Here is a 144,179-nt window from a genome sequence, read left to right on the forward strand (position 1 = left end):
ACCTCCTCAGGGGCCCGCCTCCTTAACAGTGACCTCCACAGTACCCTGCTGCCTTAACAGTGACCTCCACAGCAGTTGCCCCTTTAATAGTGGCCCCTGCTCCATTAACATTGACCTCCAGAGCGCCCTGCCCCTTTAACAGTAACCTCCACAGTGCCCGCCCCTTTAACATTGACTTCAACAGTGCCTGCCCCTTTTACCGTGTCCTCCACAGTGCCTGCCCCTTTAACAGTGACCCTACACAGCGCCCTGCCCTTTTAATGCTAGGGCTACACGACATGTGTCACGCAACATTTTGTCTCAATAATTTGTATAATAATAGGCTATGGTGTCGTACTGTGACATGCTGCGAAAGCGCAAAAAATCCATCCAAGATGGATGCATTTAGCAGCGTAGTTGTGCCCTATGTGTCGTGTGACTTATTGTCATCCTGTAGCCCTAGCCTAAAGCTCACCTACAGCAGTGAAGAAAAATGGCTGGGTTGTTATGGAAACCTGGAGTAAAACTGTGTGTATGTGGAGACTAAGGGTCTGCTAGCTTCTATTGGCTGATAAGGGACATGTGACCGTGTGTATGGCAGTTGGGATTTGAAGAGAAAGACTTGCAGGCTTGTGTTGGCTAATGCAGGTCATTTTTTTGGGAATATCTCAGGAACGGTACGTCCTAGAGAGCTGAGACCTGGTCTAACACCTTCCCGGACACCTGATGTACCTGTGTGCCAAATTTGGTGAAGATCGGTCCAGTCGTTTGGTCGCGCATAAAGAACAGACAAATGTCCAGACAGACAAACTCATTTTTATATATATAAGACATTACAGATCTTTCACTGACAGACTAACTCAGGTATACATGCCTAGCTCTAATAAACTAGCAAATAAAAAAAATATGAGTTACACTTTAATAAAAGCCTCAAACGCGTTTCGAAATCACCCTAGATTTCTTCTTTAGTAGTAATTAAAGACGAAATTTAGCGTGATTTCGAAACGCTTTTATATTTATCAGCCACCCTAAAGGAACACCCATCAGTTCAACTGTATGAGGCTAGATGTGCTGGATGTGAAATCCACTTCATCTCCAAATGATGCTACCACAATACAATTCCAGTATTTTAGGATTTGGTGACTAGGCTCCAGACTTCCAAATTACCACAATGGGAAACATTTCTGCAATTTGGTTTGCATCCAAGAATAAAACACAACTGTCAGTATAGAATTTATACATTGGCCTAGGTGGAAACCTTGTGTATTATCACACCTGTAACATGGTTGACTTGTGTCTTCTTGAAAGGTTGTAAAGGTGACATTGGAACATCTATCCCTCGCGAAGACGAAAAAATCCAAAAGTCCACGTTGAACTGCATGAATGTGGATCCACAATCGCATCCATGACACGTCAAGGGAAGTAAAATGGCAAAAAAAATCTATATTTGTAGGGATGTTTCCATCAATAAAACTGGTTTCTTTCATGTAACGTCTTGCTGACCTCAGTGTTTCCCAGCAGGTTATAGATATGTCAGAATCTCATGTCTATAGGTCATATAACAGTCTCCTAGTGTGGGTAACGGTGGTCAGGCAGGTAGGGTTTCCTCTTTCATAGAAGTAAAAATGCCCTTCGGTTCTTGGGGTAGGTAGCTTTTATCCTGACAACCATTGAAAGGTTGTTCCCAGTTTGTAAAGTCATGGCATATCCTAACAATGACCATCACTTTCTGAACACTGGGAGTCCAAGTGCAGGGGACCACTCATGATTCGGAGAATTAGTCTAGGGCTACACGGCGACACCTGTCGCGGCCAGGATCACTGAGTAGTGTTGATCCCATGCAATGAATGGGATCGCCACGACAGTCGCAAGAAATCCAGCCGTGTTGCATTTCTTGCCACAATCCCATTCATTTCTATGGGATCACTGCTACTCAGCGATCCTGGCCGCGACAGATATCACACAGCCATTGTAGTCCTATCCTAAAGGTAAGATCTTTGGATCTGGTTTAGGGCCTTACTACACTGCCCGATATTCGGGCAGGAGAAGTGTTAGGCCTCTTTCACACGAGCGTGTCCGGATAAGGTCCAGATGCGTTGTGGAAAACCCGCGCGAGTAGGTACACAATTGCAGTCAGTTTTGACTGCGATTGCGTTCCGTTGTTCAGTTTTTATCGCGTGGGTGCAATGCGTTTTGCACGCGCGTGATAAAAAACTGAATGTGGTACCCAGACCCGAACTTCTTCACAGAAGTTCAGGTTTGGGTTCAAGGTTGTGTTATTTCCCCTTATAACATGGTTATAAGGGAAAATAATAGCATTCTGAATACAGAATGCATAGTACAATAGGGCTGGAGGGGTTAAAAAAATAAAAATTTAACTCACCTTAATCCACTTGTTCGCGTAGCCGGCAAGTGATGCGTGAAAATCACCACTCATGTGCACAGCCCCATAGAAATGAATGGGTCCGGATTCAGTGTGGGTGCAATGCGTTCACCTCTCCTATTGCATCTGCGCGGAAAACTCGCCCGTGTGAAAGGGGCCTTAGTGCGGCCAGGGCCGTGCATTGCTGAATGCTATTTGCAGTCCGCAGCATGGGCACGGCCACCATACAGTCTTGTGAATGAGCCCTCAGGCAAAGACATAATGAGAAATGAGAAATGAGAAGACTTCAGCTGTGAGGTACTGTGGGCGGTTTAGGGGGCATTTTGGGGTTCATCCCTTTAAGATGAAAGATCTTTTGTTCCATGGCTATTAGATTAGTAAATGGCATAGGGTGTGGTTTCTGTGGCTATACGCTGTGGTCAAACTTCTGATTATTAGAGATTCTAGAGAATCAGTCTGATTAACCCCTTACCACCCAAGCCTGTTTGTCACCTAATGACCAAGCCTTTTTTTTTTTTTTTTAGATTGTTCCATCCAAATAGCTACGTAAAGGCTGGACATGGTGTATTTTCAATGCCACATAAAGTTTATTAATTGGCATTTTTTAGTGGCAATGCAAAAAAATAAATAAATAGAATGCAGTAAAAATAACATCTCAACTTTATTCTTGAATATAGGGCACCGTAAATGCTATATGCCCCAACTGTGCCATTTTCAGTAATCTGACTTGTTGTAATCTGGTTACATGGGACCTACTACCTGACAGCCACGACAGAAGTGCTGTGGTTGTCAGGCAATGAATACCTTGTGTGATACTGTCTGTTGTGCTGTGTATCTAATCCTATCATGTGTGATAAAGTCTGCTGTGTGATACTGTGTGCTGAGCTGTGCATGTTGTCGTGTAGCCTAAGCCTAAAGCTGACCTACAGCAGTGAAGAAAAATGGCTGGGTTGTTATGGAAACTTAGAGTAAAATTGTGTGTATGTGGGTCTGCGAGCTTCTATTGGCTGATGAGGGACATCTGACCGTGTGCATGTCAGTTGGGGGCTTGTATTGGCTAATGGAGGTAATTTTTAGGGAATATCTCAGAAACAGTACGTCCTAGAGAGCTGAGACCTACTCTAAAACCTTTCCGAACAACTGATGTACCTGTGTGCCAAATTTGGTGAAGATCAGTCCAGTCGTTTGGTCGCGCATAAAGAACAGACAGATGTCCAGACAGACAGAAACAAATTTTGATATATATATATATATATATATATATGAGACTAGCTGAAGGACCCGGCTTCGCACAGGTATATTTAATCTATTTCATTTAATGTTTCTGTGTGTCGTTAAAAGATATCAACAGTATTCCCCATAACAATGACCTCTACAGTACCCCGCCCCCTTAACAGTGACCTCCACAGCCCCCCACCCCTTTAACAGGGAGTTTCACAGCACCCTACTTCCTTGACAGTGACCTCCTCAGGGACCCGCCCCCTTAACAGTGACCTCTACAGCACCCTGTCCCTTAACACTGACCTCCATAGGGGACTGTTAGGCCTCATGCACACAGCCGTTGGGTCGGCAATCCACGGCCGCCGGCCATGTGCACCCCGCATCACGGATGCAGACCCATTCTCTTGAATGTGTCCACAATTCCGGAGATGCGGAACGGAACACCGAAAGCACTACGGAGTGCTTCTGTGGTGTTTCTTTCTGTGGTTCCGCCCCGCAAAAAAATATGACATGTCATATTTTTTCGCGGTACGGACATACTGCGGACCCATTCAAGTTGAATGGGTTTGGCCCGCTGCACGGATGTTGCGGTCCCCAATGCACGGAACGACCACACAATGACTGTATACATGAGGCCTCAGGGGGTGAATATGTCATTAGTTTGTCTGTATGTGCATCTGTAGGTCTTTCTTGTATGCTTTCATTTTCTTGCTGTCCACTATTATTTCTGCAGACAGACTAAGGCATTGTTCACACTAACATCCAGCAGTATCACCTTGCCTGCATTACAAACTGTGAGATGCATGCAGCTGATTACCTAGGTGAGGCAGAGCTGCAGTTAAAGTGTTTTTGTTTTAGTATAACTGTTATTTTATGATATGTATATTAAGTAGACTCTAAGCTCCTCTGTGATGAGTTATGTTTTATTTGTAACATTTGTTTTTGGAAATGTAAAATGTGTGTGTATCCCTTTAAGGTTGTGATCCTGAGTTTTTGTGTACTTAAAGGCACCTGTGCAAGGTGCTAGGGATCCATCTTCAGTTCAGAGTGTTAGCTGGGCACTGGGGGAGCTACTTGCTACCAAGGTAGTTGCATATAGCCATGAAGATCATTTATTTTGCTTTGTTTTTGCTCCAATCAAAAATGAGCGTTGTTTTTGCCAAAAACTGAGTTTAGACTGTTTTAACGGCATATGCACCCACATCTCAACAGGGACCGTCTGCCGCGCCACTCTCAAGTCATCAGCCTGGGCCGTGGCAGTGAGTGCAGCCCCCCCCCCGGCTCCAGACCAGTGTATGGTGGTTGTTTTTTGGATATGATATGGGTATTCTGAGGGCAGCAGCCAGCAAGCAGTGGCGTTTGGGGGGGGGGGGGGGGGGGGCACTCATAGAGGACTCAGGCGGGCTAATACAGGCTCATAGAGGACTCAGGGGGGCTCATAGAGGATCAGGGGGCTTATTGAGGTTCATGGGGGCTCATAGAGGACTCGGGGGGTTTGGGCTCAGAGGCTCATAGAGGACTCGGGGGGGGGTTGGGCTCGTAGAGGACAGTGTGGGAGGCACATAGAGGACTCGGGGGGCTAAAAGAGGCTCATAGAGGGCTGGGGGGGGAGCATAGAGGACAGTGTGGGAGGCTTATAGAGGACTCGGGGGGGGGGGGGGGGTTGGGCTCAGAGGCTCGTAGAGGACAGTGGGACAGTGTGGGGGGTTCATAGAGGACTCGGGGGGGGGGGGGGGGGTTGGGCTCGTACAGGACAGTGTGGGAGGCACATAGAGGACTCAGGGGGGGGCTAAAAGAGGCTCATAGAGGACTCAGGGGGGCTCATAGAGTCTCAGGGGGGCCGCCGGGGGTGCTAATAGAGGCTCATAGAGGACTCGGGGGGGGGGGGGGGGGGTTGGGCTCGTAGAGAACAGTGTGGGGGGCTCATAGAGGCTCATCGGCGGGGCTCATGGAGGACTCAGGGGGGCTCATAAAGGACTCGGGGGGGCTCGTAGAGGACAGTGTGCTTTCCTCCTACTCCTCACCCTCACATTATGGGTTGGATAACCCCTTTAACTCCTTGCTGCTGATGCTGAATGTGCAAATGAGGTTGTGGCATGGGAGGAGCCAGGACAGGAGGTGGGATGGGCCAGGGGTGGGTAGTGGGCGGGGTTAGGGGGCCCAATTCAGATTCTTGTTATGGGGCCCAGTGATTTCTATGTACGCCCCGGCCAGGAGATTTATATATGCTCCTTCTCCAAGACGATCCCAGCGTACTAAGGCGACTACTTATCCCAGACAGGCAGAAAAAACCCTCTCACCAGTTCAAGCTATTCCCGTATCCAAGATGGAAGGTACCCAGTCTGAGGTGGGTGACCCTATAATTCCTGAGGTGGGTGCTGTAAGCTGGGAATGGGACTGCTCCTTCTGCATGTGCAACTAATCCAAAAAGTATGGAGGAACGCCTTGTATGGTTGGTTCACCGCCAAGAGTTAAGTGACCAGGAGCGATACAGAAAAGGAAGAGGAGCAACGTAAAGGTGAATTGTGACGACAAGAAGCTGAAAAAGCAAGGAGAGATGAACAGTTCAGAACAGCCATGCAGCGCAATGTGCCTAATGTTACCACGTTAAAGCTTACCAGTTAACAGAGACTAATGATATAGAGTCATATCTGAAAGTGTTTGAAAGAGTGGCCCAAGTTAATAAATGGCCTGAGGAACAATGCGTACTTCATTTAGCACCATTTCTCACTAGCAAAGCTCAACAGGCTTATAGCCAAATGAGAACTGAGGATGCTGAAAACTATAAAAAAGTCAAAACTGCAATCCTAAGACGCTATAATGTACACGTAGAGTCATTTCGCCAGAGGTTCCGGACCTACAGATACCAGGATAAGGAAGGACCTAGAGAAACATTCAACCAGATGTCTGAATTGTGCTCTAAGTGGTTTTCTCCAGAGGGCAAGACTGTTCAGCAGGTCCTGGAAAAGATTATCCTTGAACACTTCTTGGAAGTTCTTCCTGCACCAATGCAAATTTGGGTCAAGGAACATCAGCCTAAGGGCTCATTCACACGAACGTGTGCTGCCCATTGCCTTATTGCGGATCCGCAATACACGGGCAACGTTCCGTGTGCATTCACTTCAATGGGTCCGCAAATCCAGAGATGCGGAACACTACGGAAGCACTACGGAGTGCTTCCTGAGGTTCCGTTCCATGCCTCCGCCCCGCAAAAAGATAGAACTTGCTCTAACTTTTTGCGGAAAGGAATGGGTCCGTGATCCCCATGTGGCTGGGCCATGGTCTGTGCCAGTGCATTGCGGACCGCAATTTGCGATCCAGGGCACGGGCATCACATGGTCGTGTGAACAAGCACTAATTGTGGTGAGCAAGCTGTGACACTGTCTGAAAATTACTTGCTTGCAAGAAAAGGAATGGTTCAGAAGTTAAGTGTGGTAAGACCTGTTTCTTTTACTACTCCTACTGGTAAAGACCTGAGACTATAAAATACAAAAGTCATTATAAAGAACAGACTTGCTTTGCCTGCGGTAAAACTGGTCATCTTGCAAAAGACTGTGCCAGTTCTGCTGGTAAAAAATCAAAGGCATCAGCATAAATTGTGTTGGTCTGGTTAAAGACTATTTGGCCCCGCAAAAATTATGAGGCATGTCCTATTCTTGTCCGCAAAACGGACAAGAATAGGCATTTCTATAATGGGCCTCCTGTTCTGTTCGACAAATTGCGGAAGGCACACGAGCGGCATCAGTTTTTTGCGGATCCGCAATTTGAAGACCGCAAAAAACGGCACAGTCGTGTGCATGAGCCCTAAATCTTTGTTCTGACTATCAGAAAGTATCTTACCTTGCTTAATTTCTGAGGTTTGTGAGCAATTGGGGGCCAATACAGAGTAAGCTTGCTCAAGAATATTTGGATGATATTCTGATAGAATAGTACAAGCAACTGCTGGCCTATCAACCCATTTTGTAAGTACCAGAAGATTGGCATGGAGGATTTTTTTCTCTTGCATTCTGCCAGGCATACTGATTTCGTAATCTACAGGACCAGTCTGACGCAGAACTTCAAATGGTCCCTGCCATCTTGCTATCAGTTTGTTATCAGAAGTTATCACCTGGTGAAAAATATTTATCTTTAGCGGGGCCACGGAACGGAGCAACGGATGCGGACAGCACGCAGAGTGCTGTCCGCATCTTTTACGGACCCATTGAAAAGAATGGTTCCGTATACGGACCATATACTGAATCAAAATACGCCCTGTATACGGAACGCAAAAAACGTTCGTGTGAACGAGCCCTTAGTCTTTTACTGCAGAAACATAGAGGTATGTTTGTCTCCACACCTGGTCACACTCATTTAGCCGAACACGTGATTGACACTAGTGACGCAAAATCTGTACGACAAAAACCCTACAGGGCACCAGAAAAACCAGTAATAGGAGTGGAGGTCCAAAATATGCTAAAGCTAGGTGTCCTCGAGCCATCTTGTAGTCCCTGGTGTTCTCCCTCTTGTGATTGTACCCAAGAAGAATGGGGACATGAGATTCTGTATTGATTTTAGAAAGCTTAAATGGGTTGTCCGGGTTCAGAGCTGAACTCGGACATTCCCTCCATTTTCACCCCGGCAGCCCCCCTGACATGAGAGTCGGAGCAGTTCATGCTCCGATGCTCTCCTTTGCCCTGCGCTAAATTGCGCAGGGCAAAGGCATTTTTAGGAGTTCCGGTGACGTACCGGGGCTCTCCATGGGGCTGACAGGAACCCCGGTGACGTCACCGGCACTGATGGGCGGGATTTAGCTCTGCCCTAGCCAGTAAAACGGCTAGGGCAGAGCTAAAGCCCGCCCCTCAGAGCCGGTGACGTCACCGAACACACTGCCGGGCGGAAGTTACCGCCCGGCAGTGTGTTATTGAAAACATGCTCCGATGCTAGCCTCAGGGGGGCTGTCTGGGTGAAAATAAGGGTATGTCCGGGTTCCACATTTGATCTGACGAAGGGCTATTGGCAGATACCACTTAAGAAAAACTCCAGTGAAAAAACTGCTTTTGAGCCTCCACAAGGCTTATTTTAGTTTACTCATATGCCTTTTGGCCTACCTGCTACGTTTCAAAGGTTAATGGATACTGTGATCAATCCTCATCGCACATACTGTGCAGCCTATCTTGATGATGTCATTGTGTGTAGTTCAGATTGGACGTCCCATATCTTGCACCTAGACAATGTAACATCTGCCATAGCAGGAGCAGGACTCCCAATCAATCCAGCCAAGTGTACAATAGCACAGAAAGATACGTTATCTTGGTTATAAAACACCGCGCAACAATGATTTTGCTACTGAAAGAAAAACATGTGATTTATACTAAAATGAGCAGGCTAATTCCAGATATGAACTCGGAATCTAGATTTTAACCCCTTAAGGACCCTGGGATTTTCCATTTTTGTGTTTTCGTTTTTCACTCCCCGCCTTCCCATAGTCCTAACTTTTTTATTTTTCCATTCACATAGCCTTATGAGGGCGTATTTTTTGCAGGACAAGTTGTACTTTCTAATGGCACCATTTACGGTTGCATGCCATGTAGTAGGAAGCGGGTAAAAAATTCCAAATGGGATAGAATTGGGGAAAAACGCAATTCTGATAAAGAAAAATTATTTATTTTTTTGCACTGTACACTATGTGGTAAAATTGACCTGTCATTCTCCAGGTCAGTACGGTTACAACGATACCACACTTGTATAATTTTTCTTGTGTTTTAATACTGAAAAAAAAAAATTAAAACCTAAATGTTTATTTTTATAACCATATTCTGACCCCTATAACTATTTTGTAGTTATGTGTACGGGGCTGTGTGTTCTTTTAAGTGATACCAATTTGAAGTGTGTGCATCTTTTTGATCACTTTTTATGAAAAAATTATTGGGTAGTTGAAGTGACAAAAAATGGCAAATTGGCTGTTTTTATTTTATTTCCCATTACGCCATTTGCCGTATTCCATTAATATTGTTATATTTTAATAGTATGGGCATTTTTGCACGTGGTGATACCCATGATGTCTATTTTTTTATTGTTTAACCCCTTAAGGACTCAGCCCTATTTCACCTTAAGGACTTGGCCATTTTTTGCAAATCTGACCAGTGTCACTTTAAGTGCTGATAACTTTAAAACGCTTTGCCTTATCCAGGCCATTCGGAGATTGTTTTTTCGTCACATATTGTACTTCATGACACTGGTAAAATGAAGTAAAAAAAATTCATTTTTATTTATAAAAGAATACCAAATTTACCAAAAATTTGTAAATAAAATTGCAGTTTCAATTTCTCTACTTCTATAATACATATTTTTTGGGGATGTTACAAGGCTTAGGGCTCTTTCACACCTGCGTTCTTGTCTTCCGGCATAGAGTTTCGTCGTCGGGGCTCTATGCCGGAAGAATCCTGATCAGGATTATCCCAATGCATTCTGAATGGAGTGAAATCCGTTCAGGATGCATCAGGATGTCTTCAGTTCCGGAACGGAACGTTTTTTGGCCGGAGAAAATACCGCAGCATGCTGCGCTTTTTGCTCCGGACAAAAATCCGGAACACTTGCCGCAAGGCTGGATCCGGAATTAATGCCCATTGAAAGGCATTGATCCGGATCCGGCCTTAAGCTAAACGTCGTTTCGGCACATTGCCGGAGCCGACATTTAGCTTTTTCTGAATGGTTACCATGGCTGCCGGGACGCTAAAGTCCTGGCAGCCATGGTAAAGTGTAGCGGGGAGCGGGGGAGCAGTATACTTACCGTCCGTGCGGCTCCCGGGGCACTTCAGAGTGACGTCAGGGCGCCCCGATCGCATTGGACACGTCATCCATGCGCATGGGGCGCTCTGACGTCACTCTGGAGCGCCCCGGGAGCCGCACGGACGGTAAGTATACTGCTCCCCCGATCCCCGCTCCTACTATGGCAGCCAGGACTTTAATAGCGTCCTGGCTGCCATAGTAACACTGAACGCATTTTGAAGACGGTTCCGTCTTCAAATGCTTTCAGTACACTTGCGTTTTTCCGGATCCGGAGTGTAATTCTGGCAAGTGGAGTGCACGCCGGATCCGGACAACGCAAGTGTGAAAGAGGCCTTAGAAGTTTAGAAGCAAATCTTGAAATTTTTCTGAAATTTTCAAAAACCCAATTTTTAGGGACTAGTTCAGGTCTGAAGTCACTTTGCGAGGCTTACATAATAGAAACCACCCAAAAACTGATTTTACAAACTTTGTTAACCCTTTAGGTGTTCCACAAGAATTAATGGAAAATAGAGATACAATTTCAAAATTTCACATTTTTGGCAGATTTTCCATTTTAATAATTTTTTTCCAGTTACTAAGCAAGGGTTAACAGCCAAATCAAACTCAATATTTATGGCCCTGATTCTGTAGTTTACAGAAACACCCCATATGTGGTCGTAAACTGCTGTACGGGCACACGGCAGGGCGCAGAAGGAAAGGAATGCCATACGGTTTTTGGAAGGCAGGTTTTGCTGGACTGGTTTTTTTGACACCATGTCCCATTTGAAGCCCCCCTGATGCACCCCTAGAGTAGAAACTCTATAAAAATGACCCCATCTAAGAAACTACACCCCTCAAGGTATTCAAAACAGATTTTACAAACATCGTTAACCCTTTAGGTGTTCCACAAGAGTTATTGGCAAATGGAGATGAAATTTCAGAATTTTAATTTACAGTCAAATTTTCTATTTTATTCAATTTTTCCCAGTAACAAAGCAAGGGTTAACAGCCGAACAGAACTCAATATTTAGGGCCCTGATTCTTTAGTTTACAGAAACACCCCATATGTGGTCGTAAACTGCTGTACGGGCACACGGCAGGGCGCAGAAGTAAAGGAATGCCATACGGTTTTTGGAAGGCAGATTTTGCTGGACTGTTTTTTTTGACACCATGTCCCAATTGAAGCCCCCCTGATGCACCCCTAGAGTAGAAACTCCAAAAAAGTGACCCCATTTTAGAAACTACGGGATAGGGTGGCAGTTTTGTTGGTACTAGTTTAGGGTACATATGATTTTTGGTTGCTCTATAGTACACTTTTTGTGAGGCAAGGTAACAAGAAATGGCTGATTTGGCACCGTTATTTACAACATTCTTCTGACAGGTTAGATCATGTGATATTTTTATAGACCAGGTTGTCACGGATGCGGCGATACCTAATATATATACTTTTTTTTTATTTATGTAAGTTTTACACAATGATTTCATTTTTGAAGCAAAAAAAATCATGTTTTACTGTTTCCATAGTCTGAGAGCCATAATTTTTTCATTTTTTGGGCGATTACCTTGGGTAGGGTATGATTTTTGCGGGATGAGAAGACGGTTTGATTGGCATTATTTTGGGGTGCACATGACTTTTTGATCGCTTGCTATTACACTTTTTGTGATGTAAGGTGACAAAAAATGGTTTATTTAGCACAGTTTTTATTTTTTACGGTGTTCATCTGAGGGGTTAGGTCATGTGATATTTTTATAAAGCCGGTCGATACGGACGCGGCGATACCTAATATGTATACTTTTTTTTATTTATGTAAGTTTTACACAATAATATCATTTTTGAAACAAAAAAAATGATGTTTTAGTGTCTCCATATTCTGAGCCATAGTTTTTTTTTTTTTTGGGCGATTGTCTCAGGTAGGGGCTCATTTTTTGTGGGATGAGGTGACGGTTAGATTGGCATTATTTTGGTGGGCAAACGCCTTTTTGATCGCTTGCTGTTGTACTTTTTGTGATGTAAGGAGATAAAAAATGGTTTATTTAGCACAGTTTTTATTTTTTTACGGTGTTCATCTGAGGGGTTAGATCATGTGATATGTTTATAGAGCCGGTCGATACGGACGCGGCGATGCCTAATATGTAAACTTTTTTTTTTCCCCTATTTTTTTTTACTTTATTTGGGGAAAATTTTTTATTTTTACTTTAAACTTTTAATTTTTGGGGGGAAAACTTTATTTTTTTAACTTTTTTTTTACTTTATTTTTTGTCCCACTTTGGGACTTCAACTTTTGGGGGTCTAATCCCTTTTACAATGCATTCCAATACTTCTGTATTGGAATTCATTGGCTGTATGAGTAATACTGTGATAGTGTGCTAGCGCACACGTGGTAGTGCGCTTGCGCTGAGGCTCCCACCCTCTTCTACAGCTGATCGCTTCACCGGAAGTCACGTGTGTTATGTTTTTTTCATGGGGTAGGTTTTTTTTGACAGAACACCGGCTGCTGCAGAACTTCTGCACAAGACTGCTGCCTGAGGAGAGAGACCGCAGGGCTGGAGCAGAAGTGTGAACACAGTCTGTGATTCTGCACTGTGACTGTCTCTTCTCTGTGGGACAGGAGGGTGGGCAGGCTGAACTCTTCAAGTGTCTGCTGGATGCTGTATACCAGCAGCTTCATGCTATTTGGTTGTTTTACTGCCTCATTAAGCAGTTTGCCTCCATGACACCTGCCCCCCCCCCATATCCTGTCCTATCTCATCCTCATTGATCACCTTCTGTCTCCTTTCCTCTCATGTATCCAGAGCTCCTGTTCCACTCTCCTATCTCCTATTGCTGCCCTGCACAGACCTACTGCCCCTACTTCTTGTATGAATCCCCCTCAGAGCCCCTTCCACCTACTTGCTGTGTCCACTCCTCCTGTCCATCCAGGGCCCCGGGTCCCTGTCTCACTCCTCTGCCTCTCATTATGGTGGCATCTGAACCGCATTCACCATAAGGACCTTCTAATATCACAGGGTCATGTGACTGTGCCCCTCACCCTGTACTGTGCCCTCTTACCACACCCTGTACAGTGCCCCTAGTCATTCCCTGTACTGTGCCCCCTTATACCCTTTTATCCGGTCACTGTATGGCGGTGTTATCCGGTCACTGTATGGCGATGTTATCCAGTCACTGTATGGTGGTGGTATCCAATAACTGTATAGCCATAACTGTATCCCTTTCCCTGCCCACGCCATCCTTTTTTAGACCTGACATGAGTGGGGAAAAGTTGCAGATTGCGGTGCTAAGGACCTTTGCACCACAATCTGTGTCAGAAATACGCCTAACATAGACGTATTTCTATTTAATAAATGCTAAACTTTGCTGTGGGGCCCCGTCAGTTCTAGATACATCACTGCACTGCTCCTTCTCTCCTCCAGGCTCGGCCCAGCGGTGACGTCATGTCGTGTGTCTCACTGCTGCAGCAGGCCGGTGGAGAGAAGGAGCGCAGGGAGATGAGCTGCGGTTAGTGAATGACGGGACTGCCTGCTCCCCTGCACTCCAACAATGATAGGTATGTGAGGGGGCCACTGGGGGGTCATTACACTGTGAGGGCCCCTTACACAGTATAATGACCCCCCAGTGCCCCATTTAGTATAATGACCCCCCAGTGACCACCATTCAGTATAATGACCCCCAGTGCCCCCTCCATACAGTATAACCCCCAGTGTGGGGGCCACTGGGGGTCATTATTCTGAATAGAGGGCCACTGTGGGGTCATTATAGTGTGTGTGTGGGGGGGTAATTATACTGTGTGAAGGTCCACTAGTGGTCATTATACTGTATAGGGGCCAGTGGGGGGGTCATTATACCGCGTGGCAGCCACAGGGGGAAATATAAATGTAAAAAAATGCCTCAAGGGGGCCCACTGGGATTTATCGCCCAAGTGCCCACATGAACCTGGAGCCGGCCCTGGTGCTAGGGAACCATCTTCAGTTCAGAGTGTTAGCTGGACACTGGGGGAGCTACTTGCTACCAAGGTAGTTGCAAATACCCATGAAGATAATTTATTTTGCTGTTATTTTGCTTTGTTTTTGCTCAAAATCAAAATGAGCTTTGTTTTTGCCAAAAACTGAGTTTACACAGTTTTAACGGCATATACACCCACATCTCAACAGGGACCGTCCCCTTATCTGTGACCTCCACTGTTCCCTGCCCTTTTAACAGTGACCTCCACAGTACCCCGTTCCCTCAACAGAGAATTCCACAGTACCCCGCTCCCTTAACAGTGACCTCACAGTACCCTGCTGACTTAACAGTGACCTCCACAGCACCTGCCCTATTAATAGGGGCCCCTGCCCCCTTAACCGTGACCTCCACAGCTCCTTTGTGTCGCGCAACATTTTGTCGCACCAATATTGAGCAACTTTTATAATGATAGGCTATGGTGTCGCACTGAGACATGCTGCGACTGCGACACAACAGTCGTAAAGATTTTTCTGTGACTGTACCACAGTCGCAGCGCAACACCATAGACTATCATTGTAAAAATTGTCGTGCAACATCAATGTCGCAGTGTAGTTGTACCCTATGTGTCGTGAGACTTATTGTCACACGACACATGTCGTCGTATAGCCCTAGCCTAAAGCTGACCTACAGCAGTGAAGAAAAATGGCTGGGTTGTTATGGAAATCTGGAGTAAAACTGTGTGTATGTGGAGACTAAGAGCCTGTGAGCTTCTATTGGCTGATAAGGGACATGCGACCATGCGCATGGCAGTTGGGGGCTTGTATTGGCTAATGCAGGTCATTCTTTGGGAATATCTCAGGAATGGTACATCCTAGAGAGCTAAAACCTTCCCGGACACCTGATGTACCTTGTGCCAAATTTGGTGAAGATCCAGTCGTTTGGTCGTGCATAAAGAACAGACAGATAGAAACTCATTTTTATAATACACTCACCTAAAGAATTATTAGGAACACCATACTAATACGGTGTTGGACCCCCTTTTGCCTTCAGAACTGCCTTAATTCTACGTGGCATTGATTCCACAAGGTGCTGATAGCATTCTTTAGAAATGTTGGCCCATATTGATAGCATAGCATCTTGCAGTTGATGGAGATTTGAGGGATGCACATCCAGGGCACGAAGCTCCCGTTCCACCACATCCCAAAGATGCTCTATTGGGTTGAGATCTGGTGACTGTGAGGCCATTTTAGTACAGTGAACTCATTGTCATGTTCAAGAAACCAATTTGAAATGATTCGAGCTTTGTGACATGGTGCATTATCCTGCTGGAAGTAGCCATCAGAGGATGGATACATGTTCTCATTCTGTTTACGCCAAATTCGGACTCCATTTGAATGTCTCAACAGAAATCGAGACTCATCAGACCAGGCAACATTTTTCCAGTCTTCAACAGTCCAATTTTGGTGACCTCGTGCCAATTGTAGCCACTTTTTCCTATTTTTAGTGGAGATAAGTGGTACCCGGTGGGGTCTTCTGCTGTTGTAGCCCATCCGCCTCAAGGTTGTGCGTGTTGTGGCTTCACAAATGCTTTGCTGCATACCTCGGTTGTAACGAGTGGTTATTTCAGTCAATGTTGCTCTTCTATCAGCTTGAATCAGTCGGCCCATTCTCCTCTGACCTCTAGCATCCACAAGGCATTTTCGCCCACAGGACTGCCGCATACTGGATGTTTTTCCCTTTTCACACCATTCTTTGTAAACCCTAGAAATGGTTGTGCGTGAAAATCCCAGTAACTGAGCAGATTGTGAAATACTCAGACCGGCCCGTCTGGCACCAACAACCATGCCACGCTCAAAATTGCTTAAATCACCTTTCTTTCCCATTCTGACATTCAGTTTGGAGTTCAGGAGATTGTCTTGACCAGGACCACCCCCCCTAAATGTATTGAAGCAACTGCCATGTGATTGGTTGACTCGATAATTGCATTAATGAGAAATAGAACAGGTGTTCCTAATAATTCTTTAGGTGAGTGTATAATAGCAGAAGGACCCGGCTTCGCACGGGTATATTTCATCTATTTCATTTATTGTTTGTGTGTGTCGTTAAAAGATATCGACAGTATCCCCCATAACAGTGACCTCTACAGCACCCCGCCCCTTTAACAGTGAACTCCACAGTTCCACACTGACATCCCCCCCCCCTCAACAGTGCCCCACCACTTTAATGGGACCTCCACAGCAGCCCGCCCCTTTAACAGTGAGTTTCACAGCACCCTACTCCCTTGACAGTGACCTCCTCAGGGGCCCGCCTCTTTAACAGTGACCTCCACAGTACCCTGCTGCCTTAACAGTGATCTCCACAGCAGTTGCCCCTTTAACATCCACAGTGCCCGCCTCTTGAACAGTGACCTCCACAGTGCCTGCCCCTTTAATGTTGTGCGACATTTTGTCTCTACAATTTGTATAATGATAGGTTATGGTGTCGCACTGCGACACGACAGTCGCAAAAAATCCATCCAAGATGGATGCATGTAGCAGCGTAGTTGTGCCCTTTGTGTCGTGCGACTTATTGTCATCCTGTAGCCCTAGCCTAAAGCTGACCTACAGCAGTGAAGAAAAATGGCTGTAAATGGAGTAAAACTGTGTGTATGTGGAGACTAAGGGTCTGCGAGCTTCTATTGGCTGATAAGGGACATGGGACCATGTATGGCAGATGGGATATGAAGAGAAAGACTTGCAGGCTTGTATTGGCTAATGCAGGTCATTTTTGGTGAAAATCTCAGGAACAGTACGTCCTAGAGAGCTAAGACCCGGTCTAACACCTTCCCGGACACCTGATGTACCTTTGTGCCAAATTTGGTGAAGATCGGTCCAGTCGTTTGGTCGCGCATAAAGAACAGACAGGCGTCCAGACAGAAACTCATTTTTATATATATAAGACATTACAGATCTTTTGGCAGTCATTGACAGACTAACTCAGGTATACATGCCTAGCTCTAATAAACTAGCAAATAAAAAAAAATATGAGTTGCACTTTTAATAAAAGCCTCAAACGTGTTTCGAAATCACCCTAGATTTCTTCTTTAGTAGTAATTAAAGACAAAATCTAGCGTGATTTCGAAACGCTTTTATATTTATCAGCCACCCTAAAGGAACACCCATCAGTTCAACTGTATGAGGCTAGATGTGCATAAGGCTTCGCTGAGAAGGCTGGTAATACAGTGTACTTTCTGTGTTGAAGCACGGCGTCCCGATCCTGTCGTTGTGCGCGCAGCGGCTCCACAAAGTGAAACTAGTGGCGAGCGCTGTCTGGATCGAAGAGTATAGTGCACTACCTAACAGAGGTTGCTCGACCTAGCATTTATCCACTTCATCTCCAAATGATGCTACCACAATACAATTCCAGTATTTTAGGATTTGGTGACTAGGCTCCAGACTTCCAAATTACCACAATGGGAAACATTTCTGCAATTTGGTTTGCATCCAAGAATAAAACACAACTGTCAGTATAGAATTTATACATTGGCCTAGGTGGAAACCTTGTGTATTATCACACCTGTAACATGGTTGACTTGTGTCTTCTTGAAAGGTTGTAAAGGTGACATTGGAACATCTATCCCTCGCGAAGACGAAAAAATCCAAAAGTCCACGTTGAACTGCATGAATGTGGATCCACAATCGCATCCATGACACGTCAAGGGAAGTAAAATGGCAAAAAAAAAATTGATATTTGTAGGGATGTTGCCATCAATAAAACTGGTTTCTTTCACGTAACGTCTTGCTGACCTCAGTGTTTCCCAGCAGGTTATAGATATGTCAGAATCTCATGTCTATAGGTCATATAACAGTCTCCTAGTGTGGGTAACGGTGGTCAGGCAGGTAGGGTTTCCTCTTTCATAGAAGTAAAAATGCCCTTCGGTTCTTGGGGTAGGTAGCTTTTATCCTGACAACCATTGAAAGGTTGTTCCCAGTTTGTAAAGTCATGGCATATCCTAACAATGACCATCACTTTCTGAACACCGGGAGTCCAAGTGCAGGGGACCACTCATTATTCGGAGAATTAGTCTAGGGCTACACGGCGACACCTGTCGCGGCCAGGATCACTGAGTAGTGTTGATCCCATAGCAATGAATGGGATCGCCACGACAGTCGCAAGAAATCCAGCCGTGTTGCATTTCTTGCCACAATCCCATTCATTTCTATGGGATCACTGCTACTCAGCGATCCTGGCCGCGACAGATGTCACACAACCATTGTAGTCCTATCCTAAAGGTAAGATCTTTGGATCTGGTTTAGGGCCTTACTACACTGCCAGATATTCGGGCAGGAAAAGTGTTAGTGCGGCCAGGGCCGTGCATTGCTGAATGCTATTTGCAGTCCGCAGCACGGGCACGGCCACCATACAGTCTTGTGAATGAGCCCTCAGGCAAAGACATGATGAGAAATGAGAAGACTTCAGCTGTGAGCTACTGTGGGCGGTTTAGGGGGCATTTTGGTGGTGGCAGGTTCCCTTTAAGATGAAAGATCTTTTGTTCATGGCTATTAGATTAGTAAATGGCATAGGGTGTGGTTTCTGTGGCTATACGCTGTGGTCAAACTTCTGATTATTAGAGATTCTCTGCCCGAATCAGTCTGATTAACCCCTTACCATCCAAGCCTGTTTGTCACCTAATGACCAAGCCTTTTTTTTTTAAACAATTTTTTTATTTTATTTTCTAGATTTTTCCCTCTTTCCCTCCAAAAAGCTACGTAAAGGCTGGACATGGTGTATTTTCAATGCCACATAAAGTTTATTGATTAGCATTTTTTAGTGGCAATGCAAAAAAAAAAAAAAAGTTCTACGATTGTATTTTCTGCCATCTAAAATGCAGTAAAAATAACATCTCAACTTTATTCTTGAATATAGGGCACCGTAAATGCCTGATGCCCCAACTGTGCCATTTTCAGTAATCTGACTTGTTGTAATCTGGTGACATGGGACCTACTACCTGACAGCCACGGCAGAAGTGCTGTGGTTGTCAGGCAATGAATACATAGCAACCAAATGGTTTCAATAGACTCGGAGCTCAGCTAATCTCTGGCTATTCCCCGTAATCTTCAGCTATTTCTCTAAAAAGATAAATAAATGAACGAGTTCATTCCAGTGCTGGTGCATGGGAAAGTCCTTCTGTCATCTGTGCCGCATTCTCAAGATAGCCATGGGAAAAGGTCAGTACATGCAAATGTTTATATACCCATCATACAGTCAAGGCCGGCCATGTTAATGGTTTTATTTTTGGCACCGTTGTGTAAGCCACTTACTAATTACATATACTACAGCACCAGCCCTTTGTTTATTATGGTCCACTCCACCATCTTCCCTGTGCATAGAGCAGGGATGGCCAACCTGATGCCCTCCAGCTGTTGCAAAACTACAACTCCCAGCATGCCCAGTCTGCCTATAGCTATCAGCCTACAGCAGGGCATGGTGGGAGTTGTAGTTTTACAACAGCTGGAGAGCCGCAGGTTGGCCACCCATGGCATAGAGCGTTAGTCACACAACTGTATGTATTTTGCGGTCCACAAAAAATACAGATGACCTCCGTGTGCATTTTGCGGAACAGAACAGCTGGCCCTTCATAGAACAGTGCTATCCTTGCCCTTAATGCAGACAATAATAGGACATTGTTATATTTTTTTTACCGAATGGAAACGGAATGCACACAGAGTACCCTCCATTTTTTTTGCGGACCCATTGAAATTAATGGTTCCGTATACGGTACCCCAAAAAACCAGAACGGACACTGAATGAAAATACGTTCGTGTGCAAGAGGCCTTATTCAGTGGAGGTCACTGATTGATGGGCCTGTTTACTTGTCCCTCAGCAGACCGGGTTCGGACTGGAGCAGCCTGTAATAACCAAGGGGGTGGCACTGTTTAACAGGCGGACACTAGGGATGCTGCTGCAATGAACACGGCAGTAAATGGCTTGTTGTGCTGTTTACAGCACATTTGTGAAAGTTGCGGCTACACAGCGATGTGTCGCACGACAAGAAGTCATATGACCGATAGCATTGTGCTGTTGCGCAACTATTTTAGACCTGTGATTTGAACATTGCCAAATTGCAGGCAAAATCACATGCGATTTAGGCTACTTTCACACTCGCATTTTGTGCGGATCCATCATGGACGGATCCGTTCAGATAATACAACCATCTGCATCCATTCAGAACGGATCAGTTTGTATTATCTTTAACATAGCCAAGACGGATCCGTCATGAACTCCACTGAAAGTCACTTGGGGACGGATCAGTTTTCTATTGTGTCAGAGAAAACGGATCCGTCCCCATTGACTTACATTGTGTGTCAGGACGGATCCGTTTGGCTCAGTTTCATCAGACGGACACTAAAACGCTGCAAGCAGCGTTTTAGTGTCCGTCTCCAAAGCAGAATGGAGACGGAACGGAGGCAAACTGATGCATTCTGAGCGGATCCTTTTCCATTCAGAATGCTTTAGGGCAAAACTGATCCGTTTTGGAGCGCGTGTGAGAGCCCTGAACGGATCTCACAAACGGAAAGCCAAAACGCCAGTGTGAAAGTAGACTTACATAGTGGTCTGTGTTGGCAAAGTCATTTGTGACCAAAAATCCAACAATGCAATGTCACAGTCTTCATGTCATGTGACACAGCATGTAGATCCAGCCTTAAAGGGCATCTGTCAGCAGTTTTGTACCTATGACACTGGCTGACCTGTTACATGTGCGCTTGGCAGCTGAAGACATCTGTGTTGGTCCCATGTTCATACGTGCCCACATTGCTGAGAAAAATGATGTTATAATATATGCAAATGAGCCTCTAGGAGCAACGGGGGCGTTACTATTACTCCGAGAGGCTCTGCTGTCTCCACTTTGATTGACAGGTCTCAGATTGATGATGTTTACACTGTGAAGAGGACATGGCAGTTGCAGAAAGCAGAATCTTTAGGTGTAATGACAACGCCCCTGTTGCTCTTAGAGGCTCATTTGCATATATTAAAACTTCATTTTTCTCAGCAATGCGGGCACATATGAACATGGGACCAACACAAATGCCTTCAGCGCACACGGAAAAGCTAAGCCAGTTTCATAGGTCAGTCTGCTGACAGATGCCCTTTAAAGAGGTTGACCCATTACAGGCTAGGGAATAATTATCTGATTGGCAGTGGTCCAACCACTGGCATCCCATTGGATCATAAGAACAGGGGTCTATGTCCCCCGTTTGCATGTAGTGGCAGACAGGCACGCGTGTCCTCTGCTCCAGTCATCTCCTTGATACCACTGGAGATAGAGCATAGGCGCTCAGCTACGTCTTTGTGGTAGCAGCATGCATGCGTGTCCACTACTCCACTTCCACGTTCCCCAGAGGTCAGACCCCTGCTGATCATGAAAACAGGGCCCAGTGTTCCCCCATTTAAATGGAGCAGTAGACAAGCAAGTGTGCTGATGCTTATTTATTGAATATACCATCGGGCTCTTTATACAGCTGTGGATCCTGTCTGGTGGAACACGGTTCAGGGGGCACCCCCATCTTCATGATAGGTGGAGGTCCCATCTATCATACATTTATAGCATACAGTTATGCCTGTGCCATCAACATCTAACCAATTCCCACAAACAGATGTAAGAATAAAACCATGTTATCAGTGCCTTACCACAAATGGGCATACAGGAGGTAAGTCCCAACCGTCCGCAGGAGAGGCCTGTTGTAATATAACGCCAACATCCTGTCCAGATACCGGAGGTTTAACCCCATAGATGCTGCAATCAGAAGTTACCACAGCATCCATGAATAGGGCTCTCATGGGGGAAAAGTGTAATGTCTATCTATTAATCTCCCCCCCCCCCCTTCCCTTTTCAGGCTGTAGGTTTTCTGTATGTAATAAAGCAAATATGAGACACATGTAAGATAATGACACCGAGTATCCTCGTCAGTTTTTATTTCATGTGACCCATTAAAAATATATAGATTTTACAGAAAAGCAGGGGATTCTTTCATATCATTGTTTAGTCTCCCTGGAAATACTTACAGGTTCTCTTGTATGTAGGATTATAGGAGAAATATTAAACAGGGGCTACTGCAGGGTGTTCTGAAGACGTCCACAAGAAGGTGTATCCAAACAGATAAGACATAAAGCAAAACCCCTTATCAGAAGGGTTGACCTTTGATTAAGGCCTCATGCACACGACCGTGTACGTATTTAGGTCCGGAAACCACGCTTCCACAAATTAAGGACACCATCTGTGTGCAATCCAAATCTTTCTTCCTCCCCTTACTACAAATGACTATTTTGTCCACAATACAGATAATAGGACGGGTTCTTTCATTTGTGGAACCGATACACAGAAGACATTTTTGTACTGTCAATGTTTATTTTATTTTTTGCATACCCGTAGAAATAATCCACACAAACTACGGTCAGCTGCATGGGCACACGAACATATTTTCTTTCTGTGTCCGTTTTGTTTGTGGACCACTCATTTCAGTGGGTCAGCAAAAAAAAAAAACTGAAGTTACTCTGTGTGGATTCCCTTTCTGTATGTCCGTTCCGCAAAAGAATAGAAAGTGCAATTTTATTATTGTCCGCATTACGGACAAGGATAGGACTGTCCTGTTAGGGGCCAGCTGTTTCGTTCCGCAAAATATGGAATGCACACGGACATCATCCTTATTTATTTTTTGAAGTTCTGTGTTTTGCGGACCGCAAAATACATACAGTCGTGTGCATGAGTCCTAACTATGAGATGTTAAAGGAGAACTCCAAGGGATGATTCAGCAGGACTATCATTGTGTGTGGAATCTCTTAACTACATATAAGACTGTTACCTTTTTGCTTTTACTGTAGGTATCCACATGCTTGTCCAAAGGAAACTGGAGGCAGCCATTTTGTGTCCCCCAAGTGACAATCGAGAATTTGCATGATTATTTTGCAAGTAAAGAAACTATATGAATGTGTTTTTGTACAGTATAAAATGAAAAATGTATATATACCGGTTAAGTCCACAAAATTGCTAACTTTAGAATTTACTTTAGATTCCCATCTGGGACATTTATGGCATATTGATAGGATATGCCATACGCCACTGTGCACGGCGGCGTCCTCTCCATTCACTGCTGTGGTGAGTGCATGTGCTCAACTATTTGCAAACTCTTCCATAGCAGAGCTTGTGGGGCCACCCCTCCGTTCTTCACTATGGGACTTTGAGCGCTGGCTCAACCATTTACGGTAGTCCAATAGTCCGAATATGCTGCTTGCCCTCCATTCAAGGAGAGAGGAAAAGGTCCTAGTGCAGTGATGGCTAGCCTCCGGCACTCCAGCTGTGGTGAAACTATGACTCCCAGCATGCTCCATTCATTTCTATTTGGTTCTGATAACAGCTGTGCATCTTGGGAGTTGTAGTTTTACACCAGCTGGAGTGCCGGAGGTCAGACATCACAGGGATGGAGGTGCGCATGTGAATTTTAGTAAAGGGGAGTAAGACACAGACTTCTACACATTTTCTTAAGCATTAATGTCATTTACGTTAAGAATTTTTCTAAATTATTATTTTTTTTTTTTTTAACTGACCAGGTCCTGGGGTAGACTATTCCACAGACTCGCAGTTCTTACAGTAAAGAAGCCTGAACACCTGTGAAGACTTTTTCTTCTCCAGACAGAAGCAGTGGTCTTTGTTTTTGAGGGATTTTACATGGAATAGCTTTTCACCGTATTTTATTGTCCATTCTCAGGGCTAAATAAATGTAATAATTTAATCCATTCAATAAATGTAATTCTTTAATCTTTCTGCATAACCAAGACCCTCCATGCCCCTTATAGGTTTAGTTGCTCTCCTTTCTACTGTTTCCAGCTCCAGGCCATCCATTCTATGGACTGGTGTCCAGAACTAAACTGCATATTCCAGATGAGGCCGCACCAAAGCTTTGTAAAGTGGTAACATTACATCCCCGCCCCGTGAGTCCATGCCTTGTTTAATACAGGACAATATCCTGGTGGCCTTAGAAGCAGCTGATTGACATTTTTATGGCTGCCTAGCCCAAGTCTCCTTAGTGACCACCATAAAGGATGTATTGGTGGTTACTAAGGTGTTAGGCCATTTGCTGGTACTTACTTAGGGCTCATGCACACGACCGTTGTTTGTCTGCATTTTTGCAGATCGGATGCGGACCTATTCACTTCAATGGGGCCACAAGAGATCCGTATGTCCGTTCTGTGGCATCCGCAAAAAGACAGAACATGTCCTATTCTTGTCCACATTACGGACAAGGAAAGGACAGTCCTACTATGGACTCGACGTTTCATTCTGAATATCGTGCAAAGCTCATTTTTTTTTCTGTAATGCAACATAAAAGGTGAAACTAATATATGAGATAGACTCATTACATGCAAAGCGAGATTTTTTTTTTTTAAAGCCTTTATTTGTTATAATTTGGATGATTATGGCTTACAGCTTATGAAACCCCAAAGTCACAATCTCAGGTCCCCTTTGCTCAGGAGGTATGGATTATTTGCTGACTAGAGTGTGACACTTTGAGCCTAGAAAACTGAACCTTTCACACAAAATTCAAATTTTGAATTGCATTAATGCAATTCCTTTTAAGTTGCATTACTGAAATAAATGAAGTTTTGCACGATATTTAAATTTTTAAAGTTTCACCTGTATATAGCATGTTTAGCATGACCAATTTCTTTACTGTCTGGTCAGAAGCATGTAGATAATGGTCAGGTAACCTTTCTTGGCTGCAAGGACTCAAATGGGAAGAGGTATAAGTGTCCCCTGTTTAGCATTTTTTTGTAATAACTGGTTCAGTTTTAATAGATCATCATACCGTTTAAAGTGGTTTAATGAGCTGATCTCAGGATAGGCACTCAATATCAGATCGGTAAGGGGTCCAACTCCTGGCACACCCCCCCCTCCCCCCCCTGACTTTTGTCAGAGACTGGCGGAGGTTATTGATGAAGTCTGCCCCAACTCTCAGTTTCTGGTGCACAGATGCACCTAATTTATTGACAGGCATCTGCCTCTTAATAAATTAGGCGCATCTCACTCCAGCACAGGGAGGTCAAGAATGGCGTATAGGTACACCATCTTAATAAATCTCCCCGAATGAGTGGACAAGAGTGACACTGGGTCTTTATTTGGGGATGGGTTTCTACTTTTGTCTAATGCTGGATAACATTTTTACTACCGATCTATATAGCTGGAGTTCATTAGTACAGTAGGACTGGAAAGTTCCTTAAAAGTGCAGATTTATACAAGAGGCATTTTTTAACTCAGTTCGGCAATAGTCTGTGTTGCTGTTATTTTTTGCCAAACTTATCAAATGTCGCACAATGTCCCGTAAATTTATCAAACTATTGTGAAGGAAAACGGGTTTAGTTGCCCATAGCAACCAATCAGATTCCACCTTTAATTTTTCACAGCTCTTTTGGAAAATTAAAAAGTTTGATAAATTTGGCATGTACTTTGTCCCTTTTTCTGGAGTAAACTTGCAACCATTTTTGCCTTTTTGATCTGGCTTGGTAATCTAACCACACTAACTTTTCTATTCAGTTTTAAGAAGTAGTGCAAAATGCAAACTGTTGCAACCAATTTGCATAAGTAACCTCAAAAATTTGCAAAACCCTATTTTGCAACTAACTGACACGATCATTTTGTGATAAATGACACCCCCCCCAAATCTGTGAAAACCGATAAAAGAATTCTGGGTTATGTAACAGGTTTTCTACAGAAAGTTTATTGTAGAAGCAGAGAAACTACCAGTTTCTTAGGAAATATTACAGAAGACAACCATCTGTTCTGCGCTACCTCAACCTTGCGTTTAGATCATACATGTTAAATTCTGTAATAATATAGAAAAGTTCCATGTACTGTTCTTTCTATGGGTATAAATATGAACACATATGGTAAAATCCATTTAATCCGACGTTCAGTACGGTCGTTCCAAATAATCGGGAATCTTCCAAGACTACCGTTTGAAGACGTATAGCCAACTACTTTACAGTGTTGGATCAATGAATTCCACCAGATGTATACATATCAATACGCACACACACATACTACACATCCACCTATGGTACAAGATTTACAAGGTCTTCTACAGGACCCAAAGGACTGACCATTAAAAATTTAGTGACCCTGAACATGTGCATGAGTTTATGTTCCCATGTGGCGTATATGCTGCAGATTTTACACCGTGTTAGGCCTCATGCACACGGCCATATCCGTTTTTGCAGTCCATGTGCTTGCCACATTTTCCCTTCTGCAAGTCCAGCGGCCGGTTTTAAATGCCTATTTTTGTCAGCATAACGGACAAAAATAGGACTTTTTTGTTGTTGCGGGCCACGGAATGGACGTGCAGATGCTGAGCGCAAACGGTGTGCTGTCCGCATCTTTTTCGGGCCCGCTGAAATGAATGGGTCCTCATCCGATCTGCAAAAAAATGCTTATCGGATGCGGACCGAAACTACGGTCACGTGCATGACGCCCAATTGCGGTGGAAAATCTACTGTCATTCTAGTGGCACCAAAGAGGATGACATTTTAGAAATCTCATCCAGACACTTTGGTGAAAATCTGCTCCGTATCCATGCTGACATTGACCTGCGGTGTGGATTTCAGATCTGCGGCACGTCCGTTAATGCTGCAGATTTCCCCCTTTGGGAACATACCCCGATATTTCTTCCATAGTAGAAATGTTCTGTTTAAAATCTCCCGGCAGGCATGGAGTTACATAGTAATCTTTACACATAGATGGTGTCTCTGGGATACCAATAATCAATCTTAAGCTGCATTCTCGCTGTATTAAATTACAAAATGGCCGCTCAGACCATGATGCGATGGAACTAAAAGTAAAATCCTGCTGTTTTAGATTTCCAAGACTATAGAGGATATTGATTTTAAAAAAATCCCATTCACAACCAATTTTGGCAATAGTTGGAGAGGGGACCTGAAGTGACTGTAACCCGCAACCCTTTATATACACTTCACTCCCAAAAGGCAGCAAAGTGAGTTTTTACGTATACATATATATATATATATATAATCTCAATTATTGCCACTAATCCCTATAGCTACTTTTAATTAGATTGCAGTGACAACCTGAAAACGAGCTGTCAAGTGGATCTTAAATCTAAAATACTCGACGTGGTCCCTTTTTGCGTTTCTACACCAAAAAAATAAATAAAATTCTGAGCAAAAACATGATTTCTGTTTAGTATCAAGTCTGTGTAAGAGGATGCAGTGTTAGAAATGGAGAAGGGACTTAGAAGAAGGAAAAACCAACTCAGTGCAGGCCTCTTCAACACAAAGGCTCCTCCACCTCCTCTCTGTACAGCTATGATACAAGAAGCAGGGCTCTGCTGCCCTCTGCTGGCAGGCAGAAGTCACTTCCTTTTATAAAGCAGCTGGCCGACACCGTTACTTGCGATCATCAATGGTTTTAATGAACTCCACTGCGGCAGTGAACTGCATCCACCAGTAGGACTCCTCTCCAGTTAGACGATTTGAGTAGAAACTGTTGATGTACTGTACCGTGGACAGCAGGAAGGGTGGGTTAGCCTGTAAAAGTGAACAGTAACAACCTTATAAAGGGTCTCTGTATACGTGTGCATACTCCCATCCAATGTTATGGTCTATAGTAAATGGTACAGCTGTGGCCCCATCACTGCAGTACCCAGCACAAGAACGTCCATAGGAGGGTGGCTGTACCTTCTGCATGGACGGCATTGTGCCAATTACTGCACTGAAAAACATTCTTTAAAGACCGGACAAGGCCACATATGATTTGTACTGGTTTAGTAAGCCTCACTCCTTATTGCAGCAGCCGCATTAACACCTTCAGGACTGGAAGATTTTCCATTTTTGTTTTTACGTGTTCCCTATGTGGTAAAACTTACCTGTTACCGTCATTCTTATGAAGCCTTGTCACCGTCAGGGCTCCACATGAACTTACTGCTGTTGGAGCCTGGATCGGTGGATCCTTCCTACTAGGAACCAACGGCTCCCCTGGGGAAAGCTGCCCCAGATGCCACAGTCACAATTAACCACGGCATCTGCGATCAGTGTCATAACCAATCACAGACAGACATTAGCCCCCGGTGTCTGCTGTGTGAAACCGCATAAACCCGGCAGCTATGGCACCTGCTCTGCTCAAGAAGCCTTAATGTTCCATGTGTGTAAACAATGCATGCAGTGGTCACCGTGTACGCAGCTCGCTAAGGGGCAGCAGTGGTCACCGTGCACGCAGCTCGCTACGGGGCAGCAGTGGTCACCGTGCACGCAGCTCGCTACGGGGCAGCAGTGGTCACCGTGCACGCAGCTCGCTACGGGGCAGCAGTGGTCACCGTGCACGCAGCTCGCTACGGGGCGGCAGTGGTCACCGTGCACGCAGCTCGCTACGGGGCGGCAGTGGTCACCGTGCACGCAGCTCGCTACGGGGCGGCAGTGGTCACCGTGCACGCAGCTCGCTACGGGGCGGCAGTGGTCACCGTGCACGCAGCTCGCTACGGGGCGGCAGTGGTCACCGTGCACGCAGCTCGCTACGGGGCGGCAGTGGTCACCGTGCACGCAGCTCGCTACGGGGCGGCAGTGGTCACCGTGTACGCAGCTCGCTACGGGGCGGCAGTGGTCACAGTGTACGCAGCTCGCTACGGGGCGGCAGTGGTCACCGTGTACGCAGCTCGCTACGGGGCGGCAGTGGTCATGTGACGTGTTCAGCACCAGTGCAGAAGAGGACGCAGCTGGCAAAACAGTCACATTGAAAAATCACATTGTTGAGTAGAGTGGGCGATTTTTCGCAATTATTTTTTTTTCCTTTTTTATTTTTGTGGGACAAATTGTATTTTAGTGATAACATTTTGGTTTACATATAACATTGTTTAACGGTGGTAATGGAAAAAAACTACTCCATCATTGTTTTTTCACTTTAAAACGTACTACCACGGTGCCACATAACTAGCGTGTTACGATGATTCTACAAGTCAATACGATACCAAATATGTATAGTTGTATTTGTTTTTCATATGGTAGTTTTTATGTCGTCACAATCCAAGAGCCAGAACTTATTCATTGCTCCACCAATGTACCCGTATACCGGCTTATTTTTTGCAAGACAAGATGAAGTGTCCATAGGTACCATCAGGACTTAACATTTATTTAATTTTTTTAAATAACGTTATCTTAATTACGTGAAATGTGGAGAACATAGTGATACTATAGATGTGTTTTTTTTAAATCACTTTTTATGGAGAAAAAAAAGTGTTATTTTTTTTAATAAAATTCATGAATTTTATTATTTTAGTCCCATTTTTATAATGCAAAGGGGCAAATTATTTTGATTAATCGCCCAGCCAGTTGAGAGCCATGTCTCATTGTGTAGAGCCAATGGACAGCATTGAAGCTGCTGCAGTAAGATGCCTTCACACGCGGCAGAAAGTTCAGCCTCTGAAAATCTGTTCCAATCATTTCAATGGAGCAGCAAGCGCATGGATTTCTGCAAGCTCCATTAAAGGTGAATAATCTTCTGCCACAAGTGAAGGTACCCTTTGGAGTGAGGGTTACTATAGCAGTAACATCATTTTATAGAATTCCAGAACTTATCAGAAACCGAGCAACCATAACTTTGAGGCCTGAGTCATTTTCTTCCACCATGGAAAACCGCAGCTCTCTTCTCCTTCGATAAAAGTCCCCACCTTTGACATGCCCAATACCATCTCTTTAGCCCACATTTTATTTAATTTTTTTGATGGCAGAATGGACACGGGGTCTGGGTGTTACATTGTACACACACAGACCAATACATAAAGTAAGGATGCAATTTGTATGGTGTGTGTGTGTTTTCAAACGGTAAAAACCAAAGCAGGCCGTAACATACAACACAGAGAAAATATTCACGGAGATTAGGTGATCTTTCTAGTTACCTTAATAAGGACAAATACCAGGACAGGGACAAAATCATCGGCTCCAGGGACGGAGTACTCGTTAGCGAGACTTAGAAGGTTCATAATGGTTGAACACATGCGCAGGATACACTGCACCTTGTCCCTGGGAGTTTTGTACGCGCTAATGGTACGGATTTCAGCCTGTGCAGAAGGCCACGGAGCTTCCCTCAAGTAGACCTAATAGAAGCCGTCAGAGAGAAAAGGTTATTATTCGGGAAAGGAACCTCTAAATTATGCGTTACAGACAGGCCAGGTGCTCCCACATAAAACGGCAGAAAGATTTTGTCAGTCTGTAAAGCTGACCATAAAAAGGGAACCATTTCAATGGATCCGCAAAAAAAACTAAAACGGAAGCTACTGCGTATGCCTTCCGTATTTCCGTTCAAAAATAGAACATGTCCTATTATTGTCCGCATAACGGACAAGGATAGGACTGTTCTATCAGGGGCTAGCAGTACCGTTCCGCAAAAAAAAAATGAATGCACACAGACGTCATCCGTATTTTTTGCGGATCCGTTTTTCGCGCACCTCAAAATACTGAAAGAGCCATACGGTCGTGTGCAAGAGTCCTAAGTCTAAGCACAATCCTTTCTGAATCTCACAAACAGGACTTGTAAACTGACCTCCGGGATCTGTAAAGCTCTGTGATTGGCTGTCACCACTTTGGACAATCTTTGGATGTGTTCGTATAACACCCTGTTTGGGGGTTAAAAACAAAAAAAAAAAAAAAAAAAAGGGCAATGAAATTAATTCTGTACAAGACAAGTAAATCAGACAATCTTTATCCTCACCTGACCTGACATTTTCAAGAAGAACAAAAGCTAGTACCACAGGGCACCTTACCGCTTCCCAGCAGAGGGTGAGGGGCATCTTACAGTGGTCCCATGCATGGAGTTAGTCAATGTTAGATCGCTGCGCTCGCTACACCGTAAATCAGCAACAATACCAAATATTAAAAATTTAATAGGGGGCCCTGATTTTAACAATGTGAATTTTGTGATATTTTATTAAAGGGAGTCTGTCACCTATTTTGAGCATTTTAGACCGCTCAGATTGCATTATAGAATGTTTGCCCGCCCCAGTTAAAATAGTATCCCGTATCTGTCCCACGTAAAAAATCCTGGAAAAAAGTACTTTATAAAGTTATGCAAATTAGCTACCGCAAGTGCCACGGCCCCTCAGCTATGTGCCCAGATAACTGCTCCCCTTGCAGTCCTCTGGCCGGCCATGCTCTCCTACTGCGTCCTCCTACTCTGGCTTGGAAATCTTGCGCGAGCGCCGGTCACCGCTGGGCCTGCGCACTGTTAAGATCAGTGCCTCTGCCCATAGTGAGCAGAGCCGTGCGCATCCACAGGCCCAGTGCTCGTGCAAGATCTCCAAACCAGAGGAGGACGCAGTAGGAGAGGTCAGGCCAGAGGACAGCGGTTATCGGAGCACATCGCTGAGGGGCCTGGGCACTTGCAGCCATAACACATTACATGTTTTACAGAATATAAGCAAGTGCATTCTTTCTTTTATCCTGGTATCCTTGCCAATTCCTTGGGCGACAGCTCAGCTGGGTTCATTTTCGGGATTAGCACTGCCAATGTTAGTGAATCGGCTGTGATGAAGCATAGAGTCCTCTAGTGAAGGCCTTCTGACTGGGATTATATAAGAAATCCTGCATTTTAGTTCATATGGCCGGGTCTATCATTTACTCTCTATATAAGCAGGTCACCAGTTTTAATGGGGGGGAAAAAAAAACACCTCTCTTCTTAATTGTTTAAAAGGTTTGTCCCATGATTAAATGTCAATTTACCATGTGATCGCACTATTTAATTGGAATAACTTAACAAAAAAAAAAATAACGTACAATATCTAAATATTGCCGTTACATACTTGTTATGACACCCTCCTCTCCCAATTACACTTATAGTATTCTGATTTTTATTGTCTGGCTTGCACACAGGAATCACTACACCACATACATAAAAAGATCCAGCCGAACTGACTGAGCATGTGTGACCTCCAGCATGGGCCCATTAGGTGGACATCCTGTGAGGGAATCAAAAGAACAGTAGGGCGCATGATATCAAGTATGTAACAGCAATATATAGACACAGGAGCCTAATTTTAAAATAATTCCATCCGTTATATTTAGCGCTATAATAATATTCATGGGGCAACCCTTTTAATGAAATGTGCTGCGACTTTCTGATACTTTGCTTTACACTTTCATTTCATACACGTGGAGACTGGGCAGTCTCATTAAGGGGTACTTCTGGTTTTAAAGTGGTTCTCCTATCGAGGCATAAGAACATCAGAGTCGGCTCCCCCACTTGGCCCTCCCTTCTCGTCTATGCAGGAACAGTGTTGTTCTGCAAAATAAATTCTAGCTTACAACGCATTTCATGTACGGCCATTCATTTAAAATAGCACTCTTACAAGAAAAAAATATTCTCTGACCGGTTAGAAAGGTACATGATGTAAACTGTAGTGCAGGTAATGTTCTCATCAGTAACTGTATTTGTGAGTTATAACCTCCCTTCTGATCCTCAGCTGTGTCATGTGACCAGCACTCTGATCTCCAAATAACACAACGTCTTATGTGTGGACAGGAAGCCAGTTTCTCTATGTATTCCTAAGGGAGTCTCAATATCAGTCTCATAAGAATGAATAGAGAAGTAACCGACTTCCTGTCGTGTGTCAGTTGGAGATCAGAGAGCTGAGGATCACAAGGGAGGCTATAACTCACAACTAGATTCACCGGTCAGAAGATTACCTTCACTACAGTTTACATCAAGTAACTATCTAAGGGTACTTTCACACTAGTTTTGTTAGAGAATGGCAGGCAGTTCCATTGCTGGAACTGCCCGCCGGATCTGGAAATCAGTATGCAAACGGAAATCTTAATTTTTCCAGATCAGTTTGACTTATTCATTGAAATAACGGATCCGGTATTTAATTTTTTCAAAGCTAGAAAGAAATGCGCATGAGCAGACTGGAAAACCAGATCAGACGATGCAGCAACTTCCGGAACACTTGGTACCAGATTCGGCATTAAAGGGGTTATCCAATCTTAGACAATGGGGGCATATCGCTAGGATATGCCCCCATTGTCTGACAGGTGCGGGTCCCACCACAAGAAGAACAGAGCTGGGGAGAGTTGTGGCTGGAGGACCCCTGGTTTCCCGGGGTCCATCCACCACCAGGCGCAGCTCCCCGCCTCTCCCATTGAAATGAATGGGAGCACACCGCGCATGCGCGGCCACCGCTCGGCTATTTTCGGCGGCTCCATAGAAATTAATAGAGGGCGGCTGCGCATGCGTAGTGCACCCTCCTCAAGTTTCTACGCTCAGTTCTCCTTGTAGGTGCGGGTCCCAGAGCGAAGCTATCAGACAATGGGGGCATATCCTAGCGATATGCCCCCATTGTCTAAGATGGGATAATCCCTTTAATACATTTCAATTGAAATTAATGCCGGCAAGTACGGTAGTGTTCTGAAATTTTATCCAGGTCAAATACCGTAGAGGGGACGGAACGGAAGACATCCTGATGCATACTGAATGGATTGCTTTCCATCAGAATGCATTGGGACAAAATAAAATACCGGAAAAGAATAACGCTAGTGTGAAAGTGCCCTAACAGGTCAGAGAATAAACATTTTTGTGCGAGTTCTAATTTAATGCTAATGTTCCCCAGCAGATGCTGCAGGGATAACATGGCTGCTCCTGGCTTCCCCCTGTGATAAATAATTGCTGGAGTAAAAGAAGCCAGACTTTCAGCTTCTTTCCAGAAAGAGGTCATTCTTCAGGACATCAGATGTAACAATATGGCAAAAAATCCCTTATGTAACATTAAGAGATTGTCTCCTGGATTTCAAAGCAGCCACCATGAGCAGTATACAGACCGCAGCGTGCAAACGAGATGCTAACTATAGAGTGGAAACTGACTACACAAGGCTAGTGGGCCGCCACTGAACTTAAAGGGGAAAGCTTAATCAAAAGGATCTTTGGTGTATCATAGAAAATCACCCCTTATGTCTAAATTTTTGATCAGTCTTAGGACAAAGGAGTAGAGGTGTTTGGCTGTGCTCAGGCCTTGAAGAAGCACTGTTCTCTGTGACTCAAGAAGAGCACTTCTGCCCCTTCCAATTAGATTGGTGGCCCATGGGCCATGACCAAAATTTGTGCTGTCACTAGGACACGTCAGAAGCTCTGTTACAATAGTGACACCTAAACCCCTATAGGAGGAGGAGGGGAGGAAAGAATGAATGCCTGAATTCCAATGAATGCCTGAATACCAACCAAATATAGAAAACAATATATTGCAATATATATTGCATATCGCACATGCTTAAAATTATATCGCAATATAGATTTTAGGTCATATCGCCCACCCCTAGTGACACCCACAACACTGATTTGATAATGACACTATGCAGGGACTCGCCCACTACTGGTTACACCTTCATTCATAAACCTCTAGTAGGAAAACATGCAGATAAGGCACAATATAGATTCATAATAATAAATGCTCCAGAATCGTAACTACATGGGGAATGCACATAGTTACTAAAACAGACATGTCAGGAGAGGGGACTGGTCTCCATTAAAACACTACCACATTTGTGAGCAGTGCCCTTGGTGGAGGGCTCAAATCGTAGAATTCACAGATGTGGTCTTCCTACACGTCTGGATCCATTATGCCAGTAATAAACCACGGAATAGCTGTTTACCTGCTCCATTAATACGCCCTAAAACCAGAAGTACACATTAAGGGCTCTTTCACACGAGCGGATGCCGTGCAGGTAATCCGCTGCGTGAATGACAGCCAAGCCCTGCTCCGGACATCAGAGACACAGAGCAGTAACATGACTGATAATGCTCCGTGCCTCTCTGATCTTTTTACTACATAATCACAGTGAGATAAAGTTGTCACCGTTCTTATGTAGTAAAAAGATCAGAGAGGCACGGAGCATTATCAGTCATGTTACTGCTCTGTGTCTCTGATGTCCGGAGCGGGGCTTGGCTGTCTTTCACGCAGCGGATTACCTGCACGGCATCCGCTCGTGTGGGAGAGCCCTAAGAGTTCTGCCTCCCCATCTATCACTCACTTCTCCTAATCTGCCTCCTTTTCCCTTCAACTCACTGATCACGTAGTGCGTCGGCATCCTGGTTGGGGTAGAAGGCCAGCTTAAAAATACGGTTCATCACGCTTCTCTCAATCGCAGTTTGCGCGTCCTGTAGCTGCTCCTCGCTAGCATTTTGCCAAATCACATCTTGGGCCATCGCTCCGTACAGGGACTGCAAGAATTCCTCCACTTGTGCAGTTTTATCATCGGCTGCTGTTAACTTCTGAAAATCTATGGACAAAGAGCAACACAAAATAAAACCTAAGGACACACATGTTTAAAAGGGGTACACACCAGGGATCAGCAACCTCCGGCACTCCAGATCTTGTGAAACTACAAGTCCCAGCATGCTCTATTCAAATCTCTGGGGGTCCCAAAACCGTTGTTGTCTGCGCTGTACAGTATTAGAATGAAGTTTTATGCGAATCGACTTAGGGCTCTTTCACACTTGTGTTGTTGTGTTCCGGCATAGAGTTCCGTCGTCGGGGCTCTATGCCGGAAGAATCCTGATCAGTTTTATCCCCATGCATTCTGAATGGAGAGAAATCCGTTCAGGATGCATCAGGATGTCTTCAGTTCCGGACCGGAACGTTTTTGGCCGGAGAAAATACCGCAGCATGCTGCGCTTTTTGCTCCGGCCAAAAATCCTGAACACTTGCCGCAAGGCCGGATCCGGAATTAATGCCCATTGAAATGCATTAATCCGGATCCGGCCTTAAGCTAAACGTCGTTTCGGCGCATTATCGGATCCTACGTTTAGCTTTTTCTGAATGGTTAACATGGCTGCCGGGACGCTAAAGTCCTGTTTGCCATGGTAAAGTGTAGTGGGGAGCGGGGGAGCAGTGTACTTACCTTCCGTGCGGCTCCCGGGGCGCTTCAGAGTGACGTCAGGGCGCCCCACGCGCATGGATGACGTGATTGCATGGATCACGTCATCCATGCGCATGGGGCGCTCTGTCATTCTGGAGCGCCCCGGGAGCCGCACGGACGGTAAGTATACTGCTCCCCCGCTCCCCACTACTACTATGGCAGCCAGGACTTTAATAGCGTCCTGGGTGCCATAGTAACACTGAACGCATTTTGAAGACGGATCCGTCTTCAAATGCTTTCAGTTCACTTGCGTTGTTACGGATCCGGCGGGCACCTCCGGCAACGGAAGTGCATGCCAGATCCCAACAACGCAAGTGTGAAAGAGCCCTTAGGGGAATAAAATTCTCCAATCACCAATAAAAAAGAAAATCCTAAAAAAAATCTCTGCATGTTTGGTTGGCAATGTAGTGTGTCCATAAAGACCCGCACTACACAAATATCATGTAAATTATCTCGTCCAGTGAACACCATAAAAATATAAAATGTCAGAATTGCTGCGTTTTGCTTGGTCGCCACCAAAAAAAAACTGAACAAAAAGCAATCAAAGTATGTCCCCTAAAATGATACTAATGAAAACTAAAAATCATCCTGCAAAAATGAAGCCCTCACCCAGCTCTGTAGAAAGAAGGGCTGCACGATAAATCGAAAAAATAATCGAATCGCGATAATCGGCAAATGCGATATGGCGACTTGGCCGACCCGAAAATGCCGCGATTATATATGAAGGGGCCCCGCGCACATAACTGACTTTGTGTGTAAAGCATTTCACTAGTGTGTGAAACAATCTCTCTCCTATTGATAACAGGTCCAGCCTCTGTACTCACCTTTCACGATGAATGCACTGCAGCGAACGGCAGCGTGCGGGCCGGCCGGCGCATGACTGACGTCACTTAGTAACGCTTCTGCTTCCTGAAGTGGGAGGAACGTTACCAAGTGACGTCAGTCACGCGCCGACCGGCCAGCTCGCTGCAGTCCATTCATAGTGACAGTGAGTACAGAGGCTGGCCATGTTATCAATAGGAGTGAGATTGTTTCACACACTAGTGAAATACACACAAAGCCAGTTATGTGCGCCACATGAGGGGACACATAGGGCCATGAGGGGGACCAGCATAAGATGCTATATGTGCGTCATAGCACAGATCCACCCCACAACAGCGTCATAGCACAGATCCACCCCACAACAGCGTCATAGCACAGATCCACCCCACAACAGCGTCATAGCACAGATCCACCCCACAACAGCGTCATAGCACAGATCCACCCCACAACAGCGTCATAGCACAGATCCACCCCACAACAGCATCATAGCACAGATCCACCCCACAACAGTGCCATCCACAGAGCCCCCACAACAGTGCATCATCCACAGAGCCCCCACAACAGTGCATCATCCACAGAGCCCCCACAACAGTGCATCATCCACAGAGCCCCCACAACAGTGCATCATCCACAGATCCCCCATAACTGTGCATCATCCACAGATTGCCCATAACTGTGCATCATCCACAGATCCCCCATAACTGTGCATCATCCACAGATCCCCATAACTGTGCATCATCCACAGATCCCCCATAACTATGTCATACCCAGCCGCATCAGCGGCTCATATTGGAAAATCCAAGCAAATAGACCTCTATCACAATTCCCTTAAAATATCGCATCGCATATCGTTATCGCAATTTTTAGGGCCCTAATCGCAATCGTACAAAATTCCCATATCGTGCTGCCCTAGTAGAAAGAAAAATAAAGTTATGGGTTTTGGGATGTGGCGATGCAAAAACATTTTCTTCTTTTTGAAACTCCTGCTCGGCTCTTCTTCCAGGTGTGTGCTGGTAGTTGTGGTCGGGGGTTGCTGAACCCTGCTCTAATCAATTACCTTGAATAAACTCCAGGATCTTTTTCTCTTTGCTCTCCAACAAGAGACGGACGCAAACAGTGGTGAAATATCGCGTGGAGACTTCCTTATCACGAAGAACTCTCTGCAGCAGCCGTTCAAGGTGAGCCTGTGTGCTTTGTAGCCCCTGGCGACATCTCGTCAGATATGCAATATAGGAGGCCCTTTTCCTGCAATAACCAGCAGGTAAATCTTAAATCGGTACAAAGGAAGTAAATGCAAAGAATCTACAGGACATAATCATTTCTAATTCATTGTTTAAAAGAGAATGCCCAACCATGGCATATGGACATCATAGAGGAGGACTCCCCACTGAGAATTCCCTAAAAGTTGGAAAAAGGAGCAGCTCCCACTCTGGTAGACCCGATCTGCCCATGTATTACTTTGTTGGCCATTTATTGCATGTACCGTTTCCTCCACCAGTTTTAGCATTGGCCACTGCCAGACTGACAACCTTTTTTCCAACTGTATAGTAAAATGCTGCACCATGCACTTTCCTATACATACTGTAGGTCCACCTCCATAAAAAAAAAATATATATATAGTATGTGGTGTATTTCCTGACTGCCAGCAAGACTCAGATGAAATGTGGATAATGTGAATAATCGTTGAGAGTTTCCAAAGATATAAGTGTAATTATCAGAGATGGCAAAGTCACTTCCTGTGTTCCTATACCAAAGAAATATCAGAGAACAATATTGCTTGTATGCCAGCACCATGCCAATCCAGCTTCGTGTAGGTGATCAATTGAGGGTTAAAAAATAAATATAAAATTAACTCACCTTCTCCTCTTGATCGCGTAGTTCCCGGTCTCTTCTTTACTTCTTTAATGATGAGTTGTGGGCTAAAGGACCTGTGGTGACGTCAGATCACATGCTCCAATCACATGGTCCATCACCGTGGTAATGGACCATGTGATTGGAGCATGTGATCTGACATCACCACAGGTCCTAGCCGGTAGTTCATCATTAAAGTAGTAAAGAAGAGACCGGGAACTACGCGATCAAGAGGAGAAGGCGAGTTAATTTTTTATTTTATTTTTTTAACCCTCAATTGATCACCTACTAAGCATTCTGTTTTCAGAATGCTATTATTTTCTCTTATAACCATGTTATAAGGGAAAATAATAAAATCTACACTACAACTAACCCAAACCTGAACTTCTGTGAAGAAGTTCGGGTCTGGGTACCACAGTCGTTTTTTTATCACGCGAGTGCAAAACACATTGCACCCGCGCAATAAAAACTGAACATCGGAACGCAATTGCAGTCAAAACTGACTGCAATTGCGTATCTAAATCGCGCGGGTTTGCCGAAATACACCGGGACGCATCTGGACCTATTCCGGACACGCCCGCGTGAACCCAGCCTTAGAGGGTGAACTGTGCTCTTACACCTGCACATGTCCCTTCATACCTGTAATCCTCGGCTATGGATGCAAGGATCTTGCTGCAAGTCCGGCTGTCAAATCTGCTCACACAGCGCATGGTCTCCTGAATCTGGGCCATGAGATTCTTGTCCTGTAGATTAATGGCCTCGGCCAGCTGGACTTTCAGGAAGCACACAATCTCATTGTCTGCAATGAGATTTTTAAATTGTAGTTTAGAAAAATTACATAAAAACGAGATTTTTGTATAACTTACCAGTAAAATCTCTTTCTCGCTCTTTCCTTGGGGGACACAGAAGACCTTGGGTATAGCTCATCTCCATAGGAGGCGTGACACTAAGTGAAAGCTGTTAAGCCCCTCCTCCACAGCTATACCCTCAGCCTGGAGAGAGAGACTGCCAGTTGCGTGTCCAAGCAGTGAGAAAAGGCAAAGTCCAACAAGGAACCAACAAGCCAACTACCCAACGGGTAACACAAACTCGGAAACCGTGTAGAGAAAAACAACGAATGGGTGGGTGCTGTGTCCCCCAAGGAAAGAGCGAGAAAGAGATTTTACTGGTAAGTTATACAAAAATCTCGTTTTCTCGCCCAGTTTCCTTGGGGGACACAGAAGACCTTGGGACGTTCAAAAGCAGTCCAAAAGGGGAGGGACCACAGCTCCAAGGCGAAGCACCCGAAGGCATCAAGGAACCGCCGCCTGCAGACCCAGGCGGACCAAGGCAGCATACGCCGAAGCCAGAGTATGCACCCTGTAGAACTCTGTAAAGCGTGCAAGGAAGACCTGTGGCCGCCTTGCTCAAATGCATGGCCGAAGCCCAAAGCCTCCGGCCCAGGAGGCACCGACCGCTCTGGTGAAATGAACGGTGACAGTAAAGGCAGAATCCTGCCCTCGGTGCGGTAACCTCAGCAATAGCCAATCTGATAAAGCGGAGGAAAACCACCCTGGAGTCCGTCAACTCTAAGCGCGGACCTCCAGGAAACCCAAGAGACCGAACGTCGACAAGAGTCGGAGATCTCCAAGTAAAAACTGCAAGGCCCAAACAACGTCCAAATTGGTGAAGTGTTGAAGCGAAAGGCAAACACCACCTTCAGAAGGAAGGAACGGGATGTAGAACAGCCCTGTCCTGGGAAAAGACAGAAGGCTCAGAACAAAAAGGGGGCCATTCAGGCACCCGTCAGAGACACGACTGATACGGAAACACAACCGTACAGGACAGGAGGGGTAGAGAGAACTTCTGTAACGGCTCCAAGGACAAGATTGGAGCGCCGAGAACTCAGTATGTAGTTCCCAGGGCGGTACCGAAGGACAGTACAGAGGAACCAAAGAGCCATTTCGAGTAAGAAGGTCTTGACAGGCCCAGAGGGCTGGGGAACGCTGGAAGAGGAAGAACAGCGCTGACACTGATACCTCAAGTAAAGGAATCCCAGTCCCAGGTCCAGGCCGGACTGGAAAAAAGACAGAACCATGGGGAGAGAAAAGTCAGAGTGGGGAATGCACAGCTTCCCACAGAACCCCAGATAAAAAAACCATAAGTCTTACGACAGATCCTGGACGAAATACAGCCAGGAGCGGGCAGTAGCGAACCCGCTGGAGTCGCCTGGCAAGCGGGCGAAAAACCAAATGTGATCAGGCGCAGACCAGTAACACGGGCAGAAGTTGACAAACTGGTCCCGTCGGCCCCCGAGCAACGTTGTCCCGTATCCACCCGAGTGGGGGAGCAGAAGGACAGACGGAAAGGAACCAAAAGGGTCCGCCCAGCATCCGCCAGATGCCAGGACAAGACAGGCTATAGTCCATGCTGATGTAGCTATGTTCTACAGTCCCGGTGTAGGAGATCAAAGGACAATCTGGATCGAAAGGTAGTCCCCCCAAGTTACCGAGAAGGTAAGTCTACAGCAGGACCATTGTCTTAGAATGGACCACACAATCTGCACTCAGCGGGAGGACAGAACGCGGTAGACTCGATAAATCGGCACAGCTAATACAGCCAGTGTGAACAAGGGAGACAGTACGAGGCCAAAAGGAACACCGGAACCATCCACATGACAACCATGCTCTCCCCAGAGGGGAGGACAGTGAAGGAACAACCTCTGAAGTCTGGCAGGACAGAAGCCACATCAGAGTGATCTGTACCGAGCGGGGGCCAAACAGAGCCGGCGAGATAAGGTAGTCGAGACAGGCCGGCATAACACCCTCCAACCGAACGGAGGAGTGGGCAACAGGGAAGCCATAGGACAGCTCAAAAGCAGAACCCTGCTACACTGTGAGATGCCCGGTTCACCGCCTCGCAGAAGGCGAATACCCTGAAGAACCCAAGGTGGAGGTCCTCTGACCTGGGTAATCGAGCACCCAAGAGAATTTGGGTGACCTTCCCGAGAAAAGCGGCCCGCACCTGGTAGCAGATCAGACTGTAGCGTAGAGGCGCCAAGAGGAAGGACTCATACCACACTACATCCGAAGAGGAGGAAATTGCAGCAGGCAAGGGAACCGCAGTCCTGCCAGAGCCAACAAAGAATTCGAGGGGCGCTCCAGACAACCGCACTCTCGACCATGTGACCACTAGCGCAGGGAAGCAATACCGCGGAAGGACGAATGGGCACGCATCTAGGAACCACGAACATTCCCTGGGATGAAGGGCCAACTAAATGAATGAGTACCACCCAGCTCCGTGCAGCAGAGAGCAAGTAGAGCCCGTCCGGGTCAGGTGGACAGAATGAACTCCTTAGAGACGAGTGCAAGGTTTGTGGCAGGCATCGTATCCCAAGAAAACAAAAGTATGCCGCAGGAAGTAGATGAGGCATACGTACGAGCAGCCCGTAAGCAGTGAGAAGGCCAACCCACCTACAGGAGGAGAAGGCATACACGGCCCAAACAACGCACAAGAACGTCCGCTCACTGCAAAAGGTTAATTTAGCGAGAAAGGGGGGCTCGCCACAGAGTGCCACAGCATGTACGGAATTGCAAAGTGCAACCTGAAAGGGAGTTATGCACAAGCCTAGTATAGCATGCGATGGAACGCAAGCAGTCCGCCCCGAAAAGGGGGGAAATTGTATCTGGCAAACTGCAGTTGGCAAGAGTGCAAAGGCAGGTCCCAAAAGGGAGTGATGCCTAAGGCCGTACCTACTTCAGAGAAGCAGGACATACCCTATAATCCAGCATGAACGCAGGAGGTCCACCTAGTGAAAGGGGAACATGCACAGGGTTATCCTAGCATTAAGTGAGTGTGCAATAATACACCCAACACTGATTTAGCGAGAGTGCAACTACTCTGCCAATGAAGGGGGACATGTACAAGTCCAGCACAGCCATACAAGGACAGCCGTGAATCTCATGAGCGTGCCAAATTCTGCCCATGGAATGAGGGGTGGCCACGCACAAGGCCAGCACCGTATCCAATGGGAGTGCAAGCGTTCCACCCATGTTAGAGGGCAATGCTCATGGCCAGCAAGGTATCCGGTGAGAGTGTAGCATGCCACCCAGAAAAAAAGGGGGGTAATGCACATGGCCAGCATCTCATCCAGGGAGAGTGCGTGCACCCGCCATATATGGGAGTCATACACATGGCCAGCATCGTACTGGTGAGAGACAAACACAGTCAGTGAGAATGTGTGTATGTCACCTGAGGAAGGAAGGCATGCCCATGGCAGGCAGCGAATCCAGCGAGAGTGCGTACACCGCCCACGGAAGAGGGGTCATGCATATGGCCGACAGCGGATCCAGCGAGAGTGCAAGCACCCCGCCATGTATGGGGTACCTGCACATGGCCAGCAACGTACCTGCGAGAAAACAACCACAGACGGAGGGATGTATGTATGCTGCCTGAGTCATGCCTATGGCCGGCAGCGAAACCAGTGAGAGTGCAGCATAGCAACATAGTACATAAGTACATCATAGCACATGAGAGAGAGTGCAGCGTTCCGCCTATGGAAGGGGGTCGTGCACATAGCCAGTACCGTATCCGGTGAGAGTGCAGTATTCCGCCTAAAAAGGGGGGTCATGCACATGATCGGCAACAGATCCAGTGAGAGTGTAGCGTTCCGCCTAAGAAGGGGGTCACGCACATGGCCGACAGCGAATCCAGTGAGAGCGCTGCGTTCCGCCCATGGAAGGGGGTCACGCACATGGCCGGCAGTGAAACCAGTGAGAGTGCAGAGTTCCGCCTAGAGAAGGGGGTCACGTACATGGCCGACAGCGAATCCAGTGAGAACGCTGCGTTCCGCCCATGGAAGGGGGTCACGCACATGGCCGGCAGCAAATCCATAGAGAGTGCAGCATTCCGCCTATGGAAGGGGGTCATGCACATGGCCAGCACCGTATCCGGTGAAGGTGCAGTATTCCGCCTAAAAGGGGGTCATGCACCTGGCCAGCCGGCAGCCAGGGAGAGTGCAGTATCCCGCCTAGGGGGGGGGGATGCACATGGCAGGCACCATAACTGGAGAGATGATGAATGCTGCCTACGGAAGGGCCGCATGCACTTGGCCAGCGCCGTATCCTGGAAGAGGGCAGGAAAACCGCCTAAAAAGGGAAATGCCCTAGCACCTACGCAGGTTGGGAGCGCAACACTATGCCACCTGTGGAAAGAGGGCATGCAGACATGTAGCACTACTGATGAGGCTGCAGCGTCCTGCGCAGTCCAATAGAAATCTGTTGTTATTTTTTTTTTTTTTTTTTTTATTATTATTATTTTTTTTTAATTAAAAACACAGCTTCTCTGAGGCTAAAGGGGGGCCACCTATAGGGGCACAGATAGTCAGGAAAAGGGGGGCCAGCCATACAGGCCCATTGGGAGCCGGCCTGTACCCAAATGGTTAACATGGATCCGGGCTGGAGGGCGGCGCTGCGATCCCCTGGGGGCGGAGGAACCTCCCGGCGGGAAGAATTCGCGCCTGGAGAAGTTCCCGCCCCCTCCACCAGAGGCCGGAATTTTGCGGCCTAGTAGGCCGTGAAGCCGGGGTCTAAATTTGCGGCGCCCGGTATGTACCGCCGGGACCAGAGGCGGAGTGGCGCATCAAAACCGGCCGCGGGTGCCCACCCCGCGGGCCGGTCGGAATTGCGGCCCAGCAGGCCGCGAAACCTGGGCTAAATTAGCGGAGCCCCACCGACCGGCACCAACGGTCAGCCGGGGCCTGCTGGGCATAGACGTCAAGCCCAAAGCCGGCCGCGGGAGCCCACCCCGCCGGCCGGAGTGTCAGGGGCTCGGAATGGCGGCTTGCCGGCCGCGGGAGCCCACCCCGCCGGCCGGAAGAGTCGGGGGCTCGGAATGGCGGCTTGCCGGCCGCGGGAGCCCACCCCGCCGGTCGGAAGAGTCAGGGACCCGGAATGGCGGCCTAGCAGGCCGCGGAGCCTGGGCTAAGATTTTTGAGGCCTTACACCACAGCCGTCAGGAGCCTCAGGCCTTGAGCAACACTCCGGTAGGAGATGCCTGTGCTGATTTCCACCCATGTTAGTTGCCGCTTCTGTAGCTGGCTGTGGAGACAGCCACTGGCTGCATGTCTATGGGAGCCAGGCAGGGGGAGGCAGAAGGAAATTGCCGCTCTGCGGCACCCCAGGGGCCAGCATAGATCCAGCAGGGGACTAGAGGCCCAGTATGGGGGTTAGGCACGCAGGAGACCAGGGTGGGGGGGGGTGGGGGACGTAGGGCTGGAGAAGCCTCTTTCTTACCACAGCCGTCTTCACCCTCGGTCCATTCCAGCAGGGTCGCCCCTTCAGCTACTGGCACTGTAGTGGCAGGACGCTGGAAGAGGGACTTGGCGTGCGGGCGACCCTTGCGCTGGCGGGATGTAGGGGAGCTGGGCTGCCCTGATCCACCTTGCCTTCTGTGGGGGAGGCAGCAGTGCGGGTGACCGGCACTGGCGCAGCTCAACCCCGGGAGAACAGAGAGGTCTAGTGCGACTCTGTTATCCCTGATGATCTGGAACAAAAAGAAAAGAAAAAAGTAAAAATCTAAAATTGAAACAAGGAGAAACCAGCCCTGCAGAGCAGGGAGTGTCTTGCCTCCTTGGACACTAAGCAAAAAACTGGCTGCCTTTCTCTCCAGGCTGAGAGTATAGCTGTGGAGGAGGGGCTTAACAGCTTTCACTTAGTGTCACGCCTCCTATGGAGATGAGCTATACCCAAGGTCTTCTGTGTCCCCCAAGGAAACTGGGCGAGAAATGAAAAATTATTGTCCAGAATAATTGGGCCAAGTTTAGAAATAAATGAGGTCATTGTTTTAGGACTCATTAGAAACCTTAAAGGGGTATTCCGGTTAATTACAGTTTATCCCCTATCCACAGGATAGGGAATCATAACCTTTAGACCCTACCAATCACGAAAATGGGGACCCCATACCCCTTGTAGGATCGGCACTGCTTCTTTACTCATCTCTATAAGAGTTCTGGAAATAGCTGAGCGCTGTACTCCGCTGTCTCCGGAACTTCTGTATAGATGAATGAAGCTGCAGTACGCATACCCGACCCTTTGGAAGGGTAAGGGGTCCCAGGTTTCGTGATCAGTGGGGCTCCGAGCAGAAGGACCCCCACCAATCTAATAGTCATCTCCCATCTTGTGGATAGAGGATAACGAGTAACTATTGGAATACCCCCTTGATGGTTTTAGGGAACTTAGTTTGAAGTTAGCCTCTAAACCAGTGGGCTCCAACTCCTGTGAAACTACAACGCCAAGCAGGGCATGCTGAAATATGTAGTAATACAACAGGTGGAGACCAGGTTGTCCTGGCCACACTGATAATATATGAGCTTTGGGCACTATCAAAATGCAATATTGGTATATGTAAAAGGGAGTATGTCACCTTGATTAAAGACTTATCTGCAGTACTACATAAATAGTAGTGCTAATTAAAATTTTCATACTGCTCCTTATTCTGCTGACAAAGCTGTGCTGAAGTATATTGTCTGGACTTCAGAGCTGCATGCACATAATGGAGGACCTCCTGTGCATGAACGCACTGATCCAGACTATGTAATCCAACGCAGGTTTGTCAGCACACAGTGTGGAAATGAAGGGCAATAGAAAAATAAAACTTGGCTCTCTAGGCTCCTTATCTGCAGTACTACCCATAATACCGCAGATAATAGTCCATATTCAAGGTGACAGACTCTTTAAATGTTGAATTACCTTCAGGATCATTATGATCAGGAAGACCATTCCGCGTAGAGTGGGAAAGCATTGGAAATGCAACAGAATCAGCAGAGCATAATGCTAATCGCAACTTCTTTTTTGCATCCCTACATAAAAACAGAAATAGGAAATTGGAATATAATAAAGTCTCCAGTGTACAGCGAATATGCTCTTCACTTTTATATATAAAAAGTAGCTGTTCAGAATGGCTTTAGTACATGAGAGAAATCAGCCTCTCAACCGCTACCTGTAAGAGAAGGTGGAGTCCGGTGGAGGAGCCGTTTGGCTGGCAGAATCCAGGAGATCATCAGCAGTCATATTCTGCAAGGCTTCCTCTCTAGGGGAATCGTGAAGACTTTCTCCATCACCGATGGCATCTGCAACACATCACATTATAGATGAGAGACCAGCACTGTCAATGAGGCTATGCCTCTCAGGGATCAGTCTTGTCTAAAGCCTGTGTGCATATACGAGAAGGTAAATGTAAAAACAGAGGCTGAGATTTACTCATTCCAAAGATGGGGTAAGCTTGGGCAGGCTGTGTAGAACTGCAGCAGATTTGTCACAGGGGCTCAGGCTGGATGAGAATTGTGAAGCAAGGGATAGACACCTTTCTCTGACAGATTTTGACTACAGAATTGTGGTGCAAAATGGCACACACACCTTAGACCCCATCCCTTTCAGCTATGCCCTGTCCCCTAGTCGAGCATGTCGGGAAAAAAAAGTGGAAAAACCCTAAGTGCATTCATTTGTTTTCTTTGACAGATTTTGGAGGTATACACATTAGTAGATCTGGGCCAAAGTATCTAAAGCACCTGTATACCCTGATCACTTCATTCATTTGCTGCGTGACAATTTCAAACACAAATGAAACCTCAATTACAAAATAAATAAATCATATTAAAATTGTAGAAAATATCACCTTGCCCGTCAAACTTACGTTTGCAGTCATGCAACTTTGCATCAAAGTCTAAATAATTACATAAAATTTGTCTGCTGCAGAAGAGAATCACAGTTAAGAAGTTCCTTCTTACTTTCCAAAAAACGTTCTGAGCCATGGATTCTAAAGATACATTGGGTTATAATATCCCATATACTGTGACATGATCACAACTGCCTCTTTTCTTTAGTATGGCAGAAGGGATGAAAGACACAACTGATGGCGGACATGAAATGAATGGTTTTACCTGCTGCCTCGTAGGAGCCTGTAGCTCCATCGCTTGGGCTACTCCTCTTGATGGCATTCCTATACTTGTCAAGAATGTCTTCTGCAGCCTGAGAGTGGGGACCAAGTCTAGATGTTGCGTCATCTAAAAAGTTAAAACCCATTATCCAGTCAGCCGTTCCGTGACTCCTCAGATGGACATTACTGTACAACATCAGAAACTGAACCTGCACCTGGCATGGAGAACCTGTCCTGCCCAAGTTCCTCCTTCTCCTTGTCCTGCTTTTCCTTCTTCCGGAAGGGAATAGGGGCTGAGGAAAAAAGAAGTCACTTACAAAGAGTGCCACATGCCGAGTACCTGGTAACAGTATCTAGTAATCTGCAGAATAGCAATTTACCTTTGGGCATCGCTGACACAAAGCGTTTCCTCCACCAAGGTCTGTTACGGTCTGAACGCTCGTCATCGCTGTCTTTCCTTTCTTCTGGCTACAAGACATTTACAGGAAAACGTCACATCGGTGTCATTGTCCTGCGTGTACTAAAAGGTTGTAAGAACTTATAATTATTGACGAGAAAATACATTTTCACATTTCACTGTTAGGCTACTTTCACATTAGTGTTTTCAATTCCGCTATCAAGATCCGTCAATGGGGACAAAACTGAGAGCACCAGAACGCATTCTGTTCTGTTTGGTTGCGCCCCCATCGCGGACAGAGAAACGCTGCAAGCGGCATTTTTCTGTGTGTGATGCGGGACAAGACTGATCCATCCTGACACACAATGTAAGTCAATGGAGACGGATCCGTTTTCCTCAGACGCAATAGAAAACAGATCCGTCCCCCATTGACTTCCAATGGTGTTCATGACAGATGGATGCGCTTGTATTATTGTAATGGAAGTGTTTTTGTAGATCCATGACGGATCTGAAAAAAAACGCTAATGTGAAAGTAGCCTTAGAGAGGCATAAACGGATGAGAATAAAACCACAAGGCAGACAGCTGTCTCTTTGCAGGTCTGCAGGGTCTTCTGCAAACTCTTGTAGCCAAGGTCTTTCCCATACTTGCTTTTTCCACGTTTTGGCTGATTTGTCGGAAGGGGTGGGGCTTAACTAAAAGGGCATGTCCTTATTTTGCATTGTACCAACAGTCAGAAGAAGGCGCATTTTCTATTTTCTACAGGTTAGGCCCTTCTGCCTTCACATAATTAAAGCTCAGGGAGACATGTGGTTTAAGAAAAATTGTGGATTATGTCCCATCTCATACATCGCTAGGATAAGCCCCTAGTGTCTGATAGGTGCGAGTCCTGGAGGTAGGACCAGCACCTATGTCTATAGCGGAGCTCGCAAAGTGAAGGAGAACGGACTGTGCATGTTCGTCCACCCGCCATTCATTTATATGGGACTGCCGAAAATTTTCCTAAGTCCCTGCGCAAGTGTGGCCACCGCTCCATTCACTGCTATGAGGATGACGGAAATAGCTGGCTCCATTCTAAAGACCCTCTTGTTAATACAATTCTATCACTTCCAAAAATAGTTTTTTTTCCTGAAAAAGATGCAAGTATATATTTTCCAGAGCAAGAACAACTTGACAAAAAGCTTTCTATAATAGAGAAACGGAATGAATCCTTACTCTTTTGGAGAGTTGAAGTTGAATTTACCCTATATAACTAGTCAACGTTTATTTAGGGGAGCCGATCAGCATTTTTGACGATGCTAAGCTGCTGACAGGACTAGGTATGGGGCGAGGAGAGCAGTACAATTTTACCTTTTGTTGAGCTTTTCTCAAAAGTGTAGTGTAAAAATGACATTTTATTCTGCTCCTTTAAGTGCATGGGAGATGGAGCTTTGCTGTGAACTGCTCTCTGCATGGAGATGCATCACAGCTTCACAAGAGACCACCATAGCTAGCAGAGGGAAGGAGCTGTGCAGCAACATAACGCAGAGACCACTTCACAGTGAAGCTTCACCCTGGGGACTTTAGGAGCAGAACCTGGCAGAATAAAACTTCATATTCTCACTGCTTCTGATAAAAACTCCACATAAGGTATCTTTAAACTGCTCTCTTCACTCCCCTACCTAGTGCTATCAGCAATTTACCAAAGTTAAAACTGCTGACAGATTCCATTTGAGTATAAAATCTGGAAATCGCATACCTCCCCCCTTGAAGAATCCTTGCTAGGTGAGGATGAGGACGACTGCGAGGCATTGATCCCTGCAGATGCACCCAACGCCATTCCACCAGGTGGCAACTCTCGCTCCTCATTTCCTGCTCTTCTTGCCCAGCCAGGATCACTCATAGGCCGCCGTATGGATGTGGCTATGTCAGAGCTACGGCTGCGCACTAATCTCTCAGGACAAGAGTGCCTCTGCCTATAGGAGTCAGAGTCCGTGGGAACAAAGATGTGCGAGCCAAACGTGGGCAGTCGAGCTTCACTGCCTCCCATAGCTCCTTCCATAATGGGTGGATCAGGAGGAGGGTGAGAGGGTCTTGCATAGTGTACTTTGGGCCGCACCACTGAAAAGATTTAAAAAATATATATATTAAGTCAATTATATACATAAATAGTGCAAGCATTAGGTAAGTCACTAAAAGAGAACAGAACTCAGTACCTTCATTAGATGCTGGCGCTAAGGGATCAAACATGGCTAACAAGGACTCTGTCTGGGATGGGGGAGACGTGGTGTGATGAATGTCTGGAAATAAAGAAGACATATTACTGGGCTTTTTTTTTGCATGGAGTGGTCTCTGAAAAGAAAGAAGAAGCAAAGAAATAATCGAACAGTAAACATAGTTGCAAAACTGGACTCTTATGATAGACAAGTGGCTCCTGCTAATGACGAAAAAGTCATTACATTGGATCTGTCAGGTCACGGGATAGACTGGGAGGAACTGCGCTCCCAGATATACAGCTTCCTAAGGCGTTCTTCGGTATTTTCATGTAAAAATGCAGGCAGGATTCAAATAGAAAACCGGTGATTCCTGCTTCTCCCAAGTAGAGAACCCCCTTCTATGCCATCCACATGCCCCGATACAGTATATGGACAACAGCGGTCCTTATGAGGAAACCCCTTTAGGCTGGGGTTAACAGCGTGCGGTGCAGGAAACTGAATGTATTACTATCACCTGCTATAAAGTTACAAATGCAGTCCAAACAGTAACGCTAAAAAGTCTCCCTGTAGCCCTAGTCTTAAAGGGGTTGTCTCATCTCAGACAATGGGGGCATACCGCCAGGACATGCCTCCATTGTCTGATAGGTGCGGGTCCCACCGCTGGGAACGGAGCCCCGAAAGTGGTGGAGGGTGCACTGTGCATGCGCAGTGCGCTCCCATTTACTTCTATGAGGAGAGCGCTTGGCGGTGGCTGGACTGGAGTCCTCCAGCTACCACTTTGCGGGGCTCTGTTCCCGATACAGTTGCGGGTCCTAGCGATAGGGGGTTGTGCAGGTATTATATCCGATCGGTGAGGGTCCGACGTCTGCAAGCCCCACCTCCCCGGCCGATCAGCTGTTTGAAGAGAAGGCGGCAGTCCATGCGAGCTCCGCTTCCTATTCATTACACTGCGCATAGCCTCCCTTGCAGCGGCGCTTCCAAGACCTATCCTGAGGATACAATTTCTTTTTTTCTTTACTTTTCTGCTTACACAGCCATAGGTTTTTTGCAGGACGATTTGTATTATTTATGCGGTTTCTTAAGAGGGCGGAGTGACCAGGGCAAATGTTGAAAAAGGGGTAATGTCTGGGTGTTGTCAGAGTGTAGAACGGGCAGAATGCACTATTTGGTTTAATTTTCATGCAAAACTCGCCTATTCAAGTCAACAGATACATGTGAGCAAATGGACAGCACACGGATGTCTGCTAGGACACGCTGGGTGGGCATTACTCAATTTTTTTGATCGATGTGAAAAACGGATGATATTCAGGCAGAAAAGAATGGACAAACAGAATGCAGAATGAAGGGCACAAGGACAAGTTTAGCAAGTTAAGATTTTTTGCATCACATATCAGGTCGCTCAATGAAAAGCTATTTTTTATCCATTTTTACTGGCCCATGCTATACCATTTATGAAAGGAAAGCATGTAGTAGTATGCAAGTACAACCATCTGTACAATTTGGTCCACTAGTATCACATTATGTTTGAGACCCTAAAGCTCGGAAGAAATATATGATTTTATCTGTATACCCTCCTGTCTACACATACAAGCTGCGATTAGTCATATGCCACAGTTCACATACAGCCAGTTCTATCCACATTATTCCTCCTAAAAGCTCTCAATATAAAAACTGTGAAATATTTGCACTTTGCCACTTACTGTGAACACAGTCCTCAACTTCAGGGCTCGTTACTGAATCCTTTCCTCCAAAGTCGGAGCTACACTCAGAGCGGAGGTCTTCTATCTTGTTGGGGATGTCCTCAGAAGTTGCACTAATGCCTTTAAAAAAAGAAAAAAATATTTGTCAATGAATTTTCAGAAAACTTTTGATATGTCAAAAATGGGGGTCTGAGTGCCGAGACCCCCACCAATCCCCCTATAACGAGGAGAGAGAAGCGCTTGTATAGCTCGTGACAGTGAGACCGGCCCATAGACTTTCTATTCAGTCTATCTCTCTTCCTTTCCTGCAGCGAGGAGAGACCGTACAATTCGAGAGCACTTCTCTCTCCTCGTTCTAGCAATGACTGGGGGTCTCAGCACTCAGACTCCCACTGATCAAAACCTTTGAGGTCTCCGACATATCAAAAGTGGTCTGAAACCTCAGTGACCCTTTAATCCCTTACTATGGGATATGTAAACCACAGACATGAAAGTAAAGCGGCATCTTACCTGACACCACGCTCAGACCTGGAGTGCTGGGTCTGGAGCTGACCTCCCGCACCTCGGTGTCATCTGATGTACTGCCCAACCCAGAGCAGCTCTCCAGTTCTTGCAGCCGCTCTTCCTGCTTCATGTCTGGTGCTTCTGGGAAAAAAAGGATGCCGAGTCATCAAGTTGTTCAGCTGCTGACGCCGACTATAGATGTCCCAAATTAAACTCAGATTTCAGGATTATTCTGTTATTATTCCAGAATGTAAATGCTGCAATAGGAATGCAATGTGTTCTTCAATGACTAGAGAGGCCCTGCTAGGAACACAGGCTGGATTAAAGGGATCATCCAGGTTTGATCATAGTTTGGAAGGGCTCTGACTCTAGGTATCCCTGCTGATCAGCTGTCTGAGGGGCCACGTCACTTGGGTGAGGTCTGTGGTCTCCGCATTGCTTACACGGGTTCATACTCTGCAGCAGCTGTGCTTGCTTTTGCAGATAGCAGAGCCGCTGTGAAAAAAAACTGAAAACAGCCCCTTTAAACAGCTGACTGACAGTGGAGCCAGAGTCGGCCCCCCAAAAAATCTGATACTGGTGATCTAACCTAGGGATAGGCATTTTCACACTCTGTATGCAAATAGCAGTACCATTTTAAATGGGTTTTCCGAGTATTTTTTATACTGATGTCCTATCCTCAAGAGAGATCATCAGTATCTCATCGGTGGGAGTTCGACTCCTGGGACCAGCGCCGATCAGCTGTTTAAGGAGGCCCTTGTGCACTTTACAAGCACAGCTCGATCCACTGGATAGCAGATGTACTTGGTATTGCAGCTCAGCCGCATTCACTTGAATGGGACTGAGCTGTGCCGAGGCCCTGTGACGTCACTAGGTAGGGTAACCCCCAAGGAAGGCCAAGGCACTCACTTGACTGCCGTGGCCCTGGCCTCTTTAAGCAGCTGATTGTTGGGGGTCACAGCTGTCGGCCCCCACTGATCAGATAGATATGGATGACCTATCCTGATGATAGGTAATATAAAAAACACTTGGGAAAATCCATTTAAAAGGGCTCTTTTCGGGAGTAAGGGTACATGCACACGACCATTGTTTTGGTCCGCATCCGATGCTCCGTTCCGTGGTCCGCAAAAAAAATACAACCTGTCCTATTCTTGTCTGTTTTGCGGACAAGAATAGGCAGTTATATTAATGGCTGTCCGTGCCGTTCCGCAAAACACACAACGGTCGTGTGCATAGAGCCTAAGAGATTCTTTGCCATGATGGTGATTAGGTAGAAGCTGAAATAAAACAATAAAAAAGGAAAAAATGTATTTGTTTGAAATAATAAAAATATACGAACATTTAACACCTGGGTCATACTTCACGTTCTAAAAGTCAGTGGGAACTGATGAAGGTTTTCTGTGGGTGTGAAATGTCACCTTCTTACAGCAGACTAAACTGATGCCAAGTATTGAGACTCACCCGAATCACTGGGCAGGACCTCTACACTCCATGCTTCACTGGTGGTCTCCGATATAGTGGATCCAGTACAAGGGTCAAGTAGTATGGAGCCCGACCCAGGTAAGCAAAGCAGACTACCCAACATATTTTCTGCCGCTGCACCTAGAATAAGACAGAGATTTACAGTATTCTCAAGTAGACATCCCACAGAGCGACTGATGAAGGCCTGGCTGATAGGACATCCAGCAATCCTGCTCACGTGGCTTTTTGTGTAGCTCCAGTTTTTTCCACTACAGAATGTGCATACGTGGCTGCCCGTCTGCCAAACAGACTGATCACACCGCCACGGCATTTCACATGCCATGGGTGCAAAACCGCTAAGAAATATAATCATACTCAGGAGATTTTCGGTGCACATGACTTATGAGCCATCTTCAGAGGTGTCAGGCAGCGGCTTAATCCCCCCTCTCCCTAATGAGAACATATGTATGCACGGTTAAGCTAAGCAAACATGTATGGGGCAGTCAAGGAACTTAATGTGGCCCTTCAGAAAAAAATATATATAAAAATGGCCCTAGGTAGGAGGTGGTTCCAAACCGACAGAAGACACCGCAACACAAATAGGCGCGGTCAGCAATACCATCCCAGTAGGAACCATATACCACAGTGCAGCACACTATACTGCCCCAAAAGCTGTCCCTCTGTGGTGGCCATCAATAGCAGCCGAATTCAGGAGGACATGTGCGGTCGATGGCCGGGTGCACGAGTACCTCATCCTCACAGTGTTAATTACTGTTGAGGGCTTATTATGTATCCAGGAGCAGAGAGGAGGGCTTGGGTGGCCCCCTGGAGCATCGGAAGCTGTCGCCACGATTTTGGAGTATTACATGAGTAGTACCGCAGAGGAGTTCAGGTCACTAGACAGCTCCATTGAAGTACACTTTTGGGACTGCTGCGCATGAGTCCTCTCCATTATGTTCGGCACAGCAGTCCGGACTGTGTATTTCAGTGCCGCTTAGAAAACGGGGAAAGAAGGGGCAGTAGGAAAATAAAATAAAAAATTACATCCTGGACTCATTATTTGCAGTACCACTCATGATAGTCCAAGATTGTTGGTGACCGCTTCCCCTTAAGGCATATGGCCAACTTTTACCACCCCTAACACGTATTCTGGTACGTAGGCTTCTAGACGACATTTTGATGCAGCGCTATACACTGGTCTTGCAGTAATGGATAAAATCAGAGAGATTTAACTCCTTTAAATGTCAAGGTCACCCATGGGGCATATAGGAATGTCCCCTCATACCAGCAAAGTTATACAGTCGGAATACAACTCATCTCAGAAGAGATAAGCCTTTATACAGCTATGGCAACTGAAAAAAAAATTACAAAAAAGTTTTGTCCATTGATAAATGTGGCCAGGGAAATAAATATACATATTTGTTGGGTAGGAGATGTAGGTTTTTAATAAAATATAGTTCAGCCTGTATGAGTATTCATGTAAATGACCACTAGAGGGAGCTGAACATGTAGTAATGGCTTCAGCACTGCCTCCCATTCATATATAGCCATCGGTACACAATGCCCGAGACCTTGCATAATACCAGCCGAGAAATATTTTGCGACGTCAGTAATCACGTGCCGTCTAACACAGCTGTCAAGACTAATGGTCCATTTACTCTGCCGGATTGTGCAGATTATTGGGACTGAAGGATCCTACAAACGTTTGTTTCCGATAATCTGCCCGTGAAACGAGTGGACCTTGGGTGCAACAAGAGCAATGGCGAGACCTTGATTGCACCAAAGGCCTAAATGCATATTAAGAATAAGTATCATAATTCGGATCAACATGTGAAAAACAGGTGAACCACAGCTATGTGTCTATGAAATAGAATAGGGCGTTTGCTGATGACAGACGCCCTTTAAATGGGTTGTTCATCTTCTGGGGGTCTGGGTCTTTTGGCAGACCAACTGATGTCACGCAAGGGGGACAGGTCAACACTGCAGCGTCAAACTGTATGTTCACAGCAAAGGAGCCAGTGGCAGGGAACAGGCAAGGATACTTCCCTCTGCAGGTGTGACCACAATGGGATTCCGCCAGGAGATGAACAACCCCTTTACAAGGTGTTCTCCGGTAATGATGCTGCCACCATGCTGCCCCAGTAAGCTAAGGATTCATACTAACGCGCTCCCTGCCGCTCTAGCCCTCATCACTGCCTCCATATTCTGGTCCCGCACTCTTTTCTTGGTCACATGCTCCACCAATGAATGGCTTCAGTGGTGAGGTAGCCGCAAGCAGCACGTCACCGCTGAAGCCAGCATAGTGGGGCAGGCTGCTGGCAATTGGTTACATGGTATTCTTACCGGAGAACCCCTTTAAGCATTGAAATCCACACTCAGTCCTCTTTTTTTCTCTTACCAGCCATTTCTTGCAGCCGGTCTTCATCAATATTTGGGTCAAAGTCGCTGCCAAGAACGTCCGTGCTCCATGTCTCACTAACGGTCTCAGAGATATCTCGGTCTTCGGTCAATCCCATCATATCCCGAATTTCAAACTTGCGCAGCTTGTCGTCAAGGTTGTCCTGTGTGGTAGCTGCAGGGGGAAGAGATAATAAGGCTGAGCTCTATGTCCGCCACTATTTTATTAACAGGCTACAGATGGGAGACTGGCACTCACCCTGTTCATGCTCCAGCAGCTGCAGCGCCTCCACACCATTCCTGCCCGAGGGCCCAGCACCCATTTCTGACACCGACTCTCCTTCCAGGTCCAGGGATGACACAGAGTTGGAACGGTTTGAGGGACCTGGTGTAGACATATTTCCTTCTTCTATGTTATTTTAATTGACAGCCAAATCATAGTAAATGTTAACATCTCAGAACATACGAGTACAGAAACACAACATTAACCATCTAATCACATGATGTCGCAAATCTGCCAACAGGACTCGCTTTCAAAAACGGTCAAGATTAAAGGGCATCTGTCAGCAGATTTGTCCCTATGACACTGGCTGACCTGTTCCATGTTAGCTTGGCAGCTGAAGGCGTCTGTGTTGGCCCCACCTTCATATGTGTCCGCATTGCTGAGAAAAATGAAGTTTTATTATATGCAAATGAGCCTCTAGGAGCAACGGGGGCGTTAGCGTTACACCTAGAGGCTCTGCTCTCTCTGCAACTGCTGCGCCCTCTCAAATTTGATTGACAGGACCAGACGTGTGATAACGTGTACAATGCCTGGCCTTGTCGAAGTGGAGAGGGGTTGGAAGTTGCAGAGAGAGCAGAGCCTCTAGGAGTAATGGCAACGCCCCCGTTGCTCCTAGAGGCTCATTTGCATATACAACTTCATTTTTCTCAGCAATGCGATCACATATGAACATGGGACCAAGACAGATGTCTTCAGCTGCCAAGCGCACATGTAACAGGTCAGCCAGTGTCATAGGTACAAATCTGCTGTGGATCAAGTGTGGAATCTGCAGTCTAAGGGCTCATTCACGCGAACGTAAGGGCTCCGTGCCCGTACTGCGGACGCAAATGGCGGTCCGCAATATAAATGGCGGTCCGCAATATACGGGACCTGTCAGTGTACACTCCGTGCTGAGGATGCGGACACATTGACTTGAATGGGTCCGCAATCAGCAAGATGCGGCAAAAGAGTGGAGGCACAGAGTGGAGGCACAGATCGAAAGCTCACTCCGCAGCGTGGGTTTTTGGGTCCGTGCCGCTGAACTCCAAAAGACAGGAGATGTCCTATCTTTTGCCGTATCTACCAGATTGCGGAACCATTCGAGTCAATGTACATTGACAGGTCCTGTATATTGCGGACCGAAGCACGGGCATGAGGGCCTTACGTTTGTGTGAAGGAGCTCTAAGACAATAGAAGCAAAGTGGATAAAACTGTAAAAAAAAATCTCATCCTGCTCTGTAGAATCCACATGACATGACCTGTCAATTAAAGGGGTTCTCTGCCTTTTTCTTACTGATCAGCTATCCTCTAGGTCATCAGCATCTGATCGGTGAGGGTCCGACAACTGGCACCCCAGCTGATCAGCTGTTTGAGAAGGCACCAGCACTCTGCATTCTCACTGCTTTCCACAGTCCAGTGACGGCACGATTATAGGTAATGTGGCCTGGGTGCAGGTTATCCCCATTGAAGTGAATGGGGCAGAGCAGCGCCTAGGCCATGGGACAGACGTGCAGTCACTGGCCTGCGAGTGTCAATGCCTTTTCAAACAACAACTGATCAGGAGGGGTCCCGGAAGTCAGACCCTCACCGATCAGATGCTGATGACCTATCCAAAGGATAGATCATCAGTAAGAAAAAGGCAGAGAACCCCTTTAAGTCAATTTATGTTGGGGGGGGGGGGGGGGGGTGTTACTGTTTCCAGAGGGTGAAACTTGCAGCAAACCCACAGCATTTACACTAGAAACCATTTTGCGCAGATTTTGCTGTTGTGGAATTCCAGTAGATACACTGCAGATTTGCCGCTGCAGACACGTCCCCATCTGGATCCTTAGGCTATCCTTCGGACAAGCTTTCAATGGCGGTCCCATTGAGCATGCAAAGAAAAAATGGTTCAGTCCATTTAAGCGGGTTGTGCAGTGGAATAATACTGAAGATCTATCCTCAGGATAGATGATCAATATCAGATCAGTGAGGGGCTGTTTAAAGGAGTCACAGCACTCATTCCAATGCATTGGTCATCAATATTACGTGACTGCACAACCCCGTTAAGTCAATGGACTGAGTTGCATTACAAATACACTCATGCGTGAATGAAGTACGCAGGGATCATACAATGATGGGTTGTCCCAAAAGTAGCCCATTAATAAAAACATCTACAGATTCCTCTTTAAAGGGGTTATCGCACGATTAATGTGAAAAATAAAAATCAGATATCATATAGTACATTATGATCTCTTTCTAACAAAGCTAGAACCATCCTTGTACATCACATCCAGAAATAGCGCCATTAATTGCTCCTATTACTCTACTAGATTTATTTCAAGCTAGCAGCACAGAAGGTGCGTCCTTTCTGCTGCCACTGGTGGATGTTGAAGGACATAACTGAGCATGTGCGGCCACCTCAATGAGGTGGACAGAGAAATTAGAAAAAGAACAAGCAGCAGCTGGCGCTATACAGATAGATTTCAATGAATAAGTGGCTGGTGCTGGTTTGAAAACTGTAGAACGTTTATCATGAGACAAGCCCTTTAAAGGGAACCTGTCATCAACTGTAAGCTGACCTCACTGAGGGCAGCATAAATTTGTGACAGAAATGCTGATCTCAGCGGTGTGTTATTTATGAGCTAAAACTAAGTGGTTGCCGAGAACCAGCCTCATAATCATTGCAGCCCAGGCTTTGAGAAGAGTCAAATCTACCTGAGAAGAGTCCTGGTTATTATAATCTCCTGCTCTCTCCCCATCTGCTGATGATTGGCAGTTCTCTCCTAGAGAGAAAGGGAGAAAACTAGGTAGAAGACAGTCAGTCATCAGCAGGTGGGCAGGAGAGCAGGAATTCATGAATAACCAGGACTCTTGTGGCCGTGACTCTTCTCCAGGCCCGGTCTACAATGATTGTGATGTTGGTTCTCGGCAACCACTTACTTTTAACTTATAAATGACAGACCTCTGAAATCCTCTCACCGGTCTCTACTTTTTACTGCCGTTAGTATGGGCACCATAAAGCTGAGGACAGGTTCCCTTTAACAGCAAAAACAGAAAAGAATAAAGGAAAATAACGGAGCTGAAATTCATCGATCATCTTAAAGCCTGTACCTTCTGAAATGCCTTCCAAGTTATCACTACAGAGAGAAAAGCGCAAGGTCTTGTCGGGCTTCCCATGAAGCTTTGTGTCGTCCACAGGAACATCCGCTTGTCCACTGTCCACAAGCTGCATATTCAGAACCTGAAAACGTGAAAAAACAGAACCTGCAGATCTATAATCAAGCACAGGAGGATGTGCCATGCTTTAAAGGGGCTTTTTCCGAGAATAAATAACTATTAACTGAAGACCCTTGGCTGCATCACCTATTGAACGATTCGTATTTACCTGCTCCCACCACTCCGCTCTTGTGCATTGGCTCCTGTTCCTACATCTTCTGGTCCCAGGCTTGTTTTCTTCCAGATGGGGCATGGAGATGGTCATCTGCGCCGCTGCAGCCAATAACTGGGTTCGGCATTAACCAGAAGAAAACATGCCGGAGACTGGAAGATGAAGGAATGTGAGCCAGCACGGGAGCAGTGGGGACAGGCTAGTATGAATTTTTAAAGGGGTTTTCAGAGTTTTTTTTTTTTTGTTCTTTGTACGTTTCTAACTAATCAAATGTTTACAATTCACTTCCTGCATCTGCAGTGGCTCCTTCCTCAGATTTCACTGAGGGTCACATGACCTGTGATGTCAGCTTCTCTCCCTGCTCTCATGATGTTTCGTGCACAAGCCTAGGGAGCAGATCTGTGTCTGTGCAGGCCACCCCCTGCACTGGCCAAGCTGCTCCTGTCTGCCCTGTGTCTCCTCTCCCACTGGATTCTTCAGGAAAGTTTAACCCTTTTACCATCAGCGGTACAGACTCAGGGCTGGAGGCTCTGCTGAGCAGCTGCAGGCAGTGAAGAGACAAATGCTGGGCACATGGTCTTCCCTCCTGCAGACACAGAGCTGACAGACTGGAGGAGTTCTGCAGAGCATTGCACAAGAACAGGTAGGGGGAAGATCCTGTGTGTATCAGCAGTGTCACAGTACAACTAGGACTTGTAGTCCTACACATACAACATGCTGCCAAGTATCCCAGGAGTCAGACGTTCCACTCAGGGCAGCACTTTTTTCCCCTCCCTTTGCAGAGCAGGGAAGGGGGCAGTCTTTTTTGATGCCCACAAATATTCATGAGGAAAACCTCAGAGATTGTGGTTACTGCAGGTAAACAGAGGTCAGAAGAGAACTAGGGAAATGAGGAAATATACATTTTTATATTTTTTGCCTAAAACTTGCTTAGCATATGTATATATTGTTGACCATCAGTACTATATTTTTTTACATAACTTGGACAACCCCTTTAATAGCATTATATTGATGTATGATGCTGTGTAACCCTTACAGTTCTGGAATGTATTGGATAACACTGACAGCATTGTGCCACTGTTATCCAATACATTCCAAACCTCTAAGGGTTACATAGCATAATGCTATGCGACCCCAGCACTACTGGGAGTTCAGAACGGGAGCTGTCTTGTACACTCGCTCGTGTGAAAGCGGCCATACTCTGTGATAGGTCATCAGTATAAAAATCTCGGAAAACCCTTAACTATTAACTAAAGGCCCCCAGCCTGCATTGCCTAGGGCAGTGATGGTGAACCTTTTTAAGACCAAGTGCCCAAACTGCAACCGAAAACCCACTTATTTATCGTAAAGTGCCAACACGGAAATTTACCCTGAATACAACAGTCCAATATAGTATATCTTCCATATACTTTATCATTTAGCTATAACAGCCTGCCTACATTTAGTGCTCTGCCTGTGGCATTCATAGTGCGTCCTGCGCTGATGAATGGCAGCAAGAGTCTAAGGCATATTGGTACACAATAGACTTTTTCCAGGGTGTGGGTGCCCACAGAGAGGGCTCTGAGTGCCACAGGTTCGCCAACACTGGCCTAGGGGTTGTCCAAGTCCTGAGCGCTGCTGCCTTCTCTCAGCTCACCAAGCACAGCGCCGTACCTAGTATAGTGGCTGTGCTAGGTATTGCAACTCAGCCCCATTCCCTTGAATGTGTCTGAGCTGCTCCTAGGCCACGTAATAGATGAATATGTTGTCATTGGCATAGGAAAAGTAGAGCGAAGGCCGTGGCACTCACAAGATCGCCGGTGCCTTCTCAAACAGCTGATTGGTGGGGGTCCTTGGTGTTGGACCCCGATCGTTCAGATACTGATGACCTATCCAGAGGATAGGTCATCAGTATAAAAATCTCAGAAAACCCCTTTCATTATTCCTGGGAAAAAACGCTTTTACACACGCTGCATATTTTGGCTTTCATGACACCGATATTTTTTTTCTTTATCCATTTCCACTTTTGGAAAAAAAAACTTTAAATTTAGTTCCCCCTGGATATAGCAGCATGAGGGGATCTTTCATTTCTGAAGACATTTTTTCACCATGTTTGGTTATATATAATATATTGACAAACTTGTATTTATTTTATTTATTTTTTGGTTGGGGGGGGGGGGGGGATGTAGCAATTCGGCTTTTATGGTTTACTACTTTTGCAATATAAAAACCTAATAAATGTCTTTGTGTTGCCATATTATGAAAGCCATACCTTTTATAGTTTTCCATCGATGGAGCTGTGGAAAGGTTTGTTTTTTGCATTGAAGTTCTGTCAAAACACCCAGATCAGACGATCAATGCTGAGAGGCTAAATGGGCCAGGACTAGAGCTAGCCCGCGTCATCACTGGCCTCCGATTACCTCATTTCACATCAATGTCCCACTTATCAGTACACCATGGAGAAGGGACAGGTTAAACAGGCCATGCTAGAGACGCCCAACTATCGACTAATTTCTACCGACCATCAGCATCTTTTTTATGATACAAATGAGCGCAACAGATGCCAGATATCTGTCGAAAAGCTGATCTGCCATGATGGATTGCTGTTTTCTGTAGTCAATCATGCCGCTCAATAGGTATAAAACCTATCAAAGGCATCATGTACAAAAATGTATCCGTATTTATTTCGATGTGCAAACCACAGATCCGCAAAATATGGATACCTTCTACAATTTTCTTACTCTCTTTTACCAGAATTGACGATTCTGCACTGTCTGCAATGTGTTGCTTTTTTACAAACAAAACTTAGTGTAAGGGTCCATTCACACGTCCGTAATTTGGGTCTGCATTCGTTCCGCAATTTGCGGACCCATTCACTTTCAATGGGGCTGGAACGGATGAGAATCCGCATTTCGGGGATCCGCATCCGCATTTTCGGGATCCGCAATTCCGTTCCTGAAAAAAATAGAACCTGTCCTATTCTTGTCCGCAATTACGGACCAGAAAACGCATTTTCTATTATAGTGTCTGATGTGCGGATCCACAAAACACTTACGGACGTGTGAATGGACCCCAACACTATAAATGGGTGCCTGTGAATACCTCATTCTCGGACATCATGCCCGGGGTAAGCTGCGGCCCTGCTCCCAGTGAAATTACGAGCACTTCCTCAGGTTGATCTTGGGGTATGGCATCTTGAGGGGACCCCTCGTGTTCGGCCTCCAGGAGGCTGGTTTTGCTCCTGCTGCGAGTCACTATATTCAGGGACAAAAATAAGCATTACTTCGTCATCTGTAATATAACAGGAAAGAATGTCAAAAACGTATGGAGAGCCCCACACAGCATCACTCACTTCACTCCTCAATACCCTACACATAGAAAAGCCATTTCTTCTTTTTTCAGTACAAGTATAGGAAACAAGTCAGATTCTGGATGAATCATTAAATACAATTTAGAGGAACTATTAACAGTAAAGTGGGAAATGGTTAAAAAGAAAACCTTAATGGTGAAGCTTTCTTTCACTTTCAAGAGACTGTACCGGGTTCTACACAATGCAGGTCATGGCTTTAATTTTAACAAGATCCGTAAAGAATATACAACGGATACGTTAAAAGGGTTGTCCCATTGTAACAACTTGTCCGCAGAACAGGGAAAACGGGTCTGACTGACTGCTGTCCATCAAATCAATAGAATGGAGGCCTATGGTCCCAAATTTGAAATCAGCGACAGATACGCATGTGCGTCCGCTCAATTCAGCTCTGTAGGACTGCTGGACAGGAGCACAAGTGCTTGGCTATCGATGGCGGCCCCTTAGTGTTGAATGGAGCAGCAGTGTGCATGCTTGTCTGTCACTCCTTTCAAATGGTGTAACGTGGGTTCTTGTGATGAACGGGCAGCCGCCAACTCAGTAGGGACACAACCCTTTGACATAGGGAAAGGTAACCCCAGTTGTCAATTTATTCACAAAATACAGGAGGAATAACAGAGGAGCCAGTCACGCTCCAGAATCTACTAAAACAGACGTGTCAAGAAAGGTGACAGGTCTTCCTTAAAGGGGTTGCACCAAAATTTGAAGTTACTCCTTATACCAAAGGTCAGACACCTACCAATGCTGAGAATAGGGGTCCTACTTCCCCGATCTGATGAAGAGACAGGTCGAGAGGGGGGCCTACTGCTCCAATCATTTAGTATGGAACCGCCGGAAATACCAGATCTTCTCCAGCAGTCCCGTAGATAATGAAGCATCAGCACGTATGGATGACCTGCCACTCCTGGGGTCTACCACCTGCTCTTGTCAACATTGGGAGTCCCAGCAGTTGGACCCCCACTGATCATACAGTTATCACCTACTCTATGGAAAATCATACCCGAGGGAGTAACACTACTATTTTCTGTAATGATTATTAAAAGTACATCCGTCAGCAGTTTTGTACCTACGACACTAGCCGACCTGTTACATGTGCGCTTGGCAGCTGAAGGCATCTGTGTTGGTCACACGTTCATATGGGCGCGGCAGTTGCAGAGAGAGCAGAGCCTCTAGGTGTAATGGTAACGCCCCCGTTGCTCCTAGAGGCTCATTTGCATATAATAAAACTTCATTTTTCTCAGCAATGTGGGCACATATGTACATGGGACCAACACAGATGCTTTCAGCTGCCAAGTGCACATGTAACAGGTCAGCCAGTGTCATAGGTACAAAACTGCTGACAGATGCCCTTTAAATGCCCAGTGAAAAAAGACGTCCGTGAAATACAAAATGTACGAAAAAAAGAAGAATCCATATACACATCAATGAAATACACACATATGGACAGATGCATATATCTATAAGCAGGCACTGAACATCTGGCACAAGGACACACACATCCGCTCACAAACATGTCAGCTCTGAATATATGAATATGAATATATATATATATATATGACGCATTATGGATACATGCACGAGGTGAATAACGTCCTCCACTGGGATGAGGAGCTTCAGAAGAGAGAAATGTAAACCAAGCTTGCCAGAAATAAAATCACAAGACTAAACCTCTGCCATGTCAGATTCTATAGTGCCAAGGAGCATGCCAGGCAGAACAGTGGACACATGCCATGCTTTCCCTATACAGGAGTAGAGGCAGTTGAGATATGAACACTGTAGGAAAGGGCAAATTGTGAATTTGGACCTCTATGAATAGGTAGGGCCGCTATATGGCGCCACAATACTGAACTATTCTCCCCGGCCGCAATACTTCCATGGGAGAATACGGCCATAATACCTGAAACAGGAGATCTATGCCCTTCTTAAAGGGTTTGAATAAAAAATAATACAGGGATTTGGGCCAAAACATTAAATATATTGCACGTGAATATGGTCTCAGAGAAAATCTGCAAAAAGGACAGCTGAGGACGGCCAGAACATGGGTCTCAGCTGGGCCAAAAATGTAAGCAATATACTAGTGAGAACATGACAGGACATGGATGGTGGCAAGCAGCTGCATGACAGAATGACTTTATGGAGGCGATTCCAGCAAGCTTAGTCACACGCCATGATGGCTGAAGCGATCTTCATGACAGAAGAACATCCCAGTTACACACCAAATGGAGTCACCAGGTTTATATGAGCGGAGAGGTTTGAGGCGGACGTGTCCCAGACTGTCATGGCTGCAAGCTGCTGCCCTACGGAGTCAATCAGGTCAAGTTTGCAAAAGAAAGAATATGATTAGATTACGGACTTGGCATTGGACATGTAAAAATACCTGCTAGAGGGAATACAACAGAGTGGCCACAGACGTTACATTAATGCCTCCGGGCTCTTCCTCAATGGTAGACGTTGATCACATAGAAGGGTCGGATATGATGTATTTCAACATGCCCGACCCTTTGTTCTCAGGAAGATAAGCAGCCGCCAGAGGAGTTTGACAGCAGCTTACTCCTCTCCCCCTATTGAGAACACACAGTCCCAATGACACGCGCTACCACCAAATTCAGGATCCAAGTTCTATGGATCCCAAATACTGTTGTGAGGCTAGAGGCACTGTGTGGAATAAAATTAAAGGGGTTGTGCAGCCAGTACATATAGATGCCCTATGCTCAGGCTGGGTCATCAATATCTGATCGGTGGAGGTATGACTCCGCACCCCCACTGATCAGCCACTTGGAGAGGAGGCAGCGCTCGTACAAGCACAGCTTCCTCTTCCAATATTACACTGCACGTCGTCTCTCTTGCAGTGCTCGTCCCATTCAAGTGAATGAAACAAGCGCTTGTAATCACACCACTTTGCTGAGACTTCCAAGACGACACAGTGTAACCTTAAAAGGAACCTGTCACCGGGATTTTGTGTATAGAACTGAGGACATGGGTTGCTAGATGGCCGCTAGCACATCCGCAATACCCAGTCCCCATAGCTCTGTGTGCTTTTATTGTGGTAAAAAAACGATTTGATCCATATGCAAATGAACCTTAGATGAGTCCTGTCCCTGACTTCTCACGTACAGGACTCCTCTGAGGTTAATTTGCATATGTATCAAATCAGGTTTTTTTACACACAAAGCACACAGAGCTATGGGGACTGGGTATTGCGGATGTGCTAGCGGCGATCTAGCAATCCATGGCCTCAGCTCTATACACAAAATCCCGGTGACAGGTTCCCTTTAAAGAGGAAGTAGAGCTCGCACGACCGCCGCCGTCTCTTCAAACAGCTGATCGTGGGGATGCAGGGCGTCTCCCCCGTCAATAAGATTTTCATGACCTTATCCTGAGGAATGGCCATTAGTATCAAAAGTAAACTGCATTACTGTAACATTTCACATCATACATAGGAGTCATGGAGACCTGTAAAAGTCAGTGCTTTAATCATGGTACTGGGCACTTACCTATAGGGAGTCTGTTCTTTCGGCAGGCTGGGGTGGTAGCGGGGGACAACTGAGGCGTGCTGTAAGGAGTGCTGTCATGGTTGTTCTTGCATGGCTTGGTCTGTGGCACTGTCGCCAGTAGGTTTTCCAGGGCCATTCTATCCTCCTCTCGCAGCTGATCCCCAGATATGACACTGCGCAAGAATCCAAGCTGCAAGGATGAAGCAACATTAACCTCTCTTACGGACATAGACAGAATACAGACCGTCATGTAGATAAAAGTAATTGTGTAACCCACTTAGATTCTGAAGCCAAGGGACCAGCAATCCCTATAGGTGGTAGGTTTGGTGGCTTACAGTTTGTCAAATTAACAATAGATAATATGATTAACCAAGATGTTGTAGGAAGCAATATAACAAATCTAAAGCCGTCATAAAAGCCATACACACAAGCTACGGGTTAGTCAAAATGGTTGATTTTGGAAGAACCTAAACAATCGTTTGCAATGACAGACGGAAGTCTTTTGTCTGCTGAAAAAGTGACCAGACAGGTTGTAAGATTTCGGCCGTGGTTTGCTGAAACTACATTTGTATGGCACGATCGGCATGAACTCAGTCGGTCACTTACATTGTGCTCTAGGATTAAGGAGTCACTTTGTTATAAAGAACGGATTCCTTGGTCGGCCAGTTTAGTCTAATATGTTGCTGGATGGATTATTCACATAATAAACTGTTGCATGTATGTAAAGGGGTTGTGCAGGGCTTTTATATTGATGACCTTTTCTCAGGATAGGTCATCAATATCTGATCAGTGGGGGTCCGACTCTCGGCAGCCCCACCGAACTGCTGTTTGAAGAGGAGGTGGCGCTCAGAATTGCACTGCGCATTGTCTCACTTGTCTCGGCAGCGCAGTGCTTCATTCACTTCACTAGGACGAGCATTTGTAATTACACTGTCTTGCCGATGTAAGTGAGGCAATGCGCAGTGTAAGGGCTCATTCACATGACCATGTGGTCACCGTGCCGGTGTTATGGACCATAAATAGCGGTCCACAATACAAAGAAACTGGGCGTGTGAATCCTATTACCTTAAATGGGTCCGCGATCCTCAAGATACAGCAAAAGATAGGACATGTCCTGTCTTATGCGGTGAGGAAGCTTGGACTCGAAAGCCCATGGAAGTGCTTCCAAAGGTTTCAGTGGGCTTTCGGGTCCGCGCCTCCTGTCCGATAGGACATGTCTTATCTTTTGCCGTATCTAGCTGATCACGGACCCATTCAAAGCAGCGCTCACATGAGTGCCGTCTCCTCTACAAACCTCTGATCGCAGGGTTGCTGGGACTCAGACGCCCGCCGATCAGATATTGATGACCTTTTCTGAAAATAGGATATCAATATAAAACCCCCGCACAACCCCTTTAACCCTGGTGTTTATTATTTTCTGATACCTTCTCAGGTCATTCATTGCAGTGTTAGATGAAGAATTAGATTTCCATGGCAAGAGCTGTGTTCACATCAGGTTTTTGTCAAACATTGAACCCATGCTAGAGTCCACAGATACTACAGATACGTTTTATACAGTGGACCCCTATGGTAATGGATGGCATCTGTCTGAGGCATGTGTATATGCTAAATGTGGGACAAAGACCTGATGTGAACACCGCCTGAAAGCATTTCTGCTGTAGTCTGTAGAAAACAAAGCAGGTGCTCACCAAAGTGACAAGCTGGCTGTAGGTCATATACACAACGGTGCGACTTAACCCTTCCAGGAGATTTACAGAAGATAATGGAGGAGTCTCCACCGCTCTGCCTCCAATAACTACATCCAAAAAAGCAGCAACACAGCCCTATGGGGAGAGAGAAAATATAATTACATAGAGATACCTAAAAGCATTGTGTTTTTTTAAATTCATTGACATTTTGTGCAGCCCACTTTTTGTTCCCGATTTATCCTGTAACTGGGGCTGACCTATTAGTCCCAGTAACAAGGGAAATACTGCCGCCAGACAGGTTGTACAAGGATGCACAGCCTCACCACAGCGCTGATCTGGCTCTGCTAAGACCCAGCAGTTCATGCAGTTACCTGTCCCCTGGTGATCACATGACCTCAAGGAGCGGAGCAGGAAGGCATTGCCACTTCCTGATCTGTACTCTACTATAATGACAGAGTTCCCCACTACTGCACGACTGGCATGCAGCTGCCAACTCTGCAAACACGGACCACCCGGACGTTTATAGTCTATGGGCAGTCCAAAAGTGGTTAAAATAAAAAATAAAATAATTCTCCTAAAAGTAGATGGATCCATTGATTTTAGGGTGTCTATACATACTTGTTTTTTTTCCCACTCACCCACGGAAGCATGCATTACTTTGGTGGATGTGGGGAATAAATACACCCATTGAAGTCTATCGGTCTGTGAAAACAGAAACGGAACAAGGATGGCATTCGTGTTCGCTCAGAGGTTCTCACTAACCATTGGAAGGAAATGCTCTGGAAAACCGCTTTTTAAACTAGCAGTGCACATGCCAGACGGAGGGCAAAAAATAGACACAGACCAAACAGAGTCTTCATGGATGGAACACTGACTCCTCCACAAAGTGAAAACGGATATGGACGTGTGAATAAAGCCTTATGAGAAGAACAGCAGACTTCACTAGTCCATAACGTCGAAGGAAGAGAAAAAAAATTAAATAAAAAAAAATTGTACAGATATATACCAGCCCATAGGAGGCCAAAAGGACACTCAAATTTCCCCAGCGGAAATGCCAGAGGGACACTATAAATGTAGTGTGAATACACCTTAACCCTTTCTACCCTGGGCCATTTTTTACCTTCCTGCCCAAGCCATTTTTTGCAAATCTGACATGTGTCACTTTATGTGGTAATAACTTTAGGCTACTTTCACACTCGCGTTTTGGGCGGATCCATCATGGATCTGCAAAAACTGATCCGTTACAATGATACAACCGCATGCATCCGTCATGGACGGATCAGTTTGTATTATCTGTAACATAGCCAAGACGGATCCGTCATGAACTCCATTTAAAGTCAATGGGAGACGGATCCGTTTTCTATTGTGCCAGATTGTGTCAGAGAAAACGGATCCGTCCCCATCGACTTAGGCCGAATGTCAGCAGGATGCCAGGCCGGGATACCACGGACCATTCACGGCCGTGTGCATTCAGCCTTACATTGTGTGCCAGGACGGATCCATTTGGCTGCAGGCAGCGTTTTAGTGTCCGCCTCCAGAGTGGTATGGAGACTGATCGGAGGCAAACTGATGCTTTCTGAGCGGATCCTTTTCTATTCAGAATGCATTAGGGCAAAACTGATCCGTTTTGGACCGCTTGTGAGAGCCCTGAACGGATCTCACAAAAGGAAAGCCAAAACGCCAGTGTGAAAGTAGCCTTAAAGAGGACCTTTCACTAGTTTAAAAACTAACTATATCAGTGGGCAGAGCGGCGCCCAGGGGTCCCCCTGCACTTACTAGTATGTCTGGGCGCCGCTCCGTTCGCCCGGTATAGGCTCCAGTGTCTGCAGCTCCCTCTGTTGTACGGGGCGGAGTTTTTGTATTAGGGTTGTCCCTTGCTGCAGCGCTGGCCAATCGTAGCGCACAGCTTATAGCCTGGGAGGCGAACGGAGCTGCGCCCAGACATACTAGTAAGTGCAGGGGGACCCCTGGGCGCCGCTCTGCCCACTGATATAGTTAGTTTTTAAACTAGTGAAAGGTCCTCTTTAAAATGCTTTTACTTATCCAAGCCATTCTGAGATTATTTTCTTGTCACATATTGTACTTCATGACAGTGGTTAAATTCTGTCAAAATATTTCATTTTTAGTTATAAAAAATATATAAAATTTACCCAAAAATTTGAAAACTGCAAATTTTAAAAATTTTAATTTCTCTACTTTTATAATATATAGTAATACCTCCAAAAAAAATGTATTACTTTACATACTTGATCCAAACAAATGATCCAAACTTCATGTTTGGATCATTTTGAAAATTACATTTTATTTTTTGGGAACGTTAGAAGACTTAGAAGCAAATCTTGAAATTTTTCAGAAAATTTCCAAAACCCACTTTTTAAAAAGGACCAGTTCAGGTCTGAAGTCACTTTGTGAGGCTTATGTAATAGAAACCACCCAAAAATGACCCCATTCTAGAAACTACACCCCTCAAGGTATTCAAAACTGATTTTACAAACTTTGTTAACCCTTTAGGTGTTCCACAAGAATTATTGGAAAATGCAGATAAAATGTAAAAATTTAACTTTTTTGGCAGATTTTCTATTTTAATCAATTTTTTCCAGTAGCAAAGCAAGGGTTAACAGCCAAACAAAACTTAATATTTATTGCCGATTCTGTAGTTTATAGAAACACCCCATATGTGGTCGTAAACTGCTATACGGGCACATGGCAGGCCGCAGAATGAAAGGAACGCCATATGGTTTTTGGAAGGCAGATTTCACTGGGATAATTTTAACTTGCCATGTCACATTTGAAGACCCCCTGATGCACCCCTATAGTAGAAACTCCAATAAAATGACCCTATTTTGGAAACTACGGGATAAGGTAAAATTTCTGACCTAACCCATTCTCTTTAGCCAGAGGAATGAATTGCCCAGCATGTACTTTGTCTTCTTAAGCGGCAAAGGAGTCTTTGGACTCCCTCAGGCTTCTGGGCCCAATAGCGACTTCTACCTCTGCATCCCCTATAGCTACATCCCTGGCCAAAGGTTGCTGAGCGCTATTGTAGGCCATCAATACAGATCATGGGGGTCTGAACTCTCCCAGCAATCAGAACAGTGATGCCGAGGATGCTCCGCGTTTCTGCAAGTCATGCACCCTGATTTTTGGTCACACAGACACAATGGAGGACATCCGGCATTAATTTACATTGAAATGTATTAGTGCCGGATGCAGCATTAAAAATACTGCAAGGCCGGATCCGTCCTTCCGGTAAAAATGTGAAAGAAATATATAACTGATCCGTTTCTCCGGATGACATCCGGAAAAACTGATCTGTTCTTGCAATGCATTTGTAAGACGGATCCAGATCCAAATCCGGATCAGTCTACAAATGTTGTCCGTTTGCATGCAGATTGTCGGATCCAGCAAGCCGCTCTGGCGACGGAACTGCTTGCCGGATCACTCTGCCGCAAGTGTGAAAGTAGCCTTAGCTGTTGGAAATGTGGAGAAGCGCAGCGCCCTCTAGTGGACATACAGAGTCACTGTCTGTTCAGTCAGGAATTAAAGAACACTTTGCATACTGCACCACGCCCACTGCTGCTCATTTAAATGAATTTGAATGTTAGTACAACGTTAAAATGAAAATTCAAATAGGCTTCTTTTTCATTTGACTTTTGGCAGGGAAAATGCCTGCAAGAGATGAAATTGAAATCTCAGTCTACCATTTTCAGCTTCTACATGGTGTTTTCATTTGATTTATGATTTTGACATGAAAACCCCACTATAGGAAGAGGAGAATTAAATTGACAAAATGAAAAAGGCTATTTTTACTAGGGATCGACCGATATTGATTTTTTAGGGCCGATACCGATAATTTGTCAACTTTCAGGCCGATAGCCGATAATTTATACCGATATTCTGGGTATTTTTATTTTTGAGGAAAAAAAAATTTTCCTACACAAATCTGCTGAAAATTCATGTTTATTGTTAACGTGTATTATTATTTTCTTTTTTTTGTAAATCTTTTTCATTTATACTTAATATTTTTGTGGGGTTTTTTTTTACTAACTTTTAGCCCCCTTAGGGACTAGAACCCTTGTCCTATTCACCCTGATAGAGCTCTATCAGGGTGAATAGGATCTCACACTGTCCCTGCTGCTCTGTGCACACAGCAGCATGGAGCTGACTATGGCAGCCAGGGCTTCAATAGCGTCCTGGCTGCCATGGTAACCGATCGGAGCCCCAGGCTAACACAGCTGGGGCTCCCATCGGAGGAGCAGGGGAGAGGGGATCCTGTGGCCACTGCCACCAATGATTAATACTGTGGGGGGGGGGGGGGCGCACTGCGCCACCAATGTTTTTACTATTGGGATGGGGGTGGGGGGCGCACTGCGCCACCAATGATTAATACTAGGGGGCTTGAGGGGGAGGGGGGGGGCGCACTGCGCCACCAATGAAGATACCTCTCTTTCACATACAGGAGGCGGGAGCTGGCTGCAGAATCACATAGCCGGCTCCCGACCTCTATGAGCGGTAGCTGCGATCCGCGGCACCTAAGGGGTTAACTACCGCGGACCGCAGCTACAGTTCATAGAGGCCGGGAGCCGGCTATGTGATTCTGCAGCCAGCTCCCGCCTCCTGTATATGAATTAGTGGCGCAGCGGCCACAGCCCCTCCCCTCCTCTTGTCTCCTCTCCTGCCATTGGCGGCAGCAGCATCACAGGGGGAGGAGACACTGCTTCCTTCTCCCCTGTGCTGCTGAGGGAACACAGAACGCGCTGAGAGCAGCGCGTTCTGTGTTCCCAATACGTTATCGGAATATCGGCAAAATAGATGCCGATAACGTTCAAAATCCTCAATATCGGCCGATAATATCGGTAAAACCGATAATCGGTCGATCCCTAATTTTTACATTTATTTTTGACACTTATGACCAACACTGGAGTTGGAAAAGAAAATTCAAATGGAGAAATTGAATTTTCTTTTTAATTTTGCCATGCATCTTCCAGACACTAGATGGAATTAAAATGTTGTTAAAACGTTATTTTAATTATCATTTTAGTTTTTTCAATTTCATTTTAATTTTGGCAGGTTTTACCTCCCATACCTGGGTGGGGTCTGGGGTGAATCCACAGCAGGATAAAGTACAGGGAAGATACTATATTGGACTGTACTTAATCACTTGGCAAAGCTCGCTGTGCATTCACTCCAGACTGGTTCCAGGGGCTTCTTACCTTATCCGGAAGGGAGGGGAGCAATGTTATTTACATGGGACTGTACGTTGGAGAAGTTGATGGGAGGCGAGAGATTTTATTTAAGCTAGCAATGGTTGCTCTGCATAAATACCAACCTCTTGGCGCATGTTCACACCACCGCTATTTATTTCTCTTCCTCTGCTCCATTAGAGGAGCAGAACAACAAACATAACAGAAGCGCTGGATCAGACACCTAGCTGACAGGGCTGAACAGACTCCACTGACTATAATGGAGTCCGTTTAATTTCCATTTGTGATTGTCTTTTTTACCAGACAAAAAAAAAAGTCATGTATGCAAGGCTTTTTGTCCAGTGTTTTTGACAGAATCGGCGACACAGGCCCCAAACAGAGCTTCCATCGCCGATGTGAACAAGGACTTAACATTATTTAGCCCAACATATAATGTATTTGAATTACTTCAACTTCAAAAACGGTAAGGGGAGTATTTTTAGTCTTCCATAAAAAAAATTTAGTGCGACATCTGTACCCTAATTCTCGGCAGCTCCGGCTGTAAGGCAACTGACTGAAGGATTTCCCCACTGCGCGGGAACACTCCTACTCCGGATCAGTTTGTTTTTGTTCCTTTAAAAAGGTAGACTGTCACGTGAATGACCCTTTAACCCCGGGCCTGTTTTCACCTTCCTGACCAGGCCATTTTTTGCAAATCTGACATGTGTCACTTTATGTGGTGATAACTTTAAAACGCTTTTACTTATACAGGCCATTCTGAGAGTGTTTTCTCGTCACATATTGTACTTCATGAAACATTTTTATTCATAAAAAAATACCAAATTTACCCAAAATTTTGAAAAATTACAAATTTCAATTTCTCTACTTTTATAATAGATAGTAATACCTTCAAAAAATAGTAATTACTTTACATTCCCCATATGTCTACTTCATGTACTTCATGTTTGGATAATTTTGAAAATGAATTTTTTTTTTTTTGGGGACGTTAGAAGGCTTAGCCTTAGACGTATGGAAGCAAATCTTGAAATTTTTTGGAAAATTTCCAAAACTCACTTTTTAACCACCTCAGCCCCTATGGCTTAAACACCCTGAAAGACCAGGCCACTTTTTACACTTCTGACCTACACTACTGTCACCGTTTATTGCTCGGTCATGCAACTTACCACCCAAATGAATTTTACCTCCTTTTCTTCTCACTAATAGAGCTTTCATTTGCTGGTATTTCATTGCTGCTGACATTTTTACTTTTTTTGTTATTAATCGAAATTTAACAATTTTTTTTGCAAAAAAATGACATTTTTCACTTTCAGTTGTAAAATTTTGCAAAAAAAAACGACATCCATATATAAATTTTGCTCTAAATTTATTGTTATACATGTCTTTGATTAAAAAAAAAGTTTGGGTAAAAAAAAAATGGTTTGGGTAAAAGTTATAGCGTTTACAAACTATGGTACAAAAATGTGAATTTCCGCTTTTTGAAGCAGCTCTGACTTTCTGAGCACCTGTCATGTTTCCTGAGGTTCTACAATGGCCAGACAGTACAAACACCCCACAAATGACCAAATTTCGGAAAGTACACACCCTAAGGTATTCGCTGATGGGCATAGTGAGTTCATAGAACTTTTTATTTTTTGTCACAAGTTAGTGGAAAATGATGATTTTTTTTTTCTTACAAAAAGTCTCATATTCCACTAACTTGTGACAAAAAATAAAAAGTTCTATGAACTCACTATGCCCATCAGTGAATACCTTGGGGTGTCTTCTTTCCAAAATGGGGTCACTTGTGGGGTAGTTATACTGCCCTGGCATTCTAGGGGCCCAAATGTGTGGTAAGGAGTTTGAAATCAAATTCTGTAAAAAATGGCCAGTGAAATCCAAAAGGTGCTCTTTGGAATGTGGGCCCCTTTGCCCACCTAGGCTGCAAAAAAGTGTCACACATGTGGTATCTCCGTATTCAGGAGAAGTTGGGGAATGTGTTTTGGGGTGTCATTTTACATATACCGATGCTGGGTGAGAGAAATATCTTGGTCAAATGCCAACTTTGTATAAAAAAAATGGGAAAAGTTGTCTTTTGCCAAGATATTTCTCTCACCCAGCATGGGTACATGTAAAATGACACCCCAAAACACATTCCCCAACTTCTCCTGAGTACGGAGATACCACATGTGTGACACTTTTTTGCAGCCTAGGTGGGCAAAGGTGCCCAAATTCCTTTTAGGAGGGCCTTTTTAGACATTTGGATACCAGACTTCTTCTCACGCTTTGGGGCCCCTAAAATGCCAGGGCAGTATAAATAGCCCACATGTGACCCCATTTTGGAAAGAAGACACCTCAAGGTATTCAATGAGGGGCATGGCGAGTTCATAGAAAAAAAAAAATTTTGGCACAAGTTAGCGGAAATTGATTTTTTTTATTTTTTTATCACAAAGTCTCCCTTTCCGCTAACTTGGGACAAAAATTTCAATCTTTCATGGACTCAATATGCCCCTCAGCGAATACCTTGGGGTGTCTTCTTTCCAAAATGGTGTTATTTGTGGGGTGTTTGTACTGCCCTGGCATTTGAGGGTCTCCGCAATCATTACATGTATGGCCAGCATTAGGAGTTTCTGCTATTCTCCTTATATTGAGCATACGGGTAATGAGATTTTTTTTTTCCGTTCAGCCTCTGGGCTGAAAGAAAAAAATGAACGGCAAAGATTTCTTCATTCGCATCGATCAATGTGGATGAAAAAATCTCTGCCAAAAAAAGAAAAAGGAGGGGAAAGGCGTCTGCCAGGACATAGGAGCTCCGCCCAACATCCATACCCACTTAGCTCATATGCCCTGGCAAACCAGATTTCTCCATTCACATCAATCGATGTGGATGAATAAATCATTGCCGGGATTTTTTTTTTTATATATACACAAAGTGTTTGCCAAAGTATATGAACACCGCCACCTCCTCAGCTCATATGCCTCGGCAAACGTATCTTTTACTGCAGAGGAGAAATCTCGTCTTGCAGCGCCGCATACACCGACTTGCGTGTAATCTGACAGCAGCGCAATGCTTCTGTCCGAATGCACATCAGTGCTGCAGCTGGTCGATCGGTTGGTCCACCTGGAAGGTAAAAAAAAAAAAAAAAAAAAAAAAAAAAAAAAAGAAAAAACCAGGCCGCAACGCAATAAGTTTATTAACTTTTGAACCAAACATATAAACTTTTTTAAACTTTTTTAACTGAACGTTAACTTTTTTACTTACCGGTATTTTTTTTTTTTGTTTAGTTTTTTTTTACCTTTATAGAACAAACCTCTCCTTCCCCATGGGACAATGTGCAAAGCGCAAATCGCCCAAAGATGTGGCGAAGTACGTTATGCACTTTATCCCAGGTGAAAGGAGAGGTTTGCAGCAGCTGTGAGAGAAAGGGCCCTAATAGCCCTGTGTGCCTGTCCTGTGAGATGCAATCCCTATGCTAGGTGTACCTGTGTGTGGTACTTCCGGAAACACTCTCCTAAGCATAGGGCAGGGTGGTCCGGACAGTCAGGACAGAAATAGCGGGTGTCACGCCTTATTCCACTCCTGCTACAGACACGACATCTTTTTCGGGGTGACGGTTGGGTTGAGGTACCAGGAACGACACTGGGGAAATGTCGCTCGTGTAGACGGCTAACTACACTGGTGGATGGGGCCACGGAACCTCCAGGATAAAGGAGGTTCTCAATGATCTCTTCCTGGAATTTGAGGAAGGATCCCGTTCTCCCAGCCTTACTGTAGAGAACAAAACTATTATATGCAGCCAATTGAATTAAATATACAGACACCTTCTTATACCAGCGTCTGGTGCGTCGGGAAACTAAATACGGAGACAACATCTGGTCATTGAAGTCCACCCCTCCCATGAGCAAATTATAGTCGTGGACTGAGAGGGGCTTTTCAATGACACTGGTTGCTCGCTCAATTTGGATTGTCGTGTCTGCGTGAATGGAGGAGAGCATGTAAACGTCACGCTTGTCTCTCCATTTCACCGCTAGCAGTTCTTGGTTACACAAGGCAGCCCTCTCCCCCCTTGCAGGACGGGTGGTTACAAGCCGTTGGGGGAAGCCCACGTGACTAGTTCGCGCGGTGCCACAGGCGCAAATCCGTTCTAGAAACGAATGCCTAAAGAGGGCCACTTTTGTGTAGAAATTGTCCACATAAAGATGGTACCCCTTGCCAAATAAGGGTGACACCAAGTCCCAGACTGTCTTCCCACTGCTCCCCAGGTAGTCAGGGCAACCGACCGGCTCCAGGGTCTGATCTTTTCCCTCATAGATCCGAAATTTGTGGGTATAGCCTGTGGCCCTTTCACAGAGCTTATACAATTTGACCCCATACCGGGCACGCTTGCTTGGGATGTATTGTTTGAAGCCAAGGCGCCCGGTAAAATGTATTAGGGACTCGTCTACGCAGATGTTTTGCTCGGGGGTATACAAATCTGCAAATTTCTGGTTGAAATGGTCTATGAGGGGCCGAATTTTGTGGAGCCGGTCAAAAGCTGGGTGGCCTCTGGGACGGGAGGTGGTGTTGTCGCTAAAGTGCAGGAAACGCAGGATGGTCTCAAAACGTGCCCTGGACATAGCAGCAGAGAACATGGGCATGTGATGAATCGGGTTCGTGGACCAATATGACCGCAATTCATGCTTTTTAGTTAGACCCATGTTGAGGAGAAGGCCCAGAAAAATTTTAATTTCGGAAACTTGGACTGGTTTCCACCGGAAAGGCTGGGCATAGAAGCTTCCCGGGTTGGCGGATATAAATTGTGTGGCATACCGGTTTGTCTCTGCCACGACTAAGTCCAAGAGCTCCGCAGTCAAGAACAGCTCAAAAAATCCCAGGGCCGAACCGATCTGAGCCGTCTCAACCCGAACTCCAGACTGGGCGGTGAAAGGGGGAACTAATGGTGCGGCTGAAGTTGGTGACTGCCAATCAGGGTTTGCCAGCACCTCAGGGATTCTAGGGGCTCTACGGGCCTGTCTGTGCGGTGGCTGCGACGGGGTAACTACTGCACGTGCCACCGTGCCAGCTTCAACTGCCCTTCTGGTACTCGCCACGCCACCATGTTGTACGGCAGTGCTGGTACTAGGTCCAGGGAGGGCTGCGCTGCTGGTGTATGCCTCACCACGTGATCCGGCAGCGACAGCCCCACTCTGCTGCTCTTGAAGCGGATCCTGCACAACCTGTGGTCTAGCGACACGGGGCCTGGTACGCCTGGTGCCATCAGGGACCTCCACCTCCTCGTCCGAACTTTGGGTCAGAGAGCCACTGCTTTCTACAGGTTCATATTCTGACCCGCTAGATTCGTCAGATGAGGGTTCCCACTCCTCATCCGACTGGGTCAGAATCCTGTAGGCCTCTTCAGAAGAATACCCCCTGTTTGACATTTTGGACTACTAAATTTAGGGGTATTCCCTGAGACTACCCAAGAAAAAAAGCAAGCCTGTCTTACAAAGGGGAGGCTAGCGAAGTACCGGAGGCCGCTGCGGTTGATAAAAAATATCAAAACTGATTTTTTTATCGCCGCAGTGCTTGTAAAGATAATGTGCAGTGATCAAAAAAAATAATAATTTTTTGTCACTGCGGTGGGGCGGGCGTGGGTGAACGCACGTGTGGGCGACCGATCAGGCCTGATCGGGCGAACACTGCGTTTTGGGTGGAGGGTGAGCTAAAGTGACACTAATACTATTATAGATCTGACTGGGATCAGTTTTGATCACTTACAGATACTATAAAAGTACAAATGCTGATTAGCGATACGTTAAACAGCGAATAAGTGACTGCGGTGCGGTGGGCTGGGCGCTAACTGATCCCTAAACTACCTAACCAAGGGGCCTAAACTATCCCTAAAACCTAACAGCCAATACTAGTGAGAAAAAAAAAAGTGACAGTTTACACTGATCACTTTTTTCCTTTTACTAGGTGATTGACAGGGGCGATCAAAGGGGTGATCAAAGGGTTAATTGGGGTGCAGGGGGGTGATCTGGGGCTAAGGTGTAGTGTTGGTGCTACTCACTGTGAAGACTGCTTCTCTGCTGGATCCAACCGACGAAAAGGACCAGCACAGGAGCAGAGAAGCCATATAACAGATCATATTTACTAATATGATCTGTTATATGACTTGTGATTGGTTTTTTTGAAAATCGCCAGCCTGCCAGCCAATGATCGTGGCTGGCAGGCTGGTGACGAACTTGTCCTCTAACTTTTGCGAGATTTCGCTCAAAGCCGGCCCGCGCATGCGCATCGCGGGCCGGCTTTGAGCGAAATCTCGCGTCTCGCGAGATGACGCGTATATGCGTGACTGTGCGCAGCGCTGCCACCTCCGGAACCCGAATCTGCGTTAGGCGGTCCGGAGGTGGTTAAGGACCAGTTATTACCCGGATTCTGCAGTTTACAGAAACACCCCACATGTAATCGTAAACTGCTGCGTAGAAGGAAAGGAACGCCATATGATTTTTGGAAGGCAAATTTAGCTGAACTGGTTTTTAGATGCCATGTCCCATTGGAACCCCCCTGATGCAGCCCTACAGTAGAAACTCAAAAAATTGACCACATTTTGGAAACTACGGGATAAGGTGCCAGTTTTATTGGTACTATTTTGGGGTACATATGATTTTTTATTGCTCTATATTACGTATTTTGTGAGGCAAGGTAACAAAAAAAAAATTGATGTTTTGGCACTGTTTTTATTTTTACAGCGTTTAACCGAGGGATTAGTTCATATAACTTTTTTATAGAGCAGATCGTTACGCACGTGGCAATACCCAATATGTCTACTTTTTCTTATTTATTTAAGTATTACTCAATAATAACATTTTCGAAATAATGATATTTTAGTGTCTCAGTCTGAGAGCCATAGCTTTTTTTTTTTTTGACTGATTCTCTCAGGTAGGGTCTCATTTTTTGCGGGATGAGGCGGACGGTCTGATTGGTACTATTTTGGGGGGCATACGCCTTTTTGATCACCTGCTGTTGCAATTTTTGTGATGTAATGTGACAAAATGTTTTTTTTTTTGTTTTTTTACAGTATTCACCTGAGTGGTTACCGGTAGGTCATGTGATATTTTTATAGAGCTGTGATGTTTTAGTGTCTCCATGTTCTGAGAGCTATAGTTTTTTTTTTGGGCGATTGTCTTAGGTAGGGGCTCATTTTTTTTTTTAGGGATGAGGCAACGGTTTTATTGATACTGATTTGGGGGGCATACGCCTTTTTGATCGCTTAGTGTTGCACTTTGTGTGATGTAAGGTGACAAAAATTGCTTTTTTTTTATGGTGTTTATCGGACTGGGTGGATCATGTGATATATTTATAGAGCCGGTCATTACGGACGCAGCGATACCTAATACGCGTGGGTTTTGGTTTTTTATTCTGTTTTTTATTATAAAATAAGGGGAAAGGGGCAGGTTGTTTTTTTTTGTTTGTTTTTTTTACTTTATTAATTTTATTACTTTATTAATTTTATTAAAAATACTTTTTTTTACTTTATTTATGACATTCACTTTTGGGGGTCTGATCCCCTCTGCAATGCATTACAATCCATCTGTATTGTAATGCATTGCCTGTTAGTGTATGACACTGAGTCATACACTAACAGGTTGCCTAGGAGACGGGCCTGAGGCTGGATCTCTTCGGCTCCCGTAGAAGGCAGTTCCCGATGCCGTGCAAGGCATTGGGGCAGCCTCTGCACGGCATCGGGCTACTTTGTGTCGCATCGGGTCCCCGCCACAGCAGCGCGGGGACTCGATGCTCTCCCTCACCCGACACAAACCTCCCCTCACCCGACACAAACCTCTTCTATGCAGCGGTCAGCGCGGACCACGGCATAGAAGGGGTTAATCCGCCGGCATCTGCTTTTACAGCGATGCCGGTGGATACAGCAGGTGCCCGGCTACCACTGACTGCCAGGCCCCTGCAGTGATCGATCACTATGACGTACTATTACGTCAAATTGCGGGAACTCAGTGGTTCCCATGACGTAACAGTACGTCAAAGGTTGGGAAGGGGTTAAGGACTACCACTATCCCGGCATTTTCTGCACAGTTGGTTCACACTGGGATCTCGCGTTTCACATTTACAAGTTGTGTAACACACAAGGAGTCATCTGTAACTCCCTGATGAGGAGTCAGCCCTTCAATCATCGTCGTCTACACCGTACATTACTTACTTTGTCAAATTTACTGAGATTGTTCCTGCCACGCGATTCCGCTTCCTCAAATCCCGTCAGAGCCAACTGCTGCAGGAGGCGGCCGACCTAGAGCACAGTGACAAGAGAAGGACCTGAATGACTGGCTTGTTACATTCACATCAGCTGTATTCACTGGTCTGGACGCTGCCAACAGGCAGCCCATCCAGCCGCTCCTTCCTATAATGCGCTCTTTGACACAATATCAAAAGGGACAAGTGACTGCGGATGAGATTTATAAGCAGGATCTTCACCTGCTCACAGACATGGAGACTGAACTGTGCGGCTGCAATTTCACGTCGTATAAGGCATCAATAGATACTACCAGATATATAACACCTAGTAATTCTCATAGGAGCCAGAAAATTGCAATCACTCTATTCATTTTCAATTTGAAACTCATTATTTTCCTAAGAAAAACAAATCTCCACCTTTTACCCAAATTCTGTGCTCCTCTATTTCATCAGAGAGACTGGGGCTACGTGTCTCTCATCCAAATCCCCATGCACTGAAAGATAAACTATACAGTTCTATCTACTTGCAGTCACCACTAAGGGGTGCTCATCACATACTGTTTATTTAGTTTACAGGATACATAGTATGTAGTAAGCTCCCTCTAGTGGTGGCAGCAGGAAGACAGAAGTTTACAATTTGCAGCCAACCAAGCCCTGTAGACATATTGAAGTATACAGTGGACACAGCTGTGTACTTCCAGTGCCTGGATCTAGAGCAGGCATGCTCAACCTGCGGCCCTCCAGCTGTTGCAAAACTACAACTCCCCAGCATGCCCGAACAGCCTACAGCTATCAGCCTACAGCAGGGCATCGTGGGAGTTGTAGTTTTACAACAGCTGGAGAGCCGCAGGTTGAGCATGCCTGGTCTAGAGTTCCTCCAAGTAGCTGATCGGTAGGAGGTAGAAGTACCGTGAGTCAGACCCCTGCTGATCTGATATTAGTGATCTATCCTGAGTATAGGTCCTAAAGGACCCCTTGCAGAGATTAATCAGCACAATATTTTGTACCAATATACTGGGAAACAAAAGTTGTAATCAAGGTTGCACATCCACTTTAACATTTGAAAGCTTGTAACGAGGCTGAGACTATACAACATGATTTGTCCTAGGAAAAACTTTGCCAGGGGCACTGCCCTCAGATAAGAAAATTCTATTGGCAGAGATTAATCTAGGAAACTACACAAAAAGGCACGTGATAGGCAGCTGTTCATTGACGGTCAGTTCACCAGGGTAAAAAAAATGAAGTAGAAAAATCAGAACAGACTGCCTACTTACCTGCTCCCTCGCTCGGGTCCCCAGCAGTAAACATCAGCTACAGAAGCGTCAAAGCAGATGTTGACAGCAGGGGGCTCAAGGGGCAGCCGAGGCCACAGTTGGAAACTAGCGGCAGGGAGCAAGAACCAAAGTCATCAAGGGAATACTCGGCAGAGATTATACTATAGGATCCATGTGAAATTAAGTGGTCATAGTGACCCAGCATGGTTTACATACCTGCATCAAGTTGAATCGAGCCACTTCGTTGATTGGAGCATCAGATATAATCCCATACTGCTCTGGATTCACTATGGCAGGGCAGATGAAACAGGTCAGTAGGAGGTCGGTGCACATAGACCTTGCTTCACCGACGTCCAGACCTTCCACACAAGACAGAGTTTTGTACATCTGAGATACAATCCACCTCAGACTGTGTGGGAAGCAGTAGGTATTTTGTTTTAAATAACCGATAAATTTGTTGACCAGTGTTACCAGCTTGGCTTCGTTGGAATCTATCATCTCCTGGACCTTCTGCCTAAAGCGGTCACTGCCCTTCTCCCCAAATAATTTCTCTTGCTGAGCTGGAGAGAAGCGCTCAATAAGCTTGCTTGGATCTATCTCCAGATGATCTTCGTCCTCAACTAATAGCTGCATGATGGGTTCATGTAAAGTTGCTGTTAGGAAGAGCTTGGCTGAGAAGAGTCCCTCAGAAAAAAGTTTAAAGATGATGCTGAAGGCACAAGTACCTTTCCGGAGCAGTCGACGAGGGTTATCGCTTTCCTTCAGCTCAAATTCAATCAGGTAGCGTAATACCTGGAGCAAGTAGCTTTCATCCTCCTGCATTATACAGTTTGCATACAGAGACGTGAAAACAGTCTGGATGACACTCTGAGCGTTCTCCTGGTTAAGCTTCTCCGCAGCCACAAGACAAGATGCAATCAGCCTTGGGTTCTCCCGGAGCAGATTGAGAAACTCGCCATACGAGGTCTCCTGAAATCCTAGCTGTTTGTAGCCGTCCACAAACTGGGTGTCCTCCAGCACCTTGGCGTGCTGACAACATTCTGCAGGTGAGGCTTCAGCACTAAGAAAAATAAAAAAAATATATATATAAAATTTATGAACTTTTACAGCCGGGAGTAGGTTTAAAACGGCTGGTGCCCAACCTGCAGCCTGCAATGTAACACTGTGCATCCCCAGAAAACACCAACGTCTGTAGGTCGCGGGGCCGTCTCTCAATTGTGGTTTATGGGAGTTATGAAAGGCTAGGCTGGTACTACAACACCCATAATCTACAATGGAAAGAGCTGCATGCATGGGCTCATCTTTGGAGTGCTGACTGGGAGAAAAGGAGATCCCCATTCTCCTGAGCATGCAGGACTACCCGGTTATTCTCAAGATAAGTGAGGGATCCAGATGCTGAACCCCCATCAATCAAAGTGATGGCATATCCTAGTGACTTGGTGCCACTTTAAAGGGGTTGTCCGGGTTCAGAGCTGAACCCGGACATATCCCCATTTTCACCCAGGCAGCCCCCCCTGACTTGAGCATCGGAGCAGTTCTTTTATTTACAATAACACACTGCCGGGCGGAGGCTTCTGCCCTGCAGTGTGTTCCGCGACGTCACCGGCACTGATGGGCAAGCCTGTAAAACGGCTAGGGCAGCGCTAAAGTTGGTCCATCAGAGTCGGTGAGGTCACTGAACACACTGCTGGGCAGAAGGCTCCGCCCGGCAGTGTGTTATTGTAAATAAAAGAGCCCTTGCCCTGCGCGATCCAGCGCAGGGCAAAGGAGAGCATCGGAGCAGAAATGCTCCGATGCCAACATCAGGGGGGGCTGCCTGGGTGAAATTATGGGTAAATCCGGGTTCAGAGTTGAATTCCTTTAAGAGGTAGGAACAGTGGTAGATCAGTGGTGGCAAACCTATGGCACAGGTGCCAGAGGGGGCCCTCAGAACCCTCTCTGTGGGCAACCACTCCCTGGAAAAAGTATATGGTGTACCAATAGCGCCTTCCCTGACAAATACGTCACCATACACTGCTATCTCTTCATGAGAAACAGCAGGGAGGGCTTTTTCCCCCAACCCATTACATCCATGAACTACAATCCAAAATAATCCAACCATAAGAAGCAGCCATCGTCTCCACCTGGATACTCTACCTGGTGAGAATAAGCCTGTCCAAGTTGATTCTCTGCTGTTTAGAAATCCAAGACGTGCGGTACAGCTTTTCTGCCGTTTTCAACACATCGGCATTTAGCCTCTGGATGAGCTGCTTCTCCGAATTAACATACAGGCGTTCTTGCTTGAGGTGGCGGGCAAGGGTGTGGATGTCCGGCTTCACCATTCTGGGACGCGATGAGAACCGCTTGACCTATAAAAACACATACAGACCATACATTAGACTCAGCCGGGATAGTCTCATCTGAGCTGAGGCAGCAGCCTACATGTCCAACACATTTTTTTTGAAAAAACTGCTGTAAAAGGGATTTTTTTATTTTTTTAACCATTTGATATCAAATCTCTCATCAGAGATCTCACACTACAGAGATCTAAGGGTAAAGTAGTTTGTGCGGATTTCACCGTTTCTGCACCAACACCTAAACGTGCCATTTGCAGATTTTATCGTGGATTTTCCCCCAGATCTCATCCATGCAAAGGGTGAAATCTGTAAAACTGACATGCTATGGGTTTCAAAATATGCACCCGTCAATTTCTGCATCATGTACATCAAATTTTGAAAACCTCATCTACCGTATTATGCTCCAGATTTTCTGCAACAAATCTGCGTGTAACATACACTGTGTGATTGTATAACCTTCACCTCCATCACGGTGCAGTGTGACCATCTACCCCGTCCTACGTAGACATAAATACTCCCACTATATATCATCAAGGATTCCTCTGAGGGGGCATTTATTTTTACCAGTTTATAATACTGCTCCCAGCAGGCTACGAAGGGAGTAGGTGGGAAACCTCAAGATCGAGGGTCCCCACTTAAAGAAGATTGTGGTGGATAAAAAAAAATTGCCCCTATGGTCCCTTGTGCAGAAGGCTTCCTTTCCACATGCCTTTGAGAAGCGTTCTTTGCCATATTTGCCGACCGCACTTTAACCCTCTAAAATTCACAGGAAGAAGCAGCCACTCATTCCACACTGACGCAAGGATCCTGAAAATAAGAAACTGCCCCCCATTCTTTCAACGCAGAGGTCTCCCAACTTCTAGAATAAGAGTACAGCAGGATACGGAGACTAAAGTGTAACAAGCCCTTCTTCGAGAAGCTTCATGCGACGTCCCAAAGAGATCTTCTCAGAAGACTGCTGGACTAAGAGAAGCGTTTTAGCATAAACCCTGCAATCCTCTGACAAAGACCACATTGTGGCGAGTGAAATAAGTTCTGTACTCGAGTTCCTCTTCGGCAAATTCCAGTAAACGAGGAGGGAGAGGATTAAAGGGATGAAGGAGCTACATTATTAATTCCTTATGTACCATTCACACACGTGAAGCCATAAAAGCCTTCAGATACCTCTAGGCGGACGTTACCCACAATAGTCATTATTCTGTACTTCTGGGGTGAGCAACCTCTGGCACTCCAGCTGTTGTGAACTACAACTCCCAGGAAGCGCACCTGCTCAGCTATTCTGAACTCCCACAGAAGTGAATGAAGCCTGCTGGGAGATGTAGTTTCACAACAGCTACAGCACCGAATGCTGATGACCCCTGAACTTGTAGGGGGTATCTTCTCTAGACCAAATCATTTCTAACCATCTTTACAAAGTATAGGTAAAAGCAGAGTGGCGGCAATGGACAAGTGCTCCACTCTGTACCAGATGTGATAAAGCTCCACCACCGAGTTCTTCAGGAGGTCATTGACCACATGGAGGGCTCAGGCCACCATGAAGATCCTACAGGAATATACAAGGGAATGGCAGAAATAGAAGATGACTTTCTCCCAGCTGGCCTGCCGTGGTACCAATGCTAATGAATTAAGAATTTGCTATTTAGGTCATTCCCTAAAATATCTGTAGAGGTTCAATACAGGTGAACCCCCAATATAACACTGGTGACCTGGCTTTCACATTCGGTCATGCTTGCACTGGAGTCAAAGCTATTCTGACTGGTAATGTCCCACCCATTACGAAATAGAAAAGATGCATCCATCAGAGACCAGAATTGATGACACCAATGTGAACAGAGCCCAAGGCTGGGTTGTCACCACTAGGAAAGGAAATATAATTGTAGTCTGCAAATTGTCTGTAAACATTTTGCTCTACAACATTAAATGCTATGTACACCTTCGGGGGAGGGGGGGGGGGGGGGGGTTATGACTGCATTTTTCATTTTGGGCTTAAAATCATTTTTTCAATTGGTCTTTTTTTTTTATATATATATTCAGCAGTTTTGTCATAAAGGGTTAACTTCTGCACACTGTGAGAATTTGTGGCAGTCATCTAATAACCCTCATCTTTAAATTACTAATAGCTCAAACTCTTAGGCACCTTTCACACAGGCGTTGCGGGAAAACCCGCGATTTTTCCGCGCGAGTGCAAAACATTGTAATGCGTTTTGCACTCGCGTGAGAAAAATCGCACATGTTTGGTACCCGAACAACTTCACAGAAGTTCGGGCTTGGGATCGGTGTTCTGTAGATTGTATTATTTCCCCTTATAACATGGTTATAAGGGAAAATAATAGCATTCTGAATACAGAATGCATAGTAAAACAGCGCTGGAGGGGTTAAAAATAAAAAAACATTTAACTCACCTTAGTCCAATTGATCGCGGCCCGGCATCTCCTTCTGTCCCCTTTACTTAATAGGACCTGTGGTGAGCATTAATTATAGGTAAAGGACCTTTGATGACGTCACTCCGGTCATCACATGGTACGTCACATGATCTTTTACCATGGTGATGAAATGCCGGCATCGCGATCAAGTGGATTAAGGTGAGTTAAATGATTTTTTATTTTTTTTTAACCCCTCCAGCACTGTTTTACTATGCATTCTGTATTCAGAATGCTATTATTTTCCCTTATAACCATGTTATAAGGGAAAATAATAATGATTGGGTCTCCATCCCGATAGTCTCCTAGCAACCGTGCGTGAAAATAGCACCGCATCCGCACTTGTTTGCGGATGCTTGTAATTTTCACGCAACCCCATTCATTTCTATGGGGCTTGCGTTACGTGAAAAAACGCACAAAGAGGAGCATGCTGCGATTTTCACGCAACGCACAAGTGATGCGTGAAAATCACCGCTCATGTGAACAGCCCCATAGAAATGAATGGGTCAGGATTCCGTGCAGATGCAATGCGTTCACCTCCCGCAACGCATCCGCGCGGAAAACTCGCTTGTGTGAAAGGGGCCTTAGGGCTCTCATACGAGTGAATGCCGTGCGTGTCATCCACAGCGTGAAAGACAGACACGGAGCATTAACATGATTGATAATGCTCCGTGCCTCTCTCTGATCTTTTTACTACATAAGAACTGTGACAACTTTTTCTCACTGTGATTTTGTAGTAAAAAGATCAGAGAGAGGCACGGAGCATTATCAGTCATGTTAATGCTCCGTGTCTCTGCTGTCATTCACGCTGCGGATGACACGCACGGCATCCTTTCGTGTGAAATAGCCCTTATTTAAGCCACATTCCTATCAGTAAGATAAGAATTGAGCTATAATGAGTGTTGATAATGTCAGAGATAAGGAGCAGCCAGCTGAGCAGCCTGATGGGAAGCAGTAAACACGGAGCTTGCTACTAGAGAATCTCAAGGCTGTACAGAGAAAGGGGCTCAATAAAGGCAAACTGATAAAATAGTTTTCAGCTCAATACAATGTGCAATTATTTAAAAAATAAAAATTGTTTCGAGCTAAATACAATGAGCAATAATTTTTCAAAAAATTCCCCGAAAGGTGTACATAGCCTTTAAAGGGGCTGACAACAGAAATGGTCAGTTAGCACGCAGTATCTCTATTGATGGGTTTAAAATAAGGCCAACTAGTGTCACTAAGCGGTGTCGACTAGGGATGAGCGAACTTGTGTTTAAAGTTTAGCATACAAGGTTCGGGTTATCTAAGAATTCTGTTATGGATTCCGCCACCACGGACCATAACTTATGGTCCATGGTAGCCAAATCCATAAGGGAATTCTTAGATAACCCGAACGTTGTACAATGAACTTGAAATACAAGTTCGCTCATCCTAGTGTCAACTGTCTCAGGGCAGGTGCTCTACAGAAAAGAAACAGCAGGCACCCACCTGATAGGGACAAATAGTTCCCATAACTCCACAGCATGAATTGCAAATAGGACTCAAGAGCAAAGGAACCCTTCAAGTACCTGCACTGCCTTCAGACTACAGATGATATCTACAACCTTTACAAGAAAAATATAAGACTTGCGGGTGCGCTGAATTAAAAGGTTTTACCATGAACAATATTCAACATTTTTCAAACAAGCACCCGGATCTGAAAATATTTCTAATTGCATGTAATAAAAAAATGAGTATTGTCACTGAGCTATTCAATAACATGTGTGTCTGTCCAGCGCCACCTGCTGTTTGCTATTTTCATTATTTCTTGTCCATATCAATGAGGTGGTCACACACGCTCAATTTAAATCTTTAACTGCCACCAGCCATATCTTCTGTTAGAAGTTACAGGAAGAGAACTACAGCAGAAAGGACACACCTCCTGAGCTGCTAGCCTGAAATAAAGCTAGCAGTGCAATTAATGGGGAGATCTCTGGATCCATGTGAGGTACAGGACTGGTTCTAGCTTTGTTAGAAAGATTACCATGAATTATATGATATCTGATTTTCATTTTTTACATTTGTCATGGCATAACCCCTTTAAAGGGGTTCTCCGGTATTCTCAGGATAGGTCATCAATATCAGATCTGCGGGGCTCCGACAACAGTCACTCCTGCTGATCAGGTGTATGAAGGGAAGGCGTGCACAGCGCGCGTGCCGTCTCCTGTCTCTCTTCCTGCTTGCTATAGACATAGCAACAGTAAGAGAGGTGGCATGGTGCGCGCCTTCCCTTCATACAGCTGATCGGCGGGGGTGCCAGGTGTCGGACCCCCTCCGATCTGATATTAACGATCTATCCTGAGGACAGGTCATCAATATTAAAAGCCCAGAGAACCCCTGAGATTTGACGGTGGAACAATAAGCAGGGTGTACACTGTTGGATGGTTATGACCCCAACCCTTGTTTATAGTGTTAAGTGTCACATACATTAGGGCTGCGATCCTTTACCTGAATGGTAGAATGGTCATAAAATGTACAGCACAACAACAATGCATTTTCTGGAGGCGCTGGAGCGTCACACAGGTACAGCCAGTAACATCTTGCCCCAACACACCCCTCCCTACAGAATTGCGGTCACTGGATACAGCAGCTCTCATACCATTCATCCTCGGAATAGGAGTTCTCTATTACAAGTGCAAACCTGACCTTCCAGGGCACAAAGATCTGTCTTATGTTCCTGAAACTGGTCACTTTACAAAAAAAAAAAAAAAAACACAAAAAAAAAAACTATTTCATTTCCATAGAAACAACAAGTTCTCATAAATCACAGCCAATCAGTAAACGGTCAGCTTCCCTTTAAATTAACCCTTAGGATAAGTTTTTTTTCGTTTTCATTTTTCTCCCCATCTTCCTCGAGCTACAACTTTCCAGAAGATCTGCTGGTAGAGGAATGTAAATAGCACCGTCCAGTGTGACCCAAAATAGCACCGAAAACCGATGAAAGAACAGTTTTTGGCAGAGGCCGGGCGTAGGCCGGGTGGGCAGTGCAAACCATTCAGCCCCATCCCCACTAGTTAAAGGATGCTGCAGAACTGGACTTCAATATTCACAGGACACTCAACACGTAGGTGGGACTGAAGGTTTGTTAGCACAGTGTATGTCTCTGGTGCTAAAGGCTCTATTCAAAATCATACGGCCACGTAAGTTATTTTTTGCGGGACAAGTTGTACTTTCTAATGCCACCATTTAAAATGGCATACAATGTAGTGGGAAGCGGGAAATATTTTTTAAAAGAGGAAAGAATATTTAAAAGAAGAAAAACTGCTACAAGAGGACACAGTTTTAAATTAGAGGGGCAAAGGTTTAAAAGTAATATCAGGAAGTATTACTTTACTGAGAGAGTAGTGGATGCATGGAATAGCCTTCCTGCAGAAGTGGTAGCTGCAAATACAGTGAAGGAGTTTAAGCATGCATGGGATAGGCATAAGGCCATCCTTCATATAAGATAGGGCCGGGGGCTATCCATAGTACTCAGTATATTGGGCAGACTAGATGGGCCAAATGGTTCTTATCTGCCGACACATTCTATGTTTCTATGTGAGCTTCCCGGTTTTTCACCCTTTAGATGCCATGACCTCACTTGATCACGGCATCTAAAAGGCTTTAATTACCGTGATCGTCATTATTGCCGGTCGCGGTAATTAGCTGCCGTTTGAAAGAGAGGAGACCCGACGGCCATGACACCCGCTGCACGTGCTAGCGGGCGCCATGTTTGCCCATTGTTGGTAGCGAAAGGGTTAATTATAAACGACTAGTAGGTATAATAGAGGAATGGCACAACACAGAGTCTTAAGAAAAGATGCTCCAGAATTGTTACTACACGGGGAAAGCAAATAGTTACTAAAACAGACATGTCAGGAGAGGGGACTTGGGAGAAAAGTCCTTTTGATAAAAGAAGAAAAGTTACAGATCATAGAAATCTATGGAACATTAAATCTACTTGTAAATATAAAAAAATCAAGTACAGCTCATTTGTGCCACTATGAAATGCACCTCTTATCTCTTGGCGGATGGAGGAGATCTTCCTCTGGATGATATCCGTACGCTGTCTGCATTTTCTGCGGCCCCACAGAAATTAATCGGTCCAACCCGCAAAAAAATGCAGATTGGACTCGGACTTAAACTACAGTGGAGTGAATGCACCATTACCGTGCCTTTCAAATGTGGACCTTGCACACGTTTTATGAGGGCAAGGCCGGAAACTGCCCCTAGAAATGCAGTTTGTGAACAGACTTAATGTCACGGTCTCTCCCATGACAGGTGTTAGAAGATCTGAGAGACTGGCTGCACGTGATGTCATCTGACAGCCTCTTTTGGTTTCAGTGTTGTTGATGGTAATGACCACACCTCTTGTCTCAGGTGCAGCACAGTGGTCATTACTATTCCACTATTTAGTATAGCTACACCCAACCCTCCATGCAGGTGATATCTCCATTTTAGTAGAGGAAGGTGTTGGTGTCTGGATCTCGGCGAGTTCTTCCTACGGAGTTAAGTTTCCTTATTTGTATTTCGTTGTTTTCCCTGTCTTTTGATATTAGGCCTGAGGTAGACTCCTGTTCCTTCTGCTGGGAAGGAACAGGTCATCTATGGTCCAGTCACTATCCCCAGGGCCTTACAGGGTGAGCCAGACCTCTTGTTCCAGTGAATGAACAGTCCTACCATTGAGGTCTGTCCATTCGGATAGCAGACAGGGCTAGGGTTAGGATTTCATTAGGTGGTGACCCTTTTCCCTCTCCCTAGTTTTCAGGCCCGATACCTTCTCCCTCCCTCTTGTGTTTGGTGTGGAGTTCCCCTCTCACACCGTGACACTTACGTGGCCATATGATTTTGAATAGGGCATTTAGCACCAGAGACATACACTGTGCTAGCAAACCTTCAGTCCCACCTACATGTTGAGTGTCCTGTGAATATTGAAGTCCAGTTCTGCAGCATCCTTTAACTAGTGGGGATGGGGCTGAATGGTTTGCACTGCCCACCCGGCCTCTGCCAAAAACTGTTCTTTCATCGGTTTTCGGTGCTATTGTAGGTCACACTGGACGGTGCTATTTACATTCCTCTACCAGCAGATCTTCTGGAGGCCATTAGATCTTCAGGAGGAGAACTATGCTTTGGTCTATACAGGACCCTATAAACCACCAGAAATAGGGTGGATACATGAGAATACTTTTTTTTTGGAACCAGTCACATTGGCTATCTGCAGGCAGCATGTTATCCTACGCATGCCAAGTGCAAAGATTTCAATGACTACAATGCAAGTTATCCTGAAACCTTCCCACAAAGCTATATATCAATCTGCTCAGCTCCTCCTGCTCTATAACCTGCTGCCTGCAGATCAGACATCGTCAGGCTAACGACTGGCTCTGTATAATTTGGCCATGTATGTGTTGTTAATAAAGGGGAGGGGGGAGGGAGACACTTCTGGTGGAGGTTTATCTTCTAGGAGAACAAAATGGAAAACCACACATCTGTCGGGAGAATCCAGAGCTGCTCACACACATTACCGCGGCGCCTTAAAATTTGCAGATGGCGTCAAGACTTTTTAGCCTCGTCACCATTTGCGACAGGGCTGCCTCTGCAACCTGTTAGAGAACATGGCACGCGCCGCTCTCAGCGCGCGCCATGTTCTCTTCACTAGCACAGTGGAGAAGGAGGGAGTCGCCCCTCCCTTCCTACTGGGACGCTGCCACCAATGGGGAGATAGCATGGAGGAGAAGCTGTGGCCACTGCGCCACCAATGAATGTAAAACGCATTCATTTAAGTGTAGGCAGCGGGTGCCGGCGGCTGTATCACAGAACTGGCACCCGGCCTCAATAACAGGGAATGCGATCCGCGGCAATTAACCCCTTTAGGTGCCACATCTGAGGGGTTATTTGCCGCGGTTCGGCAGATCGCACGCCCTGTTATTGAAGCCGCACCCGCTGCCTACACTTGAATTAATGAGTTTTACATTACATTACATTCATTGGTGGCGCAGTGCGCCCCTCCTCACCCCCCAGTATTAGTATCATTGGTGGTGCAGTGGCCACAGGCACCCTCCCCTTCCTCATTGTTATATTCATTGGTGGCAGTGACCACAGGTTCCGCTCCATTGGTGGCAGATTACACTGCTGGGGCTCCGATCGACTCTGCCTGCCCCCCCACCCCCATCAACTACTAAATCCAATCTACTTTAGTGGCGGTGGTGCTCTCAACCCGGCACATCACCAACTTAGCAGTGGTGGTGCTCTTACCCCAGCACATAATCTACTTAGTGGTAGGGCAGCAAATTGCAACATAGTCCTATTCAAGTAAATGGGGCCCTGCACCCCCACTACCAAGTAGATGGCATCCAGGTTGATGGACTGATGGAAATAATGAATAGGCTGTAGTGCTTGAATGAGCACCGCAGTCCCTTTAAGCTGTGCAAGACCCCCAACCAACATATCCAATATTGATGACCCATCGTCTTGATATTCCAAATTCAGAGAAAGATTTCACATTCTGACAAATATAGACTTCTACTTCCCCAAAGATTCATTGGGGTGTTTCTGGGATCCCCCACTGTCCTCTACTAGGCTGCAGTGCGTCCTGCTGGCCATGACCATTGATCAGTGCAGTCAAGAGCCACATGGAAATTGAATAGAAAACACTCCACTACAGGTGACCACGGATATGTTCATTAGACTCTGTGGTCACTGATATGAACTCAGATAGGACAGTATCTCTTTCATGCAAACATTTTTTTTTTTTTTACTGTCCCTAGGATCTAAAATAAAAACTAACCTTGATAAAATAAAATAAAATCCTATTATTTTGCAACTTATGTTTCCATGGTAACCAAAAACAAAACTATCTTTCCTGTAATTTCTTGCTAAATTTTTTAATTTTTGATGAATTAAAGGGATTTTTGGGAGTTTAATATTGATGGTCTATCCTCAGGATCGGTCATGAACATCTGATTGGTGGGGGTCCGACTCCCAGCAAGTCTGACGGATTGGCTTGTGAGCGGCATTCTGCAGCCTGCAATGTAGCTTATATACTTGCCAGCTGCAGAAAGCCAAACAAAGCAAAAAAGTTCACACGTTTCATCGATAAAGAAAATGGATGCAAAGGTGTCCACAGCCTTTAATTTCTCCATAAAAGCAAATTACATAGCAGGAGTCATTACTGGATGCGCTTCACACATATAGCAGTACTTAATGATGAAGTGGCATCCCCCACGCAGCTAATTATAAGACCCCACCCAAATAACAGCCTCTAGCAAGTTCAAGGCTTCACAAACAAAATTCCTTGTGTGATTAGTCACTTAAAAAGTTTTACACCATAGAAGCAGTGCTGGAAGGCTGGAGTCGGGGCAGGGTGAAGTCTCTAATAGGTTACGGGGTGAGTGAATTGATTAATCTCATCATCCTTTATCTGTGATGGGTTTTGCCCATTGCTGAAGAATCTCCTCTTGATGCTTCATTGATAGGGCTGGACACCTCACTGGCCATGCCAATGTCGCTCCTACGCTGCTGGTCTGAGAATCAGTGCAAGTGCAGAGGCTCTGCTACTGGAGAAACGACTGTGCATGCGTTGCTACACTAAAGGGTAACAGAGCATGAACAGCGCTGCTCCAGAAGCAATGCTTCCGGGCTTGAGCCGCTACGAGAAGTGGCGCAAGCGCGAGATAGTCAGGTCTGGGCCCTATCAATCAAGCATAAGGGGAGATTTCTTCTGCACCGGGGACAACCCCTCAAAGGTGAAGAACTCTAGTCGATGAGACCAATCCATTCGCTCATCCATATGCCTAACCACTCTAATCAGAAGTACTACGAAGGATAATTTACATGGAAGAGCCCTAGGCTGCAACTCGGGGGATTTGTGTGCCACCATATAGCGCCTCTGCACTATGTACCTGTAGACCCTGTCCATACTGACACACACTGCCATTAACAAGACTGCTGCAATCAAACCGTCTGCTACTACTTAAGGCCTCAACCACACGACCGTGGTTATGGTCCGCATCCGATCCGCATTTTTTGCGGAATGGATGCGGACCCATTCATTTCAATAGGGGTCGCAAAAGATCGGACACCATGTACTGTCCCCATGGGCACTTCCATTCCGCGGCCCATAATAGAACAGGTCCAATTCTTGTCCGTTCTGAAGAGGGTAGGACAGGGATCAGCAACCTTCGGCACTCCAGCTGTGATGAAACTACGACTCCCAGCATGCACACTTGCTTAGCTATTTTGAGAACTCCCATAGAAGTGAATGGAGCATGCTGGGAGTTGTAGCTTCAACACATCTGGAGTGCCGAAGGTTGCTGACTGCTGGGGTAGGACGTATCCGGGGTTGCACACGGCCAGTATACGGGGTTGTCCAACAGGGCAATTGATAAGCATCTCATTGGTGGAGGTCCAACTGCTGATACCCACAGAGATCATGAGAATGGGGTCCCAGAGTTCCTGGAGTGAAAGAAGCAAGGGTACCACTCCACTCAATCCCTAACGGAATGGAGATAGCCGAGCAGTCAACTTGTTGAAGTCGATATGTTGTAAGCAAGCATAAGGATCTGAGAAAATTCAACAAGTGCGACTTTGTGATGGTAGAAAACTGGGTTATAACATCTCCAAAACGACAGGTCTTGTGGGGAGTTCCCGGTGTGAAGTGGCTAGTACCTACCATACATTGTCCAAGGACACCAAAGAATTGACAACTGGTCAAGGGCGCCCAAGGCTCATTGATGCACGTGGGTAGAGAAGGCTAGCCTGTCTGGTCTCATGCCACCGTAGAGCTACTGTAGCAAAAGTTACTGACGTAGTTAATGCTAGCAATGATATAAATATGTCACCAGTCCACGTCGACCACCTGTCCTCTGCAGAAAGTGGACACAACAGACGAATAAGCATCGGAACTTGCTGTGGAGCAATGGAAGAAGTGGACTGGTCTGAGGAATCACAGGCCTGAGAAAGAGATGGCAGCAGAGTGCACTATGGGAAGACAAGACAACCGTCAGTGTGATGCTCTAGGCCAGGGATCAGCAACCTTCGTCACTCCAGCTGCTGTGAACCACAACTCCCAGCATGCACACTTACTCAGCTATTCTAGTAACTCACATAGAAGTAAGAGGAGGATTCTAGGAGTTGTAGTTTCAGAACAGCTGGAGGCTGGAGGTCTAAGCAATGTTCTGCTGGGAAACCTTGGGTCCTGGCATTCATGAGGAGGTGACTGCGGTTAATCTTATATGGTTTGTGGTCCTGGCTACGGTGGGAGCAGAGTGGACAACTGAGTTGGGGAGGGGTGACTGATTGTCAACTATCAATGGCTGAGGTGTGCCGGAAGCCATGGCCGTGTGCGAGCTAAATGAGGGGCAAGCCTGATGGTGAGAGAGGTGAAGAAAGGGGAAGGGTGGGAGGGGTAGAGCGCGGCGTCCATGATGGGAGAGCGAGGCGGCGCTATATAGGTCTCCTTCGCCCCTCCCACAAACACAGGCTGATCTTCAGCCTTACTACTTGTATAAGAAGAAGCATTGACAATGAAGTTGTGAGCGCTGTGGATATTTCTTCCCAGCCCAGGAGGAGGTCTACAATGTACCAGCACTGCCCCGACTCATGGAATTGTGCTGGATCGGCACTTTGACAGTGGATTTCCGAGTGGAAATGTTCTTCGAGGTGGGGAGGAGATTTACACTAAGAATCCTTCCTGTGCATGGCCCTTGTACAGCGTGCGGATGAAATCAATAGTCAGTGTTTGGAGGACCTTCTCTTCCTGGAAAGGCATCTCCAGTTCCTGTTGTTCTGTCTCGTGGGAAGGTTTCTACAAGTTCTACTGCATTTACCATTCTCACATCGAGACCTTGCTGGTTTCAGGGGTCTCTGCTCGGTCGCATTACTGAAGACCGACCGAGTGCATGCCGCCATTTCTTTAACTCCTGCAGAAATGCCCTTATCCTATCCTTATCTGCAAAACGGACAAGAATAGGACACGTACTATCTTTTTTGAGGGGCCGCTGGAACGGACATGCACACGGTGTGCTGTCCTCATCTTTCGCAACCCCATTCACTTCTATGGGGCCTGCGTTGCGTGAAAAACGCAGAATATAGAGCACGCTGCGATTTTCACACAACGCACAAGTGATGCGTGAAAAGCACCGCTCGTGTGCACAGCCCCATAGAAATGAGTGGGTCATGATTCAGTGCGGGTGCAATGCGTTCAATCCACGCGGAATACTCGCCCGTGTGAAAGGTGCCTAAGGGCTCGTGCTGCCCGCTGCCGTATTATGGACTGTTCCGTGTGCATTCCGCATCACGGATGCGGACCCATTCACTTCAATGGGTCTGCAAATCCGGATATGCGGAATGGAAGCACGGAACAGAACACTACGGAGTGCTTCCTGAGGTTCCGTTCCGTGCCTCCGCACTACAAAAAGATAAAACTTGCTCTATCTTTTTGCGGAACAGACGGATCGCGGACCCATTCAAGTGAATGGGTCTGCGATCCCCATGCGGCTGCCCCGCGGACGGTGCCCGTGCATTGCGGGCCTCAATTTGCGGTCCACAGCACAGGCTTCACACGGTCATGTGAACAAGCCCTTAAAAGGTCTCAACCGCATTTTGCAAATGCACATGGATCCATTCATTTTTATGGGTGGGCGTCTTCTCTGTGCCGTCCGCATCCGTATGTCCCTCCCACACATTATAGAACATGTCCTGTTCTGGTCCGCATGGAAGAGAATAGCCATTTCCATTGCCGGGGCCGCAAAAAAAACTGAAAGGATTCCGTGTGCATTCTGTGTCCTTATGTCCACAAAAAAAATAGAACATGTCCTATTCTTGTCCATTTTCCGGACGAGGACAGGCATGGTTACGATTTAACACAGTAATCCAGTTTTTTTGGGGGCGGACAACAAAGGTCGTGTGCATAAGCCCATAAAGCGATTTTAAAGGGGTTATCCAGGAAAAGATCTACCCTCAGGATAGGTCATCAATATCAGATCTGCGGGGGTCCGACAGCGGCCTCTTCCTAGACGTGTGAAGTCTCCGTACGTCGGTCACATGGTCCAGTTGCAGCTCAGTCCTATTCAAGTCAATGGGGTTGAGCTGCAATACCATGCACAGCCACTATACGAAGGATGGCGCTGTGCTTGGCGAGCTGCTGGGACCCCGCAGCTCTCACCAGTGCTCTGGTAAGCGCAACGGCTCCCCCACCGATGTGATAATGATGACCTATCCTGAGGATAGATCGTTATCTATTCAAGGATAACCCCCTTTAAAGAACATCATCGACGCACCGCGTAAAAAATCTGCGGCTTCAAGTGAAATTCCACAGCAGAACCTTCCGCTGTATTATTTTTTTAATGCACCGCACAGGGATGCCGCCATATGCTGTGTCTTTCTACTGCAAACCCAAACACTTAAATGGGCCAATCTTGTGTGAAAATCAGACCTACATGGGGCACGCTGCGATTGTCTGTGCACCGACTGATGGTCCATGAGGAAAAAAACCTGCAGATGTTGACTAATGGCTCCGGCCAGAATTACGGAAACATCCGACCCACTGTTTCTGCAACTCCCACGGCAGTGAATGGAAGCTACGTGAACAGCGGCGAACAGCAAGCAATGCCATTTCCCATAAATCGGACTTAAGGAACCAGCAGCGTGCAGCATGCTCGGCCACTTCCGTAACTCTGCCTACCCTCAGTCGGCGCTTACGCTGCCAATTCCTGTCCCGGCACTTTCATTCAATAAAAACCTTTTTAAAACAATTGCTTTATTTAAAAGACTATTCTACGAGAGGAAAAAAAAAATATAAAAAATCATCACTTCAATATACCTCACATGAATGAGCGGCCAGTGGACACCTCCAGGGGCCAATCAGACTGTGTTAGGAGCCTAAAAGTCAAGTGCCAACTGCAACCATGGTACTGCAGGGGCGGCACGCCTTAGGGTACTTTCACACTTGCGGCAGGACGGATCCAACAGGCTGTTCACCCTGTCGGATCCGTCCTTCCGCTAGCGGAGCTCTGGCGCAGTACTGCAGTTCGCGGTGAGAGGCTGCCGGACTAAAAAGGCAGACATGCAGGACTTTTAGTCCAGCGGCCCTTCGCCGTGCACTGCCATGCTGCGCGGGGAGCTCTGCCCAGTCCCCATTATAGTCAATGGGGACGGAGCGGCGGTCCGGCGGCACAGTGAAATAGCGGAAGGACAGATCCGACAGGGTGAACAGCCTGTTGGATCCGTCCTGCCGCAAGTGTGAAAGTAGCCTTAAAGGGCGTCTGTCAGCAGATTTGTACCCATGACACTGGCTGACCTGTTACATGTGCACTTGGCAGCTGAAGACATCTGTGTTGGTCCCATGTTCATATGTGTCCGTATTGCTGTTTTATTATGATTTATTGCAAATGAGCCTCTAGGAGCAACGGGGGCGTTGCCGTTACACCTAGAGCTCTGCTTTCTTTGCACTTTGACAGGGCCAGACAGGCGTGATCACTTTTACATAGTGCCTAATTCCGTCAAAGTGCAGAGGGCCTGACAGTTGCAGAGAGAGCTGAGCCTCTCGGAGTAATGGAAACGCCCTGTTACTCCTAGAGGTTCATTTGCATATATTAACATGGTATTTTTGACCAACACAGATGCCTTCAGCTGCCAAGCGCACATGGAATAGTTCTGCCAGTGTAGGTACAAAACTGCTGACAGAAGCCCTTTAGCGCCGATTTACAAATTACTGCTGACCTGTCACATGACACAGTTCCCATACAAATGAATTACCGGCCAAGTGATGGACCGGTTCTCGGTACTGGTAGGGACGCCCTGAGCGGTGGAGCCCCCTCAGTGGGTGCACTCACTCACGACCTCCATAGGTTCCCTAGATCATGACTGCAGTTTCTCGTAGGGGGTAACTGATAGGTCCAGCACCATGCCCTATCTGAACCTATGGATGCCACCTAGGGGATGCCAGGTGTGACCCATTCAGGGAGGATACAACACTCTCTCTGATGAAGAACACACCAGGGTGCACATGTACATGCCAATTGGTGCAAACAGCAGGCGCGGCCATTAGTGACCCCTTTGAGGACCCCCTGCTGCATCACGTACCAGCACAGGATGGCAGGTGTCTCATCATACAGCCGTCACAGGACAAGTCGGACTTGGTAGGCAGTACCATATTAAATTCTGGCAGCCTCCAGCCGGTGACCACCATCAGTCACCATGTCCCTGTGCAGAAGGCGCGGTGTCACTCACTGCACTGCAATTACTGCTGGTGGCAAACCTTGGCCTCTACCACTAGCACCCCCTGCAGGCCGCAGGGAGATACTACATGGGTTTTCTTGGCCAGAGGTTGTAGCGGGGGCAGTGAAGAGGACACAAAGTCTGTATACAGGGAGCACATAGGCAGAGCACGGCCCTATGACAACACTGACTGCGCCCTGCCCTAATGACACCCATGTCACACCACCACAATCAGCGACCCTTCACTGCTACCACCGACAACACGGCAGCAACTCCCCCCAGAACACGAAAGTAATACTTATACAGTACACAACATAAAAAAGCCCCCCGTCCCCACAAGCTGTGCTCACACGGATCTCTCTGGCCCGGTCTCCGCCCTCCGGTGCTGCCGGACTCCTTGTCAGTCGCAACCTCCCAGATACAGAGCTCCGCGCATGCGCAGGAACCAGTGCCAGAGACCTCATGACGCACGCGCGGGAGGCAAGACGCCGCTCCGTCACTGGGCCTGGGCAGCTGATACATGGAGCCTATGAGCACGCGCAGTGTGGAATCTTCTGGACGTGAAAGCGCATGCGTACAAATCGCCAACCCCGGCAGGAAATCCGGGTTATCGGAGGCTTCGTTACCCGGAAGTAGTCCATTGTGCAGAGGTTGTCAAATGGTAGCGCATGCGTATTAACTTGGTTGTAGAAAGGTTGTGACTAAATACTATACTCCATAAGGACCTGGTCCTTACCAGTGATAGGAAATAGCTGACTCAGTGTGACCTGTGTATTTCCTATCACCGGTAAGGACCTTTTTGCCCCCTAGTGGTCAGGTTCTGAACCGAAATAGTATATAGCCGGTTCACAGGGAGTTGGCTAAATCTTATTCTCCATAAGGACCTGGTCCTCACCAGTGATAGGAAATAGAGGACTCTAGAGGAGCTGGCTATTTCCTTTAGTTGTTTCCTATTGACTTGGCTAAATCCCCTTGTTTATTTGGACCTGGTCATTAACCTCTTAAGAATATGCGCCGTACATGTATGGCGCAGATGTCCGTAACTTAAGGCCAAATGCTGTACATGTATGGCGCGGTGATCTGCGCCCACCCGATCAGCAGCAGTCACTGATAGCCGGACCCCTGATGCATGCCGGCGCATTAACTCTTGATGTGCCACAGTCAGCGCTGACCGCGGCACGTGCGATGTCCATGCTGCTGTGACGGGGACCCGACGGCAGGGAAGGCAGCCCGAGGCCTTCCTTAGGCATGGTGGCTGCCTTCCGTGACAGCCAGTGAGATCCCTACCCCTGGATCTCACAGGCAGGAAGCTGTAAGTGTACTACACTGGTAATACACTTACAGCCAATGCATCACAATACAGAAGTATTGTAATGCATTGTAAAGGGGATCAGACCCCCAAAAGTTGAAGTCCCAGAGTGGGGAAAAAGAAGTAAAAAGAAAAAAAAAGTTTTACAAAAAAAATTGAAGTTTCAAGGAAAAATAAAAGTGTCCTTTTCCCAAAATAAAGTAAAAAAAAAATAGGGAAAAACAGAAAAGTAGACATATTTGGTATAGCCCTGTCCGTTTCGACCGGCTCTAAAAAAATATCACATGACCTAACCCCTCAGATGGACACCGTCCAAAAAATAAAATAAAAACTGTGCTAAAAAAAAAAAACATTTTGTCACCTTACATCACAAAAAGTGTAATAGCAAGAGATCAAAAAGGCATATGCCCGCCAAAATAGTACCAATCTAACCGTCACCTCATCCCACAAAAAAATGAGCCCCCAACGAAGACAATTGCCTAAACATTTTTAAAAAAACTATGGCTTTCAGACTATGGAGACACTAAAAAAATGATGTTTTAGTGTCTCCATATTCTGAGAGAAAATTCAATAATCCGCAGCACTCGCCGGTAGTTGGTGAAAAAGCGGTGATTTATTCACTCAAGCAGCTAGAATACAATTGCTGTATTCTAGCTGCTTGAGTGAATAAATCACCGCTTTTTCACCAACTACCGGCGAGTGCTGCGGATTATTGAATTTTCTGGAAGAGTTGGGACCTCCAGCCAGGATCCCTATCTGCGTGCACCATCCGGCTTGCAAGCCCCTTCACAGGTCTCTACCCAGGTGTGTGGGATGAGTAGTGCTGCCAATCCTTGAGTTTTTCTCCATATTCTGAGAGCCATATTTTTTTTTTTTTTTTTTTTTTTGGGGCAATTGTCTTTTTGGGGCAAAAAAGTGTGTCAAAAAAGCCATTTTTTGTCACCTTACATAATAAAAAGTGTAATACCAAGCGATCAAAAAGTCATATGCACCCTATAATAGTACCAATGAAACCATCATCTCATACCGAAAAAAATGAGCCCCTACATAAGACAGCCGCCGGCTTTGAGAATGTGGAGACACTAAAAAAAATATTTTTTTTTAAATGCTTTATTATGTAAAACTGAAACAAACAACCCCAAAAAGTTGTCATATTTGGTATTGTCGCGTCCGTAACAACCTGCTTTATAAAAATACCACATGATCTAACCTGTCAGATGAATGTTGTAAATAACAAAAAATAAAAACAGTGCCAAAACAGCTATTTCTTGTTACCTTGCCTCACAAAAAGTGTAATATAGAGCAACCAAAAATCATATGTACCCTAAAATAGTACCAACAAATCTGCCATCTTATCCCATATTTTTCAAAATGGGGTCACTTTTTTGGAGTTTCTATTCCAGGGGTGCATCAGGGGGCTACAAATGTCAAAAAACCAGTCCAGCAAAATCTGCCTTCCAAAAACCATATGGAGTTCCTTTCCTTCTGCGCCCTGCCGTGTGCCCGTACAGCAGGTTACGACCACATATGGAGCGTTTCTGTAAACTACAGAATCAGGGCAATAAATATTGAGTTTTGTTTGGCTGTTAACCCTTCCTTTGTTACTGGAAAAAATGGATTAAAATGTAAAATCTGCAAAAAAAGTGAAATTCAGAAATTTCATCTCCAAAGGGTTAACAACATTTGTAAAATCTGTTTTGAATACCTTGAGGGGTGTAGTTTCTAAAATGGGGTCATTTTTGGGTGGTTTCTATTATGTAAGCCTCGCAAAGTGACTTCAGACCTTAAAAAGTGGGTTTTGGAAACTTTCTGAAATATTTCAAGATTTGCTTCTAAACTTCTAAGCCTTCTAACGTCCCCAAAAAATAAAATGGCATTCACAAAATGATCCAAACATGAAGTAGACATATGGGGAATGTAAAGTAATAACTATTTTTGGAGGTATTACTCTCTATTATAAAAGTAGAGAAATTGAAATTTTGAAATATGCTAATTTTCCCAAAATTTTGGTAAATTTGGTATATTTTTTTATAAATAAAAATGAAATATTTTGACTCAATTTTACCACTGTCATGAAGTACAATATGTGACGAGAAAACACTCTCAGAACGGCTTGGATAAGTAAAAGCGTTTTAAAGTTATCACCACATAAAGTGACACATGTCAGATTTGCAAAAAATGGCCTGGTCCTTAAGGTGAAATATGGCAGGGTCCTGAAGGGGTTAACTATGTCCAGTAACACAGCTTCTACATGGTTGCAGTGTTATAGTATACAATAATGTTATATAGGTGACTATTGTAGAATAAGCCTCTTTTATGTTTATTTTTTATTTCTGAAAAATATTTACAATAAACAATAAAGAAAAAACTATCATGTGACTTCTGAGTACTTGTAACTGCAGAAATGTCCGGTCCTGTGATATTCATGGTAAAGCTCTTTGCAGAAACATATGGTCATGTGATCTCTGTACTTTCCTAGAAGTTAAAAGGGTTATCAGATATCGAAAATATCCCCGCCAATGCCCGGGCCCCTTGTATGGATTATACTTACTATTATACTGCTCAGTGGCACCCGCTTCGCTCCGGATCCCTGCATGGCCTCCCTGTCGCTTGGATCAAAACATCCAGTGACGGGGGCATCTGGTGACGGGGGGGATCAGCCAATAGCAGGCCGCAACGGAGACCAGACCCAAGGGGGCTCGTTCCAGTCACGGCCTGCTATTGCCTGCTCTCCCCGTCGGCGAATATTTTGATCGGGGAGATGCGGCGGTGGCCATGCAGTGATCCGGAGCGACGCGGATGCCCTGAGCAGGTAAGTATAATCTATACACTGTGTGCAGAATTATTAGGCAAATGAGTATTTTGACCACATCATCCTCTTTATGCATGTTGTCTTACTCCAAGCTGTATAGGCTCGAAAGCCTACTACCAATTAAGCATATTAGGTGATGTGCATCTCTGTAATGAGAAGGGGTGTGGTCTAATGACATCAACACCCTATATCAGGTGTGCATAATTATTAGGCAACTTCCTTTCCTTTGGCAAAATGGGTCAAAAGAAGGACTTGACAGGCTCAGAAAAGTCAAAAATAGTGAGATATCTTGCAGAGGGATGCAGCACTCTTAAAATTGCAAAGCTTCTGAAGCGTGATCATCGAACAATCAAGCGTTTCATTCAAAATAGTCAACAGGGTCGCAAGAAGCGTGTGGAAAAACCAAGGCGCAAAATAACTGCCCATGAACTGAGAAAAGTCAAGCGTGCAGCTGCCAAGATGCCACTTGCCACCAGTTTGGCCATATTTCAGAGCTGCAACATCACTGGAGTGCCCAAAAGCACAAGGTGTGCAATACTCAGAGACATGGCCAAGGTAAGAAAGGCTGAAAGACGACCACCACTGAACAAGACACACAAGCTGAAACGTCAAGACTGGGCCAAGAAATATCTCAAGACTGATTTTTCTAAGGTTTTATGGACTGATGAAATGAGAGTGAGTCTTGATGGGCCAGATGGATGGGCCCGTGGCTGGCTTGGTAAAGGGCAGAGAGCTCCAGTCCGACTCAGACGCCAGCAAGGTGGAGGTGGAGTACTGGTTTGGGCTGGTATCATCAAAGATGAGCTTGTGGGGCCTTTTCGGGTTGAGGATGGAGTCAAGCTCAACTCCCAGTCCTACTGCCAGTTTCTGGAAGACACCTTCTTCAAGCAGTGGTACAGGAAGAAGTCTGCATCCTTCAAGAAAAACATGATTTTCATGCAGGACAATGCTCCATCACACGCGTCCAAGTACTCCACAGCGTGGCTGGCAAGAAAGGGTATAAAAGAAGAAAATCTAATGACATGGCCTCCTTGTTCACCTGATCTGAACCCCATTGAGAACCTGTGGTCCATCATCAAATGTGAGATTTACAAGGAGGGAAAACAGTACACCTCTCTGAACAGTGTCTGGGAGGCTGTGGTTGCTGCTGCACGCAATGTTGATGGTGAACAGATCAAAACACTGACAGAATCCATGGATGGCAGGCTTTTGAGTGTCCTTGCAAAGAAAGGTGGCTATATTGGTCACTGATTTGTTTTTGTTTTGTTTTTGAATGTCAGAAATGTATATTTGTGAATGTTGAGATGTTATATTGGTTTCACTGGTAAAAATAAATAATTGAAATGGGTATATATTTGTTTTTTGTTAAGTTGCCTAATAATTATGCACAGTAATAGTCACCTGCACACACAGATATCCCCCTAAAATAGCTAAAACTAAAAACAAACTAAAAACTACTTCCAAAAATATTCAGCTTTGATATTAATGAGTTTTTTGGGTTCATTGAGAACATGGTTGTTGTTCAATAATAAAATTAATCCTCAAAAATACAACTTGCCTAATAATTCTGCACTCCCTGTACAATGGGTCCGGGCACTGGCGGGGATATTTTCGATATCAGATAATTCTTTTAACATTATTTGTTTAAAAAACAAATGAGAAATTTCCTATATTCTCAAAAGGACCTTTTCCATCTATTAGATACTAGGGAGGATTCATACTCCTGACGTCCTTTTCAGGGATAGCATTTAGCCGACTCGCACTGAAGTGGCTATTTTCCGTAGGACCTTTTCCCTCTATTATGGAGTATGGGGGATTCATACCGCTGAGGTCCTTCTCAAGGGTAGGATTTAGCCGACTCACAATGAAGGGACTATTTATTGTACCCCAAAAGGACCTTTTTCCATCTATTATGCACTGGTAAGTTGTTACACAAATGTAAACAAAAAAAAAATTTGGGCAGTGATCATAATTGTGGTTAAGAAATGAAGAAACTTCTTTTTTTATATGGTCTTCCAAATTGTGTTCCTTTAGTAGTGGCAGATCCTGGATGGCGGCTGACCCATTGCAGGTGAAGGCAAAATAGGATAGCCAACTTTATAGGAAGGGGCAAAAACTGAGGGCGACGTCACTGTCAGAGGTAACATCATGCGGCTGTGAGATAATGTTGATGGCTCAGTCATCCTTTAGACATTTTCATCTCCTTCCTCTATAATGACAGCCGGCCAACAGCAGGTGGAGTCACTGGTTGGTACAGGCTGGTGCCGGATCTGACAATCCTGCCGCCGCTACGGCCGCGGACATTACTGGTGGGTGACGTGGTTTTTCCTAATTAAATGTACCTCTGTTTCCTACTAAACCCTAAATTTCAGTCTACTAGGCAAGAAACCAATTTCCTGTACTACAAGCAATATTTCAGTGTACGTTTTTATTTTAAATATACATATAAAAATGCAATATTGAACTGTAAGTTCTCTCAAATACACACTAAAATGGCGTGCGATGATTACCCGCTGTATAAAATTAAGATTATTAGATCGACAAAGTTACCACACACCTATACCTGACCGAAAAACGAAATTATATTCTATAAACCCAAAAGCAAATGAGTAATGCTAGGTTCCTTTAAAAATTTGCTTTCTATTAAACATGATTTCAAAGGTTATTACAAATATCATGATTACAGTAGGGATACAAACATATGACGCCATATTTCACCTTCTATCACGAATTCATAACCACAGGATAGTCTATTAGTACCTAGAATCATTAATATCCTACATCTATTTAATTATTTATTATACGCACTTATATAGCGCTACTATATTCCACAGCACTTTACAGACATTCGCATCAGGCTGTCCCCAGGGGCTCACAATCTAAGTTCCCTCTCAGTATTTCTTTGGAGTGTGGGAGGAAACCAGAATACCCGGAGGAAACCCACGCAGATATTGCCCTTGGTCGAATTCAAACCTAGGACCCCAGTGCTGCAGGACAACAGTGCTAACCACTGAGCCACCGTGCGACCAACTTTCTCTTTCACATTCGTTTTTTTGGTAGCTATGGTTTAGGGGTGGAACATAAAGTAAATATGGGTGGTTAAATAACGCCCCTGGATCATGGCCAGTCCTTCCTTATGTAGGGATGGTATAGCATAAATGGAGCTATACTTAGACCTTCTTATCAGTGACAAACCTGGACTCAGGGTCCATTCACACGTCCGTTGTTTCTTTCCTGATCTGTTCCGTTTTTTGCGGAACAGATCTGGACCAGATCTGTACCCATTCATTTTCAATGGGTCCTGAAAAAAATCGGACAGCTCAATGTTTGATTTTTTTTCAGGACCCATTGAAAATGAATGGGTACAGATCTGGTCCAGATCTGTTCCGCAAAAAACTGAACAGATCAGGAAAGAAACAACGGACGTGTGAATGGACCCTTAGAATGTGAAAATGGCGACTTCCCCTCAACACGCGTTTCGCGTTATTGCTTCTTCAGGAGGAGAGGCTTTTGGGGATACCGAGGTATGATTCTAAAGTGATTATGGCCTATCGGAAGCTATGCATTGCTACATGTGACTAATCTATCGTTACGGCCGTCTTATCGGCACGTGGCCAATCACCGCTACATGCTACTTCCGCCCTTCCCCTGAGTCCAACGGCAAGAAGGGCAACCTCCCGCACCTAGGTGATGTAGCGTCTCATCTCCTTGGAGACTGACAGAAGCGCCGTGGCAGCGGGGACTCACCATGCACACATAGCTATTTTTTTAATACCTGGGAAGGCAAATTATTAAAACTACATATATTCTCTTCAAATCCATAAATAAAAAAAAGGGGGTTGTAAACATTTATCTCTGTGAGAAGGAGTTAATTCCCTATTAGAGTGCATTTATTACTTTTAAAGTGCTATAATAAACGAATATAAAGATCTATTAATAATTCATTGTTATTTACATGTGCATAATCCGGGTTCAAACAAAATACAATCAGATATTCATACCACTATCATAAACGTGATTAATATACACAAAAATCCCGTGACACATTATCCAATAACTAGTGAATACGTAAATCAAATTAATTAAATATAATCATCATAGCAGACATTCCGTGGGGGGAAAAAAAACAAAAACCTCTTCAAGATGCAATTTCTTTTTATATTTATGGATTCCGTCCTCCTTTTCCCTTATCTTAATTCTTTTTCATATTTAGACCACTCTTTTCACTGGGCTTCTCCTCACTTTCAGGATGGCTCAACATTAGTGTTGAGCGAACTTCTGTTTTAAGTTCGGCGTCTAAAGTTCGGCTTCCGGTTAGCGGAGAATCCCGATATGGATTCCGAATTCCGTTGTGGTCCGTGGTAGTGGAATCAATAATTGGCCATTATTGATTCCGCTACCACGGACCACAACGGAATTCGGAATCCATATCGGGATTCTCCGCTAACCGGAAGCCGAACTTAAAACAGAAGTTCGCTCAACACTACTCAACATCTCTTTCCCCACATTCTCTGTTCTCTTTGAAAAATCCTGCTGTATAAAATGCATTTTTTTCTCAAATAAAATAAAAATTAAAAAAAACGCCAATTTTGGCTGGTTCTGCAGTAAATAAGGCCCCTTTCACACGGGCGAGTATTCCGCGCGGATGCGATGCGTGAGTTGAACGCATTGCACCCGCACTGAATCCTGACCCATTAATTTTTATGGGGCTGTGCACATGAGCAGTGATTTTCACGCATCACTTGTGCGTTGCGTGAAAATCGCAGCATGCTCCTCTTTGTGGGTTTTTCACGTAGCGCAGGCCCCATAGAAATGAATGGGGTTGCGTGAAAATCGCAAGCAAGTGCGGATGCGGTGTGATTTCCACGCACGGTTGCTAGGAGACGATCGGGATGGAGACCCGATCATTATTATTTCGCCTTATAACATGGTTATAAGGGAAAATAATAGCATTCTGAATACAGAATGCAAAGTAAAATAGCGCTGGAGGGGTTAAAAAAAATGAAAATAAAATAAACTCACCTTAATCCACTTGATCGCGCAGCCGTCATCTCTTCTGTCTTCTTTTGATCTTTTACTATGGTGATGGATCATGTGATGGACCATGTGATGACCGGAGTGACGTCACCACAAGTCCTGTTCCTGCACACAGCAAAAAAGAAGACAGAAGAGATGACGGCTCCGCGATCAAGTGGATTAAGGTGAGTTTAATTTATTTTAAATTTTTTTAACCCCTCCAGCGCTATTGTACTATGCATTCTGTATTCAGAATGCTATTATTTTCCCTTATAACCATGTTATAAGGGGAAATAATACAATCTACACAACACCTAACCCAAACCCGAACTTCTGTGAAGAAGTTCGGGTTTGGTTACCAAACATGCCGAGTTTTCTCACGCGAGTGCAAAACGCATTACAATGTTTTGCACTCGGGCGGAAAAATCGTGCATGTTCCCGCAACGCACCTGCACCTTTTCCCGCAACGCCCGTGTGAAAGAGGCCTAAAGAGTGCACAGTCACTAGAGTGTCAGTTTTCTTTTGCACAGATAGATTGTGTGATAATTTGTGAATGTGATGCGGTCCAGTCAGTGACTGCCTGTGTAAATGGATGCTGTGACCTTGCCTGGCACACTGTGCAGAAACTCCAGGAGCGACACTGTAAATGTCTCGTGTGTCTCTCCTGGGATTGACTTTGGTGTAATTTGGTTATTGATTTGTGTCTGCTGCTTCCACGTGTTTTTGTCTGTCCTGGCTCGTCTGTTTCCGCTTTGTTTTTACCTGCTTTTGGCCGATCCGTCACTAGTCATTTTGACCCCGCAGTACCTTCCCCGTATAGGCCCCAGCACTTCATTAAGGAGGACTAGGAAGGATCGTGCAAACAGTTAGGCCTCATGCACACGACTGTTGTATGTTTTGCGGCCCGCAAAACACGGGTGGCATCCGTGTGCGTTCCGCAATTTGCGGAACGGCACGGACAGCCATTGATATAACTGCCTATTCTTGTCCGCAAAACGGACAAGAATAGGAGAGGTTATATTTATTTTGCGGGGCCGCGGAACGGATCAACGGATGCGGACAGCAAACGGAGTCCTGTCAGCATCTTTTGCGTCCCCATTAAAGTGAAAGGGTCCGCATCCAAGCCGCAAAAACTGCGGCTCGGATACGGACCAAAACAACGGTCGTGTAGATGAGGCCTTAGAAACATTGTAAGGGTACGTAAGCATCAAAATGTTCCTTTCTGTGACACATGAATAAAGCATTGAACACTGCAGGGAGTCCCCTCGTAGCAGTAGATGCTGCTCCCTAGAAGCAGAGGTCACCAAGGCTGTTTAATGTGAGTGTCCGTTACATCGTACACAGGCCCTGATTTATCAGAACTTCACTCCAGAATTCTGGCATCAAAAAGTTGCAAAATATTTTGTGACTTTTTGCATGTGTACACCACTCACTCCAGTTTTGTAATATGGGTGGAAAGTGGGTGTGGTCAGCTATGTTAATGAGTTTCACTCCAGATTGATCATTGCGACTTTTTTAAAAAGTCGCAATCTCACTGCAGGACGAGGGTGGAGTAGGAAAACCGGAGGAGCTTCTCTTCGACAGAAGTGTTGAGTTTAAAGGGGTATTCTCAACACGATATTTCATACTTACCTGCTCCCAGCGCGCTGTCCACTTCCTGGTTTCGGCACTCGGCAGGGGGCGGGCTCCATCTTGATTGAAGTCTTCTCCCGGCCGGGCCGCCCGCTGTACTGAACGCGCATGCCGAGGCCGCGCATGCGCCCTGGTGATTTCTTCCTGGCATACTATACTCGCCAGGAAGAAATCACCATAGCGCATGCGCGGCCTCGGCGTGCGCGTTCAGTACAGCGCGCGGCCGGCCGGGAGAAGAGAAGAAGTCGTCTGCGCACGCGCGGCCACCGCGATTCCTGAGAAGAGGTGGCCGTAACCAGGGGAGACGGAAGACAACAGTCAGGTAAGTATATGTTTATTTACTTCTAAGGAATGGGAATTAGTTAATTAAATATATTTAGAAAAATGATCACTGTTAAATCATTAACAGATTTAACAGTGATCATTAAGATGGGAATACCCCTTTAAGGCCTCTTTCACACGGGCATGTACGCCCCGTGGTCGTGCTGCGGCCTGCAGGCCACAATGAAGGAGCACAGTCCTTGGGGCAGCCGCAGCGGATCGCGAACCCATTCACTTGAATGGGTCCGCGATCCGGCCATTCCGCAAAAAGATAGGACACGTTCTATCTTTTTGCGGAACAGAAGTACGAGGCGAAACCCCATGGAAGCACTCTGTAGTGCTTCCATAGGGTTCCGTTCCGCACCATTCCGCATCTCCGGACCCATTGAAGTGATGCGGAATGCCCACGGAACGGCACCCGTGTATTGCGGATCCGCAATACGGCAACGGGACACACACGCCCGTGTGAAAGAGGCCTAAGAACGAGACAAATTAATCAAACAATCTGTGACATGTGATAAATGTGGAATAAAGTATTCCAACACAGACTGAAGCAAAACGGACTTCAAACATTCTCCTTATGATATATTCCCCCATAGTGCGCCATTGTAGACTCATGCATGGCTACCGTTACCAAAGTATATAGTTATTTAAAAAAACTAAAACTGGACAATTTACAAAAAAAATTAAAATAGAAGACATTTATTTGAAATGTTTACAAATTGTATTCATCTAAAACATAACATTTATTTAACCACAAATAATGGATATCCCTATAAAAAAAAAAATGTTTTAGGGCTCATGCACACGACCGTTGTGTTCCGTTCCGCAAAACGCGGTTCCGTTGTTCCGTGATCCGTTTCCGTTTTTGTTTCCGTGTGTCTTCCTTTATTTTTGGAGGATCACCAGACATGAAGGAAAGTAAAAAAAAAGTCTAAGTCAAGTTTGCCATCTGGCCGTTCTTGGAACTGCCTGCTCCCAGTGACCGCATTTGTTTCAGACCGGCTCGCGGCGCAGGCACAGGTAAGGACTTACCTGTGCCTCGCCGGACTTGTGAGTTAAGATGGCAGCCCGCATATGTTCGCGGGCGAACACGGCGAACTGGCCATCACTGATCCCCAATACCCAGGCAACGTCTGTGGGGCTTGAGCAGATCTGTCCGCACTGCAAAAAAAAGAAATGAAATAGAACAAGTCTTTGCAGTGCAGAGGCACAGACAGAAAACCCACGGAAGCGCTCCGTAGTGCCTCCATGCGGATTGGGGACCCATTCAGCCTCCGTGATGCAGTGCACAAACGATGAGCCCTTAGGGCTCATGCACACAACAGTATTTTGCGTTCAGTATACTGGCCGTTTTTTGAGTTCAGTATGCGGTACATATACTGAACCATTCATTTCAATGGTTCAGCAAAAAATACTGCAGTGTCTCCGTGTGCATTCCGTTTCAGTATTTCAGTATTTCCATACCGTGAAAAAATAGAACATGTCCTATTCTTGTCCGCAAATCACGTTCCGTGGCTCCATTCAAGTCAATGGGTCCGCAAAAAAAACTGAACACATACGGAAATGCATCCGTATGTCTTCCGTATCCATTCCATTTTTGCGGAACCATCTATTGAAAATGTTATGCCCAGCCCAATTTTTTCTATGTAATTACTGCATACTGTATATGGCATACGGAAAAACGGAAACACAACGGAAACAAAAAACGGAACGTAAAAAATCGGACCGCAAAACACTGAAAGAGCCATACGGTCGTGTGCATGAGCCCTTAGTAATATGAAAATGAGTTTCCAAGGTCTATTCTGTGCTTTCCCTCAGATGCAAGAGGTAAAAGGAACCACCAACTTTCACACTCATAAGCATGCAACATAGGGGCGGTATAGTATTTATGGCGCTGAGAAGCAGTTATTAGATCAAAGCATGAGGAGGGGAGATCCAGGTTCACTCTCGGTTTTGGGTCGCACTTTCTCGCTCATTTACATAATGATACTCGGCATAATTTGTCTTCATTGGAACATGGGATCAGCAGAACAATTGTACCATTTGTATCGGTGCACAGAGAGTTACTGGCTGTAATCCGACTGACGGACTTTACATTTGTAAATTGCTATAAACGGTAAATGTAATTACTGCCAAAAACACATTCCCATTGGACCTACACAATAATACAATTTACTGACTGTACTCTCCATAATGAGAGATGGTACCCCCAAATTCTGCCCTAGGCCTCTCACCCAGTTAAAGGGGTCCTCTCACTTCAGCACATAGGTGAATACAAGGCCCTTCCTAATGTATTGGGATTCTCCACATTGCCTCCATTGCTGGCTGGATTCAGTTTTCCGTGTATGCAGCACCTTTTTGTCTGGTATAAAGACAGATCCTGAACAGAAACTGAACGGTCTCCATCATAGTCGGCAGAGTCTGTTCAGCTTCTTCCCTGCCAGTTAGGCCGGGTTCACATTAGGGTTGGGCGATATACCGGTCTTGGCGGTATACCGCAATATGGCGTTATCGCTGTTTTCTAATAACCACAGTATTTTGTGACATCATAGAAGCGGTCATGTGCGCTGACCACTTCAAAATCTGCAGCTGCCCCAGCATGATTACATACCAAGTGCTGCCCGCAGCGGCCACTCCGGCTCCTCCACGCAGACTCCCATAATGCAGTCTCCGCCCACCGACGTCTGAGGGCTTATTCACACGACCGTGTGCTGCCCGTGGCCGTATTGCAGCCCGCATACGGCAGGTCCGCAATACACAGGTACCGGTCCGTGTGCATTAATTATACTGCCCCATACAGTAAAATGTCTCCTTGTGGCCCTCATACAGTATAACGTCTCCTTGTGGCTGCCCCCATACAGTATAATGTCTCCTTGTGGCTGCCCCCATACAGTATAACGTCTCCTTGTGGCCCCCATACAGTATAATGTCTCCTTGTGGCCCCCATACAGTATAATGTCTCCTTGTGGACCCCATACAATAAAACATCTCCTTGTGGCCCCCATACAGTATAACGTCTCCTTGTGGCCCCCATACAGTTTAACATCTCCTTGTGGCTTCCCCCATACAGTATAATGTCTCCTTGTGGCCCCCCATACAGTATAACATCTCCTTGTGGCCCCCCATACAATATACTGTCTCCTTGTGGACCCCATATAGTAAAACATCTCCTTGTGGCCCCCATACAGTATAATGTCTCCTTGTGGCCCCCATACAGTAAAACATCTCCTTGAGGCCCCCATACAGTGTAATGTCTCCTTGTGGACCCCATACAATAAAACATCTCCTTGTGGCCCCCATACAGTTTAACATCTCCTTGTGGCTTCCCCCATACAGTATAATGTCTCCTTGTGGCCCCCCATACAGTATACTGTCTCCTTGTGGACCCCATATAGTAAAACATCTCCTTGTGGCCCCCATACAGTATACTGTCTCCTTGTGGACCCCATACAGTATAATGTCTCCTTGTGGCCCCCATACAGTATAATGTCTCCTTGTGGCCCCCATACAGTATAATGTCTCCTTGTGGCCCCCATACAGTATAATGTCTCCTTGTGGCCCCCATACAGTATAATGTCTCCTTGTGGCCCCCATACAGTCTGAGGCGTCCATTAATGTATACAGTTTTTGTTTTTGTTGAACGTATGACAAAAACCCAGCCTTACGTACCCCATCCAGAACTTCCTTAATTTCGGTTGCTCTGCTCATCTACAGAGCAGAACAGAAATAAATAGCGGTGCTGTGAACGGGGCCAAAGAGGTGAGCGTGCAGGAAACCATTACTGGTCTGAATAACATGAGATAATTATAGCGAAGTGATTAAGTCCAATATGGCAGATCCTCCCTGTACTTTACTACTTGGCTTTAATAGCCTGCATTCATTACTTGCATCACACACACCCATCAGTGCGTGAGGTGCAGTGTGTGTGATGTATGAGGTGCAGTGTGTGATGTATGAGGTGTATGTGGTGCAGTGTGTGATGTGTATGTGGTGCAGTGTGTGATGTATGAGGTGTATGTGGTGCAGTGTGTGATGTATGAGGTGTATGTGGTGCAGTGTGTGATGTGTGAGGTGTATGTGGTGCAGTGTGTGATGTATGAGGTGTATGTGGTGCAGTGTGTGATGTATGAGGTGCATGTGGTGCAGTGTGTGATGTATGAGGTGTATGTGGTGCAGTGTGTGATGTATGAGTTGTATGTGGTGCAGTATGAGATGTATGTGGTGCAGTGTGTGATGTATGAGTTGTATGTGGTGCAGTGTGTGATGTATGAGATGTATGAGGTGCAGTGTGTGATGTATGAGGTGTATGTGGTGCAGTGTGTGATGTGTGAGGTATGTGGTGGTGTGTGATGTATGAGGTGCAGTGTGTGATGTATGAGGTGTACGTGGTGCAGTGTGTGATGTATGAGGTGCATGTGGTGCAGTGTGTGATGTGTATGTGGTGCAGTGTGTGATGTATGAGGTGTATGTGGTGCAGTGTGTGATGTATGAGGTGTGTATGGTGCAGTGTGTGATGTATGAGGTGCATGTGGTGCAGTGTGTGATGTATGAGGTGTATGTGGTGCAGTGTGTGATGTATGAGGTGTATGTGGTGCAGTGTGTGATGTGTGAGGTATGTGGTGCAGTGTGTGATGTATGAGGTGTATGTGGTGCAGTGTGTGATGTATGAGGTGTATGTAGTGCAGTGTGTGATGTGTATGTGGTGCAGTGTGTGATGTATGTGGTGCAGTGTGTGATGTATGAGGTGCATGTGGTGCAGTGTGTGATGTGTATGTGGTGCTGTGTGTGATGTTTGAGGTATGTGGTGGTGTGTGATGTATGTGGTGCAGTGTGTGATGTATGTGGTGCAGTGTGTGATGTATGAGGTGTATGTGGTGCAGTGTGTGATGTATGAGTTGTATGTGGTGCAGTGTGTGATGTATGAGATGTATGTGGTGCAGTGTGTGATGTATGAGTTGTATGTGGTGCAGTGTGTGATGTATGAGATGTATGAGGTGCAGTGTGTGATGTATGAGGTGTATGTGGTGCAGTGTGTGATGTGTGAGGTATGTGGTGCAGTGTGTGATGTATGAGGTGTATGTGGTGCAGTGTGTGATGTATGAGGTGTATGTAGTGCAGTGTGTGATGTGTATGTGGTGCAGTGTGTGATGTATGTGGTGCAGTGTGTGATGTATGAGGTGCGTGTGGTGCAGTGTGTGATGTATGAGGTGTATGTGGTGCAGTGTGTGATGTATGAGGTGTATGTGGTGCAGTGTGTGATGTGTGAGGTGTATGTGGTGCAGTGTGTGATGTATGAGGTGTATGTGGTGCAGTGTGTGATGTATGAGGTGTATGTGGTGCAGTGTGTGATGTATGAGGTGCATGTGGTGCAGTGTGTGATGTATGTGGTGCAGTGTGTGATGTATGAGGTGTATGTGGTGCAGTGTGTGATGTATGAGTTGTATGTGGTGCAGTATGAGATGTATGTGGTGCAGTGTGTGATGTATGAGTTGTATGTGGTGCAGTGTGTGATGTATGAGATGTATGAGGTGCAGTGTGCGATGTATGAGGTGTATGTGGTGCAGTGTGTGATGTGTGAGGTATGTGGTGGTGTGTGATGTATGAGGTGCAGTGTGTGATGTATGAGGTGTACGTGGTGCAGTGTGTGATGTATGAGGTGCATGTGGTGCAGTGTGTGATGTGTATGTGGTGCAGTGTGTGATGTATGAGGTGTATGTGGTGCAGTGTGTGATGTATGAGGTGTGTATGGTGCAGTGTGTGATGTATGAGGTGCATGTGGTGCAGTGTGTGATGTATGAGGTGTGTATGGTGCAGTGTGTGATGTATGAGGTGCATGTGGTGCAGTGTGTGATGTGTATGTGGTGCAGTGTGTGATGTATGAGGTGTATGTGGTGCAGTGTGTGATGTATGAGGTGTGTATGGTGCAGTGTGTGATGTATGAGGTGCATGTGGTGCAGTGTGTGATGTATGAGGTGTATGTGGTGCAGTGTGTGATGTATGAGGTGTATGTGGTGCAGTGTGTGATGTGTGAGGTATGTGGTGCAGTGTGTGATGTATGAGGTGTATGTGGTGCAGTGTGTGATGTATGAGGTGTATGTAGTGCAGTGTGTGATGTGTATGTGGTGCAGTGTGTGATGTATGTGGTGCAGTGTGTGATGTATGAGGTGCATGTGGTGCAGTGTGTGATGTGTATGTGGTGCTGTGTGTGATGTTTGAGGTATGTGGTGGTGTGTGATGTATGTGGTGCAGTGTGTGATGTATGTGGTGCAGTGTGTGATGTATGAGGTGTATGTGGTGCAGTGTGTGATGTATGAGTTGTATGTGGTGCAGTGTGTGATGTATGAGATGTATGTGGTGCAGTGTGTGATGTATGAGTTGTATGTGGTGCAGTGTGTGATGTATGAGATGTATGAGGTGCAGTGTGTGATGTATGAGGTGTATGTGGTGCAGTGTGTGATGTGTGAGGTATGTGGTGGTGTGTGATGTATGAGGTGCAGTGTGTGATGTATGAGGTGTACGTGGTGCAGTGTGTGATGTATGAGGTGCATGTGGTGCAGTGTGTGATGTGTATGTGGTGCAGTGTGTTATGTATGAGGTGTATGTGGTGCAGTGTGTGATGTATGAGGTGTGTATGGTGCAGTGTGTGATGTATGAGGTGTATGTAGTGCAGTGTGTGATGTATGAGGTGCATGTGGTGCAGTGTGTGATGTATGAGGTGTATGTGGTGCAGTGTGTGATGTATGAGGTGTATGTGGTGCAGTGTGTGATGTGTGAGGTATGTGGTGCAGTGTGTGATGTATGAGGTGTATGTGGTGCAGTGTGTGATGTATGAGGTGTATGTAGTGCAGTGTGTGATGTGTATGTGGTGCAGTGTGTGATGTATGTGGTGCAGTGTGTGATGTATGAGGTGCATGTGATGCAGTGTGTGATGTGTATGTGGTGCTGTGTGTGATGTTTGAGGTATGTGGTGCAGTGTGTGATGTATGTGGTGCAGTGTGTGATGTATGTGGTGCAGTGTGTGATGTATGAGGTGTATGTGGTGCAGTGTGTGATGTATGAGTTGTATGTGGTGCAGTGTGTGATGTATGAGATGTATGTGGTGCAGTGTGTGATGTATGAGTTGTATGTGGTGCAGTGTGTGATGTATGAGATCTATGTGGTGCAGTGTGTGATGTATGAGTTGTATGTGGTGCAGTGTGTGATGTATGTGGTGCAGTGTGTGATGTATGAGGTGTATGTGGTGCAGTGTGTAATGTATGAGGTGTATGTGGTGCAGTGTGTGATGTATGAGGTGCATGTGGTGCAGTGTGTGATGTATGAGGTGTATGTAGTGCAGTGTGTGATGTGTATGTGGTGCTGTGTGTGATGTGTATGTGGTGCAGTGTGTGATGTATGTGGTGCAGTGTGTGATGTATGAGGTGTATGTGGTGCAGTGTGTGATGTATGAGGTGTATGTGGTGCAGTGTGTGATGTATGAGGTGCAGTGTGTGATGTATGAGGTGTATGTGGTGCAGTGTGTGAGGTATGTGGTGCAGTGTGTGATGTATGAGGTGCAGTGTGTGATGTATGAGGTGTATGTGGTGCAGTGTGTGATGTATGAGGTGTATGTGGTGCAGTGTGTGATGTATGAGGTGCAGTGTGTGATGTATGAGGTGTATGTGGTGCAGTGTGTGATGTATGAGGTGTGTATGGTGCAGTGTGTGATGTATGAGGTGTATTTGGTGCAGTGTGTGATGTATGAGGTGTATGTGGTGCAGTGTGTGAGGTGTAAGAAGGTACCTGGAATCATCGTGGATGGAAGTTATGTGTCAACGAGGTTCCTGGCCCCAGTGAAGTAAGAGACTGTATTTTATGTGTCAGCGGCAGCTATTGCTGACACCTTGAGATTTAGCATGGCTGTCATAGCTGATACGGGACTGCTCTTACTGGGAGTAGTCACAGTGCTGGGTGGGTGACTACTCCCCATGTTCCAGGCCGGGTTTTGCCAGGCATAAAAAAAACAGCCAGCACTGCCAGGTGTGTGGATTTACCTCCCTCTGACAGTGGAGCTCAGGAGTCTGTGTGCTGTGAACTGAGGGCTGTTCTGGGATTTGAGGTTTGACCCGGGCTGGAGGACTCAGGCCCCTCTAAAGGCGAACAGGCCGACTATGGACTTGATGAGGCTGAACGGCTAACAAGGTGTGAATTAACACCCAGGAGAAAAGGTGACTTTCATTGTTTATGGACTTTCCTTGTGTGTGAACAAACACCAAGCCACCTGCATTTTGTGATACACCTTATCTGCATTTTGTTATACACCAATGTGTGAATAAACACCGCTGTTTGATTCAAGAACCGTGTACTTTGCCTCTATACTGCATCCGCTAGTCCTAACTACCAGAGCGAATCCCCACAATTGGTGGAGGATGCCGGCACATACAGTGAGGCTGGCGTAAACGTCGATATATTTTTGGGTTCGCATTTTTGGGCACAGTTGTATGTCGTACATCAAACCAGCTGTATTTCAACCCCTGCCCCACGACAAAATAGAGGCTGTTGTGAAGGCCCTCATGGAGGCTAATTTGTAGCAGCGAGAGACCAACCTGCACCAACAGGAGGCTAATAAGCAGCAGCAAGAGACCAACCAGTTGCTGCTACAACACGTGATGGCTTTGCAGACAGCAGGAGCAACCCGAAGCGTCCACAATGCCCGGAAAGCAGTCCAAGCAGCGATCCCTAAGATGACACCCGCAGACGACATCGAAACCTACCCGGCGATGTACGAGAAAGTGGCCACCAAGGAAAAGCTGCCCCGAGACCAGTTGGCTGAGGTCGTCACTCCTTTCCTGGTATCAGAGTCCGAGCGGATATATTTCGACTTGCCGGACGATGAAGCGGCCGACTACCCAAAGGTAAAGGGTGAGATTTTGGCAAGACTGGGGGTGAATGTGTTGGTCCGGGCCCAGCGGGTACATCAGTGGGGGTTTAAGCCGGCTGAGCCCGTGAGACCCCAGTATTATGACTTACTCCACCTTTTGCAAAAGTGGCTACAGCCTGATGTGCTGAGTCCCACGGTTATGCTGGATAAACTATTGGCTGACATATTCTGGAGGGCGCTGCCCCCCCTCTCCAGCACTGGATCGGCCAGGTGTCTCCTGGAAATAGTGGACCTGGTGGAACGCTATGAGGCCACCAAGAATCTCAAGGGGGGTTCTTTTGGAAGGAGGGCAGGCAAACTCCAGAACTCCCCACCCCAGGCCCACCGGTATGAGCCACCGAAACCCCCCGAGGAGGTTCCCCCTATGGGCCAGACCCAGTTAATCTGCTGGCGGTGTAAGGAACCTGGTCACTAGTGATGAGCGAGCATGCTCGGCACATCCGAGTGCTCGGCCGAATACTGCAGGTGCTCGAGTACAATTTAATACAATGAAAGTCAATGAGAGACCCAAGCATCAAACCAGGCACCCCCTGCTCTTAAAAAGAGAGGATGCCTGGTTCACAAAAAAAAGGGTAGAAATTGATAAACACCCCATCAAAATGGTTTGGAAACAGCATTAAGAGGATGGCTGGATGCATCTTGGACTCCTATTATCTATGACATACAATAGACAACCACACAAAGGCTATATGCCAAAAGCCAGGTATATGCAAGCTATCAATCTATCCATGAGACAGATGACAGGCTTAGTCAGCATACCTTACAATGGCAGCCTTGTGCACTATGAGACATTCCAAACCAGCTCTCACCTGACTGAGAGCCAGTAAGCCTCAAAGTTACTTCAGATCTGTTGGATGGCTTGGGTGGACCTGCGCACCTAGATCAATATCATTAGGGAGACAAAAAGTTTTCTGATTGTCCTAACATAATATTCAATAACCTTTCTATACAGTTTTGTCATGTAAAAACTCATTTGCATAAACATGGGCATATGGGAAAGACATGCAAATGAGCAGAACCTGCCTTGTTTTTCAGCTGAAAAACCATTTGCTTGGAAAATTTGCGATCTACATTACTCATGAACAGCGCAATCTATTGGTTTCATAGCTTTATGACAAGAGTAATAGTCTTGTCATAAGACTATGAAACCAATAGATGGTGCTGTTCATGAGTCATGAACAGCGCCATCTATTGGTTTCATAGTCTTCTTACAAGACTATTACTCTTGTCATAAGGCTATGAAACCAATAGATGGCGCTGTTCATCTTGTTTGGGCGCTAGTAGGTGGGGCACACTGATCAACAGAGTCCACACACTGTGTAGAACTCAGCCTATAATAGCTTGCATTATAACACTGAGGTGTATATCGGATTGCTGCTATCATTCACACATCTTCTAGCACTTTATCTGTGGTAATGTAAGCTTGCTAGGGTGTATCTGAGGACTATTGCCCTACTTGTAATGACTCATAAACAGCGCCATCTATTGGTTTCATAGTCTTATGACAAGACTATGAATCCAATAGATGGCGCTGTTCATGAGTAGTGTAGACCGTGAATATTCTAATTGCGAATTTTCCATGCAAAAGGCTACACTAATAATCTTGTCATAAGACTATGAAACCAATAGATGGCGTTGTTCATGAGTAGTGTAGATCGCAAATTTAGTAGAGAGTAGAGAGATCTTCAAACTGGGTCTCAAAGCGTTTGTCACTGGAGCAGATCCGGCGTAGTCTTAGAAATTGGCCAGTAGGTATAGCTCTATATCTCTACTAGATTTCGTAATAGGGGTTATAATCAACAGGATATCAGAAAAGGCTATCTAAGAGCCAAATCCTCCTTCAGAGACTCCCTGTTGGTAAGTAAAAAGAAGAACAGTGATATTAAACTACGATTTATCACACCCTTTAACACACATTGGGTGAAGATTCGGGACATTATGTCCCATTATTCGCCCATCCTATTATCGGACAGTGACCTCAGGGGGTCACTCTCTGATTATCCTCTCATCACATGGAAGAGGGCCAAGAATTTGGGAGACTTGCTTACAAGAAGCCACTATGTTACACCTGTTACGCGTAACCCCTTTGGTAGCAGTGGCCCCAGATGGGGGTCATTCCCATGTGGCAATTGTCAGGCTTGTGGGTACATGTCAAGATTGACCTTCATTAAAGACTCCAGTGGGAGTAAGGAATACCAGACATTGGTATAACTATTAGATATGAATTTATCTGACTAGGCACTTGGCACTTTATTTTTGTGATCTATGGGAATAGATAATAAGTTACAGCAGTTTAATTAAATTATTCACTATAGGGTTAATCATGTCATGTATATATACGTGGTATATTTGCGCACGCACTTCTAAACAGAATGCATCTATGATAGTAATGAGTTGTGTGTTATTATTTAAATAATTCTTTCGCACCTTACTTCACCTTTGGGACAGATTTAAATGAGGGTGGATTAGTACACCTTCATTGCCATTCTCCTCTTCTTGTACCTTGGGCGTACGCATTCTAAGCATGCGCTGGTGTGGACGCGTCATATGATGCTCCGATCAGCTCTTCTCCCCGGCGGCCGATGTGGTGTTGTCTTGCGCCTTGCGTCACCCAGCTCTGGGATGACGCGGGGAATCACGTGAGCACACGCCGCGTCGGCTGCGGTGAGACGGGCGGCGCGCTATGATGACGCGGCCCAACTAAACATGCCGGACATGCGTCATCGATTGACCTCAGGTGCTTTTTTAATATAAACACCCACTTTTTAACTCACTTGTTTAAGCCTCCTGAGGAAGCCAGTGGGTTGGCAAAACGCGCGTTAGGGCAATAGCACACTGAGAACCTCGGTTGTACAGTTGATTATGGCTAACTGATCTCTGTTATTTTCAGCCATATGTTGTTGTGTCTTGTAGTTCATGCATACATGCTTTGGTGTGCGGACCTACCATCAGGCTACAGCGTGAATTTTGGTGATCGGACTTAGTTCCGGGGTGTTACATGGCCCTCATACATCGCATGTATGCAGTACATCTTTGTTTCTATATACACTGCTCAAAAAAATAAAGGGAACACAAAAATAACACATCCTAGATCTGAATTAATTAAATATTCTTCTGAAATACTTTGTTCTTTACATAGTTGAATGTGCTGACAACAAAATCACACAAAAAAAAAAAAATGGAAATCAAATTTTTTAACCCATGGAGGTCTGGATTTGGAGTCACACTCAAAATTAAAGTGGAAAAACACACTACAGGCTGATCCAACTTTGATGTAATGTCCTTAAAACAAGTCAAAATGAGGCTCAGTAGTGTGTGTGGCCTCCACGTGCCTGTGTGACCTCCCTACAATGCCTGTGCATGCTCCTGATGAGGTGCCGGACGGTCTCCTGAGGGATCTCCTCCCAGACCTGGACTAAAGCATCTGCCAACTCCTGGACAGTCTGTGGTGCAACGTGACGTTGGTGGATAGAGCGAGACATGATGTCCCAGATGTGCTCAATTGGATTCAGGTCTGGGGAACAGGCGGGCCAGTCCATAGCATCAATGCCTTCGTCTTGCAGGAACTGCTGACACACTCCAGCCACATGAGGTCTAGCATTGTCTTGCATTAGGAGGAACCCAGGGCCAACCGCACCAGCATATGGTCTCACAAGGGGTCTGAGGATCTCATCTCAGTACCTAATGGCAGTCAGGCTACCTCTGGCGAGCACATGGAGGGCTGTGCGGCCCTCCAAAGAAATGCCACCCCACACCATTACTGACCCAATGCCAAACCGGTCATGCTGGAGGATGTTGCAAGCACAAGAACGTTCTCCACGGCGTCTCCAGACTCTGTCACGTCTGTCACATGTACTCAGTGTGAACCTGCTTTCATCTGTGAAGAGCACAGGGCGCCAGTGGCGAATTTGCCAATCTTGGTGTTCTCTGACAAATGCCAAACGTCCTGCACGGTGTTGGGCTGTAAGCACAACCCCCACCTGTGGACGTCGGGTCCTCATATCACCCTCATGGAGTCTGTTTCTGACCTTGAGCAGACACATGCACATTTGTGGCCTGCTGGAGGTCATTTTGCAGGGCTCTGGCAGTGCTCCTGTTCCTCCTTGCACAAAGGCGGAGGTAGCGGTCCTGCTGCTGGGTTGTTGCCCTCCTACGGCCTCCTCCACGTTTCCTGATGTACTGGCCTGTCTCCTGGTAGCGCCTCCATGCTCTGGACACTACGCTGACAGACACAGCAAACCTTCTTGCCACAGCCCGCATTGATGTGCCATCCTGGATAAGCTGAAAGCACCGCCAGCATTCAAAAGTGACCAAAACATCAGCCAGGAAGCATAGGAACTGAGAAGTGGTCTGTGGTTACCACCTGCAGAACCACTCCTTTATTGGGGGTGTCTTGCTAATTGCCTATAATTTCCACCTGTTGTCTATCCCATTTGCACAACAGCATGTGAAATTGATTGTCACTCAGTGTTGCTTCCTAAGTGGATAGTTTGATTTCACAGAAGTGTGATTGACTTGGAGTTACATTGTGTTGTTTAAGTGTTCCCTTTATTTTTTTGAGCAGTGTATAGCAATTGTTCCATCATGTTCTAATTGTGTATTATATTGGCTACATGTACATGCACTATCTGTGGGTATTTATACCATTACTATATTGGGCTGACAACCTGAGTGGCTTCAGTGTGGTCTCCACTACCAGGGGTTTTGGGGTGAGGGGGTCTTATTGCCCACCTCCTCCCTTCTGTTTTCACCTTGTCTAATATTTTTTTATTATTAATAAAGACTTTTTGCTACATATTATATGCAAGTACCTTTTCATTATTATTGGGGGCTACTAGTAAAGTCGGTGTAAGGTATGCAGACTAAGCCTGTTATCTGTCTCATGGAAAGATTGATGGCTTGCACATACGTGGCTTTTGGCATATAGCCTATGTTTGGTTGTCTATTGTACACTGCGTGCAGAATTATTAGGCAAATGAGTATTTTGACCACATCATCCTCTTTATGCATGTTGTCTTACTCCAAGCTGTATAGGCTCGAAAGCCTACTACCAATTAAGCATATTAGGTGATGTGCATCTCTGTAATGAGAAGGGGTGTGGTCTAATGACATCAACACCCTATATTAGGTGTGCATAATTATTAGGGAACTTCCTTTCCTTTGGCAAAATGGGTCAAAAGAAGGGCTTGACAGGCTCAGAAAAGTCAAAAATAGTGAGATATCTTGCAGAGGGATGCAGCACTCTTAAAATTGCAAAGCTTCTGAAGCGTGATCATCGAACAATCAAGCGTTTCATTCAAAATAGTCAACAGGGTCGCAAGAAGCGTGTGGAAAAACCAAGGCGCAAAATAACTGCCCATGAACTGAGAAAAGTCAAGCGTGCAGCTGCCAAGATGCCACTTGCCACCAGTTTGGCCATATTTCAGAGCTGCAACATCACTGGAGTGCCCAAAAGCACAAGGTGTGCAATACTCAGAGACATGGCCAAGGTAAGAAAGGCTGAAAGACGACCACCACTGAACAAGACACACAAGCTGAAACGTCAAGACTGGGCCAAGAAATATCTCAAGACTGATTTTTCTAAGGTTTTATGGACTGATGAAATGAGAGTGAGTCTTGATGGGCCAGATGGATGGGCCCGTGGCTGGATTGGTAAAGGGCAGAGAGCTCCAGTCCGACTCAGACGCCAGCAAGGTGGAGGTGGAGTACTGGTTTGGGCTGGTATCATCAAAGATGAGCTTGTGGGACCTTTTCGGGTTGAGGATGGAGTCAAGCTCAACTCCCAGTCCTACTGCCAGTTTCTGGAAGACACCTTCTTCAAGCAGTGGTACAGGAAGAAGTCTAAATCCTTCAAGAAAAACATGATTTTCATGCAGGACAATGCTCCATCACACGCGTCCAAGTACTCCACAGCGTGGCTGGCAAGAAAGGGTATAAAAGAAGAAAATCTAATGACATGGCCTCCTTGTTCACCTGATCTGAACCCCATTGAGAACCTGTGGTCCATCATCAAATGTGAGATTTACAAGGAGGGAAAACAGTACACCTCTCTGAACAGTGTCTGGGAGGCTGTGGTTGCTGCTGCACGCAATGTTGATGGTGAACAGATCAAAACACTGACAGAATGCATGGATGGCAGGCTTTTGAGTGTCCTTGCAAAGAAAGGTGGCTATATTGGTCACTGATTTGTTTTTGTTTTGTTTTTGAATGTCAGAAATGTATATTTGTGAATGTTGAGATGTTATATTGGTTTCACTGGTAAAAATAAATAATTGAAATGGGTATATATTTGTTTTTTGTTAAGTTGCCTAATAATTATGCACAGTAATAGTCACCTGCACACACAGATATCCCCCTAAAATAGCTAAAACTAAAAACAAACTAAAAAGTACTTCCAAAGATATTCAGCTTTGATATTAATGAGTTTTTTGGGTTAATTGAGAACATGGTTGTTGTTCAATAATAAAATGAATCCTCAAAAATACAACTTGCCTAATAATTCTGCACTCCCTGTATGTTGTAGATAATAGGAGTCCAAGAGGCATCCAGCTATCCTGTTAATGCTGTTTCCAAACCATTTTGATGGGGTTTCCATCAATTTCTTAAATTTTTTTGTGAACCAGACACCCTCTTCTCTTCCAAGCAGGTGGTGCCTGGGGTTCTCCCATTGTGCTCGGTACACGAGCATACCGATGTGTTTGGCCAGAGCAACCGAGCACTTTGGTGCTCGATCAACACTAATGGTGTGGATATTTGCTCTAGTAGACAGGCTTGCGGACGCAGTACAGAGGCAATGACAACGTCTTTAACTTAAACAGTGGAGTGTTTTATTCACACATAAGTAAAGTGACAACAAAAAGGCAGTTTCAAGGAAAAACAGTCACCTTGAGTCTGGTGTTTGTTCACACCAGGCTGCAGCACATAAGTCCTTGGGTGAAGCAGAAGTCCACGTGCTTTTTCCCAAACAATATAGCAGGCCTTAGTCCCGGCCCAAACTCTCAGGCTCCAACACCCAGACTTACAAAGCTCCACTATCAGATGGAGGATAATCCACACAGCTGAGACTAATGGCTGGGTTTTTATCCCAAACCAAAACCCGGCCTGGAACGTGGGGAACAGCCACCCACCCTGCACTTTGGCTGCTCCCAGTAAGAGCCGGCCCGGATCGGCTTTACAGCCACACTAAATAATCAATAGTGTCAGTCAGCACCAGCTGCCGCTGACACTTAAAATTACCGGCTCTTACCTCACCGAGGCCAGGAACCTCGGTGACACATATCTTCCGTCAATGATTGTGGCATTGTCCTGGGAGACAGGGAGGACAGAGTATGGCAGATACTCTGGTCTTTGTATAAACTGGTTGAAATCTTTTTTCTTTCCACTATACAAGGTCCATGATAGAACCACTTTTTTGAGCTGCCTATCGTTCAACATTTTAAATACTTAGGAATTACAATCACCAAAGACTCAGGATCTTTTCATTTCTTGAACACACTTCCATTGTTGACATATTGCAGAGATAAGTTTCAAACTTTGGGGATCACTCCCACTGTCAGTTGCGGGCCGCATATGTAATGAGCAGGACCGTGGTACGGTTACACGGACGCCAAAATATGCAATGGGTCCGGATATTGGTATAATAGTCTATGTTTTTTGTTCGTGACGCCAATTGCAGCGTGCGCAGGGTACAGTCTCAGGGCCCTTTAAGGTGTTGCAACTCACGTACCAGGTGAGGAATGCCAGAGTGGGGTAATGTCTCTGTGTAGTAGTAGGTATAGTGTCAACGGTGTCTCCTACCTTGGTATGGCTGGACTCCTGGATCCTTGCTCACTTGCAATAAATGAGTGTGTTGCTAGTAGGAGTAATTGAGGAACTTGGTAGTAATGAATGAGATCCAGACTTGAAATATAATTCAACTTGTCTTTACTGGAGGCAGCATTAATCCATATGAGGTACAGCAATAGTCTTGGGTCCCAGCAGGTATTGGCAATGTATGTCAGGGATCAATATCTCTTCTGCATCTATCATGTGCCTGGAGAATATGGTAGGAATCTGTCTTCTGCTCTGTCTATTTTCTGCTGTGTATGGGACTGACTAGCTGAGGAGGAATTTGGCTTCTCCTGGTCTCTGGATAGTTACTCACAGTTCTGCTCACAGGGAATGGTTCGTCCTGGAGGTCTGGAGGTGCTGCTTGCTTGTCAACCAGCTAAGGCTGAAGGCTCAGACTGGGGTTGAAGATCTTTGGTCTCAGCCGAGACTAGATCCTGGGTTGGGATCCCTATTTCTGGGAGCTCCTACCAGCACAGCCTTCCCCTAGCAGGGGGAGCTGGAACACTAACTAAAACTTCATTTCCTCCCCATGAGGCAGGATATGGGAACATTCCACACCTCCTCAAAGAGGGGGGAGCTAAACTGCAATGTACTATTCCAGTCTAGATATGCTAAACTGATGCTATAGACCTGGTAACACATTGCTGCCACCTGATGGTGAACATGAAAATTGCAGCAAATACATTTAACAGGCTTAGAAAATGCACATTTGTGAAGAATGTGGTGTTAAATTTCACAGGATGACAATGCAGATACACTTAACAGGTTGTAGCGGGGTAAAAGAGTTTAGTAACATAACTCTGGGATGTTACACATAAATCTTATAAAGATGATCGTTATTTTGGAACATGCCCTCTATACCATCTCTAATAGATTTTTTCATCAGCTGAACTCATTATTCTCACCATTTATTTGGGGATCAGGAAGACCCAAATTATCACTATCCACTCTAATTCATCCTAAACCCAATGGAGGTATGTCTTTACCCAACATGCATCTGTACTACATGGCAAGCCAACTGAGATATTTGAAATCCTGGTTACTTCCTAGGATCCAGATGCCAAACTCAGAGGCCCATTTGGCTTTCTACCTAAATATCCAATACCTTTGGCCGGTGTTAGAAAACCCCCAATTATTTCCACGTCTATTGTTACCCATTCATAGAGTGGCCATCCAAGTATGGACGGCAGCGAAGAAATTATGTGAGTACTCGGACGTAATGGAGGGGCTCCCACTATGGGATAACCCTCTGTTTCCTGATTTATTGTCATTTCATGATGCCCCTTTTTAGAGAAGTCACAATATTTGTCACATAGAGGATATCTATCAAAGCAAAGTAGTCATGTCTTTTACCGATCTCCAGACTAGACTCCAACTACCTCATAATGCTCATGCTCTCAACACTCAATTCCCGGGAGGTCCTTCTATATCTAAATTTTCCCTAATAGGAGTCCTGAAGTCACAGGGCCCTAAGGGGCTCATCTCTTTCATATACACTCATCTGATAAATACCCGAATTAATTCTACTCAATTGCCTGTGATGCATAAATGGCAAAATCTGATCCCTGACTTAACAGAGGATGATATATCCGAGGTCTTGGAATCAGCTATGTATGTTTCCCCGGCAATAAATAATAGACTCATACAGGTGTGCATTGTTCATCGGAGCTATTTATCCCCAGTTAGGTTAAATAAAATGGGGAGATTGAATGACACTAGATGCATGACACTAGATGCCATAGATGCGCCAAGGAGATTTTTGGCATCTCACATTGGCTTGCCCTTACATTGAGACATTCTGGTCGGAAGTCACCAACTTCCTTTCTGGACTGATCCATATACCGGTCCCCATGGACCCTAAGTTGTGTCTACTAAACGTACTAGACGATGAGATATATACCCACTTTACTAAAACCTTCCTTCGGGAAACACTATTTTTGGCAAGAAAAGCGATAGTTCTAAGATGGATGGGGGAATCGTGCTACCTCAATTTCTCAATGGAAAGGTTTAATCAACACAATTATCCCGTACAAAAATATTGTTTATAAGCATAGGAAGTGTGAAACTAAGTTTGAAAAAGTTTGGGGAGCCTGGTGTTCTTCTCCAAATACATTGCATTCTATGTCTTTTATACAAACCCAATTACCTTCAGGTTCATAGATCATTAGGTTTGGGCAACAACCTTTATTATATACTTGTCCAGTAATTTGGCTTCTCGTCTATAAGTAAATGTGCTGATGCATCTGTAAACCTGCTGCTTATGTATACAATTGAATGTCACTATATCCTGGCTTATTTGTGCAATCAGTCAGGACAATAGTCGGATTGAATGTCATTTATATCTAGTTTTTTATTGACATGTACTGATCACCAATGTACAACGGTAACATTTTTCGTCTGTTACTTACATGACAATCTCAATGTCTGTTATATCTACTTTACTTGTTCAATAAAACGAGTAAAAAAATTCTGACACCATATAGTACACGACAATCTCGTTCTAACAAAGCTAGAACCAGCCCTGTACCTGACATGGATCCAGAGATCTCCCCATTCTCTGCTCTAATTGTTCCTAATTCTTTTCAGCCTGGCGGCTCAATGGGGCGTGTCCTTTCTGCTGCAGCTCTCTCCCTGTAACTGCCATAGCTTCTAACAGAACATATGGCAGGTTGCAGTTGGAGATTTAAACTGAGTATGTGCGACCAGCTCAGTGAGACGGACAAAAAAATAAGGAAAAGAACAAACAGCAGGTGGCGCTATACAGATACATTTTATTGAATAACTCAGTGGCTATATTACATTTTTAATTACATGCAACTACAAAAGTATTCAGATCCAGGTGCTGGTTTGAAAAATGTAGAATATGTTTTGTGACACAACCCCTTTAAATAGTATAGGACTCAAAGTTCAAAGCCATTGCGCTGTGTTCATGTCTCATCGCCTTATTGTGTAAAGCTTTTATACTAATCTATTTTTTCATTGAAAGATTTTTTTTTTTTTGTTAAAAATTATAAATTGTCTTTCTTTAAAGTGAAGGTTATATGATGATCTTATAGGATATATCAGTATAAATAAGCAGTCTGTGCCTTTAGTGTGATTGCACTGTAGATATGGAGAACTTACAGTGTATTCATTCCAGACAGGAAGCATTCATGATATGTAGGTTCCCCGTGTAACAGGGAGAAGTCTGTCAATCAGGAATACATTAGATTCCTGTTGCTGGCATTGGCCTAAAACAAGTAAACTGTATGTTTTCATATATGCAAATGAGCCTCTAGGAGCAACAGGGGCATTTCTGTTACACCTAGAGCCTCCGCTCTCTCTGCAACTGCCGCGCCCTCTGCACTTTGATTGACAGGAGAAGGCAGAAGGGTCGTTGATCCAAGGAGTTATTGTGATTGCCTGGAGCCGGGAAGGAATTTTTACCCCTAAGACATCTTTCACACGGGCGTTGCGGGAAAAGGTGCGGGTGCGTTGCTCACCTTAATCCACTTGCTCACGCAGCCCGGCTTCTCTTCTTTGCTGTGTACAGGAAAAGGACCTGTGGTGACGTCACTCCGGTCATCACATGATCTTTTAACATGGTGATGAATCATGTGATGGACCATGTGATGACCGGAGTGACGTCACCACAGGTCCTTTTCCTGTACACAGCAAAGAAGAAGACAGAAGAGAAGCCGGGCTGCGCGAGCAAGTGGATTAAGGTGAGTTAAATTTTTTTATATTTTTTTTTAACCCCTCCAGCCCTATTGTACTATGCATTCTGTATTCAGAATGCTATTATTTTCCCTTATAACCATGTTATAAGGGAAAATAATAATGATCGGGTCCCCATCCCAATCGTCTCCTAGCAACCATGCGTGAAAATCGCACCGCATCCGCACTTGCTTGCGGATGCTTGCGATTTTCACGCAGCCCCATTCACTTCTATGGGGCCTGCGTTGCGTGAAAAACGCACAAAATAGAGCATGCTGCGATTTTCACGCAACGCACAAGTGATGCGTGAAAATCACCGCTCATGTGAACAGCTCCATAGAAATGAATGGGTCCTGATTCAGGTTGGGTGCAATGCGTTCACCTCACACATTGCACCCGCACAGAAATCTCGCCCATGTGAAAGGGGCCTAAAAGCAGGAAAATTGGTTTCTACTTCATGGAATTTTTTTGCCTTCCTTTGGATCGACTTAGAGGATAACAGGTTGAACTGGATGGACGGATGTGTTTTTTTCAGCCTTATTAACCTCTTAAGGACACATGACGTACCGGTACGTCATGTGTTGTTCTGATCACTGCCGCCCGGCCGGCAGTGATCGGAACCCGGTGCCTGCTCAAATCATTGAGCAGGCACCTAGGCTAAATGCGCGGGGGGGTCCCGTGACCCCCCCATGTCGGCGATCGCGGCAAACCGCAGGTCAATTCAGACCTGCGGTTTGCTGCGATTTCTGCAGTTTCTGGTCCGCGGGGATCAGAAACTTTATATGCCTAAAAAAAGTTTTATTCACCCCCCCCTGCACCCCCGAATGATTTTTATGGTGGCGGGAGGTGCAGGGGGAGGGTTGCGGGCGGTGTGGGCGGTGCGGGAGGCGGGCGGTGCGGCAGGCGGGATCGCGATCCCCCGCCCGCCTCCCCTTGAAAATTCATTGGTGTTCAGTGGGTATACCAGGGTGCCAGCACATTGCTGGCACCCTGGTATAAACGGCTGACATCTGCGATGCGATGTCAGCCGTTTAACCCTTTCCATACAGCGGTCCGTACAGACCGCTGTATGGAAAAGGTTAACAGCGCAGGGAGCTCCCTCCCTCTCCCCTCGGGGGGCTGCTGTGCCTTTGCAGCCCCCCGATGGAGAGGGAGAGAGCCCCCAGACAGCCCCCCGAGAGATCCCCTCCTTACCCTTCCCCATCTGCGAAGTTCTGAGCAGACGGGGAAGGTTCCCATGGCAACAGGACGCCTCTCAGGCGTCCTGCTGTCCATGGTGCTGAACAGATCTGTGCTGAAAGGCATAGATCTGTTCAGTGTAAGTAAAATACAGTGCAGTACAATATATACTGTTCTGTACTGTATTATACAGACATCAGACCCACTGGATCTTCAAGAACCAAGTGGGTCTGGGTCCAAAAAAAGTGAATAAAAGTAAAAAAAAGGAAAAATCAAAAAACACATTTATCACTGATAAAAAATGAAAAAAATAAAATTCCCTACACATGTTTGGTATCGCCGCGTCCGTAACGACCTGATCTATAAAACGGTCATGTTACTTTACCCGAACGGTGAACACCATAAAAATAAAAAATAAAAAACTATGATGAAATTGAAATTTTGCCCACCTTACTTCCCAAAAAAGGTAATAAAAGTGATCAAAAAAGTCGCATGTATGCCAAAATTGTAACAATCAAACCGTCATCTCATCCCGCAAAAATCATACCCTACCCAAGATAATCGCCCAAAAACTGAAAAAACTATGGCTCTTAGACTATGGAGACACTAAAACATCATTTTTTTTGTTTCAAAAATGAAATCATTGTGTAAAACTTACATAAATAAAAAAAAAGTATACATATTAGGTATCGCCGCGTCCGTATCGCCCGGCTCTATAAAAATATCACATGATCTAACCCCTCAGATGACCACCGTAAAAAAATAAAAATAAAAACGGTGTAAAAAAAGCCATTTTTTGTCATCTTACGTCACAAAAAGTGTAATAGCAAGCAATCAAAAAGTCATATGCACCCCAAAATAGATGCCAATCAAACCGTCATCTCATCCCGCAAAAAATGAGACCCTACTTAAGATAATCGCCTAAAAACTGAAAAAACTATGGCTCTTAGACTATGGAGACACTAAAACATTTTTTTGGTTTTAAAAATGAAATCATTGTGTAAAACTTACATAAATAAAAAAAATTGTATACATATTAGGTATCGCCGTGTCCGTGACAACCTGCTCTATAAAATTACCACATGATCTAACCTGTCAAAAGAATGTTGTAAATAACAAAAAAAAAAACGGTGCCAAAAAAGCTATTTCTTGTTACCTTGCCGCACAAAAAGTGTAATATAGAGCAACCAAAAATCATATGTACCCTAAACTAGTACCAACAAAACTGCCACCCTATCCCGTAGTTTCTAAAATGGGGTCACTTTTTTGGAGTTTCTACTCTAGGGGTGCATCAGGGGGGCTTCAAATGGGACATGGTGTAAAAAAAAACAGTCCAGCAAAACCTGCCTTCCAAAAACCATATGGTGTTCCTTTCCTTCTGCGCCCTGCCGTGTGCCCGTACAGCGGTTTACGACCACATATGGGGTGTTTCTGTAAACTACAGAATTAGGGCCATAAATAATGAGTTTTGTTTGGCTGTTAACCCTTGCTTTGTAACTGGAAAAAAAATATTAAAATGGAAAATCTGCCAAAAAAGTGAAATTTTGAAATTGTATCTCTATTTTCCATTAAATCTTGTGCAACACCTAAAGGGTTAACAAAGTTTGTAAAATCAGTTTTGAATACCTTGAGGGGTGTAGTTTCTTAGATGGGGTCACTTTTATGGAGTTTATAATCTAGGGGTGCATCAGGGGGGCTTCAAATGGGACATGGTGCCAAAAAAACAGTCCAGCAAAATCAGCCCTCCAAAAACCAAACGGCGCACTTTTCACTCTACGCCCCGCTGTGTGCCCGTACAGTAGTTTACGGCCACATATTGGGTGTTTCTGTAAACAGCAGAGTCAGGGCAATAAAGATACAGTCTTGTTTGGCTGTTAACCCTTGCTTTGTTAGTGGAAAAAATGGGTTAAAATGGAAAATTAGGCAAAAAAATGAAATTCTCAAATTTCATCGCCATTTGCCAATAACTCTTGTGCAACACCTAAAGGGTTAACGACGTATGTAAAATCAGTTTTGAATACCTTGAGGGGTGTAGTTTCTTAGATGGGGTCACTTTTAGGGAGTTTCTCCTCTAGGGGTGCATCAGGGGGCTTCAAATGGGACATGGTGTAAATAAACCGGTCCATAAAAATCAGCCTTCCAAAAACCATACGGCGCACCTTTCCCTCTACGCCCCGCTGTGTGGCCGTACAGTAGTTTACGGCCACATATTGGGTGTTTCTGTAAACGGCAGAGTCAGGGCAATAAAGATACAGTCTTGTTTGGCTGTTAACCCTTGGTTTGTTAGTGGAAAAAATGGGTTAAAATGAAAAATTAGACAAAAAAATGAAATTCTCAAATTTCCTCCCCATTTGCCAATAACTCTTGTGCAACACCTAAAGGGTTAACAACGTATGCAAAATCAGTTTTGAATACCTTGAGGGGTGTAGTTTCTTAGATGGGGTCATTTTTGGGTGGTTTCTATAATGTAAGCCTCGCAAAGTGACTTGAGACCTGAACTGGTCCCTAAAAATTGAGTTTTTGTAAATTTCTGAAAAATTTCAAGATTTGCTTCTAAACTTCTAAGCCTTATAACATCCCCAAAAAATAAAATATCATTCCCAAAACAATTCAAACATGAAGTAGACATATGGGGAATGTAAAGTCATCACAATTTTTGGGGGTATTACTATGTATTACAGAAGTAGAGAAACTGAAACTTTGAAATTTGCAAATTTTTCCAAATTTTTGTTAAATTAGGTATTTTTTGGTGCAAAAAAAATTATTTTTTTGACTCCATTTTACCAGTGTCATGAAGTACAATATGTGACGAAAAAACAATCTCAGAACGGCCTGGATAAGTCAAAGCGTTTTAAAGTTATCAGCACTTAAAGGGACTCTGGTCAGATTTTCAAAAAATGGCCTGGTCCTAAGGTGTAAAAAGGCTGTGTCCTTAAGGGGTTAATGTATGGGGGTAATACTGATCTTCCTACAGTGGTCTGTTAGTATGTTAGTAACAGTACAGTGGTAATATTCAGTCACTATTTAGATGTATTACTAATCATGGTGCGGCATTATCTGGATTGGGGGCCACTCAGGTGACGGGTGCTGACCCCCTATCTATGCCCCGGAGTCATGTCACTGATTATGACACTCAGACTCTCTAGCCGATGACATCACAGATAGTGTTTCTAAGAAAACAAGAAGCGTTATCGTGCCAGGATTCTAATGATGTCATCACAAAGGGTGGCTTAGTATGAGAGCGGCCATCTTGAATGTACTTTATTAACCTACCCTTAATGGAGAATTACCTGGGGGGATCATTTATTTTGAGACTTGTACTAGTTTTCCCGCTATAATAACAGTCACAAACCTTAGCACATGCTAATTTTATGGAAGAAATTGTAACTTTAAATATTACACTTTTAAATATTGGTAACGCGCCCCTTCAGGATCCAGCTCTGAGCTTACTTACTATACCCTTAGGATACCCATAGAAAATAGGGGCTGAGTACGATTTGTGCAATTTGATAATTAAGAGAAATAAAACACAATTTTTAAAAACATTTAAAAAAAACACTATGTTTATTTATAAAAGGTTTTAAATGAATTTTCTGCAGCTCTGGCTCCGTCTTCAGGATTGGCTGGATTCAGGTCCGCTAACTTGTAGAGAGGAGGTCGGAGGTCGCACCTCTGGCAGATTTTCAGGGACAGAATATTGTCACCAGAGGTTCCTGATGTTATTTTGTAGTCGGTTCCTAGAAGAGAAAAAACCTAAATAAAAAAACTGTTTACAAAAACACAAAGAAAAGACGGAGGGAAGCGGCCAAACTTACCGGACCTGGTGGTGCTCTGCTCGTCTTCATTGGAATTTCAGATGGTTTGGATGGTAAAACCATCTATAGATGGTAAGTGGGCCCCAAGAGGTAGATAGTTAGTGGGCCCCAAGGGGTAGATGGTAAGTGGGCCCCAAGGGGTAGATGGTAAGTGGGCCCCAAGGGGTAGATGGTAAATTGCCCCAAGGGGTAGATGGTAAGTGGGCCCCAAGCTGCAGATGATAAATGGCCCCAAGCCGCAGATGGTAAATGGCCCCAGGCGGCAGATGGTAAGTGGGGCCAAGCAGCAGATGTTATTTGGTGGCCAAGGGGCAGATGGTATACTAAGGGCCTATCGGCAGATGTTACAGCCGGCGGCAGATGTTACAGGATGGCCGCTTTCTCTTCCGGGTACTTTTGGCCCTGATGTTAGTGGTGTTCCCCGGAAGGTCCTCCATCTCCACATCGTCCGGATACTGGCGAGGGCCGACATCCATTTTGTCATCATCGCCATGATCGGACTCCATGTCAACATCCTCGGGATACTGTCGAGGGCCGACATCCATTTTCTCTACAGCATTCACCTTAGGAATCAACCTCCTCTTCTTCCCCATGGTGAGAGCCAGCTAGAGATACTGACACTGCTGTCAGGGCGTGACCCCAATTTATAGAATTAGACCACACCCCCTGATTATTATGTCATAAGTAAATGAGTCATGCCCCATTATGACATCACAAGTAAAATGGTCATGCAAGAGGAGGGGGGGCCAGGGGGACAAGCATCTATTGATGACATCACAAGAAGTGCCTTAGCATGAGAGCGGCCATATTGGATGTACTGGACTCACGTTTTTAATACCACATCATGTACATACATGTTCTTGCCTGAAATTTTCTTCATGTTTGTTCATTCTCTTCACATAGATTTTGGGATGAGGGGTGAGATATATGACCCCAGAGGACTTTGGTTCCTATAGAAGCCAATCACATCGCAGCTTTCAGTTCGTAATTGGCTTTTTGAAAATTAAAGCTGCGCTGTGATTGGACGCTATGGGCAACAAAGACAGTTTTACTGTTAATCTGACCCGATGTGTTAGATGATGGGAGTGATATAATGTGTAAGAGATGGTGGGAGTGATGAATTATGTATAAGATAATGGGAGATATGCATTGTGTGTGACATGATGGGAATTAAACATTGGTTGTACGATGATGGGGGTGATAAACTGTGTATGGGAGGATGGGGGTGATACATTGTGTGTGAAATGATTGGAGTGCTTACAGATATTTATCTATAATGTAATATTTTCACAATAAAAAAAATATTTTAAAGATATTTCTGATACTTTACAGTGGATTATTGTGTAATATACAGGACTATACATGGGGTGCAATGTAATATACAGGACTATACATGGGGTGCAGTGTAATATACAGGACTATACATGGGGTGCAGTGTAATATACAGGACTATACATGGGGTGCAGTGTAATATACAGGACTATACATGGGGTGCAGTGTAATATACAGGACTATACATGGGGTGCAGTATAATATATAGGACTATACATGGGGTGCAGTGTAATATACAGGACTATACATGGGGTGCAGTGTAATATACAGGACTATACATGGGGTGCAGTGTAATATACAGGACTATACATGGGGTGCAGTATAATATACAGGACTATACATGGGGTGCAGTATAATATATAGGACTATACATGGGGTGCAGTGTAATATACAGGACTATACATGGGGTGCAGTGTAATATACAGGACTATACATGGGGTGCAGTGTAATATACAGGACTATACATGGGGTGCAGTGTAATATACAGGACTATGCATGGGGTGCAGTGTAATATACTGGACTATACATGGGGTGCAGTGTAATATACAGGACTATACATGGGGTGCAGTGTAATATACAGCACTATACATGGAGTGCAGTGTAATATATAGGACTATACATGGGGTGCAGTGTAATATACAGGACTATACATGGGGTGCAGTGTAATATACAGGACTATACATGGGGTGCAGTGTAATATACAGGACTATACATGGGGTGCAGTATAATATACAGGACTATACATGCGGTGCAATATAATATACAGGACTATACATGGGGTGCAGTGTAATATACAGGACTATACATGGGGTGCAGTGTAATATACAGGACTATACATGGGGTGCAGTGTAATATACAGGACTATACATGGGGTGCAGTGTAATATACAGGACTATACATGGGGTGCAGTGTAATATACAGGACTATACATGGGGTGCAGTGTAATATACAGGACTATACATGCGGTGCAGTGTAATATACAGGACTATACATGGGGTGCAGTGTAATATACAGGACTATACATGGGGTGCAGTATAATATACAGGACTATACATGGGGTGCAGTGTAAAATACAGTACTATACATGGGGTGCAGTGTAATATATAGGACTATACATGGGGTGCAGTATAATATACAGGACTATACATGGGGTGCAATGTAATATACAGGACTATACATGGGGTGCAATGTAATATACAGGACTAAACATGGGGTGCAGTGTAATATACAGGACTATACATGGGGTGCAGTATAATATATAGGACTATACATGGGGTGCAGTGTAATATACAGGACTATACATGGGGTGCAGTGTAATATACAGGACTATACATGGGGTGCAGTGTAATATACAGGACTATACATGGGGTGCAGTGTAATATACAGGACTATACATGCGGTGCAGTGTAATATACAGGACTATACATGGGGTGCAGTGTAATATACAGGACTACACATGGGGTGCAGTATAATATACAGGACTATACATGGGGTGCAGTGTAATATACAGTACTATACATGCGGTGCAGTGTAATATACAGGACTATACATGGGGTGCAGTGTAATATACAGGACTACACATGGGGTGCAGTATAATATACAGGACTATACATGGGGTGCAGTGTAATATACAGGACTATACATGGGGTGCAGTATAATATACAGGACTATACATGGGGTGCAATGTAATATACAGGACTATACATGGGGTGCAATGTAATATACAGGACTAAACATGGGGTGCAGTGTAATATACAGGACTTTACATGGGGTGCAGTATAATATATAGGACTATACATGGGGTGCAGTGTAATATACAGGACTATACATGGGGTGCAGTGTAATATACAGGACTATACATGGGGTGCAGTGTAATATACAGGACTATACATGGGGTGCAGTGTAATATACAGGACTATGCATGGGGTGCAGTGTAATATACAGGACTATACATGGGGTGCAGTGTAATGTACAGGACTATACATGGGGTGCAGTGTAATATACAGGACTATACATGTGGTGCAGTGTAATATACAGGACTATACATGGGGTGCAGTGTAATATACAGGACTAAACATGGGGTGCAGTGTAATATACAGGACTATACATGGGGTGCAGTATAATATATAGGACTATACATGGGGTGCAGTGTAATATACAGGACTATACATGGGGTGCAGTGTAATATACAGGACTATACATGGGGTGCAGTGTAATATACAGGACTATACATGGGGTGCAGTGTAATATACAGGACTATGCATGGGGTGCAGTGTAATATACAGGACTATGCATGGGGTGCAGTGTAATATACAGGACTATACATGGGGTGCAGTGTAATATACAGGACTATACATGGGGTGCAGTATAATATACAGGACTATACATGGGGTGCAGTGTAATATACAGTACTATACATGGGGTGCAGTGTAATATATAGGACTATACATGGGGTGCAGTATAATATACAGGACTATACACGGGGTGCAATGTAATATACAGGACTATACACGGGGTGCAATGTAATATACAGGACTAAACATGGGGTGCAGTGTAATATACAGGACTTTACATGGGGTGCAGTATAATATATAGGACTATACATGGGGTGCAGTGTAATATACAGGACTATACATGGGGTGCAGTGTAATATACAGGACTATACATGGGGTGCAGTGTAATATACAGGACTATACATGGGGTGCAGTGTAATATACAGGACTATGCATAGGGTGCAGTGTAATATACAGGACTATGCATGGGGTGCAGTGTAATATACAGGACTATACATGGGGTGCAGTGTAATGTACAGGACTATACATGGGGTGCAGTGTAATATACAGGACTATACATGGGGTGCAGTGTAATATACAGGACTATACATGGGGTGCAGTGTAATGTACAGGACTATACATGGGGTGCAGTGTAATATACAGGACTATACATGGGGTGCAGTGTAATATACAGGACTATACATGGAGTGTAGTGTAATATACAGGACTATACATGGGGTGCAGTGTAATATACAGGACTATACATGGGGTGCAGTGTAATATACAGGACTATACATGGGGTGCAGTGTAATATACAGGACTATACATGGGGTGCAGTGTAATGTACAGGACTATACATGGGGTGCAGTGTAATATACAGGACTATACATGGGGTGCAGTGTAATATACAGGACTATACATGGAGTGTAGTGTAATATACAGGACTATACATGGGGTGCAGTGTAATATACAGGACTATACATGGGGTGCAGTGTAATATACAGGACTATACATGGGGTGCAGTGTAATATACAGGACTATACATGGGGTGCAGTATAATATACAGGACTATACATGGGGTGCAGTGTAATGTACAGGACTAAACATGGGGTGCAGTGTAATATACAGGACTATACATGGGGTGCAGTGTAATGTACAGGACTATGCATGGGGTGCAGTGTAATATACAGGACTATACATGGGGTGCAGTATAATATACAGGACTATACATGGGGTGCAGTATAATATACAGGACTATACATGGGGTGCAGTGTAATATACAGGACTATACATGGGGTGCAGTGTAATATACAGGACTATACCTGGGGTGCAGTATAATATACAGGACTATACATGGGGAGCAGTGTAATGTACAGGACTATACATGGGGTGCAGTGTAATGTACAGGACTGTACATGGGGTGCAGTGTAATATACAGGACTATACATGGGGTGCAGTGTAATGTACAGGACTATACATGGGGTGCAGTGTAATATACAGGACTATACATGGGGTGCAGTGTAATATACAGGACTATACATGGAGTGTAGTGTAATATACAGGACTATACATGGGGTGCAGTGTAATATACAGGACTATACATGGGGTGCAGTGTAATATACAGGACTATACATGGGGTGCAGTGTAATATACAGGACTATACATGGGGTGCAGTGTAATGTACAGGACTATACATGGGGTGCAGTGTAATATACAGGACTATACATGGGGTGCAGTGTAATATACAGGACTATACATGGAGTGTAGTGTAATATACAGGACTATACATGGGGTGCAGTGTAATATACAGGACTATACATGGGGTGCAGTGTAATATACAGGACTATACATGGGGTGCAGTATAATATACAGGACTATACATGGGGTGCAGTGTAATGTACAGGACTAAACATGGGGTGCAGTGTAATATACAGGACTATACATGGGGTGCAGTGTAATGTACAGGACTATACATGGGGTGCAGTGTAATATACAGGACTATACATGGGGTGCAGTATAATATACAGGACTATACATGGAGTGCAGTGTAATATACAGGACTATACATGGGGTGCAGTGTAATATACAGGACTATACATGGGGTGCAGTGTAATATACAGGACTATACATGGGGTGCAGTGTAATATACAGGACTATACATGGGGTGCAGTGTAATATACAGGACTATACATGGGGTGCAGTGTAATATACAGGACTATACATGGGGTGCAGTGTAATGTACAGGACTATACATGGGGTGCAGTGTAATATACAGGACTATACATGGGGTGCAGTGTAATATACAGGACTATACATGGGGTGCAGTATAATATACAGGACTATATAGCTGCATCTATTCTATTAAGGTAAGGGAAAAAAAATACAAATAAAATGCAAACCTGCAATATAGATATATACGTTTGTGGATGGCAGTCATGACAACTAGACGTGAAAACATGTATTCTATACATTGAGTTTTAACTAAAGAAGTAGAAATTTATCTATAGTAGAAAAAAAGATTTATATCATATTATGATTTATATGATATAAAGTGAAGGCTGTATAATAATAAAAAGGGCCTGATTCTGTAGTGAACATCAGATATCCGGTAACTACAGCCCCGCAGTCACATGACTGCCAGTGAATGGCCTCCTCCTAATCCTGAGCTCCATTCTTCGCTGTTGCTTAGTAACCAAGAAGTTGTACAATGAGCCCACGACAGTATTTTGCGTTCAATATACTGGACGTTTTTTTAGTTCAGTATGCGGTACATATACTGAAC

At 45.3% G+C, this 144,179-nt stretch overlaps 1 protein-coding gene across 6 annotated transcripts; it reads right to left on the minus strand.

Annotated features, from left to right (window-relative positions):
- Window positions 1–26,000: 26,000 nt before the first annotated feature.
- Window positions 26,001–101,733, minus strand: GAPVD1 (GTPase activating protein and VPS9 domains 1). Of its 6 annotated transcripts, none has more exons than XM_040442686.1 (27): window positions 101,613–101,733; window positions 85,425–85,636; window positions 83,505–84,348; window positions 81,983–82,069; window positions 68,605–68,739; window positions 66,917–67,106; window positions 65,639–65,719; window positions 63,158–63,309; window positions 59,800–59,929; window positions 56,704–56,829; window positions 56,446–56,619; window positions 54,048–54,188; window positions 52,593–52,727; window positions 52,083–52,202; window positions 50,383–50,466; window positions 49,926–50,287; window positions 48,173–48,260; window positions 48,008–48,085; window positions 47,797–47,919; window positions 46,857–46,986; window positions 46,607–46,716; window positions 39,519–39,678; window positions 38,086–38,273; window positions 35,354–35,567; window positions 30,847–30,919; window positions 30,203–30,400; window positions 26,001–27,842 (listed from the first exon to the last, which is right to left on the minus strand). In XM_040442686.1, the coding sequence occupies exons 1-27, from the start codon at window positions 101,724–101,726 to the stop codon at window positions 27,702–27,704; spliced, it is 4,590 nt and encodes a 1,529-aa protein (XP_040298620.1). In that variant the 5' UTR covers window positions 101,727–101,733; the 3' UTR covers window positions 26,001–27,701. The 6 variants fall into 6 exon arrangements, with proteins under 6 accessions (XP_040298620.1, XP_040298619.1, XP_040298617.1 ...); XM_040442685.1 differs by having other exon boundaries at window positions 52,593–52,724; window positions 56,704–56,853; XM_040442683.1 differs by having other exon boundaries at window positions 56,704–56,853.
- Window positions 101,734–144,179: the final 42,446 nt, after the last annotated feature.

The sequence above is a fragment of the Bufo bufo genome, chromosome 8, assembly GCF_905171765.1.
Source record: "Bufo bufo chromosome 8, aBufBuf1.1, whole genome shotgun sequence".
In the NCBI taxonomy this organism is placed as follows: domain Eukaryota; kingdom Metazoa; phylum Chordata; class Amphibia; order Anura; family Bufonidae; genus Bufo; species Bufo bufo.

Coding starts and splice junctions, on each gene's coding strand:
- GAPVD1 (XM_040442683.1), bottom strand. CDS start 101,726: ATGAGGTCTCTGGCACTGGTTCCTGCGCATGCGCGGAGCTCTGTATCT. Junction 85,637..101,612: donor ACCGGGCCAGAGAGATCCGT/GTGAGCACAGCT, acceptor GTGTTTTTATAG/GTCAAGCGGTTCTCATCGCG. Junction 50,467..52,082: donor AGTTGAGGACTGTGTTCACA/GTAAGTGGCAAA, acceptor CTTTATTTCCAG/ACATTCATCACACCACGTCT.